The sequence below is a fragment of the Aulonocara stuartgranti genome (genome assembly GCF_965226115.1).
Source record: "Aulonocara stuartgranti genome assembly, chromosome: 15".
Taxonomy (NCBI): domain Eukaryota; kingdom Metazoa; phylum Chordata; class Actinopteri; order Cichliformes; family Cichlidae; genus Aulonocara; species Aulonocara stuartgranti.
Window position 1 is genome coordinate 15,197,003 of NC_138951.1, and position 113,092 is coordinate 15,310,094.

Genomic DNA, 113,092 nt, shown 5'->3' on the forward strand with positions numbered 1-113,092 from the left:
TTTCTTCACTAATTTGAGGTATTACCAGCAAAATAGTTGCATGTTTAATCATCTGGGAATTTACCCAGATTTTATTTATTTACTTAGACAGCGATCTTGACCCCCCCCCCAATGTTCAGCACAAGTTGCGCCGATAAGAGTCAAGGTTCTCCTGTTTTTTTAAAAAAAATTTTTTAACGGAGATACTGAAAGATCAACTTCGGGCGATGAGTTATGCTCTCGAAAAATGGATGGATGCCCTTCAGAATATGAAGCCTCGATTCTCAGCTTGTAATGAGTGCAGTGTAGCTGAAGCATGTTTAGCCTGATTGAGTGAAGCGCTTGTTGAGAGTTAAGAGACGGAGGAGCAGATGGTGAACAGAACCAGACCAGAGGGGGAAAAAATGCAGTGTTGGTTTCTCAAGTTTATTCGATCTGTGGTTATCAAAGACAATGCCCAAGAACATAAGTTATGAAAAACAAAAAAGCCTTCATGATGGGGAATTTTGATATGACATATCATTATTATTTTCAACATAGGCATATTTTCCTCATTTATTTTAAAATAGCAATGTTAAAATTTTAAAAAACTAACGACAAACAAAAAGAAAAACAGATGGACAGAAGAAACAGCAAAGATGCCGAGAAGGACATTATCTCAGTGGAGTGCTTCGTTTGGTGAGCCCCGGGACGGCTCTTGTGTCTGCGTGGGTGTCTGTGCGCGTGCACTGTGAGTTCACCACACTCCACATAATCTTACCATTGTTCGTTACCGGCGGAGTGACTGGCGTTCCCCGTTGTTCTGAGGGGATGAGGACAGTCCCCACTGTCGCTGCCAGTCTCAACTGCACAAACATTCATTCGGGGAAGGAAGAAATAAAAAAAACAACAAAAAAAACCAAAAACTGCTCACCAGTAACCAGGCACCTGGTCATGACATGGCCCCTTAGATTTAAACAGCACACACAGGCACACTTTGATCGCACCCATTCATCCTCTCTTTCAACACACACACGGACACAGTACAGTATACAATGCACAAGCCCCATACATACAAAATTAAGACCTTAAAAAGACACTTGATAAAAGCACAACATGGTATTGTAAAATTAATTGCACGTGAAGAGACGAGATGGAGGAAGCACAGTAAGAGGGGTAAAGGAGGAAGGGGATCGAGAGGGGTGTAGGTGCGGTGAGCGTGGCGAGAAGAGGGTCCAGTACATTCAGTAAACAAAAACAAGAGAAAACGAACAACAAAAAAAGGCAAGATTAGAATCAAAACCACTGAAAATAATTAAAAAAAAAAAAAAAAAAAATCAAAACACTTCTTTTCCAGTTTGTCATTTTTTTCCTCCTCAGTCATTGATTCGAAGCTCACTCTACAGTAGTCCCGGCGCCGTCTCGGGAGAGAGACAGCTCGGTCGGTTGTGTAGATTTTTAATTGTTTTCTTGCTTTATTTAAAATCAATGTTCACGTCTAAATGTCTACGGACCCGATATCAGAACGTCAGGCGGGGGAGTAGTGGTAGGGTGCAAGTCTTCCATGACCTGACATATGCACAGGCATTTACACAAGTGCGCACACGCGTTCTCTCCCACATACACACACATTCATGCTCACGCATTAACACACAGAGTGCATTCGCATTCCTATCACCCCTGGGTACAGGCTTCCTCTTTTCTTCTCAGCTTAGCGCACTAAGTACGCCTCTCTCTTCTGTACAAAAGCAGCCTCCTTCTCTGGAATCGGAGACTACATGTTTTTTTTCCTCACTCCTTCTCTTAATTTTTTTTCGATCATTTCTTCTTTTACTTATTTTGAGAGTTGAGCAGTTTGTCTGCCTCGGGGTACGTCGGGTACTTCACGGTCTCGATTTTCTCTCTGACCTTGTAGGAAGGGTAGAGGCCGGTGCGGCCCAGTTTGCGGTTGATGCCTTTGGAGTAGCCGTCCCAGTGGTTCCCGGCCACGCCGATCACGTCGCCGGGCTCCAGGGGAATGTCCTCGCTATTGCGGGGCTGGTGGGGGTAGACGGCAATCTGATTGTGGGCGTTTTGACCTCCGAAGTAGTAGATGTCATCCAGAGAGTAGAAGAAGGAGGAGGCGTCTGGATGCAGTGTCTGCATAATCTCATAAGCCACACGGCAGACCTGAAACAGAAGCACAGCCAGGTGTTATTTTTATAGAAACATCCATACATGCTCAAGATCTCAAGCCGTCTTGGTGATAATCGTGTTGAAAGACAAAGAGGGACTTCGACATATACATTTTCAGTCCTAGCCAAAGAGACATAGAACATGGTAAGTGACTTATGGATGGGAACTGTGTGTTTGTTGGTGACCACATGACTGATTATCAAAGCGTTACACACTGATAAATTCGACAGCTTCCTCACATTTTTGACTTTTGACTTTTTATTCCTACAGCACATTTATGAATGTGTACCGACTCTCTCAGGTGCCTCTCACCGACTTTGGACTGATCTCAGTGTAAGGAGCATTAATTTGTGGATAAGCAAAGAACAGGAATTTAATGCTTGCTCCAGAGTGCCGTGGCGCTTCAGCTCTGCAATGGTGTCAATAGTGAGCAATGCTAGCTAACGACAGCTTGTTGATGTGGAGTCCATTAATCACTATAGACTCCCGGACCACGAACATCCTTCTATTACTGTCACTACATGACAGAAAATGTGAATTCCCAGTCTGGTTTGCAAGTATTATGCTAGGAAATCACCTGGTAAAGCCTCTATTACACAGACCTAGAGACCAGTCAGCAACTCCCTAGAAACCACTGGTTGCTATGGAAAAATGTGTATTCCCTGACATGTTGGCACAAACCTCCTCGTGATTGCTTTGCTTGCTAGCAGATTTGCACGCTCGCCTGTAGTTTGAATGAAAAAAAGCAGACTTCTCTACAAACACACCAGTGAAATTGTGATAAGCATGATCCAAACCAGAGATGGAGAAAAATTCCCCTTCAAAATAAAAGTTTTGCCTTTTAAAATGTGCTGGCTACATTTCTGGTTTGTGTTACATTGTTTAAAGTCAAAAGGCTGGTAGTTAGCAAGTGTTTGCAAATAAGTCAGTGGCTTCCACGAAAACTAAACAACCATAATATGACCGGCTTCACCGAGTGACAGCCAAGAACCTCGAGGATACATTTGTCAGTTAGTCTGGAAATACATGATCTTCCCTAGTGACTGGTGGGTTCATATTGAGGTGCTCAATCCCCAATATGGTAGAAAACGTCATGCAATCCAAGCATGAAGTCATGTGTATTTGTTAATGTTTTTGATTAAAAAAAAAAAAAAAAATCCAGTCAGAGGGTAAATGCTACATGGGGAAAGCTAACGCTATCATCATAATATGGTATGTAGTATGCTAAATGCTAAATCCCACATGCTAAATGCAAGGCCTGTGGTCCTTTAAGTTATATAAAGTGCCAGCTATAATGCGTCTCTCATGCACAAGCACACCAGTTGGACTACACCCAGGCTGTATTGCGATAGCTGGTATGTTGGCATGTTAATTATGGCCTCCTGACTCTTGATTGACATACGCAGAGTCCTGTGATTGTCCAGTCGTTTTGAGTTAAAGAAATGAACGAACAAAAGCCGGACTTTAAATACAGGTGGGAGGAAGAGCATCTGCTCAATAACATAAGACAAACAGGTTTATCCTTTATGTGTGGAGCTCATGTGGAAAAATGAAAGAAAATACCATCAGACGACATGAGCAAACGAAGCACCAAAACAAGCACTGGGATGTGCACATACAGCAGAAACTCCAGAAGGTAGAAGAGTTAAAAACAAAAAAAAAGAAAAAGAAATAAATAGTCTGGTGTCACAGCAGACAAAAACCAAATCTCAAAGTAAAGCTGCTGTAACAGATTTACTGTGGTGGAAGAAATAACTACATCGCAGCATTTACTGAAGTTGAGTTTTTGAACCAAAATATGGTTAAAGTGCGCAATGTCATGTGTCAAAGTCAAAAAGCAAGCAGTTTTTGAAGTGAAGCTTAAGCAGACAGGAGTGCCCGCTATGTGCAGAGAGAAGAGCAGCCGTGTGAGCAAGCTGAAAGAAAAACTGCACGCTGCGTCACACACCAGGAAGGTTTGTGTGGTAAAACTCTTAAAAACTAAACATGTAATGAGCACAGCAACACCCACAGTTTACTTTACATGAGCCAAAGGTTTGAATCGTCGCTAATTTCCATCACCTCTGGAGGAGGTGAGCTCCCAACGTGAAGCCCCGTCACACTGAGGTGCGATGGCTAAGCCGATGGAAAGTGCTGAACAGATGTTTCGAGTTGTCTGAGGAAATTTGTCAGTACATGGAAAGCAAGGGGAGAGACGCCACAGAGCTCTGACATGAAAAGTGGCATTGTGAGTTGGGGTTTCTGTGCAACATAATGAAACATCTCAAAGCGCTAAACCTCCGGCTTCGGGAGCGGGATGGTGTGAGTATAGACATGTACGCTGCAGTCGGAGCTCTTAAAATGTGGGAAAAGCGGGAAACGCTGGTCTCTTCCTGCGTGCTGCCAATCAATGACAAAACAGGTCTCTACTGCAACATTTGCTACAAGTGGACGTTTTGCTGAAAAAAACTGAGCATGCATAGTACATGAAGATTTGCACGTGGAGATTTGCCCAGAAAAGTAAGTTTCACTTTCTCAGCAAGTCATTCTGGAAAGAGCACCTACAAACATTTAAATCAAACTGATCAAACTCCAGTTTAGTGAAACACTCAAGACAAAGTATGGCTACGTGGGCGCTGCGCAGTTCCCACGTTTTATCGCCAAAACGATGCCCCAGCTCTGCCTACAAGCTGTGAGAAAATGATTTCGTTAGAAATGACTCAGACTTTAAAGAAAGTAAGACACAAAAACTAATGTCACTTATGTATCTTTTATTTTTAATGTGATCTCATCTGTTTGTTTGCTCTCTCAGAGCCGTTTAGATCTTAAATCTGAATTCTAAGAAGTCTTGGGAGAAGAACAGCTGAAAAAACACAATAAATTCAAGTATGTTTTTCAATAAATATCAACACAGTGTGGCTGTTTGAGTTGGATCCAGGTATTAATTTTCTATGACTGAGTTTGACACCCCTGTGCTAAGTGGTGCTGATTTTATATATTTCACTATTCCAGCACTAGCCAAGAACAAAGTAAGGCGCTGGCTATAAGCCAGCCAAATCAAATTCACTATCAATATACTTCTACTTGGGTATATAGTATAAACACTTTTTTAGTTAGTGTACAAAACAAATCGCAGGCAACATAATAGTGCGGGGAAAGTGTCGTCCATGCCTCGTTATTGTTTTGGCCAAAGCTAAACTACACCTCAGAGTGTGCGAGCACACTACAAAGGCGAAATATAAGATGCTGACAACAGAAAGGCTGCAGGTCTTATCAATAAAGCAGCTTTTACGCAGGTTATGAAAAGAACCTTTATGCGTGAGCTTGAGAATACTTGAAATATAGTTAACAGCACATCCTGACAGATTACAAGGTTTATTTTTACTCCACATCAACCGTATTTGCTTTCTCGCCTCCGTGTCTGAAAGCATCAACATTCCAGTCAGCTCTCCGAGTTACTCCGAGCTGCTTTCATCCCAACATCAAATCCATCCTGACCTTCAGTTTCATGTGAAAACATATCAAAGACACCGTTTCGTGCTCTCTCCAAAAATGAACTGGAAAGCGTGAACTGACCTGCGAAGAGAAAGTGCAGACCAAGAAGTCGGTTTGGGAGAGGAAGTGGATGTCAAGAATGACTCCTCTAAGAGAGTTCTCGGTGTAGCGGTTGTGGAGGCCGGCCGACCACGAGATGGAGTTATCGCTAATGAACTCATAGTCTGGGTACCTGAAAGTGATATGCACACGGAAACACAAATAAATACTTCAAATACACACTAAGGAAACAAAATGAACACGGGCAGATACAAAAACACGCTGTCACGTACGCATCAGTCGGACATAAACACTCTTACAGATTACACACACACACACTCCTAGACACTGACTTGGTCTTAGCTTCTTGCAGCAAAGATGGGTCATCGGTAGCTAGGTAAACCCGTTTCTTGTCGACATGAACACGCCTGGCCAGATGTTGGAACTGCTCCTCCACATGCAGCATGTACTCCTCTATGGGGTGGAAGGCTGCCTCAGTCCCCACTTTATCTGTCCTCCTCACATGGACTCTGGAGACAGAGAGACAAAGATAGGGCAACAAATTAGTCATCTATGTTAAACTTACACCATTAAGTTACGACTAATCAAAAGGTTTTTCATTGCATTAAACTGGTTATTTGCTTGGCTTTCTGATATCTTGAATGAAGTCTGTGTTGAAACGTTCGGCATTTTCTCTCCAGGCCATAAAACAGTCGTAACACAGTTATGATGGTGCAACTCATAATTGCGTTACACGGTGCCTAGTTCTTGTGCTTACATTGCCGGAGGAACATATTTTGTTTCAATACTGGTTACTGGTTGACTAAGCTAAAAATGTAATCTACAATAACTGGAACATGTGCAACTGCTGAATTATTTTGAAGATCCCGGCGATTGATCACAATATTTTTACTGCGCCTTACAAAAACCCCCCAAAACTAAATAAATAAATAAAGAAAAAACACGTCTATATTCAAACACATTCAGGGAACCTAAACTCTTATGACTCCGAAAGGAATTACAAGTGCAAGTAGCAACCAAGTGTGATAATCAGATGAACCTGGTTTATTGATCATCACCACATGCGGCTGCCTCTATAAAGAGCACAGGTTGTGGCATTTTGCTAGTGTGGAGCTGTCACCACAATATGAGAAAAAGACAAGTATGGCTCATCTTGAAGGGTTTCTAGGAAAACGCCTTATCTCTCTAAAAAAAGAGCATGACGCACAGATTAGATTTGCAAAGTTTCATCTGAACAAACCACAAGACTGGAAAAATGTCCTTTAGACAAATAAAAGTGGAGATGTTGGGCCATAAAACACGGCGCCATGTCAAGTGAAAGACATATAGCACATTAGCACAAACGATGCATGGTGGTGGAAGGATGAGGATTTGGGTTTGTTCTGGAGCCACAGGAGCGGAGCACCTTGAACTGACCATGAACTCCTACCAAAGTATTTAAGAGTGAAAGAGGCCACATGTATGACACCAAAAGCTTGGCCGATCCCGAGTCATGCAACAGGACAATGATCACAAGCACAGGAGTAAATCTACAACAGAGTGGCTGAAAAAGACTGCATAGAGTCCAGTGAAAACTTTCACAGGACTGCAATGCTGATGGATGTTCAATAGATATGACCAAAGTTCCTAAAAATGAGGAATGGAAAACATTCAGATTAACTGAGGTGACAAAGTTAAGGGATTTATTTTCAAAACGGTTAGAAGCCAATAACAGTCGGGGGAAAAGAAGCACACGGTCGTGACGAGAAAAGAAAATACACTTTTTTTTGTGTTACCGTCATTGACGAAACCTAGTTTTAAATCCACACCGATCTCAAAATAACAGTAAATTCATGTTTTGTTCACAACTGCATTTATTCTGCTGCAAACGTAAAAAGGAAACAGCACTTTTACTTTAACGGCATGTTTGGGGAATCTTTCCATTGTTAGTGTAAATGCACACCCACAAAAAAAATGCTAGGATAGAGACAAAGTAAACAAGAAAGGCCAACAGTGACAAGAGAGGAGTTTCAAGGATGTAGCGAGACAGAAAAATGGACAGAAAGAGCAATAACCAACCCAGCTGTTTTTATTCCTTTCTTTCTTTTTTTTAAGTATCCTTGTCCTCGCTTCCAGTAAGAAAGGACAAAGAGAGAGTGCTGTCACTGCTGTACATCTGACAAAAAGAGCACAGCTTGAAAACGGAACAAACGATGAGAACTCCTCCTCGGACACAAAACCATCTGTCAACCTGATGGGTGCAGAAACACAATTTTATTCCAACCATAACTATTCACTTACGCAGCTACCCAGCTATATCTACATTGTGACTTCTGCCCTCAGGGAGAAAATGAAATTTATAAATATGAGACTGGAGAAAAAGACATTTTAAGTGTTCACTTCTTTTTTTGGGGGGTGGGGCAAACATGTGTGCCTTTTCCACATTAATATAATTCCACTATGGGAGCTGGCCAGTACAACCAGCTGTCTGCTGCTGGACAAGAAGCAGTTCCACTGGAAAATCTACAGTCAGAGGCACCTAGGTGAAACCTATTAGTCTTTTACTTCCACTTATTCGGGATCTCTCAGCTGCTTTGGGAGTTGAAAAAGTTCTGTGACCTCACGGTTGCCTTGATCTCTTTTGTGAGAATGAAGCAGAAGTAGAAAAAGTTAGACGTTGAGAGAATAAACACTTTGTCTCTAATTTCTACCGCTGGCCACAGATCAATCAGTAACTATTGAGTTTGCTCGCCTTTATTTACGTGGCAATGAAACCCACAGAATGGAGGTGAGAACAGCAGGTGAATGGGCGCCGTGAGTCTTTCATTCAGCGTCGATATCTCTGATCGGACAGAGGTCTCGACATCAGACTTTCCCATCCTTTGTTACGGTGCCTCTCTCCTGCTCCTGCTCTTCTTTCATGTCTCCCGTTTTTTTGTTCCCACAAACCCTCGTTTTATCTCGCTCTTTTCTCTCTCTGTCAGAGCGGCAGAGGCCGCTGTGAGGTACTGCTTTGCTCTTAGCCCCCCCAATCCCACCAGCGCTCTCCCACACAACTGCCACAATAATTCAATTCACTCCTCCCTATTCATACAATATTGCCAAGGCAGACTAATTCTCACGGTGGGTGTAAAAACATACACCCGCACCCTAGACGCAGCAAGCGCTGATCCTGGCAGACTACGACAATAGCATACAGACAAAATGAATTATTTGTTTGAGTATGACCTCAGTACTCTGCCCACCGGAGCTCTGGGCTGCTGGGCTTTGGAACTGTAGCTGCTATTAACATTTGAATCTTTAGAAAACAGCTCATATGATAATTACATACACAAAAGCTGTAGAATCACCGCTGATGCAACTTGTACTTTGACACCAAAACATGTCAAAGTTGTTATTAAGATTTATCTCCAGTGCTCATAATTATAGATTATGACAAATTAAATATAATGCCATCATCAAGTATCCTAATGAGCTGTCAGGGCTACAGTAAGCCTCTATGAAAGACTAAATTATATTCTCTGTTGGCAATTTGGTGACGGGTAGTGTGGGTAGTGCTATTATATCACCCCTAAATGACTTTAATGGATGAATATTTGGTGACTGTGATGGTCATATCATGATCCAGATCACGCTCGGTGAGCACTCATGAAACAAAAAAGGTTATACCTTTCCTTTAGTGTACACCAGACCTTATATAGAAAATAGATCAACTCAGATATGTATAATATATATGAAAGGCCCGGGAAACTACAGTTTTGCTTTTCATATCAGCACATTTTAAAACTTGTTAGCATGTCATCTATTATGAGATTACCGCCAACACAAAAAAGGGAAAAAAGATGCTACTTCACGAGTAATAGATGATAGATTAAAAACAATCCAGGTAATTTTCAAAGGAACCAAAAAGCTTTAAAAAAGTTGAATAAAAAGAAAATATGCTGCTGTTTATACACTAGAGTCTCTTTAAGGACAGAAAAAATGTCAGTGAAAAATATCTGAAGCAGCTTTTTTTCATGTAGATTTTTGTATTATTGATTTTTTTTTTAATGTTTGTTCCAAAAGATATATTTTAGCCTGAGTTTACAATGAGCTGAGAGGTTTTAAATGTGCGCAGTCTAATAGAAGCTGTTACAAAAAAAAGAAAAGGAAAAACAGAATACACATGACACAAGGCTTCATGGTAAATTCAACACTTGGGAACCCCTCTGTATCTGCAGTAGTGGCAGTGTTCCCACTTGCTTTTTTCCCCTCTCTGTACCTCTAATATTAAATCGCAGCAGGCCGGACCTGCTGCTTTTAGTCCGTGGCTTCCAGCTTTTCTGCAGCTCGCATCCAAAGGGAGCAGCGGGGCATGAGTGGTGGTGTGGTGGCTGAGGCACGTGAGGTCGGCTGGCAGTTGCTGGTTGCTCTGGGGACAAGCTGCCTTTCTATCCCCTCTTGGTACTCTCTCCATCAACCCTAGCCTTTCCCACCAGTGCCGCCCTCTTGCCTTTTCCTTTCAGTCCAACTTTCACATCTTACATCCACCAACCCCCCACTCTACAGACACACTTATAATGCCTTCCCCCACAGTGCTGATAGAAGCACACAGGCACTTTGTTGTAACATCACTACACAGTGGAGTGGCTATATCAAGAGCTGAGAAGGGAAGAGGGGGGAAAAGGAATAAAAACTTTGTTCTACCCAGCGCCTCATTTCAATAACCCTTTTCCCCAGCGATATGTAGGGAGAAAAGGGTGGGATATACGTGTGTAGGGAGGGGGGAACACAAAGAACTGTGATAGAGATGTGTGGAAAATGATGAGAGAATTGTGGGTATAGATCTATGCCTTGGGAACATGAGGAAGAAGTGAGGGAGAAGCATAAAAACGGGAAAACTCCTGGAGCAGAATGAACAAATGAAGACAGAAGAACAATCATAAATGAGCGGATGTGAGAAGATGGTAGAGATTTATGGGCTCAAAATGTGGTCATAAATATTTTGTACTTGTTAATCAGTTTTGTATGTGTAAACAGAATTTGTGTGTGCGTAAAAAAAGGTTTGTATGTGTAAAAAGATTTGTGTGTGCGTAAAAAAGATTTGTGTGTGGACTTTTGAAACTATTTTTCTTCCTTTCATCTGATTGGTCAATGTCATGTCAATCACAAATGTAACAATCCAATCAGAGAACAGATGGGTTTGGCTGTCGGAGGGGCACTTTTTTGAACTGCAGGTCCTTGAAGGGTAATACAGTTACATTTGTGATTGACATGACATTGACCAATCAGATGAAAGGAAGAAAAATAGGGTCAGAATTCGTACTTGTAACTTGCAGGTGATTTTTTTGGCTAAGTCCACGCACAAATCTTTTTTACGCACACACAAATCTTTTTTACACATACAAATCCTGAATTACCATTACAAAATATTTATGACCACATTTTGAGCCCATAGAGATTGACTACGCTGGGATGAGTCACTGAATTTGAAAAAGAAAAGTGAAAAAGGAAGGGGCGGGGGGCTAAAAGAGGACGGGGAGAATGAGACACAGTGGCAGGGGTGATGAAAGGCAGAGAAGTTAAAAAAAAGCCCACAAAGAATAAGGACAGAGAGTCGGAGGAAGAAAGAGAGTGAGTGGAACAAGCCGGAGTGAGAACTAAAGCAGGACAGGAAAAGTGAGGAGACCTGGGAAGCTCGCTTGCAGCAAAATGTAAAGAAGAAAAAAGAGAAGTTATGAAGGCCGAGAAGCTGGCACAAAAGACTAGGAACATATGGATGTGAGAGTTATGAAGAGGATGACAGAACTAATGCAGGCTGACTTCAAAAAATATTAGAAGATATCTCTTAGCTTTTTTTTTTTAAATTTAATTTTATTTTGAACTACTTCCTTCACCAGGCGGAGTCAGTCAGTCTCGTGGGATGGAGCAGAATTTCAAGATGATCTCAGCAAAGTGCCTGGCACTCATTTCACATACTTTCAGATGACTGACAGCTTACTAGTGATTATGTGTCTTGTCCTAATATATAAAAATCCTCCTCCCTACTTCTAGACCAAGAGGGTTAAAACAACTGCCGAGATATATTCGCAAAGTCTCATTTGATCCAGGTTTGAAGTGGTGCAGGAAGGAATTATTTATGAGCCAAGAGGGGCTGGCAGACAGCACATGGATGTTGGTTGACTGAGTGCCTGACAGGGATACAGAGAAAAGTAAACAAGTAAATAAACAACTACATGTCTAACCCATTTCTTAGAAGGCTGCTATCAAAAGTGGCTTACAGTACTGTGAGCGTTCCCACAAAGGAGTGGCCCTCGTGGGAACGGATCTCGTCATACTTGTGAATGCTTTTCAACAATGCTGCGCTGGACAATAAGGAGTATCAAATCACTTTCAAGCATTGCGAGCCAAATCTCTGGAGGTGGCACAACACTAAGCATTAAGAATAAAAGTGAACACATTATCGATGACTGAAATCAGACCTGCTGATGACATATTTGGCAAAGATGCTCTCATCTCATCCGCACAGCTGATGCCAAGTTTCCTAAAAAGTAATATTTAAATATTTGTAACCTCGTAAATGTCAAATTTTAAGAGGACCGATAATTTTTCTGTTGTATATGTACTGTGACAGTGGCGGATGTTCATATTAAACAGGTTTTAACTAATGAGGTCATTGGATGTAAAAGTAATCCCTGTGAGATAAAAGTCAGGCTTCCGACTGCCCCAAATACTCAGTACTTTTATTCTTCTCCCGGGTTCGAATGATGCCAGTGATAGAGGATATCCTCAATAAGGTCACATGACTGTTTCCATGGGGCGACCGTGGCTCAGGGGGTTGGGAAGCGTATCTGTAACCGGAAGGTCGCCGGTTAGATCCCCGGGCTCTCTGTCCTGGTCGTTGTGTCCTTGGGCAAGACACTTTACCCTACCGTCTACTGGTGTTGGCCAGAGGGGCCGATGGCGCGATATGGCAGCCTCGCTTCTGTCAGTCTGCCCCAGGGCAGCTGTGGCTACAACCGTAACTTGCCTCCACCAGTGAGTGAATGAATAGTGGCATTGTAAAGCGCTTTGGGTGCCTTGAAAAGCGCTATATAAATCCAATCCATTATTATTATTATTAAGCCCCACTCACTTGACGTTCAAACCTTCTGTTTGCAGTGGACAGCCAATCAAAAGAAAGGAGTCTTAACGGTAGGGAGAGGAGCTGAAATGGCTGCACCAAAGTCTAGTAAAAGATAACTAATGACCATTTTGAAATATGAACCATACAATGCTCTCCAATGCTCCGGGAGATGCCAAGAAGAAACTGTGGAATATCATAATGCTTCTGAAAAACATTTTCCCAAATTTTGTTTGTAAGCTCCCCTGAATGTTACATATGCTACTATAGTTTATAGTAAACAGGTAGTTGTAATGTATTCAGTATTATGAATTAGGGTTGGGCGATATGTACAAATTTTTCAACCGACAATCATCAGTCCAATAATCGACGATGGGCGATATGTTCGCGCACGCGCAGACTTTTTGATGGGCGGTGCAATGTAATCACGCACGGACTGATTTGCGCGTTTACAACACAAATGTCCAAACATGGACGAACTAATTTACCCCAAAAAACATTAGGGCTGTCAGACAACAGCTGTTAGAAGTTCTCTTTTTGGTTTGCTAACATTTCATGACAAGCAGGTAGCCACAGAAGGCCTTCGTCTACATGTGCCAAATCCAAAACGCAAAGATTTTTCACTCAAATGATCATAAAGTAAACTTTGAAATGCAGCATCTTAAATAGCTAAAAGAATAATAACAATAATAAAAAAGGATGCTTGAGCATAATTTCTCAACTTCATTGTGGAAAGCTACATACAACACATGCTAGTGGAATAGATTCATTTTTCTTTATGACTTCCTTCAGCATAACAACAAATAAAAATAGCCAGGCTTAACCTTTAGGTAACAAGGACTGATGAAGGTAAAAGAAAAGCTGCCAGGCCACTCGTTTTTAATACCGTTGTAAAGGTACCGCTTTCTTGTCAGGTTTGACTGATTCTGAAATCACACACACCTTTAGCATTTATTTATATTTATAAGTCAAAATATCAAATCAGTATTCTCCATGGATTTAGTAATAGGGCCATTACAATAAAAATGAGACACTCCGGTATAGCATGCGACTGCTATTAGAAAAACACTCAGTGATGGGTACTGAGTGATGACATTTCTTTAAATAGGCTGATTTGCATGAATATAAGATGTCTGAGTATTGACGGTGTGGTAATGGAAAAAGCGAAAGCATTCTAAGGGTGAAGGTAAGAGAAAATAAATAAATAAAAATAAGCAAACAAAACACGATTATCAAATTAAGTTAATTTTAATACTATTCTATTAACCTCATATTAACCTCACCCAAAGCAGTGTTTGTATTCCACCACAGCTCTCACAGCTATGTCTTTGTTTTCTCTCATTTCGTTTACTGTAGAGCAATGCTATAGAGAAAAAAAGCCATTATTACTTAGCGGCAAAGTAACGTGCACATACAGACAAGAAAGCTGGACATATTTACCCAATTATAGGGTGTTTGAAGCCCAGCTTGGCAGTGGTCTGCTGGATCTCCTTCTCAAGCCACGCCTGAGGACGCACCAGGTACTTGACAAACTGGGACACCCACCATACGGACGGGTCGCCGTGCAGACGCTGCAAGCGTGGGGCCAGGTCCTCGGGGATCGCAAGGGGCAGGTATGGAGGGCGAGGGTGGAGACTGTCCACTATGGGCAGCTCCACAACTTGGACGTCCTTATCATGGGCCTCACCTACATGGATCAGAGCAGAGGAGGTAGCTTTAAAACTTCAAGGGCTTTGTCACAGTTTCTCAAAGGCAAAAAACCCCCCAGCATGTTGCCTGAATACCAACTGAAAACCAAAAGATATTCCCTTTACACTGGAAGAAAGAAGAAGAGCATTAAATGAATACTTGAGTTTTTCCCTCACTATTCAAACTCTTACAGGCGAGTTCTTCCCCCAATTATTCTAATCAGGGGTTAAAGCATAGAAGAAATGCGGAATAATTTGCAAAGCCCTCTGTGGAAAATTTGTGACATTGGGCTATGCAAATACAAATTAATTAATTTCCCTTGAAAGGCTTTGGATCAAACAGAGGTTAGATTGAGAAACTGACCAATTAAGGTAAGAAAACAGTATATGAAATCTGGAGGAAAACCATATGGCCTAAAATAAAAACAGGCAGTCAATTAAAAACTAGGTCTCACATGACACTTATTTCATTCCAACAAGTCACGTCAGAATGTGCACTCTGTTCACTTTCTTGTTAAAAGTTTGGACAGGCTTTTACTAGCCAGGGTTTACGTGTAGGACTAGGTCAGAGTGCAGACTACCACAATAACCAAAGCTAATGCTCAAGGTCACAACTGCAAATGTCTCTGCTGCATCTTAGGAGATTCACATCATGGATGTGCAGCAGTGTGATGCTATCATGTCAGTATGGATCAATCTCCTCTAAATGTTTCCACAAAGAATTAAGCTAGTTCTAAAGGTAAACTGTGGTCAACCTGTTACTACCCACTACCATCACTTTTAACAGACTGATCAAGCAGCAATGCTAAGATTTCAATACCTGAAACAAAAAACAGGTGAGAGGGGTACAGATGCATATGATATGCCTGGAAAAAATATTTCACAATAAAAATGTTTCTACTGACACACAATAGTATTCCATCTGAAATCGTTACAGGAACTGTTGAGTTTGCAGTGTAGCGCCTGGCGTGGACGTGTCAGGTAAGCTCTAAGAGTGCAGTTGTAATGCTTACAGATGTCAGCATGTTCTGCTATAATTAGTTGTCCTGCAATGGTTCCATCGCTCATTATATATTCCATGTTAAATTAGTGAGGCTGACAGTGAAAGCACTGGGTAGTTGGTTTAAAGACCATTCCTACCCATATGTTAACACAGAAAAGTGTGTGCAGGTGATCCTCTGGCTGTTACTTAAACAAAGAGTTATGGCAGAGAAACTCAATCTTGCTGATCTGTCTAAAGCGCCAAACGCTGCTCACTGCAGAATAACGAGTGAAACAAAGCAACTTGAAATAGCAAACAGCAGTAGAGACTGAAGGAAGTCTCTGTGCACATGAGATGACTATAACCAGCTTTTCTAAAAACTCTTGGAAATAAAAGCTTTTCAAGCCAAATGAAAGATGTAAATGATGCAGATACAAAACAATCAGCATTCCTTTCAGACTTTTTTTTGTCAACTTAAATGCTCACTCTATATACAGTATGATAGAGTGTCATAGTTTCTATATTAATTCCTATCCTGGTTCCACTATCAGTCCAAATCCTCAACCGTAGTGTGTCCAGCTTTGATGACTGACAGCTATTGTTCACCTCTCCTTGCTGAAAGGCCAAGTCAAGCTCCTTTCTGTCAAGGTTGTAGAGGGCCAGAGGGCTGAGGCAAAGATTTGGATTTGAGGGTTTGGGGAGAGAGGTTGAAGGGGTGGCTGGTGGTGTGGCACCCTTAGGCTAAGTCCTTCTTGGAAGAAGCCCTGAGCAGAAGGGTTGAGCACGGCTGATTATGAAGGTCACCTCTTTGGGAAATAAAGAGCCCCTGAGCACTGCCAGACCTCCCCTAGCCTTCAAGGCCAACTGCCTCTACACAAAGACACTTGTAGGTGCATGACACACACCTGCAAGTGTGAACAAAAGTGGGAAATGCACACAAGCATGCAAACATGGATGCACCCAGTCACAAAAATGCCAGTGGGAACATGGACACATGAGCGTGCACGTGTACAGAAGCTTCTGAACAGTGGAACAAGGTTTGGTTTGACAATGATAACTAATGGAGACCCAAATAAAAAGGGAAATATGTATTCACACCCAAAAACACAGACAAAGAGCTCCAGCTAATCTCATCTCACCAGAAGGGATATGGCTGGCAGACACAACCTCCACTCTCTTTCAGTCTTAAAGCCTGAGCAGAGTTTGCGTGTAAACCCCGGATTTAGGTAAAAACAAGTTTGAGGCCTGTGTTCTGTCAAACTTAAGTGGCTTTTGTAACTGCCACAGACAGCCCCTAGTACAGCTGCAAACGCTGCTTCCATAGCACACTTCAAGATAAATGGCATAATGAGTCATTAAAAATGGCCTTTCACAGAAAGGGTACATAAAAAACATGTTAAAAACAAGGGCAGCAACAGAGGCTTCAATTTGTGTGTGTGTGCGCATGCAGGAGCATGAACTGAATATAAATTGGTTGCAAGCATTAAATATTGAAAAGAAAAAATATTCCCAAGTCTGTCTTTGCTTATATAACAGAATTGGCACGATTCACATAAGGGGGAATGAGCATATTTCGAGGCTTTCACTTCTTGGCACAAATGTACAGATATGCAGTATGTCTTCCTCCCACAGCTACTTAATTAGACCACAAAGCTACTCTAAATTGTATCTCAACTCCAAAACCCCTACATTCATTTCCTGTATACATCATCACTTAGAGCACATGGGCCTGCACTGACACAGAATTCCTAAACTTAAGTCGCTGATGTATACAGAGCCTAATGAATATTTTATGAGATTAACATGGCTAAGAAACTGTTGAGCTGTGAGTGACACCATCCAGACTCAAAATATGGAGCCTCTCCATTCATAATACATTTGAGACTTAGTTTATGAACTTGGAGATCTCTTGTTCCAGTCTATCCATGGCAGGGAACATTATGTTTCTCCTGCTGCTCTCAGACTTGCACATAAGGCAGTGATATCTCTACAAAGAACCTCAAAGGAATATTCTCTCTTTGGCAAATTAGCTCTTTGATCAACGAAGCATTGTTCCAAAAGAAGCCTGGTTTCCTCTCTATGCGTCGAGACTTTAGTCTGTTATACCAGATTTACTGACGGTGTTAAGCTCTCCAGCTGTCCACTGAAAACAAAAGTTATGGCAGAAGAGCAACACGAACGAGTGGAATAAACAGTCAGCAGGGGTAGATATGGAAATGCATTATTTTTTGCCATTTCTTGCAAAGTTTAAGTGTTTAAGAACGGCAGCAACTCAGTCACAAAGTAGCACACCACGTAAAGCTACAGAGCGGTGGTTGCCTGGTGTATCATAGTTGTTAACACTCTGTTGACTCAAAAAGCGCAGTGTTTTCCAAACCTCCTCTGGCATTAACATCAGCACAACAACTGTGTGCCAGAAGCTTCACTGAATGGGTTTATGGTTCTATCCATATAGTCTTTTTCTGTAGTTAAAGGTCCTATCTGGTGTAAATTATGTTTATATTAACTGTCCAAAAGTTGATTCTGTTCATCGGGATGTAGCATTTTCAGTGGGAGAAACGTTTCGTCACTCATCCAAGTGAGAGGTCACTTGGATGAGTCCAAAACCAACAGAGAAAAGAGACTAGAAAATACTAATACTGTATATTGATCACTACCCCAATCCTTAAAAATTGTTATATTTTATATTAGGGCTGTTCGATATAATGAGATATATAGTTAGCGCACACACACACACACACACACACACACACACACACACACACACACACTTTTTCATCGTTTTGATGGTCACTGTAGTGGCTATATTAATTTCTTAAAGTTCTCTCTTTCTCAAATATTTAATATAACCACACTACGGACAGACAAGAGCCTGTTTTTTATACGTTGTCGTTAGCAACAACGACGGTAAAACCATCGCGTGTCCGCTTGTTTAATTTCTACATAAACCTTTCAGAATAAAGCTCAAGATCCTGTTGAGACCTTTCAAAATAAACTGAATCACGTGAAAGAGTATGCAGAGTGTTTACGGATGAGAAGCAAAAAAAGAGCCTATCCTTCTTTTTTTTTCAGCTGTAGAACAAACCATAGAAGGCAACCCTGTATGTCCTGATTATTTCATGGTGGATCGTCTTGTAATGTTTTGTTTTTTGTTTCCCATTTGCAGAAAGAAAATCAGCGGGTCCCATAATGACTTCGTTGCTATCTTTGATGTTTCCCGCAAGCATTATGTTTTCCTGATAGAAACACCCTGTCACATACGCATAAACCATAGATCCTCTCTAGGTCTATAAATGTCTCACGTCCTGGGGGAAAACACTTAACAGAAAGTGGGAGAACCATGTATAGATATATAAGGAAATTGGAATCGTGAAGGGCTGCTACACAATATACCAGAAAAGTCAATTTTACCACATAAACAGAAACAATACAAAGGCATAACTCAGTACAGGACAACCCAAAGCATGTTTCTACATGAATGTAAACACAAACAAGTGGTGACATTCACAACCAAATGATAAAGAACATTTTGAAGAGGAGAATTTGAGAGAAACAAAAGTAGAAAATAAAGTGTCCTCAAAAGGGAGCGCTCACTACCATCTGGGAATTCAGCTTGTATTGGCACTACTACAAGTTCTGAAGAGATCAGTATTCACTACATTAAACACTGTAATTGCACTGGCATGGGCAAACACTCCACTTAATTAGCGAGATATTCAATGTATATCTACTTATTAATCCAAGGCTTTAGCATCCCTTTGTGGTCTAGTGCCCCAAGGAAAGTACTTGCTTGCACTGTTAACAAAACAGGCATGACCACAGGCGTAGCCAAGTACCCAACAGGATTACATTAGCTATGCCCAGCTAGTTAGCTGGCTTGATTATCAGAAACTACTGCCTCTGCAAATTGCAGGCTTTTATAAGGACAACAATTCAGAATGCTAAAAGGCCTAAGGAGGGTAGTGACATTTGGAGGGAGCTGCCTGCTGATGTGCGCTGCCAGATGGCATATATGGATCTATAGGAGACTGTTTGCAAGACAAACTCCTACGAAATACATTAAAAAGTGGAAAAGGACACATGAAAGGCAGGAGAATAAGAGAGGGAAGGCAGAGGGAGAGCAGGAGATAAGAAGGGAGAGCCCAGGAGAGCACAAGTAAAATAATGCGATAGGAGAAAAATGAAGAGCTGAAAGGACATGGCGACGAGAACGAGGAGGCAGTGGAAGATAACGTGATAAAGAGGGAGGCAGGTACAGTCTCATAGTAACACTTCTAAGTCATAACTGAGCTCCTTTTACATATGCTCCGGTAATGTCAGCTTAGAAGTGGAAAAACAAACATATACTGTGGGACTCAGTCATATTAAAATTGCACTTTATAAAACGGTTGAATTCATTTATAAATGATTCTGCTGCCTGTGCATTAGTAGGGAGATCTTTTTCCTCCCAACAGCCCCATCAATCTTTGGCCTAAGGTATTCTGGTATCAGCTGTACATACGAACTAACTTTTGCTTCAACTGTGTTCACAATGAACTGGAAGTGTGCAGAATTCTAATGTCACGCAAAAATAACAACACCATGAATCAACAGCCATACTAGCATTGTCTGTATGTAAATCTGAAGGTGATGAGTACGACACTGGTTTTGCTGCCAGACTATTCCTTTGGCAAATGCCTAAAGCTGTGCTGGTATGGGCATTTCTACTGTTGCGAAAAATACAAATGTGAAATATGAAATAAGAGACTCGGGTTTAAAGCTATGCCCCAAACCTGCATGAATATTTATATTCCCTTTAAGTGTCCCCTGGCATATACGTAAAATGTCTTCAAAATATAAAAAAAAAATCAAGCATAGAATTAGTTCAGGCAAGATGAGCCAACTATGGCAGTCAGCCAATATCCTTCCACATGTACTATGGACAGAGCTCACCTGGAATATGTGCTATTTCAGGTCCCCCAGGCACACAGCCCTAGCACCAGTCAGCACATATCCGCCACTGGTCGCTAAGGGAATATATATATTTCCTAACTGGTCGGCAAGTGGTTTCTGGAGGTTGAAGAGGGCGCTGCACCAAAAACCCTCTTGAGACCGCTTTGGTTGCTTAGCATATTGTCATGGTTTCTTGTTGTTTGCATGGAAGATGCCAACTTCTCTGGAAATGGCTGCTAAGGCTTAATGTGAAAGCAAATTTTCTATTGAATTTATTTATTTATTTAAAAGGGACAGTGCAGTTTAACATAGTTCAAGTGCAAGACATGAAACTGATGTACCGCACACAGGTTTATAGCTACTGCTAATTTTCGACAATTTTCTGGTTTGTTTGCACATTTCAGCTTTACTATTAATAAAAAAACAAAAACAAAAACAGGCGGCAAGGGTTTGCAGACAAGTCAATTTGCATCTTCCATGCAAACTACGGTCAACTAATTCTTTTTGCAAAAATAATCACAAAGGGGATTTTTGTGCAGCACCCCTTACTGACTATCAGCCATCTGCACCCACTTGCCAGTCAGCTGGATAATACAGTTTTTTCCATAGCCACTTGTGGTTATGGGTGAGTCATTGACTGATTAACTTCCAGCAACCACCTGCAAGCCAAACAAGGAATACACATTTTTCTTGTGTGACCGGAGGTCGCCAGTTTCTAGGTTGATGTATCTGGAAGATGCTTTGCAATTGACCTCTACCCTTGTTCCTCCATTTCACGCTGTTTCTAACTTAATCATTAATCATGTCATTGTCTTTCCATGTTTGTGCACTGAAGGGCAGGGTGTACCAGAACAGAGCAATGGTGCTAAATGTAAAGTACCGCAGATGGAATAACAATCCTACTTTGATGAAAAATGGTCCATGGACTGTTTATAAATGAAAGAGATCCTGTTTATTTTCACTAACATACGTGTAAAAAAGCATTTTTACATTCAGCTGAAAATTAACTTGGTGTCAAAATAGATTTTTGACAGGAAAATGATGCAATAGTGAAGCTGTATGGGAATATAAGACCCTTCAGTCAGTCTCTGCCACAGCCTGGGGCTACAACAGAAAAATGACAAGTCCTCTTAACCTAGGATTCCATAAATTAGCTCTAATTGATGCAGTTTATTTATGCTCGGTCTGTGATGAAACCTACAGGATGTGCAGGAAATTGTGAATCAGAATTTTCCCTTCAATATCAGCCTCTAGGCTCTATCAGAGACTTTTGCACATATAAAATTACTGTAGGTCAGAGGAGTAAGGTGCATACAGAAAATGATTTTTTTCCTTTTTGGCTATAAAATCTATGAACATTAACGTGCTGCTACACCGGCTGCCAAAACGTTTTAACAAGAATTGCATAGTAATGCTTAGCCAGGCAATTCACACTTTGCTTTCGCTGTAACAGCATGAAAGAAAAGGTCTGGCAAAGCCTGTTTTAGGTGGGATCGTCCAGAAATCAGCACGTAACTAGTCACAACTGGCATCTCTGAGGCTTTCACTGTCTGTAATTCATTGTTGTGCTGTTAATTTTGTGTGTACTCACCTGACCAGTGTCCAGTGGTGGCCCCAGAGCGGTCAGTGCAGGTGTTACTGACGGGCAGAAAGACTGTTTCCCAGCCGCCGGGAGCATAGCGCCAGTTGTGAGACTCCAGAATGAGCGTGCGCTGGGTGCCATAAGCGATCATGAAGCAGTAGACGACATGGTGGAGCTGGCAGCCGTAACCACAGCCCTTATTGATGTTACACACCAGCTTTCTCGCCTTACTGCAGTCTGGGGGGTTCTGGGAGAAGGAAAGAGTGGTTCAACATTTTTTATTGCTTGACCTCCACCTTGTATCTCTCAAAGACCTACTCTGTGACTTTTAATATCAAATAGCTGATATTGTTTTGTGTCCTTTTCTTATCTAATACACCACTCTAATTTCACGATGCCTGCTTACTCCCAGGTTGCCTTTCCTGCTGTACATGCTATTTTTCTCTACTCTTTAAATTAATTTTGCCTCCTCCCCCTCTCCTTTTTAGTCTCATACCTTCTATTGTTAAAGGATATACATTCTATACTTCTACAGTGTTACAGTGCTTAAGAATTATAGTGATTTTTCAAATTTAAATTCAAATTCAAATTTTGTTTGTCACATACACAGTACGACATGCAGTGAAATGCTTAGACAACTGTTTGTGTTCGTCTTGTAATCAGAAGGTTGCCGGTTCGGACAGCCTCGGTCGTTGTGTCCTTGGGCAAGACACTTCACCTACCGCCTACTGGTGATGGCCAGAGGGGCCGATGGCGCGATATGGCAGCCTCGCCTCTGTCAGTCTGCCCCAGGGCAGCTGTGGCTAACTGTAGCTTGCCTTCACCAGTGTATAAATGTGAGAGTGAATGAATAATGGAATTGTAAAGCGCTTTGAGGGTCCCAAAAAGCGCTATATAAATGCAATCCATTATTATTATTATTAAATTAATAGGATTATTTCCCGAAGAACAGTTTCTTTACTACTGTATCTGTCAGACATGAGGGAGGCAGTGTTATGGAATAGGCATGTGTGGTTGGCAGTGGATCTGGGTCACTGCCGTTTTATTTATGATATGAATGCTGGTAGAAACACTGGGATGAATTGTGAAATGTACAGATCTATACTCTCTGCTCAGTTTTAACTAAAATTTAAATATTCTTTAATGGCCAAGTCTCATGCATGATCTCAACCCAGCATAGCATCCTTTCAGTCATTAGTTACAAAAACGAATGTAGAGAGGCCTACAGAAATAGCAACTAAAGGTGGCTTTGATAAAGGCCCGGAAGAGCATTTCAAGGGAGAAAAAAAGAGCATTTGAAGAGGTCTATGAATTCTAGACTACAAGCAGCCACTGATGGGAAAGACTTTCATCTTAGTAATTAAAAACAATCCTTATATTTTAGATGATAATAGTCTGTTCAACTAATTTTGAGCATCTGACAATAGAGGACTGTGCACAAAAATGGCTGTAATTCCCCCCAAAGCGCATCCAAATCCTTTTCGTTAAATCTCTTTAAGTATATCTACTTCAATCACATATTGATTACTACCAAAACCTTAATCCAACAAATTATGGCCCTAAAAATGTGTGAAACTGTTGTCTTCATTATTGTAAAAATAGAGACTGTAGAACATTTTCAGTTTCATACATATTTACTAGTGCATATCAACATTAAGCAAAGTATAGCTCCCAGTATTATATACCATGTATAAATATATAACACTTGATGACAATTAAACTGCAGTTTACCACCTGTTTCAAGAAATTATTGAGCCTATAAAGATGACAATCTGTCAGATGAGCTCTTTTCCTGTGATTTGTTGACAGTAAGTAAAAATGTAGACTGTTGAAAGCCTCATCATTTACTTTCGCTCATGCCTTCACGGTTCACAGCCCCTTTCTTTTGCTGCATTCTCAATGTTTCACCTTTACAATCACTCCTTTTACCACTCTATAGCGCTTTATTTCTTGCAACCTCCCTCCTGCTTGTTCCCCTTTCCACTCCCTCTAATCCCCCATCTTCCCCACTACTTCAGTCTCATTCCTCTTCTTGAACATTAGCTTCAATATCATACAAAGTCTGAGGGGGAGAATACCAAATGAGAGGCGCTGGGGAAAGAAACAAGGATTTCTCTCTTTTTTTTAACATTAAAAAAAATAAATAAAAAAATTGGAAACCAGAAGAGAGTGACACATGCTGTGCTGTCGATGAGTTGCCGGGCGGGTAGCGATTCGCTCAGCAGCCGGTCTGAGCGACTCCACAACGCTCATGCCAACCAGCTTCCTAAACAGCAATTACCGGCTGATGGGAGTGTTTTCCTCATTAGGCTGCTGCAGCTGTGGATGGTTCACAGTAATCAGGCCGCCCGGCACCCACCGGCTAACGCTGCCTATCATACACTAGCAGGAGAGGAAAAGGAAGAGAGGGTGGAGGAGGAGGGAAGGAGAGGGAAGCGGCGAGGAAAAGGGATGAAAGCATTAAAAAAAAATGTGGTGATGAATGTAAAAAGAGGACAAGAGGCAATAAAAAAAGGAAAAGGAAAAAAAGGAAAGAAGAGAGGATCCTTTATGTGAAGAAAACTGATTACCACCGCTGCTGCTCAATAACATGAACAGGCTACAGCAGCCATAGAGGTGACAGAACAAGCCACACAGGTATTTCCCTTCGAGTTACAGGCTGCCGCTACTACCCCCATAGGTGTAGGCTAACTTACTGAACTAATAATCTACAGTGGCATCCTGAGCTTGTTTTCAGTGTCAAACCTGGCCCCCGAGTCACAGTACGTGCATGAGATCATTCTGTAGAATGAATCTCGCGGCGTGGAGGCCACCGTTGGATGCCAGGGCGGTAATGGTGTAGCAGGAATGACTGCAGCGCTTAAGAGACGTGGTTCAAGGATAATGACGGCCGATGCATGCACAAAGGCAGCCTTCGAGTAGCGCTTTGTACTGTAGGTTAAGTGGCTGTTTAAATTGTTCTTTTTTTGAGTGTGAAACACAGCATCAGCTGCAGAGCGATTTGCACTAGCGAGACCACGGAGATATTGTTTATTTAGGGACTATGGCTGAGGACCACTGAATTTGAGACAGAAGTATGCCGAGCTTAGGTAATTATCCACTGTGATGCTGAAATCGTGACAAGTTGTTCAAAGGGCTCCTTTTGTGTTTTCCTATTTTTGTCATACGCATTTATCTTACCACACTGGATGATTATATTAGATGTAAAAAAAAAAAAAACATGAGATCAGTGCACGTATGAATAAAAACCAAGACTTAAGACTGTTCTAAATGTTTGATTTCAAGCAATTTTTCTCCTCTTGGATCTGAGTGATGTCATAGAGAGGGGGCATGCTTAATACTGTCATCTCAGGCTCTGGCTGTGAATGTTCTGTTTACAACAGGCAACCAATGAGAGGCCTACACTACAAAGCAGGATTTTGGCTTATCCAGGCAAGATCTCTAAATCACCATGGTAACTTATGCTGTGAACCTAACCTGTGCTGGAGCAGGTTAAGATCCAGTTTAGAGATCAACAGGTATAAAATCACTACCTACTGATAAATCAGTTCTCCAGAAAATAGCGTCACAACTCCTGGAAGATCCCTCAGACGTCTGTGCCTGAACAGTAGGAGCAGGTTATGTTCTGAGATTCAGTTTCACACCGGCTGGGACAAAATTAATTTCTCTTGGATCCGAATCAAATTGAAGCGATTTCAACTTCTTGTTTATTAGTTAGTAAACTTTAATGTTTAAATGGATCCTGTTTAAAGTTTCAGAGTTTTAAGGTGCAGCTGTCACCTTAGAAAATAAATAGCAGCACTTAGAACACGATCTGTGATAAAACAATCAACTGGAATTAAAATGTTTATTTTACCTGTTTAATGCGCTAAAATTAATCATTAACGATCAATATGTGTCCTTTTTTCAACAGTGTTTCATTTTAAAGTTGCATTTTCTAAGTTCTCTATACATTTGATAATGTTTCTGTTGTAGGGGCTCATAGTGATCATTTTCGTGGAAGAAGAGTCATGTGATCTGTGAAACGCCACTTTAGGATTCGTCAGATGCTGCCAACACCAGCCCTTTTGTGTGAATGCAGGTTAACTTAGTAGATAACAACCTTTGTGTGATCATTTAAACAGATCGACAATGTTAGAGTAAACGAATGCAGATAATGGAAAGATATCCTTGAACAAGCATCGTAGAGTAAGGCCCAGAACTTAAAGGGAAAGACAAAAGAGTGAAAACAGCTCATTTCAAACAGAGCACTGTAAGATGAGCAGTTATATATCAGTATTAGTTTGAACTGTGAATCGTGTGAAGTTACTGTAGTATAGTCCAAAAGTAGAATATACGACGCTGTAAATGAGCATAATAGACCCCCTCTAAAGTAAGACTCCGGCACGTTTGAAGTAAAATCGCTGTTGCTGCGCTTTGCTGGCAGGAGACTTACAATAATATGTTGATGTTTCAGCAATAAACTGCATAATATATTTAGCTCATTAAAGCTTCTGCATTTTCCTCACGGATGCCTTTTTAGGAAAAACACCTCTTGCTGACAGGCTGTGACATATTTTACACATGAAGGTGCAATCGCGTGTCATTTAGAGGGACTGGTTAATTAGCATGAACATCTACAATGGCTGCACGAGCTTCACCTTCAGAAAAAAACTAAATCTAATATCATTATTAGAAAATCCGATGCAGGAAGAACTTTTTAAAAGGTTTTAGCATGTGTCGTTTCCTTTATTCATTCATGGATCATTTTATGAAATTATTTCACATTTTGTTTTTCCTGATAAGAGTTTCTTTGTTGGAAGCAACGGCAAAACGTTTTGCATTCTGCAATTGGTTTTCTATTGAATTGTTTTTCCAGTTACACGAGAAGTCTCCTTTTTGTTAATGGGATTTAAACTCTATACCTACGCACAAGGGTACATGTAAGCACAACAGACAAAAGCTAACACCATAGAAAACACCATTCAATCATAGATCAAGACTGTCTTTTGATTCTTCAGCGTTAACAGTGTGATGGGATGAATGCTCGCACTCTTCATGTCTCTAGATGTGTTACTAACAGGTACACGATCTGCTTTCCTTCTTTGGCATTGACATGAGCACTTGATTTATGCCTTACTCCAAGTGATTAGTAAACATTACTCTGATTGGATCTCTGGCACTGAGGGGCATAGGTGATCAAATCTATCTGGATAACTATCTTAAAGCTGTAACAGGTGAACACAACCACAGAGCTGCCAAAGCTCCAGTTTTTACTCAGCTTGTACAGTAGCTCTTTGAATCAAAACAGCTGCCTGCTGGGGCCAAAATTGCACAAATAAAAGCAAAACAAATCAGCTGAAAGATGCAATAAAGCTTTGTAGAGCTGGCTAGGGTGATTGTGATTATAAGCACACAAGCACGCCATGCCAAGCACTGGACAGATTTATAGTGATAAGTGGTCTCTGGGAAATGGTGTGCAAAAGCACCAAAGATCAAAAACATGATTTTGTTCATTAGCTTTTAACACCACTACGCAAAGGCTCATAGTGCAAAAATAGATGAAAGGCTTGTCCAACAGAGCGCCATCTGAAGAAGTGAGCCTCGATGTTGCGAGTGGACAGATGGAGCAGACGGAGAAATGGAGTTAGTTAAACCGGGAATGAAAGGAGAGGCTGGTGCGAGTGGCAGAGACAGGAGGACAGGAGGACAGGAGGGAGGAGTCCGTCTGTGTGAGTATGTATATATGTGTGAGTATGCATAAGGGATGTTGAAAGAGACACACGCACAAACTCACGTGCACACACTCTTCGGGTATGAGCGTGTGCATATGTAAAGCTGAGGTTGTGTGAATGTGCGCCAGTTGCCCGCATAGGTGCGGATGAATCCATCTGTACACGAATGTGTGTATGCGTGTGTGATGAATTAGTGATGGCAGCTGGTAGAGCGGTGTGATCCCTCAGCGGTGGTGACAGCAGCTGTTAGTGGTGCTGTCTCCACCCAGCCAGACTGACTGGGTCCTCTTCGTCAAACACACCGGCTCATTAATGCTGCAGGGCATGGTGCCGCACCACAACGCCCCGCCCGGGAACCCTGCAGCACCAGAGCTGGAGAAGGGGAGCAGGGCAGCTGAAGCGAGTGAATGCATCCCGGGTCTTGAGTTGTGCATGCACTGGCCTGTAAGTGTATGTGCATCTCTGTGACTCTTGGTGAGTGTGTGCATTTGTGTCTGTTACTGTAGTGCATTGAGATTTCTTTACATTTTCGCATATCCACATGTGCTGATCTGTCACTTTGCGTTTCTGTGCTTTGCCGCATGTGCGTAGGTGACACTAAACTGCTGACAAACAACAAGCTTGTCAAATGTAACTGCTGAAACCGTCTGCTATGGTACCACTCACCTTCTAGTTGTGCAAACTGATGTTGACAGATATGGACGGTGCAAATCAGACGAGCAAGTGTGAAAGATATTTCTGGTTTATGCATATGTGCATTTATTTGTGTGAAGAAAATATTTGCATCGATGCTCACAGCATAGTTATGTCTCCGACACCTTTGTGTATGTTTGTGTGTGAAATGGTACAGTCCAGTTGGCTCAGCAGCTGCTGTGTCTGTGGATACCTGTAGATAGGTGATTCTGTTTTGGACCAGATCCGACAGGTCTTTAGCCTCCTTCATTCTCCATTCACCAATTCCATCTGCCTGGCTGAGGTAGTACAAGTCTGTCATGATGGACCTGCAGACACACAAATTTCAAAAATTTATCGCTCGAGAAGTCTGCCAGGCATGTGTAATTTGTTAGGTCTGTACACACACCCCCCCAGAAAAAAAACACCTTTTCTAGATGCGAGCATTGCCAGTAACATCAGATTAAAAGCAGTGCATCTGCAAATCACTGCACTTCACATCTATGAGCATTGCTTTTAGTGCCAAACGCCCACAGTTCCTACCCAAAAAGCAAAAGTACATCTCTGAGAGGCTTGTACTTAATAATCTGACTGCAGTTGAACCCCCCCCGTATTTAGAACAGACACTCTTTTGCTCTCATTAACAGTGTCAACATCTGGCACAGAGCTTTTAAATGCAATTAGCGCACTTATATTAGGTACTCCTTGGTAATATGTGTACATTCTCAAAGATAATAAAACACACAACCTTATGTCCTTAACAGGTCAACAAGTTAATCATCTTTCGCTGTGCAAAGCATGAGCCTTTCAGGGTGTGTGAAACGTATCCAGTCACAGGCTAATATTAATTAAGGACATAAAAAGTCAATTTGTTGGTAATATGAACATTGCTTAATATGAATTGTACTGGAAATAGAGATTACAATGTAAAATAATTAGAACCTTAATGACTAGTGGCTCATCTGGCCCACGATCAATCAGGATTCACAGGTTATAGTTCTGTGTGAAATACAGAAACAAAGCTATAGGCTTTGTTACCGCTGGTTGGCTGTAATTCACAAATTAATAGAATTTATTGCCACTGATATCAAGATATAAAAATATCAAAAAAATTACATATTTAGTCCATAACCATATTGCCCACTTCTATTTTTGATATGTGGGCAGTATTAAATGTGCAACATCCATCTGCACTCATATGGAGAAGGGCTGTGGGGGTAGCAGTGTAAACAGACAAGCTCAGACCTCCCTCACCCCAGCCACCTCCTCCAGCTCATCCAAGGGAACGCCGAGGCCAGCTGAGAGATATAAACTCTCCAGCATTTCCTGGGTCTGCCCCAGGGCCTCCTCTTAGTAGGACATCCCAGCAACACCATGCCCAGGAGGCGCCTAGAAGGTATCCCCATCAGATCCTCGAACCACCTCGGCCGGCTCCTTTTATCTTTCATCTACATGATGAAATGATTCGAAAGGAGTTCTTACATAATATGTAATCAATTTTTATTCTAATCTCTATCTGCACTTTCCTGGACATAAACTGTCCTCAATAAAAGGAAATGTTTCCTCTCCCTGTAGCATAACAGTTTCCCCAATGTTATAATGGTATACACCTTACCTGTGAAACACTTGGATAAGAAAATCAACCAGACAAGAGTATATTGTGCGAGTAAAGCATTACAAAGTCTGAATAGTCTTTTATATTAACAGGAAATAAATTCTAATGCTGACTGACAACAGTGTCTTTCTGGTTGTTTAGCTGCTTTTTGGATTAAGCTGGCCATCTGCATGCTGCTGGCAGCAAATTTGTGTATGTGTCACATGCCGCTTAATATCGTGACCATCCACTTCCAAAGTTACACGAGAACTGAGATATATGCAGCTAAGGGCAAATGCAAAAGCATCTCTCTCACACACACAAACACACAAACGCACACGCGCAGACACACATAATTTATTAGTCATTTGTTTGACCCAAATCAGTCACATCCTGACAAGGACATGCAGGGAAGATGAAAGTAACGCAGTGTTTCTTCAACATAAACTTCAGTTAGGTGTAGGTAGACCACCCAGGTATTTTAACTCACCATTTTCTTATCTTTTTTTTTTTCTTTTTTAAACAAAAGCATCTCCATTTACTAGTAAATAATCTGCTCACTCCAGTTTACCCCACCCGTTCCCATCTTGTATTTTTCCTATTGGGTGGCTTCCTGTCCAGGTTGCTATAGAGTTTTTTTTTTCCAGGAAACTTTTTAAAGTGTTACAGCAGGGGACGTACATGTCAAATTATCAACAGATCAGTTCCGTTAAGAGACCCAAATGAGCTGCAACAGTGAATCAGCATGCAGAATTTCATCCTGCCACTGGGTGTGTGCCACATCCACTGTATAGACATGGGCCTTGCGACAGTAGCACTTCTTCTGTTTTGGGGGTCTGTTGCGAGCAGGAGCGCCTCTTTAAGAATTCTGCTGCAGAAAAGAGGTTCACATGCAGCTAAGGAAGTTGAGTTGGTGTTAAGCCAAAGGACGAGAAACTGACTAGAGAGGCAGCTGAATATGCTGAAAAGTTAATAATACGTCTACTTGACAATCCAAAACCCTGCAGAGGAGAAACCTGAAAAGTATTATTTCATAATTAATCTGAGAAAGCTTACGTGTCTCCTTTCCACAACATATATGTCTGAAAATGCATTCTAAATGTGTGCGACACAAAACCGTACCATGGCCCCTTTTTAACAGTGCGGCACAGCGAATGGCGTCTTACTTGTTAAAGCTAACGAAGACAGCATCATTAGTCACTGTCCCATTTTGAAGCTGGAACCACAGCGTGTAAATGGATGTCTCCTCCTGTAGTGCACAGGGGAGCCATAACCAACCCTCTGTGCAAAGGAAACGCAAACTGGCCCGTTGCAAAAACCTAACAAGAAGGAATCCACAGACAAGCCCTGAGGGATTTGGCAGCAAGGCAGGAGAACACCGTGCTGATATGAAACCTAGCATATGCACTGCATTGTGTGCGGCTAAGCGTGTGTGGTCTTATGGATATCTGAAGCTCGTGAGCTTTGCCACAGCCTTTGATTGGCCGAAAGTGAAGCGCCAAAGGCTGCAGCTGCACAACTTTTCTCAGCACCGACTGCAGAGCAATTACAGGTTTCAGATTAAAGCATAAATATCACCGAGTCAGTTGAGACAGATTATGTGCAAAAGGGAGGAAAGACAAGAGGTTCTTTTTTATCATCTAAATATTTTTTTTAATTGCTGTGCTCTACTCTGTGAATTTATTCTGGTTTCAGTTACAGGCTTTCAGTGAGGCTTTCATTCTCTAGAAGCGCAGTTATATGAGTTTAGGCTACCCAGCGGATATGTTTGTAGCACTGTTGAATATAACTTACAAATCCCTCCATCTTTCAGACATGTAGTAATTATCTCAACAGAAGTCATAAAAATTGCCAGATGTTCTGTAGCCCAAATTACACATTTCCTTCTCTGGGTGCTTTCTACAGTATGCAAATCAGTCTGATCAACTAGATTATTGGTGTTAGAGTCTTTTTTCTGGAGATTTGGTCAATATCACATGATCGCCTTTAACCTCCTAGGACCTACCGTCCACATATGTGGACATCACATTTTGGGTTATTTAGACCAAAATACTCAATTTTGCTCAACAATAGCCTGATATCCACTTACGAGGACATTATACTGCTAAGGTTCTATTGAAATTTTAAATGAATATCCTCATATGTGACTCTCATTTTTCTTAGAAACAAAAATCAGGTAAAAAAATAAAAATAAAATCTCGTAAATCTTTGTTTTTACATTCATCAGGTCCCAATATGCCCAGATGTCAAAGAGAAATTAAAAATGCATGCCGTGGAAGAGTTTGGGTCTTAGGAGGTTAACATGGCGTGCTTTTTAACTGTGATTTTAAACAGTTATCTCAGCTAGATTATTTTAGGCCTAAGGTTAAGTTTACACTGAGCTTACAGTGCTATTATAGCATATTACTGAGAAACCATAACACACACACACACACACACACACACACACACACACACACACACACACACACACACACACACACACACACACACAACTTAGTCAAATTAAAAGCCCTCTATAATGCAGTGATCATTTTCAGCACTTTCAGTGCTTTTTTTTTAAGCGTGCTGCATTTTTTGCCTTGGAAATTTTCAAGGCAATGACCTTTCAACCTTGCTGAGCAGAATTTAAACAAGGATTTATTTAAGTCAAACATTTCCCTGCTCTTTCCACCTCTGCTCCATCTTTGCAGCGAGAAGGGGAGGAGGGAGGGACGTTAGATAGAAAGCGAATGCGTGTGAAAGTCTGTGACCGTGTGCTCATGTCTGCCTGTGTATTAGGCGGTGGAATCAGTCTGTGGAAAGCTTCTTAGGCAGCAATGACTAAGACAATGGGTTTTATAAGCCACTTCATTGGGATTACAATGGAGCCACTTGGCAAAGTGACACCCGGCTTTTCTCTGCAAAGCTGCAATCCAAATGACAGAAAGTGTGTCCATGACCTTTGCCCTTTATTACTCAGCAGCTATCGTAGCACTGCTTTCAAGACTATCAGGATTTTATCCCATTTATTACAGATGGCATTAGCACTAGTCACATCTATAATCCAAGTTCCTACAGTGTCTCTTTAAAAACCTGTTTGCCTAAATAACTAACTGGTACCTTAATAATTATTTAGTCCTAAAGGTGACAAAAAAGTTAGAATTGATCAAAAGTAGCCATGACTGACAGTTGTGCAAGCCCTTTTCTTTACACTTGGACACACGTATGATAAGCTGTGCGTGGGTGTTACTTACTGTTACTTTAAAATCCTAACCAAAAGAACGGAGAGGCTCTGAAAAACACCTTACATATTAATAGGGCTCAGAGCCGTTTTTAATTTTTCAATACTGCTTTCGATGCGATACCCTAGTTTTTAAACTTATAAACTACTTTGTGAAATATGAAACACTTCTGATTAATTTAGCAACAAACAGATAAACTTATTTAACCAAGCATTGGATGTCGAGTTGGGATTTTTAACAGCTCCATTCTCTGTGGCATAATGAACTTATAGATTTCATCACTTGTCCTTACTGGCCTGGAGCACTAACCACAGGGACCATGAAACTAATTCCCCCGCAGATTGTCATTAACGTCCCAAACGGCAGCATTATTGACCCTTCTGCTGCAAAAATACATATAATTGTCAGCACAATTATATGCTTTTATCCCGGGGGCGGTGTAAGGGTGGAATTACATGCGCTTTCGCAGGGACTTTTTTTTTTTCGAGTGGGATACTGCGCCAACTCCTGTATGTTAACTGCAAATGTTGAACATTTACAGGTGGTTTATGTATTTTTGTTTCCTGATTTGAAAGGCGTTTTAAATGGAAAATTACCAGGCTTGTGCTGTAGTTCTGTGGACTGTCCAGTGTTGGGGCCTCTTACATGACTAAAAAGTCTGAGTAGCTAATAGTTTGATAGGTGAGGGATTTTTAAATGCTTTTAGACCCTACAAAACAAAGTATATTATTTTCAGGATGTAGAATGCTTTTCCTCGACCGAACCTGCTGCAATTTTGCTCCGAAAAACAGAGAAAGCAAACCAACAGATAGCATTTATGTGCATATATTAATATTTCCAAACCACATAAGCAACCACAATCACCCAGATTTTAACACAAGATGAAATCTTTGCAGACTTCATAAAGCCTTCCACACAGAAAGGAGCCATTAGCCAGGCCTGCACCTTATTAAGATGGCGACACTAAATCAAAGACATAAAAACAAAACATGATTTTTTTTTTTAAATTTATCACTGGTTTCACTGCGAGTGTTTCCCATTTTTTCCAAGCAGCCCACCTCTCCTGGTGTCCCAGGTCCTGCAGGAGTGTGTCAGCGTACTTCTGCCTCTCGCTGGGCTCAACATTGGCCAGTTTCTTCACCTCGCTGCGGACAAAGTACCAGAACTCCTTAACCCCATTCTCCACCCTCCGCCGCAGCTCCTCCTGAGTGGGCCCGGGACCTACAAGGACCAACAAAGACACTCAGCTTCTGTGACATTTTAGGCACAGGCGTAGAACTATTGAGTTACTCAGCTAGAAGAAACAAGGTGCCAGGAGGACTTTCAGAATATCTGAGCATTATATTATGAGAGCGTAAATAACCTACAAGCACAAAGCAAGGTCTGGGAACATAACCATTAGAGTCTTCTTCTTTCATACTCTGTCTCTGGGTGTTTTTTTGACCTCATTATTAACAACTTGATCACTTTTTCCCTCCTGCTTGCGATGGCGCTCTTGTGTTTTTCGAACACAGGGAGGATCTCTATACCCCTCCCGAGCCAAACAATGTGGAGTAACCTACATGGATAACACAGCTGCCTGCTCTCATTTTTGTGGAGAAAAACAGAAGAAAAAAAATCGAGGGAAGGAAAGAACAGCCTCAAGCAGGGGAAGGAGTTGGTGAAGAGGGAAAAGCTCTTATTTTTTTCCCTTGTTTCTCACATATTCTCTTTTCTCTTTAGTGCCTCCCTTGTGGAAAAAAGCTGAAGGGTATTTTTAGCTTTTTCCTCCCCCTGCGGCAAGATGGAGAGACTGACCCTGCTCTGCCCTCCAAGCTCGCATGTCTTTCCCCCCCCCTTTTCTCTTTTTTCCCCTCACCTTTCACTCTTGCCAATGGTACATCCACACTGCTTCCATTTCATTCACACATTTCTTTGCTCACCTGACAGCTTACCTGCCCCTCTGACCATGCTTAGGGTGGCAAATACACACATAGCCCTGTCCATCTCATCATGTGGCTTTGCCATTATTGCTCCAGAGCTAGAGCAGGCTTAACGCCAGACTAGACTCAGATTCTCGCTGCAGGAAAAAGCTCATAGGAGTCATAGACTCAAAGCTCATAGACAGCCCACACCTTGAAAATCAATTTTTTTTTCCTCATATTTGTAAGCTCTGTGCCAAATTCTTCCCTGCAACCTTTTAGGTAACTCTACTCTGCTTACCATCTCCAGTAAGTTTCTGGAAGCTGTGGATCTTCTGTTTGGCTCTGGTTAGTTGGTCCTCCAGGGAGCGCAGCCTTCCTGCTGCCAAGGACCCGGCATCGGCTTGACCCTCTGGTATCCTGACGGACACAATAGGAGATATAACAGATGAATTTGGGAACATGCACATCACTAGTAAGAGAAAAGAGCAAAAACATCCATCTCTGCAGATAAGCTGTGCTGCAAATGTAAAATTAAATAGGTAAATAAAGGAGACACTGCAATAAATTCATTTTTCTCATCTCAATAATGAAGGGTCACACGATGTATATGTTGTGCACTTGTAAGTCTTTAAATTGCTTATTTAGAATAGACAAAATAAAGCCATGAGTTTTAAATTTACAGTGATTTTAATGGGCTAACAGCCAATATATGACTTTTGATTCTTTGTTGGGTTTTAAAAAAAATGTTTATTACAAATTTAGTTTGAGGGAAACAAATGGAACATTTTCCTAATTCTAAAATTGCAAATATATTTTCCAAATCATAACAAGGAAGAAAAAAAATTCTCCAACATCTTTAAAACTGACATATGCAGCAGGCAGGAGAACCTCAAAATCAAACTCTAATCCAAACAACCTCTAATTTGGTGTTTTACCCATTTATATCTTAAGCAGTAATCAGTTGGAGGCAAACCGTAAAAGTGTTGTGGTGACAAGCAGATGCACATACAGAAATACTTTGATATATTAGAGAGTCTCTGAGCTCTTTGTCACACAATGCTTGAACATTTAGCCAGAGCAAAACTGACGTTTGACGACAGATAAAAATCCTTTGCACACATCAATGTCATGTTGTTTTCCCCACCAAAGTCAAAAATCTATCAAAATGTCAGATTTTTGCAGATATGTCTTTGCATCTTTATTGAAAACAGGTAAATCACATGTAGTGCAAGGCTAACTTGATGTAAAAGTCGCTGGAACACAAACTCGATTACCACCAAACTGACTTTTTAACAGTCTAACAATGTAGCTGAGTATTCTGATGAATCAGTGAAAATGTTTATCTTCCATCATGCACTGGTTAGTGAACCATATCTCTTCTGACTTAAAAGCTGCTTTCAAAACTAAGCCACGAAAGCTGGCATCTCGCAGTGTTCGCCACTGAAAATTCCATTTCATTTACTAAAAACACCACAGCGCAGCGTTCCAGAGCCCTGTCCTGATTTATTTATTCAGAGCTCAAGATTATGCACAGGGCACTGAATCACTCTCCGTGTTTGTTAAGGCCGACCTGTCTCCTACTCTACAGTTTTACAAAAATATCCCAAGAATCCACTGAGCAGTCTCTGAAGTGAAAGGCAAATGATGGTGAAATGCCATGTGTTACATTTAATCAAATAATGTAGAAGACAGAAACAAATAAAAGCAACTCTTAAGCTAGAACACGGTTCTCCTTTTACTACAAGAATGGCAAATGCATTGAGTTTGTAATGCAATACCTCCATAGGCTAACGTTTTAACTCCTTAATGGATACAAATTTGATTTAGTGGCAGGATCATAGCATACAAAGATGACACTAAGTTACCATTTCAGAAAAACCACAGCTACATAAAAGCTATACTAGAGCACTAAATTGATTATTTACAATTAGTTACTGTACTTTGACTGTTTATCGGCAGACGCAGTGGGAATTCCCTCTGATTACAGCATCTATCATGTGCTACATTAGTGCTCCGGAGACTATGGCGGCCCTTTTGTTACCAGGCACGACTGTGATGCTGGTACTGTTTTCGAAATCTGCGTTGGCGTCATGGCAAGATGCCGCCCCGGCGACACTCAGAGTAGTCGGATCTACTTAAAAGACAGGCATTAGTCCTTTGGCATGTATTTATACAACCGACAAACACAAATAATACAAAACTTTGACTTTCTATATGAATATGAATTACATGCATGTAATAAAAATACAAATGAGCACTCTGACAACAGAGTTCAAATTAGCCAAAAGAAAAAAAAATGCCACTGACATTATACAAAATCAATTTCTCTACATAAACTCATTAAAAACTGAATATGTCCAAATGCACAGGGGCATTAGTGAAGTGCTGCAAAGGCCATGTTAATGAGTCATCAAGGCATGCAAACTCAATTTGCTCCATAAATAAGGAACATCAGTCGCTGGCAGGCATAAAGATGAGACTTTTAAAGTTGCAGTAGCCTTTCTTGCCACACAACTTCCCCCTCATTCCCCAGAAGCCCTGGCCTCCCACTTCACTGAGCACTAACTGAGCATTGTGCTTCAAAGCCATGGAAACTGAAGAGAAAAGAGAGGTTATTTGACATCTACATTACGTAACTGCATCATGGAATGCTAAACCTCTGCATAACATTGTGGCACCACGGATATTTATATGCATTCCTTAAATCAGGGCTTCTTTTCTCCGTGAAATCTATGATGTGTCCCGTTACAGCTTCCTGACACAGATCTTTTTTTAAAAAGGACCCAGGTGCATTTTCAAACCAAATATCAGCTGTAGTATCTTTTTTCACAGCTAACTCTGTTCAGAAAAGCCGTCCCTAAAGGCCTTAATCCAGTAGTTACTCCATTGTACAGGAAGTAGGACAATTACAAAGTGACATCATTTCCTTTGTTCTTTGACAAAGCACACGGACACAAAAAACAGAAGACGAGGCGATCTATGTAACCTGAAAAGTTTTTGGCATCTGCAGGGGATGAAAAGAGGCAGGGTTACATTGCAGTAGTGCAGTCAGTGGGGTTTTTATGTCCCATTACAAATATAGATGTCTTTTTATGCAAGTATTTCTTTTGCAACTTATTTATTATCAAAAGTTCATTCTGCTGCCCTTTATGTAGAATTCAACAAAATGCTCCCAACATATCAAATCTTTAGCTATTTCTCTTTCACAGAGCTCAAAATCTACGATAAATATTGAGCCAATCTAGACTAAAAACTATTAACTTCCATTATTTAAAAAAACATAAAAACAACAGTCAGACATCTGTTGAGATCAAAAATGTAAAATCCCCCCCCCAAAAAATCTCAAAGTGCATTTGAATTCCCACCACCGATCTAAGCTTGAAGTGGAAGACTTTGTCTTTACTGCCTACACATGTAGTAAAGACAGTCGACCTATATGTGACAAATTAAAGGGGAAAAAATACGATAAAATGTATTAGACCACCATTTGCCACCAATTCGGTTTTGAGAATAGTTCAATCCCCTTAATTAAATTAATGAAGTAATTTAAAAGTGTTTACTAACTTATAAACCTTACATAATTAATCAAATCACATTAAAAAATAAACTTCTACAGGTCAAGCAGAATTGATGCACTTGGACCCAAAGGAATTGAGGTTTCTCACATGATATCATGTGCACATTGGAGTTGTCCCCCATACTACATTACCAGTTGCTAGGGAAGAAAATGTACTTCCTGACTGGTTGGCAGTGGTTCCTGGAGATTGTCGGATCTCACTGGGTAAAATTTATTACAAAAAGGTGCTGCACCAAAAACCTCCTAGTGTTTGTTTTATTTGCTGGAAGACTTCCACTGTTGCCTGTATTTAACCATGTTTTCTGCATATACATACTAACTGCTAACCCAGCAGTAGTAAGACTTGAAAAAAAAAAAGTGCAATACAAACTGCCTTTAATGAAAATTTACCACCTTTTGAAACATGTTTTCGGTCTGTGCCCCACTTGGTCAACTGGTCTGTAGAAAGCTTCCATCACTCTCCAGCAACCACTCACAACAACTCCGGTAATCCTCATTTTTGTGTCCTAACCAGTGATTGCCTGGTCTCTAGGCCTATGTGACTCGGGTTTTATTCACTTGATCCCACATTGTTATCATAATCGTGGGCGATTATGGCTCAAGATTTGGGAGTTCGCCTTGTAATTGGAAGGTTGCCGGTTCGAGCCCCGGCTTGGACAGTCTCGGTCGTTGTGTCGTTGGGCAAGACACTTCACCCGTTGCCTACTGGTGGTGGTCAGAGGGCCTGGTGGCGACAGTGTCCGGCAGCCTCGCCTCTGTCAGTGCGCCCCAGTGTGGCTGTGGCTACAATGTAGCTGCCATCACCAGTGTGTGAATGTGTGTGTGAATGGGTGGATGACTGCATGTGTAAAGCGCTTTGGGGTCCTTAGGGACTAGTAAAGCGTTATACAAATACAGGCCATTTACCATTTAATTGTCACATGTCCAAACTGATGAACAAATTAACGTCATATATTCTGCAAAACCTTAATTCATGTTCCATATATTAAATGCCTCAATGAGTGGATTTTTAACAGCGCTACAGTGTGGATTCAACATAAGTATCTCCAACCAAAATTCTGTATGCAGGAAAAAAAAAAAGAATCTCTTGAGGATCTAAAATAGAGACTAGACAAAGCAGCTGGATTCAACAGCATCTTAATCAAACAATACAGGAGAAGTAGCAGGAGAGAAAAAACTGAGTCAGGGGAGGTGGTATGTGAAGTAGAGGGGAAACAGCAGAGGAATTAAAGACAAAGCTGTGAAAGCAGGGGTTGATCTGCCCTGCAATTTCTGAGTACTGAACTGGAAAGCAGGTGAGGTTGAACATTCAGCCCACTTTCTTCCAACCCAGTTTATCTGTGAACTGTTGCCATAGCTATCGCTCCACCGCCTCCTGCACTTGGTAACCATGGAGTTCACAGGGTTATCAGACACGGGTAGAGCAGTAAAATTAAATAATCCTGAGGTTTACTTTTTAAGTCAACCAATATGCTAACCAAGAAATGCCATGCATATGGATAGAGAGATGAAGAAATCTCGATGGTTTAGGGATGTAAAGACGAACACGATTTTCCTTGCTTATATACATCTCAATTATCACAAGCTTTTAAGGCTCGACTGACATGTTCCAGACTTTCCTGGGAATTCAAACATCTTAAGTCACTTGACTCTAATAAGTCAAGCTAATAAACGACAACAATACAAGCGTAGTGCATACTACAAATTGGTGGAAAAGCCTGTTCTTACCATGAAAACTGCGACCAGTGTTCAACATTTGTTTTTAAAAACAGATAAATGCCATCACCATTTACAGTATTATTTGCTGACGTTATATGCGTAGATGTTTTGCAATTTTGCATAATATATTTCAACCCCGTGGCATATTAGTTACATTTCCTGCCTCCTTCCTTTGCTGCATCCACTGAGTCACTGTTCATCCAAGTAAACTGATTCTGAATGGTGCATTTTTGCCTCGCATGCTTCAACGCCTCAGCATATCCAGGGCGAGCCAGCTCTGCTCTGAGTCCTACTTGACAGAGATGTCCAGACCCCAGACAGCTTCAACAATGGAGCTAGTGTCTATGGTAGTAGACCATCTCTCGCTGGGCCTGAGCGACGGCCGGGTCGATGGGAGTTCAGGTCTGTAAACGGCAGCAGCGTCTGCTCGGTGCGCTTGCACTCTTAAACTCTTAAATCACAGCATAGGTAGATCTTCTTACTGTCCCTTTTCACACGAGAGAACAGTAGCCTCACAGAAAAGATATCTGTTCTAGAGATCAAATTTCTATTTAACATAAAAGGTAGCGACATGAGGCAAATGTATGCAAAAAAGCACTGTGTAGATTTTACAACCTAATGTAGCCAGAAGCTAAACAACAAACAAGGACACGCAGAAGGCAAGTAATTGAGGTCTAATGGCCAATGGCCTATACCATTAAAAGACAATTTTACCGAACCCTGTAAAGACAATTTGTCTAAATCGTGCCCTTTTCTGTCCTAGATCAGGGCCACATGTTGTTGTGTATGCAAATAATTTCTTGTATCTGCTTTGAATCATGGACACTACATGCACTGGGTCACCTGAAACACTGAACTGTTTATCGAAGATAAATTTAGAGAACTGCCAGTTTTAGCGTCTAGTATTTGATTGTATATCTCAGCCTGTTAGCACTGGGGTAGGCTGAAATAACATTTAAAGCAGATTAAGGCAATGACTGTGGTCTCGGCAACCCTTCTCATCCCCTCTGTCCTCATTTTTCATTTCTTCCTTGCTGCTCTTTACTTAGCGCAGTCCTCACGCCATCCATCATGCTTCCATCCTCTTCTCCTTCTCTGCATTGTCCCCTCCCTCCCTCTGCTGGCATGCCTGGGGGAATTGATCAGGTCCTCATCGCTCAGCCCAGCTGTCACTCTCGCTCCTCGTTCTCTCCGATGTCAGACCATCGGGCTGGCGCGTGTCACCGTCTCCAGAGGAGCACTGGCTTCACGCCTGAGGTGACAAGCAGCTGCAGAGAGGGTGGAGCCAGACAGACCGAGCAACTTGACCTCGTGCTCACCTCTCATTAATGCTACTGGGTGATTGGTAGGCTGGCACACTGCCTGTCACTCAAATTGCACAGGAGTGGCCTGAATAACCGAATTGCTGTACTCGATCGGTAGGCCAGCCAGGTGATACTAATTTGAACCTAAGTGCTGATTGATTAATTTTATATGACAATTCCATTTCAGAAATGAAGAGTTCAGCAAAACTTTGTAAAAAGCGTGCAGAGAAAAGGTTGTAGAACTGAGCATTTTTTGTCATCTCAGCGACTTTCCTAATTTGTGATCAAGAAAATCAATATCCCGTGCAAACTGCTGCCGCTTCACTCTCTATTACAAAGAGAATGAGACAATGTAAACAAGATCCCTTCAGGTATATAATTAATGCACCACAATGCCTGATAATACATAACACATCTATCAAGTTCTGCTGCGGTGCGATGACAGTAACCGAGTTAAATTCTACTCTGAACTATACATCAGTGTCAGTGCAGTGGGTTTCTATTCAGCAAAATGTGCAATAACGCCGGTTTTATGGGTTTGAGGCCACTCGTGAAAAATGAGCGCACTAATGTGATAGTTAGGTACTTTAAAAGGATTGGCTCAGGTTCTTGTACAAGATTCAGAGATTCATGTTCTCGGACCAAATCTGCAGAACGTGTAAAACTGCGAATTGGGTTAGGCACGCGTTCCGCTAGTCGATCAGTGAGCTAGTGACTTGTTACATAGTCAGTCATTCTGTGACAACCTGCGGGATAGAGTCTGGCTCCGTGCCATACCCCTGTCAGCAGTTTGGTAGGAGAATGAGGCAGAGGAGAAGGAGGACGAGGAGGGAGGGTTGTAGGTGAAGGAGGAGTGAAACGAGGAACAAGAGGAGGCAATGAACAGAGAAGTAAGAGGCTGTGGCAGGGATGACGGGCAGCTCACTAACAGCCTTTTTGCGTCTATTAGAGCTCTCATATAGGGATAAGAGAGAGACGGCGGGGTGAGGTGCTGGAGTTCTCTCTTGGACCTGTATCTGACTATTACGCAGACGCACACAAGCACACACATGCACAAAGAGACAACGACGTGAACAAGACAAACCAACCGCTGTTACTGTCGATAGCTCATAAAGCTTGACCTCAGAAAGCCCGTTGCCCGCTTTTGGCTTGCTGTGCTGGATACTTAGCAGAAGCTTAGAGGGACTTGTGAAGGCCCTGTAGCAGTGCCCCAGTAAACAACTGCGGAGGCCTCAGTCCCAGATCAACAACCGAACTCAATAACAAGCAACAAGCGTGCAGTGTGCCGGGGACCCATCTGGACACTGGCCGACTGAAAGCTGCACTTGTTTTTTATGCCATGAATTCCACCTTTGTTTTAAAGCCAATTTTGAATAATTACAAAAGCAAGGGATTTAATCAGGGACCAGCTGTCTGAAGCAATGTGCACGCGTGTGTTTGTGTACACCGATGAGGGCCCCGCATCAAAGTGAATCGGAATATCACAGAGGAGCAGCAATGGCAACATCTGAAGTTCCCTATTAATATGGCACACACTGGATCGCGCTACCACTTCCCGCCCACATGCATGTGCAGTCACAGGCACCCATGCACAGGCGTAGACTTTATGTGTGCATAGAAACATCGGCGGCATGCGACGATAAGAGCAGAACCATCTGTCTCTCTATTACACATAGAGTGAATGTGCGAAAGACGCTGTGTGGTTAATGGGCTCGTACAATGTGCTATTGTCTTCCAAAATGACACAACAAAATCTGCTGAGGTGTGCGACAGACCATCCATCTGTCTGTCACAGGCAGCATCTGCAACACCCGTGATGAGCTTTGAAACTGAACACTGATCAGCTGATAAAACCCAACTCAAGCATTTTAACTTTAAGCCAGACGCAAGATGCCGATTTAGACAGATGCTGCTTAAAGTTCCATAAATCGTTAAGAAACAATCATTTCATTGCCACATTCATTCATTTGGAAAACTACTGATTGGGCCACCAGGAATCTAGACTGTGTGCTCATTGCTGGACAGGAGGAAGGAAGCATTGCACAACAGAACTTTTATCAACTCAAAAGTTTACGTAAGAGGCAAAGCAAGAGATGCAATACATCTGATCTCTAGATTTAGTAGTAACAAAACTCTGGGAATAGATCCATATTAATAAAAACTTTAAAAAAAACCTACAAATACAGATCAAAATGACAAACTCTACCCTAGCTTTGCTTTGATACTACAGAACATCTTCAGAAAAGGAAAAAGAAGACGGTGGATAATAATTCAATCAAGAAAGACACAACCAGTACTCATGTGCAAGTAAAGGGACTTAAACTGAAAAGAAATATTAACGGTTAATTGTAGCATGCGAGTAAGTAAACATGCAGTTTACCTGAGCGATTCGGCCATGCGCCGCAGGTCCTCGTTCTGCTGCTTGAGTCGCTCCAACTTGGCCAAGATCTTGGAGAGCTCCCGGCTGGACCGCTCCGGATGCTCGCTGTCCCTCACCAAGTGACCACCAATGTAGAAGAGGAGTGTTCCCCAGGCCAAAAGCACCAGGGTAATCCAACGCCATGAACCCGCCCAGGGCCGCATGTTTCAGCAACGCGACCCAAAAATGCCTCTAGGTGTGCCTGTACACCCACCGACCCGCCGGCCTCCCAGCCGGATGCGCACACGCACTTTGTGCTCTGTCACCACAAATGCCACAGTGGCATTGACATCTCGGCAGGTATGGGAAATGACAGATGGGAAATGTGTCTGTTTATGACCAAGGAGTGTTTGGTAAAAATACAGTGGGTGCTTCTCCGCCAATAAACCAGCCTCTCCTCTGTGCTAAAGCATGATTGGCTAATATGCTCAAAAGTCTGAGTTTTCACAGCCTGATTGGTATCTTCTCTCCTCCACCCAGATCCCTGTTGACAAGGTCGTCCAACACCACCTTTCTGTGTCCTTCCACTCCCACAGGATATGTTTTATTCAAGTTGCATCCTGTAGAATAAAAGAAAGACACTGGACTTAGTTAAACTTGTTGCACAAAGTTTTGATTTGCAAATACATTCTGTGCTTAATAGGGAAACAGAAGCAAATTACAGCCACTGAATAGTTTGCCAAGTAGGTCAACTTGGCAGAAGTATTCCTGAAGAGGAGAAGCGGAGAGCAAAGCATCCAACAGAAGAGTGCAATACAGAAACAGTGTGGAACAGGTCAGACAAACAGACTGGCAGACAGACAGCCAAGATGCTGCTGACTAGTCCTGACATAACCCTGTCTCAGCAGCCTACAGGATTGATCAGTGTGACACTGCAATTTGCATATACGTAGCGATGTGCAATCCCTGAGCTATGCTGCACTGCTGTCGAGGCAGGACAGGGACGCACACATATTCCAGTCTGTCAACAGTCACTTCCTCAACATGCACGAAGTCGACACACAGAAGCCTCTATGCGAAGACATTTTTATTTCACGAACCGGACACAACCACTAATTCACCTACAACCGCCCTTCAAACACGCTCTTCCTCGATCTTAGTTAAAGCACAACTAAATCCGACATTTAACTATTTATTTTTGTGTGGAAGACTATTATTTTTTATTTTTTTGCGGAAGACTGACCATTCTTCTTCCCAAGTGTCCCCCTGCCATCCTGGTAGCCTTGGTGACAGAATACAACACTGCCAAGGTGATACAGTGAGTTAATAGGGCAGAGAAAAAAAAAATAAAAAAATCCCTGGATCATCACTTCCCTTCATTCTCAAAGCAGCGGGGGAGATTTTGATGGACGCGCGCCGGGTTTATGAAGCAACCTTCGCTGTCAACTCCTCAACAAAGCCCTGCCACGCAACAGAGACTAGTCCTGTGATGGGATGAAGACTGGCAGATACACGTGCGTGTACAGTTCATCCAAGTGAATGTGTGTGTACGCTAACATCTCTGACTGTACTGAGTGTGCTGGAGTAATGCCAAGCATCTTAGTCTTTATGTGAGCGGAGCTGGTGGGATGGGGTTGATTGACAACGTCACGATGTCTCTGGCGTTTCTTGTTCTGAGCTTTTCAAGATAGAAGAAAACGTTCCTGCTGGAGTTCGCCTGGCAGCATGGAAGTAGGTTAAGAGTAACTAACCATGTATGCCATAGCAGCATAGCTGATATGTAGGCCACTAATGGTGCCATGTTGCAGTGCTATAGAAGCTGTTCATGCTTCAGTGGCGCAAACTGCCCAGAATGCAACAGCTGAGATCTCTGAAACAACGAGCTGCAAACAATTCATCTTCATTCCTCACCAAATGATGTGGGATTATTAAAATCTGAGCAGACATTCCTTCTTTGCCGGTGCTCCTTTTGTGACTAACCTGGGCTGACACAAGGGTGGCTCTCCTTTATGCATGCGGCACACAGATTTGCGGAGCTGTGTTTTATTATGGAAAATAAGAGGTGCGAGAGGATAGCACTCCACCAGCTAATGCACGACTGGGACTTTACTAAAAGCCAGGCTGCATAAACCCTTGTCACTGTGTTTGAGGGAATATAATGAGGTTCGTGTGCAGCAGACTAAAACTGATAAATGCGAAACTGCCGGATGAGACAGGCAACTGCTGCCAAATCGGATATGAGAAAATTCTGAGATAAAATTTCTAGCTATTGGTTCTACTTATACAAAAAAAAAAAAAAAAAAAAAAAAAAAGAGTTAAGCTGAGCTAGTAATATTTTAACCGGTATAATAAGAGAACTTTGGGGAAATTAACATAAGGAAATGGGCTTACTGGGACACCAACTAGTGAACTGGTATCAGTCAAGATAATGAAACGCTAAAAAAGGACAAAATACACATATACACACACAATAAATTTAAAAAAAATGATTAAATTCATCTTCATGACAATCACTAACAGCACTTCAAAAAACAGCTGTATAAGCTATTCTGTGGCTCTGGATGAAGCCCTCTGAAGTCTGAGAGGTCACCAGTACTGGCTTGAGCCAGGCATCAAAAATATTTGACAGAGAAAGTGTGATATAAAGTGGAGACTTCACAGAAAAGGTTATTCATCAGCAGGGACTGGCAAATGAAGAGAATACCGCGTTGAATTATGGGGAACAGACCTATCCCTAAATCGTCACTCGTACTAGACAAACTAAGTCTGAAAACGTTATGCTGTGCAAGTCCTCTTTATCACTTTAAGCTACTTTCGGCTGCCCCCTTATTCAGAAGGGGGTTGTCACATGATTTGGTGGATTTCCACACTGGATGCCTTTCTTGATGCAGCTCCAAAAGGGATTTCTGTCTCCTCTTGGGATCAAATAGGGAATCTTGTCCTTGTTCTCTCATAGGATGACAGACAAGGAGCACCTTTGATGGGTCACCAGTCTACTGCACGGCCGTGTAGTGTACACGGTATATCATATATGAAAACCAAGCACAATAATCTTCTGCACTAATGACTAAAGTTAGTAATGGAAAGCCACAAAGTCAAGCTCAGCCACTTTACTGGCAGATCAGCCCATGGCTCATTTATTCTTCTTGGCAATCTCAGATATGCTGCATGATTTAACAGCTTGTCTCTCACTCCATATCTGCAAGCTGCTTTGCAACCCACCTCAGTGTGAGCTCCACTTTTTCGTGAGCTAATATCCATTCACTTATGGGCTAGATCTCAGTATGTCAATGAGGTTATTAAGCTCTCTAAATGCTGAAAGTGAGAAAAATCAGCCATGTCACTGAGTACACAAGGTGTCTAGATGTTAAATAACACAACCTTGGATCAACCACTTGCAGTTAAACCAAAAAAAACAAAACAAACAACATAAAATAGAAATACTCATTAAGAGGTTGAAAACCTAAAGGATTATTGGTTAATTCTATCTCCTTATATTAAATCCATCTTTACTAACTGCACATTATGACAATTATCAAATCCTGTCAATGTCTCCATAAAATGAATGAGGAAGGTTTAACAAATCCTTTTCATTGTGCCTTACAGCTTAGCCTTGGCTGTGATGAAATGTCAAAGGAAAAGAGAATCACATACAATGACTCTTCTAATTAAATGAATGAGGAGACATCTATTCAATATGCAGAATGTGGCCTGATTAAAGAGAAAATGTTTTCTACTATGATACTTTTGATATAATTTATTCCACTGATGAAGATCTGTCAGTGAAATATGTTACTAGAAATATAGCTGATTCGAGCCAAGCACTGAAGATTTTTGCATTTTTGCAAACCTCTCACATCTGCCCTTGAGTCAAATGGGGGGTACATAAATAATGGAAATTATAATAGTCAGTTAAATAAATGAAAGTTCCCCACTGTGGCACAATCATTTTTAAGCTGGACTGGTTGACAGACATGCTGACAATGAGATTTTAGAGAAGTTGGCCATTTCGTGCCTCTTCTTTGTTCTGCTTCCTTCCCCCAAACCCCTCCTCCTTATCCCACCAAGTACAGTAGAACCCCCCCGAGTTGTCAGGTTTTAGCAACTACAGACAAAATGAAATACGTGACTGCTTCGGCCTGAATGTGAAGTCCTACAATTTTATGAGTGGAAGGAATAAGTGCTGCTCATAAACAGAACCTTGGTCTGCGCCACCTACACGCTCCAAATCTTCCTTGTGACCTTGGGTTTCAAACTTCATCATTCTCTCACTATGCCCTTCACGGTCAAGGCTGGTGTGGTACATGTGGCACTGCAGGGTGGACTGTCAGACCTGTCACAAAATGTCACTGTGCTGTGGCAACATAAAGAAGCCCGAGGGGTCAGCAGAGTTGACCCGTTTTCACTCCTGCTGGTGATTCTTCCGAGTGACTAAGGCTGCAGCAGAGGTTATCTCTTATCAACGGCCTCCGGTCTCCAGACAATAAGCGCCGGGATGAGGTCCACTACTGAATTATGCATGCGGCTCTGCTAAGGACGGCTTCTATTACGCCAACACAACCACTCTACTTTGAGGACAACTCTAAGAGAGTCACCTATACGGCTATAGATAGTAACTTATCGTTTTGTTGGCGGAGGAGATGCATTGGTGTGTGTTGCTAGGGCAACCCTGAGGAGGACATATAGCAGATTGTGTTTGTGCCATGGTTTATAGCGCGGTGGCAGGGAGATATGATGCATGTGTCTAGAAAACAGACAGGTAGAAGAGGATAAGGAACAAATGCAGAGCAGCAGTGAAAGAATGCCGATGGGGGGAAAAAAATGAAAGTGGAAAAGCCATTTACACATTCATAGCTCTGATGCAGAAATATCTCTTTGACAGATGAATCTAAATGTGACCTATGATTGAAAAGAAGATGTATTTTCTGCTGATACTGTCAACGTATTCAACAGAACTGTGAATTTTCCATCCCAGCATATCGCCGGTTGGAGACACGCGATTCTCCATATCAGCTTACGAGCACAAAGCAGGGGGCATTCTTGCTGGTGTTTGGACGGCACAGATGTAGCAGCACTGGCGTCAATTTTTAACCATTATTTATCCTCCAGCAAGTGAACAAGCTGTTGTTGGAGAAGCAGCCTTTTAAAAAATAAATAAATAAAAGCACAAAGCTGCACTGGTTTCTTATGGTTTCCTTCCAAACGCTGTAGAGCAGCCTTTCTGATTATTTTGTCAGCTGGTGTTGAGGTGTAGTCCAGCGACCTTTGATTCCTTAGGCTTCCTGTTTACATGGGAAGGACGATATATGTAGTGGAGTCGTAGGGTTGACACATTTTAAGTATTGTATAAATACATCAAATGTAAAATGAGTAAAAGAATCAGGGAATGGTATTTATCAGACTACCATTAATGTCTGCTAATATCACAGTGCCAAACAATGACATTTATCTTTGGCTGGTGCTTATCCAGGAATTATTCAGTGTGCTCACAACCCTGCTCTGTCATTAGAACAGACTGTGTCCCTTGTTCTTCATTCTCAAAGTGGGAGATAAAACCCTTGGTGTCTCAATGTCAGACTTGAGAGAGTAACAAGAGCTTCACCCACCATTCCATTCAACATGCAAACTTATTTAAAAGGAACTCTAACTACCAGCCAAACTGTTATTTAAAAAACATTATCGGGCCAGAATTTTAAAAACTGGTGCCTTCCTACTTAAAAAAGGATCCAAAATGAAACAGCAACAGTTGAAATAGCAGGGTTCAGGATTATGAATAACATACAATCCAGTCGTTAAGTCTGACGTCACTAGCCGCGTCTGGGCCTAAACTCCGCTGCAGGTCCATATATCAAACGATCACTATGGCATTACTGAGAGTTGAAAAACTGTCTAAAGTCTTTCATCTTTAATAAAATGATCAGCGTTCTGCTCTACCAGGTGTAACAATTGAGTTTAACATCCAGGCATCCATGAAAACGGAATTTATGACATTTAACGGAGTTAGAAGTTAGCAGGAAGTTAGCTCGCTAGCTTCTATCTAAATACAATATAGCGTGTCCTGACTGCGGGGTTTTGGAAACAAATTAAAAGGTACAGCTCTGTTATCTCTTCCAGCATAAATGAAGACAGAAAACTAAACAGCAGTGATGTTTGTAGGGTTACTGAAGTTTGGCTAGCTGGTATATAATGATGTGCTACGTGACCGCTAGCGACACAGCTATGTTAGCATAATATAAACAAGCTAACATTTTTTCCACTCGATAAAAGTTAACGTGAGTGTTCTTGGTGGTCAGGAACAAATGTAATCGCATGGCAGGATGCTGTAAAAGGACCAAACTTCAGCCAGGAGAACAACTGAGATAATCCATCCACAATACGAGGTTAGTCATTCATATACTGCTGCATGGGCTGGGCTGTAGTTACATCCTAAGGTTTTAAAAACTGAGCTTAAATAAATGATTAGCGGTAATAAAAGCCGAGGGAGGTCAACAGTGATCACTGACTGTTTTAGGAGCTTTTTGAGATTAAATAGAAGAAAAACATTAAACATGTTAACAACACAAAAGCCATATTAAACGCAGACTACTTTAGGCCCAGAAGTAGGATTCGTCACGTGATCACTTAACGACTGGATAGAGTATCCTAACCTGAAATGTTTGTCCTCCTGTTTTCAGCCATTTGCAACTAAATATTGAGATTGAATTTTGAGTGTGACTTTTTTTCCCCCCGCCAGTATGAATATCAGCAAATGTATGAGTCATTCAACGCCATAGTGCTCCCACTCGTTTCTCTGCTGGCTCAGAGCCAGGATACGGAGACACCCTTAGCTTTTTGGGGTGCCCCTTGTGTTTCATATGCATGCGTGTGACTCTGAGTGGGTGTGTGAGAGTCGCACGGCTTAGTACAGCCGACTGCACACGCAGACACACACCTCCACACAGAGGAGAGCGGTGAATATTTCATGAGCTGCTGTTTACTTTACAACATTTCTAAGCAGAATGTGCAGGAGTCCATTAACTTAAGCTAAAAGGCAGGGTGAAAGCTTGGCGTGGGGAAAGAGGAGAATAACGGCTAGATGGTGAACTGGCAAGATGAAAGGGCATGATGTGCAAATGAATGTAATGCATTTTATATACATGAAAAGCCCATAGCTAATGCATTATACACTGAGATCATTTCAACACAGAGTTTAATTTCTGCAGTTGCATGCAGGAAACACGGTAGCTTTAAAAAAGAAAAAGAAAAAAAAAAAGGGGGGGGGGGGGGGGGGTGCTGGCAGCAAACCAATGCATTTATGCACGTAGATCTGGTCAAGAAAACCTGCTTAAGTTCAAACAAAGTATTGGAATGGGAAGAAAGGTGATTTATATGATTTTCAGCGTGGCAGACAGGTGGTCTGAGTATTTCAAACCATTTTTTTGCTCTATAGAAATAGAAAATGGTTAGAAAACGACATGATATCCAATGAGCGGCAGTTCTCTGGATGATGTCAGTAGTCAGGAAATGGCCACGATTTTTCTAATTGATAGGAAGGTGACAGTAACTCATACAGCCACTTATTACAACAAAAAGCTAAAAGCACAACGACAAAATAAAGTCTTCGCAGGAATAATCTATGGTGGACCTGAAGTCATAAAACATTGCGCAAGTAAAGCCGTAATGGATGAGATATACAAGTGCGGCTCTTGCTGCACCACTTATTACAACAATGGTGTGGAGAAGATCATTTCTGAATTTGAACCCCGAAACAGATGGGCAAGACGGCACACCATGTCACAAAGCTCGGATCATCTAAAAGTGGTTTCCTGAACATGACAGTGTGTTCCCTGTACTCAAATGGCATCCACAGTCACCAGATCTCCGTGCAAACGTGCACTTTAGGTATGTGGTGGGACAGATGATTTGTATCATGGATATGAAGCCAACAAATCTAAGGCAACTATGTGATGCTATCACGGGAATATGTATCAAAATCTCTGAGGAATGTTTCCAACAGCTTGTTGAATCTGTGCCATGAAGAATTAATGCAGTTCTGAAGGCAAATAGGGGGATCCAACCCAGTATCACCAAGGTGGACTGAATAAAGCAGCTGGTAAGTGTGCTTGGGAGATTATCAAGATATACTGAAATATCTGAACAAGAAGTATTTCATATAATTTAATATTTTAGTTTTATAAAATTTTATAATACAATATAACATCTACTATCCAGCCACCTATCATATGACAGGTTTGATTTATGATCTCTGATGTCTTAGAGATAACAGTACAGTAACATCATAGAACCAAGGGTCACCAAATACAATGACTCCATACAAAATCTGGGTGAAAAAAAGAAAATAAAAAATTGTCTTCTGCCATTTACCACTCTCCAGTTTGTTATTTTGCTGGCCAAGATGCTGATTATCAAGGCTTAAATTCAAACTGGGCATAGCAAGCAAATGCGCTACAGGGTGGATATTATTTACTTTATTGTTGCCAAGTATTTTTGCTGGAACATATGTTAATGTCTAGTTTGAGGAGCTTTATACTTTTAGTTTATAGTGACGCATAGTGTATCATCTTCTTAAACAGGTCTCACGGGAGCAAAGATTCGGTCTAAACTTTGTGAACACAAAGCAAATAACAAGCATTACTAAAACCAGACCAACTTAATTTGTTTAATCAAAAAGGCTGAAAGCACAAAGACGAAATAATAAAGTCTTCACAGGAATAATGTATGGTGGACCTGAAGCCATAAAACATTGCCTAAGTGGCTGAGATATATAAGTACAGCTCTTGCTACACCTGTTGGTGATTATAGTTCCCCACTGCCAGCATCCAAAAAACACCACCTCACCGTTAAACTCATTCATTACAGTTACAGCATGCTAATAGCATAGAATGGAAACCCTAATGGTTGATGCGTATGCGTAAAAACATTCTAGTTTTTTTACATTTCCAGGTTACTGGAAAGAGCCCAATTCTTGAGAGTGTTGTAAATGTGACTGCATACATTCACACTTGAGCCACATTGACAGTAATTTGCAAATTTGTATGGGATATTAGGTCCAGGGTGCTTATTCAGGCAGTTGACTCCAAGTCTAAACTACTAAGTCCACGGGTTTAAAACAGGTTTTTACAAACCAAACCAAACCAAACCATATATCCTTTAGATATAAACACTATATGACACAAAACCAACATGGAACACAGCATATGTCTGAAAGGGGCTTTGATGATAACTTGGAGGCAGCAAGACCACTTCTGGCAGCCCACTTCATTGCAAGTTTGGGATTAAATCTCAGAGAAGTGGCTAAATGTCTCAGAGAAGTTCTAGCCACACAACCACTGAGCCCACTGCAGCTTGGCATTCAGTATCAGAGCTCAGCACACAGCCTCTCCTTCAAGGTTATCTCTATGGAGAATTCGCTGACAGCAGGATACACGAGCACACGCATTCACACATGCACAGGTGCTCACATAGTGACAAAAGATAGGTACCCACAAACATGACTTCTCAAACACCCACACCCCATGCCCTCATGGGGTGTGGGTGGGCTAAGGCTTGTTTATGCCAGAGGTTTATACAAACAGGCTTTTAATTGGGACACAGGGACATATGATTAGCCGTAAAAATCCACCAATCAGTCCTGTGTTTTATGACGTTTTATGCCCAAATGAAACTGGGCGGGTGCTCTGCCTGCCAACCCAATCTGTCTCCTGACGACTGAAGGTGGATCTCGGGGTCCAGACGTGGTCAAGGACATGATTGTAAATTCAACATTTCAGTGAGGGTGATGAACTGGCTTTGCAGCATTGCATTTGTGAATATGTCTGAGAGAAGGCGGGGATAGAGCAAGTATCAATGCCACTCATGCAGCTATATACATCATGGTTGGTGCATAAAGGGCATCAAGTTTCAGTGTGTGTGTTTATTAGGGGAAACTACAAATGGATTGTTTACTTTATGAATACCACAATTAAGTGGTTTGCATAATGACCATCATTATTTATGAGCAGCAAAAAAAGCACAAGCTCAAGGTCTGTGCTTTACCTCCACCATGATCTATACTGCTGCCGGTACCCACACACACAGCTACTGTCCGTTTCTGTTACTCATAATGAGTCCCAATGACGGCTGACCTTTCACAGCCTGGGGTGCCGGGGACGAGCTAAAGTGATGGGGGCAGTGAGGGAGGGTGGCTGAGCCTGCAGTGACCCCATATAGAGGGTGCCAACCTTCATTCGGTCACTTCAAAGTGGTCTAATGAGTGGCAGAATACACAGGAGAAAGGCGAGTGGAGGGGGGAAAAAAAAACAAAAAACTGGGGATAATAGAAGAAAATCTTTGGCCAGAGAGGAAAGGTGAGAAGGAGGAATAAAGAGGACACAGAGAGCGACAGTGAGTGCATAGCTACAGTTACACTGTCCTCAACTGCCTGATTTTTATCATCGGAATATGCAGCGATGCATAATATGATATGTCCGTATCTACCAGATATGGATTTTTTCCCAGAATACAATCATACCTTTGGAATGAGACAGGGTGGACAGGCTCGCACTCTGGGCCATTTCTTATAACTTGCCATCAAGTCACAATTAAATTGATAGTTGAAAAAAAGGTGTTTTAAAAGTGCTCTAAAAGGAGGACTTCAGTTATACACTCTTAACAGTCTTTCTGATCTGCTACCAGAAGAAAAAAAGAAAAGAAAGACAAAATCATGATGAAATGACCTTATGTGTGACCAGCCCACGTAACAAGACCTGGAAGAAAGTAAAGGGAGAAAATAAGAAATGTCACTGCAGCGAGAACAGACAGAGGAAGAAGGTGTTTGAGGTTGGAAATCAGTGGTTAAGGGACACCAGCCACAGGGGGGAGAGGGAGAGAAAAATTGTTCTGGTCTTCTATTGCAATCTTCCAATAAAAACCTAGATTGACGAGAACAGGGTCCTCGGCGGTCTCTTGTGCGATAAGTTACATTTTCAACACAATAAGCAGCGCGCCCAACCGCTGCACATTTCCTACCTCACTCATCCTCTGCAACAGAATTTACGGTCAGTGGTTAACTCCCATTATATATATGGCTCAGGGCAAATGTGGTTCCCCCTTCCACAAGCCAAAGTGCCCTTTTCTGAAGCCAAGGCTTGAATGATAAAGCAAGAAAACGAAGAGCTTTGGCTAAAAAAAATAAAAAATAAATTTAAAAAAAGACAGCGAGATCTAGGCAACAACAGATGAGGAATACTGAGAATAAAGAAGAGGGAAAGTAAACAGCACAAGAATGCCCAGACAGCAAGAACACCAAGATTTAAAGGAAAAAAAAAAAGTTGTATTGAAAGACAAAGAGGGAAAATAAAAATGAGTGTGGTACGAAAAGAGGAATCCATGGAGGTGGTAATCAGAAGAAAGATGGCGGTGGTAGACTCAAGACAGAGGGAGAGATGAAAAATGTTCCCCGAGGGGCCCGAGTCCTGACTAATACAGAGAAGAAGTTCTATAAACAGCAGTAACACATAGCTCCCACAGATTCATCGCTCTCCGCTACATTACCTCCATCCTCTCGTCTTCACCTCTTAGCTACTTTGCTCTTTGACCTTAAATCCTCTACAATGCAAAAAAGACATATCACCAGTAACATGTGACATGTTTATATAGCAAAGTTTACCTTTTAAATTCAGGCATTTAGCCTAGAAAAAAAAAAGAAGAACTTTATAGCTTATTATAGTCTCCTGTCTTCCCTTTAAAACAAAAGACTTTATTATGAAGTCTGGACTGGAATCCACTTTAAATAGTCCTGCATTAGAGATTTATGGATTTTAATAAAGGATGGGTCACGCAACTATTTCTCGTCTTAAAATATTCTTCTTTCTGTTGTTTTTACCAGTGCCTGGTGGTACAACTGCCAGAAGGTGGCAACAATGTAAATAGATGATACCAACCACTTTCAAATAAAAAAAATATATACAGACCCCCAAAAATAACGAGGTGGTTCTATAAATTGGTGTCCTGGGTGTTCTGTGTGAAGTTAGGTTAATTAGGAAATTAGGTGCTAACCACCTTGATCCAGGACACACTCTCGATTCTAAAGTTCTGTTTCTGAGTTTAAAAAAGTTCGAATTATTTCTGATACGTTGCTAAACACCATGCTATTAAAGAAGAAAAACAAAACAAAACAAAAAGCACTGAACATGAACAGGTCTCTCTGCTTGCGGGTGTGTTTGTGTGGAAGGGACAGGATTGAAACGCCCTTCCCTAAATTTATTACACCGTATCTGTCAGATATTCAAACTGAATAGTCAGGACTTCACCCTCCGTGTTCGCTTTCCGAGTTTCTCACAGCTTCGATGGTTGCCTGCTGCTCTCCAAAGACACGCATGTGAGATGAAATGAAAATTCAAATTCGCCAACAACTGCATGAATCGGCCTGTCTGGATCGGCCCTGTGATGGACTGGAAGCCAGCATGAATAAATGCTAAAGCAGACTCCAAAATTAATAATTGACAAGCTGAGATTGGGTGTTTTTGTGACTTACCCCTGCCTGACTGCTTCTTTGCAGGTGTGCTACTGTCCCCCTTTCAACTGCCCGCTTCACTCCCTTTTGCTTTATTCTGTTCGCTGGTTTCCTTTTAACTCCATTTCCTCTTCCTCATCTTTACAGATTTTTGTTAGAGCTTGACATTTAAACCCAAACCAAGCGGGACCTGCCTGGAGCAGACTTGGGTAAGCTTACACTGAGTTTTCCCATTTAATTGCTTGGCTTTGGGTGAGGGTTGTTTGAAAATGTTAAAGTACTCTTACCCTCTTTTAATGACGAGAAAATACTTAGCAGTGTTTGGATTGAGAGGTTTTGGATATTAACGAGTTCGGCTGTTGATTAGGCAGGAATTTGTAGAATCTGTGACACGCGGAGAACAATTTTTTAAGTGAATATCTGATTTTTGCACGTTGCAGCCTATGTTTAACATCACTCTGTCCTTCTGCTTCCATGTTTTTTTTAAGCTTCTTGCCTTTTTTGTGTCCTTTCACCGCAGTGGCACGCATGTGTCACCACACAAGCCATATTGACAGAGCTCCTCGTCTCCGTCAGGTTGCGTTTTCTGCTTCGGGTCCGTACTCGTTCGTCCGCCTCACTTCTCCTCTGTCTCTTCCACTCGGGCTCTACGTCTGGCACTGTGTTTGTCTGCTTTGCCCATCAGCTTCCGCTCGGATGCTCCTTCTACTTGATGTGAGTTGTTTGTAGGTCTTTTGTACTTAAATGTATAGACTGTGTAACAGTTTCCATGTGTGGACCATAAGTGGAAGGTCTGTGCGATTTATAGGTAGCACGGCTGGCATGATTTCCTTCGCTTGGTTCGACAGGAGTTTATTCTGGTATTGTAGTAAAACAATCCTATCATCACACAGAAGTGTTTCTGCTTTAGTGGAGACACTAATCACATTCACTACATTCAGCCTTGACTTGCCTGAATTGGTTGTTAGTGTAATGAAACTGACAATTACAGGCTACAGAGCAAACATTCCCTCTGTGGTCTTTCATAACCAGAGGCCTTTTCAGTGTATTTATTCATGCTTGGCCCTAAATGGTTCAACTCTACGTTCCTCCAGAGGACAATAAAAAAAAGTTACATGAGTCCATTTGAAAAAAAAAGAAAAAAAAAAGCAGCTCTAGGGAATGCTGTTTGCTAAATACTAAAAGGAAACACTGGCATGCAGTCTACCTTGACCCCTATTAACAAGTCCTGAGAAAACAGTCACTACTTTTCTCCTCTCTACTAAGCAGAACCTGTTGCTCAGATTACATTAACAGCAGGTGAAAACAACTCGACGTGCCAAGCAGTGCTAACGCTGCACTGTTCAACTCAACTCTTACTACCGTCTCTTCCACAGGAAAATAAAGAAATTAATGAATGCGTTCCTGCAAAAACCGAAGTATGCGTTTTCTATCCAGGGAAGGCACCACTGAGACCTTATTAGTACTCCGTAAAGCCAGAGCAGGAGTTTACACAACGTGACTTTGTAAAATCTGGAAGTGAAGGGAGAGACTAAACAGTTCTTCCACTGCTGGCGGAACACTGTGATCCAACTGGGAGCAGCTGCATCCCTTGTTTCAATAACACGGCAACAACATACCGCACCCTTTACAGTTGCGAGGATCAGTCGGGGAGAACCCGCAGGGAAAATGTCACGTTCTCCTTGGTGACGTTCTGGGATTCTACAAGACGGCCATGTTGCACATCAGACATGATGGCAACATTACACAGAATATGTAATCTTTCCTGCGCATCGAGTCAGCTGTCTTAAACATCAATGCTGAATCGAGTCTAGACAACAGGAAAGTCCATCAATCGTCCTCTGGGGAGGATAATATTTTGTTGCTTATTTAGTTCCCTTGGGGAATGATTGAGCTTTTACCCCACTACTTGCTTGCAGCGCCTATTTCCTGAGTGTGTAACAAGCTACTGTGCACAGCTGTCATGTGTCTAGGCAAAGCAGTGTGACTGACAGTCATTGTTCAAGACTGAATATGCATTTCTCCCTCCAGGACTGACGCATGCCAAATGAAGGACATTCCCCTGATTGATGACATCTATTTACGGTATAACAGAGCTCTCCTGTTTTGCTCTTGTACAGGCTTTCTCTACATTTCTCCCCGTCTGCCATGCTGACCTCTGACAGGCCCAGAGCTAGATTCCACCAGTGGGTAAACAGAAGGAGATGCACTTAAATGCCAAATCAAGAGTTATTGGAAATCTCTTATAGTTCACCCAAGTTTTCATTAGAGTGGGGGGGAGGGAAAAAATTCTGTTTTGCTGCAGAAATTATGCATAGGTAGGGAGGAGTAGGAGGGAAAGGGGGAGGTGGGGGTACTCCCAAGCACCGAGGTTAGATCACAAACACAATCAATAATGCACTGCCTATTGTGTTTCAGCACTGCAGTCAGCTCAGCTCAGTTCCATTCAAGTGAATCCACGGTGCAGGACTGGCCGAGCCCGTGCTAAGTCAACAGTTCACATGAAAGATGGGTCTTCCCGAAGGCACTGACAGAAAACAGCAAGGAAGGGAGAGAAAGGGATGATGGCCTGAGCAGATGAGAGGGAACAAAGGCGGTCTTGGCAGGAAAACGAGGCACTGAGGGAGTGCACGGTTGCCACTGCTGCAGATGTTGTTTGTGAGTCTTTACACAATGTTGCATTCGATCTGCAGTTCACATAAAGAGATGGAGACGAAGCTGAGGCACATACTGGTGAAATGCCATCTTCTGTGGTAAAACGCATCTTGCTGGTGTACGTCTTTAAGATCTCCTGCCCCGGCTTTTCACTACTTCCCCGCCGCAAACTATCGACGCCGAGCATCAAAATCCTTCCTAAACAGCTAATCCACCCCTCAGGCAGCATCAGCGGTTTCATCTTCAGCTCTGCGAACCAAAATACTGGTAATCTGAAGACCAACACAGAGAGACTGAGGAGGAGCTTCTTCCCGCAGGCGATACGGTCTCTCAATCACACCACCACACAGTACTGACCCACACATATGGTTCTTACACACACACTGGACTTTCTGGACTTTGGTTTTGCACAACACTGGTCACTATATTCTTCATTTCCGGTTAATACTTGTACAGCTGCTGTTATTGTGTATATATTTATTTATATTTAGATTTCTTCATACATTCTTATATAGTTCTATATTGTGTATTGTGTATTTTGTTGTACAGTTATTTTATTTTCAACTTTAATTTATATATTTATCTTTATCTTATTCTTCCCAGTTAAATTTACCCTTCATTCTAATTTGTGTTGTACAGTTATTTCATTTTTAACCTTAATTTATATTTTATTCCTTCCTAGTTAAATTTACCCTTTTTAATTTTTCATATTTATTTCCTATCTTATTCATAGCCTTTTCCTTTTTTGTTCTCTTTAGGTCACGAGCAGTTGTCCAAGCATTTCACTACATATCGTACTGTGTATGACTGTGTACGTGACAAATAAAATTTGAATTTGATTTGATTTGAATTGAATTTAAATCCTTCAGCTTCTGTCCCTCATTGTTAATAGGTCCTTGGAGTGCATTAAAATATATATTGTCTCCACATATTTATTGCTACATGACATACATGTGGATTATTCACATTGATTTTCCGGGTAACCTTCAGCGGCCATGGTGACAAACAGTCTTTTCCGTGTTACTGCCACTATATTGCCTTGTAATCCAGATGACTCGCCCTCTGGATTATTGATCCGGTCTTACGTGATATCCATCTTCGACGGCACGCTGCGATGCGACTGCGTATAGATCATTTATAAATAAAAATGTGGAAACTGCTACATGTAAGATCACAGAAATAACTCAACTGTGAAATGTATTTTCAAATTGCTTTCATGTGCTAAAACACCACAGGCACACTTTGTTTTTATTGTATTTTGTATCTGAGATAAAAGCAAATCTTATTTGATTGTGCTGGAAAACCCTGAGCAAAGATGTTGCCTATTACAAAGTTCTCCAATTCAAACAACCACACGGCTTAGAAATTCTAATCATATCTCTGTGAATACACGATCCTGGAGAATCACATAAACCTACGAGGCACATTCTGTACAAAGTGCACATTGATCTTGCACAGCTAGCACAGATATAATCCCAGGTCTATGAACTGGCAGTGTGATAGTTAGATCCCGCGTACTTGTGTGTGTGTCGGTAATGGTCTAGTTTGGTCTCGGTCTGTCCGGAGGTAGAACTCTCCTCCCCTCTACACTCCTCCTTTCCTCCTCAGTCTGTCGGATCTGATCCTCCCAGTGTGTCCTCTGTGGTGTCTGCTTCTGTTCCCCTTCCTGTCGGTGAGCTGAGGGCCAGCAGAGGGGAACGGGCTGCCAGCGTCTTGGCCTGGTTGCCTGGCTCCCCACAGCCTAGTCATTACTGCTGGCTAACAAGCAGAGAGCGGGGGACGTCTGCGGCTGCTCTTTCCCTTAACTAACAAAGAAAAAGACCTCATGGGTAACTGTGGTAGTAGCAGCGGCACAGAGGCACGGGCTCCTGCTGGACCCATAATGGTGCCTTCTCATTATAGGCTGTCTCCTGGGGGAGAAAGAAAAAAGTTGTACACGCTGGGTTACAGGTCCTTTCAACTAGGCACTGTGGGACTACCGGGGGAGTGAGGAAGGAACATTATGTACACAACCTGTGACATGCCATTGCTTTGAATTATCTTTATGTAGCGATGCTTGCGTTCGAGTCTGTGCATGTGCTCTGCGTAACTCTCACGTGCGCTCAGCTGGATGTTTACACACTTTCATATTTACGCTGGTGCCAGAGACATGGGGAGTTCCTCAAAAGGGGTGGGGGCGTTTGAAATGCGTTTGACTTCATTTGATTTGATTCCAGCGACTCTTTTAGAGACAGAGGTGTGTGTCATTGGGAAAAGCAGGACTTTGAGAGAAATTATACCAACCATGCACACAAGCAAATTAGGCTTCATTAAATGCAAAAAAACTTGTGGTATAAGCAGCATTTTCTAATAGTTGGCAGTCAGTTTTAGTAATGGGCGATGGAGGCGTGGAATATGCTTATTAATGGCTTGTAAAATACATCTAAATCCGCAGCCCACTGCTTGTTTGACACCTGTTTTTATTAATTTTCAGCTTTGTGTCCAAACTGATGTAGGCTGTACTTTGGCTGCATTTCTGTTGACATTTCATCGACTCAGCTCAATATCTTATTTTCACTCAGCCAAGAAAGTCCCTCGCCGTTTCAAATTAATACGACTAATGTTACCTAACTTAGTCATGCAAATTTGCCATACTAATCCTTGAAACACTGTCACTGTACTGAATATGTTCTATGTTCTTTGGAAGGTGCTTGTCTCCAAACGAGAAAAAATATATACCATGAGATCTGCAAATTCTAATGAAATCCCATGCAACAGTTCTGGAATACAAATTGGACTTTTGTGAAGCCTTTAAGGCACTTTTTGTTAACCGTGTTACAGTTTATTATTATAATTTCACAGGCTGTAATTTGTGATAGGGTTATACTGGAATATGCAGTATTGGAAGTGTTTTAATCTTTATTTAAAACAACAAGAATATACTTTTAGATTTTTTTAACTTATTTTTTGGCCAATGCAAAAGGGGCTTCACAAAATGTGCATCATATTCAAGGCTATTTTATTAAAAAGCATTACAACTTACAAGTTGATGTAATTATGTGCACCCACACCAATTTACATACAAGTACAATTCATTATGCTAACTGTAGTTCAATAATTCACATATACTTCAATCTGGCTTTGAATCTGTAGCTTTTCATTTAAAATTGCAATAGAGAGAACTGCCTGGAGTCAGAAAAGAAACAAGAATAATTAGATCCAATTTCCTCCACCTGTGATACATTGAAGTTTGGCTATGCAACATTTTAATGAAGGACTTGCTATTATATTTAAAGTTAAACTCTTGTAAAAGATACTGTTACTACATCGTAGTGAGTTCCAGCTTTACTGAGGCATAAGATCACTCAGAAAATAAATGAATGTCTTTAACACTTTTATCTTGATTAGCCATCAAGACAAAGGCAGCTGGTAAGAATGACTTTGTTTATATATCATTTTAATTACCAGGGTTGGAATCAACCTTTGAAAGTCTTGGTTTTCTATTTTTATAGATGTAGCCTTCATATCCAGCTTGATCTGGGTGGAGCCGCTAATATTCACATTCACTGTTGCTGAACGTGCTTAATGTTGTAAAACTGTCAGTAGAGCAATCATATAAAATATCCAAGATCTTACAAGCTCATGTTGTGGTTGTTGGAACCACGTAAGCTGAACTTAATTGACAAATTAGCCTATTGTTTATGAACAAAATGCAGTGTTCTGTGACAATGACACGGCATGAATTAGTTTGCGCCAGCTCTGCGTAAACGTATAGTAAACGTTGATTGGGAAAAACAGTTTGATTCTATTAAGGTTCTTGTAGAAGTTTCTAGTAATTGTCAGAACAAGGACATTTGGGGCAGTGCAGGTCATACTGACCAATCAATTGACCAGATGACCTGGACAATATAGGTCTATACTCCAAATTGTATCTCTTTTTGATTACAATGACCATCATTAATGGCAAACAGGCTTTTTATTCACATTCACCTGTTATGGCAGTGAATGTTCGGTAGATGGCATATGGTAGCCCGCTGCCATGTGAGCTATCATCTGCCATCTACTCAAGAGAAACTTTGTGGAGTGAATGAGTTTCCTAAATAAAGCCTTCTGAAATCTTTCATTTAAAAAAAAATAACACACCTAATTAGCATATATAAAGTCTAAAACGCCTTGCAGAGTTGTTAATTTCCCTAGACTTCCCAGTTTAAGTCAGTATGCACAGAAAAGCTAGTCATCCTCATTCCTTTTAGTGGCTTAACCACAGATGTTCCATATCAGCCACTAGTTACTTCCTCAAAATCCAGATGTGCCATATGCACCCAGATCACATGGGTGATCTTTGGCAGGCTGCACACTGTGGCCTGCGCAGCACAGCTGCCTGGAGACCAGAACTCTGACCCCTGGGAATGCTTCTCGGTGGGGGGTGGGGGTGGGGTGGGGACAAACCTATATTTCTGAATACAGATGTAAACTGCTGGGACCTCCACATGCTACCACCTCCCATCACCTACCCTTTCTCCTCCACAGAGATCATTACAATGTAATAATGTGACACTGTTGCCAAGGTTACGTGGAGATGGGAAGGTCTGGGGGTGGGGCAGTATGCATATGGCTACATTGGTGATATGAGACAAAACATTACGATGAGCTGTCGAATATGAACGCGGTACGTGAATGTTTACTGGAATTGTTTTTGTTAGCAGATACTGTGAAATGTAACTAGGGACTGCAGCACTCCTGCCTGGCCTCAGTCAGAAGCCCCAGCAGGAACCTGCAGCCCCCCGCCAACACCTTGCTTTCCAGCTGCCACTGTGATTTGCTCACCTCGTCTCTATTGCACGCGGAGATAAGTTGAGGTCGAGCAAAACAGAAGCAGTCGCTCAGAATGCGTTATCATTTCCCAGGTATTTGATACATGCACAACCGCAGCTATCTACTAAGATTATTGCTCAAGGGAAGGTTCAATGCTTTAATCTAATCTAATGACAAATTAAACGATTAGCGTGGGGACTGATTAACCTCTTCTGTGTTCTGTTCACCCATAGCCAAGCAAGTCTCATTTTATCTTTCCCCCGCTCAGTGGATGCGGCTCTGCAAAGGTCAGAGTTAGCTGCAAGTGTCACTGGCTTGATGTATTGCGTTGTTCTGTATGTGCAAGGGTGGCTCTGCTGCACCCATGGCTCACCAGCCATCTGCAGCCCGCTGAGGGACACATGATGATGATGGCTGAGTCACCCATTAGCCCAAATTAGAGCCATCCTTCCACCATTCAAGACACGGCCGCTGGCAATGCCACGCAGTCAAAGCCATTACAGAAAACACGCGCTAAACTGATTTCACTCTGCAAATACCATTAGCTGGTGCCCCAAGATTATAAATATCCGAACTCCCGATTTGACGAAGAAAATGAGCTTGGATGGGGAACCATGTTAAGAAAATCCTGCATCAATGTCATGGACTTCTTCACTGGTTGCCCGAGGGCAGAGAGAGACACATAATGGCTACAACAAGTCAAAGAAGATGAAAGAGCAACAACGGTGGCCAGAGTAGATGAATATGGACAGTTATGCTTGCTGCAGGAGTTTAGTGAAGTGCGTTAAAGGTTCCTGAAATAAAAATAAAAACGTTCTTTTTTTTTATTAGGAAAAAAACAAACAAAAAAACACACACACAGAAGCTTTACAATACCCCCCACCCCAAAAAAGAAAGAAAAAAATCACTGTTTAAAATTATATAGATATGAGTAAGTGCTGTCTAAAGTAGCTGCAAAAAAAAGGTGGGACATGCTGTTCAAATGGCCTTGGTTTGGTAAACAACTGTCCTACATGTGGGCCAATTTGTCAAAACAACACAGCCACTTCAAGCCTGGGGAAATTGCCATTTTGTTCATACAACCTATTTTGATCCACTCATGTTTCTGTTTTGCCACAAACGCACCCCAACCCGCCTGCCTCTTTCACCATCTCCTTTACTTGAGGATTCCTGTTGAATGCCAAAAACCGTTGCCTAGCAACTAAATATTCACCCTGCAGAAATCTGCTAGATTATTATTTCTTTCCAAGTTCCACATTTCTGAGAGGAAAGAAAAAGAGAGAGAGCGAGATATCTTTGTGATGTGAAGTTTACAAATCCCAGTTGTGCACAAGCAGTGGTACGCTCTTCAAAAGAAATGTACAACCCTCCGTCACATCTACAGAGCTAAAAACAGCTCCAGACACACTACGGGTGTTTCAGGGAAGAATTAGAAAAGTGTTAAAAAAGAAATCACTAATACCAACTTAACGTGCTCGGTGTAAACATGCCATCACTGATGATGAGTTAACCTCCATTCTAACAACCGCTTTAAAGGCTGCTCTTGGAGTCAGCTGTTTCAATTAAGATGATGAAATTGGAACTTTTCATACAAAGTCTGATTACTGATGAGATGTGTGCTCCTCCCAACAAAACACTGGTCTTGCTGAAACCAGAAAACTCTGTATTCTGCAACTGGTTGGTGAGTTGGTGGTTGCAGTCACAAGTGTGAAATTGGATGCAAAGACACTGACTTGACTACAAACATTTGCAATCTACTTCTAAATTGTGAGAAATGAAACCTAAACTATTGAACGCGAATATTCCACACTGCACGTTTCTGGTTTCCATTGAATTATTTTTCTAGTTTCAACTTTCACTTTAGCTCAGAGAGGAAATGGTAAGTGTTTGCAGACAAGTCGATATCTTCCATGCAAACCAAGGGCGGCTACAGCAATGTGCTAAAAGGTTTTCAATGCACTGGTTGAAGCTAATTTCACCTAGCGACAGCCAACAAACTCCAGCAATCAATCGTCAAATACAGGTTTTCCTTTAGCAACTGGATGTTGCCAACCAGTCTCCAGGCCTGCGTGACTGAGATCTTGCTGACTTTAACCAAAATGCTATGTTATACATCCCAGAAATATTAATGTATGGTTTTCTATAGGGAGAAATGTTTATAAGTGGGTATAAGAGAGTTTCTAAAAGTCACTATGTTGAAAGCTTTCAATTTTTCCATCTTGCATTGTCAATGAGTACTCAATATGACCAATAAAAATGTGAACAATACCACTTTGTGTTTTACTTCACTTAGTCAGATTAAGTGTATCTATAACTGTGACAATGTGTCAGGTCATACTTATGAGTAACATGTATGCACGATTTTACCAAACTGCCACACACTTCCTTCTCCTAACCTCACGAGATTTAACTTCTAGATTTTCTTTTGTTCATGCAGGCATTCCAAGAAATAGTTTGTCAAGTCTTTATTTCTATAGCGCTGATGATCTTTTCTAAATTGTTAGAATCTTTCCTAAATATAGACCATTAAAGGTAAAAAATAGCCAACAAATGAACATGTTTTTCCCCTTGAAGACTGAGCGTGTGCCTGTGGCTAACCAGCAGTGTGGGCTGCACTCTGGACTCACAGTAATATGTCTATTTATTCAAGACAACAAAGGCTCACTGTGAAAAATACCACTGGGTGGAGACTTGATGCACACAGCAAACATTGTAGTAATGTATCATTTCCAGTCCATATCTGAGTCTGATTGTAGAAGCGATGTGCCTCATGCTGTTGGCAGCAATTTAAAAAAAACCTTCCTGTGAATACATTTCACACTAATTACTAACTTAGATGTTTTACTTTTGTGAACAAGTTTTTCCCCCTTTTTTGGCAGTACTGCATCTGTTAACAGCTGGAGAGACATTATTTGCTTTAATCTTGCGCACAAAAGTAATGCGACTTCAAGTGAAGACAACATATATTATTGTAATCATAATGAACCTTTATGGATAACGCTGGGGAAAAACTATCAAACATTTTGGCAAAGCCCTCTGGGATCTGTCTGTGAAGGTTCTCAAGTCATCCAGGTCATCGTAGTTTAAGGATCTTGGAAAGAAAAGCGTCTGGACTTCTTTAAGTTGCTTGAAGACATTTTACTTCCCATAAGGCTTAAATCTGGGACTCTCCACCATTTGACCTTAGAACTGAAGAAGCTTCTCAGATGAGAGGTGCAACGTCTTCAAGCCGGACGCTTTTCTTTCCAAGCTCCTTAGACCCCTCTGGGGTCTGCAAAATTGTTGAAGTAAAAATGTACAAAAATGTACTGATGAGGGCTAAAACACATGCAACTGTCAATGTTGCACATTTGGTAAGAGAAAGTAAATCACTGACATTTTAGAAAAATCAATCTGTCTCTACTGGGATGTGCTTGAATCTGTCTTTTCACTAACATTGATTGGACGTCCTCCGTAAAAATATTTAATGAAGCACGGGAGACTTCTGAGGTTTGAAATAAATGCATTTGCACATCCACCGTCATGACTACGTACTCAAGGAAATAAGAGAATAAGTGTCGCACACAAACAACTAAAGGAAGCTGTTATTCTGACACCTAAACAAGTCTTCTTATCTGATCTAGCTTGTATGCTTTGTTGCTTGTTAAGATAATGCAGAAATATGAAAACAAAAAATGATGGCGAGAAAGCAGGTTTGAAGCCGGCAAATAGGTTAGTATTAATGCTCTGTTGATGGTCCCATCAAGAGATTCTGAACCTCGATAGAGATCCTTTTCACTCCCTAAAGTTTTAGATGTGTCAGAAGAATCGCCACCACTGAAATCACGCTTATGCAAATATTTATCTAAATTCACACTTGCCTTAATTCGACACGAGCGAGCCAATGTTGAATGGCTTTGGATGCAAAATGCTAATTACCCCTAAACGAAGCAGGAATAATGAACTCGTTAGCATGCTCAGCCTACTGGAATTCATTACACCACCCGACTCCTGATGGAGCAAAACCTGATCTGTTTTCATTCCCAACCGCTCCAAGCTATGTAGGCTGTTATGTGTCCAGCAGACACTTAAAACTACTTGTACACACAGAGCAAACCCAGAAGTATGAGTTCCGCTAATGAGAATGATTGCTCTCGTGTCTGCTTCCCACTGCCTCATGTGATTACACAGGACTTTTCACAGTAAAGCAGGATATGCACGCTCAGGTTAGAGTCATACAGCAGAACGTTTACTGTGGAAAAATGTGAGCAAATCAAAGTTAAACCAAGTTATATAACACATAGCATTAGTTAACGAACCGAGATTAATGAAGGATACTAACAACGTAACAATTAGACTGATTTAAAAAACGCATCGTTTCTGGGACACAAGCTACTTGATAAGTTAAATAATTGTGAAACAGACAAGTGCTCTCTGGAGAGTGTAAGACTTTCCTAAAAAATGTTTCAAAAAATTCAATTTAAAACGCTTCTCCATGCGTGCATCATTACTGAGGCAGTTACACATTGGCTTTTACAAAGTTACAATTTCTGTTAAATTACAGCTGAGGAAAGCTCGAGACTTTTGATTATTACTCATTACTTTTGTCAATTTGTAATCTTCCACATATATTTCAGTGGAAATCTTCTGCTTCATATTAAATACGGTTGTTGGTAAGAATTGCAAAAACTCTATTCCACATGAGGAAGTTGTTTTCTTCCTCATATCGTTTCTATTGTTCAGAGGAAACTTGCTCTGGTTGCCTATAGATCCAATCTATTTGAGCAGACCAACAAAAAACAAGACATGCTTTCATTAATTATGGTTTAAAAAAGGTTCTTTTTCACAGCAATGGCATCACACTGATGTTTAAGCAGAATCTGACACTTTCAAATTAAACTAAAAATTGACTTATCTCTATAAAGCAACCCATTCACAAAACACCCCTAGCATACTTACTCACATACTAGCATAATTACTTTACACTCCTGTGCTTAGGTAGGTCAAGGACAGATCACAGAGAGGCAAACCCATTCAGCATTTGTCCTTTTTATCTACGGAAAATGCTTGCAGGCAATCTGGCTGTTTGTCCAGCGTTTGAGTCAATCACACCCCCAAACAGGCTTACAATCAATACACACATTGCTGATTACATTTCAGATGGGTATTTGGGAGGTAAACATTTGAATGACAGTACAAACACACGCGGTGCTGTGACAGACACTGCTCTGATCCTTGCCAAGTCTGTCACACTGCAGCAACTGTAGTTTCACGATCACATTCTGCCACAACGCAGCTATGCTAGCTATTTACGCAATATTGGCACCCTGTACCGCTGGCAATTTATGACCATAAACTAATTCCATTGTTGCCGTCCTTGTGACTCACTCTGGATACAAGCATTGGCTAAATGACTAACAGCTTTTGACTAGTATAATTCAGCACCTAGCAGTGAGGCAGCTTTATTAGAGTTGTAGGGTACCTGGTGACACCCAAAGAGCGTTTCAGGGCTAAAGCAGTTATTAGAAACAGCTGGGCAGCATATGGGTTAATGTAATGGTTTTGCATGTTGAGCAGAAGTGGCGTTAATCTCAGGCTATCAGAGAGTCATCGACAGAGCAGACCCGCCACTTCATCTCTCTCATGCTCAGTGTTCCTGGCCCTGCATCTCCTGCTCTCCTTTTTCCACTCCCCTCTAAGCACCCATCAATTGAGGCAGTGAAGCCATCAGTGCCTACGCTTACCCCGCCTGTCTCATTGCTTGGATGGTCATGTGTATGTGAGAGAGGTTTAGTCTTTGAGAGTGCTTGTGTGTGGAGACCTCTGATTGGACTCTACAGCAAAAGCTGGAACATTAATGAACACTGTCTGTCACAGCCGCAGTCCTCACCCATCACTCTGGATGGATCAGCATGGCCAGATCTAAATGGGCTCTCCTTTCCTTTTATTTTTCTCATTCCTATGACGTGCTGCGCTGGCTAGAGATCGCCAAGATCAGTGGGGGTATCAAATCCTGACACCCAGCAGCTTCTCTGCCCATCTCCCAGAAGTGTTTGTTACAGCTATCCTGGCAGCGCTTAAATCAAATCAAGAGACAGAAGTGACGTCTAATACTGCAGGAGGCTGTCAGATTTTGATAAATGAACTATATTACAGATATTGCAGTAATACTTTAAAATGGTCCACAAAATAAGTGGGCTTTACAAGATTTTTGCTTTATGCCTGCAAAGGAAAAAAAACATAAAATCAGCATTTAGTTGTACATCAATACCTTTAAATACCGAAGAATTCAAATTCTAAAATGAATAAAAACTGAAAATGCTGCATGAGAGACTGCTTCAGTTCATTGAGGTTTGTGGGCATTTGTTTATTCACAGGTTTCTTTAAGGTCCCACCACAGGTTGAGGTCTAGATTCGGACTTGGCCATTGCGACACTTCCATTGCAAGTCTTTTCTTTTTTAGCCATTCGGTTGCAGATGTGCTGCTGTGCTTGGGATCATTGTCATGTTGCATGATCTATTTTTAGCCTAGCTTTAGCTGTCAGACTGCTGGCCTTTGACAGACATTTGTATCTAGAATACTTTGGTGTACAGAGGAGTTGACGGTTGACTGTGGTGCCCAGATCCTGTGGCTACAAAAGACCAAATCATCACCCCTCCAACCACTGTGCATGACAGTTGGTAGAAAGTGTGTGTGTGTGTGTGTGTGTGTGTGTGTTGTTTTTTTTTTCTTAAGCTGTTCCTTATGGTCAAATATCTCCAAATATCTCAGATTCACCTGTCCAAAAGATACTGCTCCTAAACTTGTGGTTGGTTCAGATTTAACTTTATAAACCTAAGCTGTGTTGCCTTGTTCTGTTTAGAAGAAAAAAAAAAAACGAATTTCTCTTGGCAACCCCTCTAAACAAGTCATTCTTGTTCAGCTTCCTGAACCGTCATGAACTTTAACATGCTAACCAAAGCCTGAGATATAGCTGTTGAGGGTTTTCTTTTCTTTCTTTTTTTTAAAACTATCTGCACTGCACGGCCTGACCTTGGATTTCATTTTCTGGGACATCAGCTCTTGTGTTAACACACACCCGAATGCTTCATTTCATTAGCAGCACCTGGGTGCTACTTCCAATTAATCCATTAATTCCAATGGAAGTCAAAAAGGTGTACTTTTTCAGAAAACTGCAGAGTCCTGTGTAAACGTTCTTTTTCACATGACCAAGTGGTACAGCCAAAACACAACGTGGTATTTAAATAACAAAAACACATAAACAAAAGAGAAATGGAGTTTGCTTGAACACAAGGAGAATACTAGCCTTCATTAGCTCTGGCAACAGTTACTAAGATTCACACTGCTCAGTCAAACTTCATGCCACTCAGGTGTTGATTAGTGCCACTGAATTTTAATTTGAGAAATATTTTTAAGGGGATGGAAATGAATTTAACACATTTGCTACACATACTAGGTTTTAGTCAGTAATCCTAAATGCAACTTTTGTGTGGTTACAAGAAAGTGCCAAAGGCCATCTTTTGAACTGTAAAATCTAGTGTTTTATTCAGTAACGGCCCATCAAGTGATTTTCAGTGCTAGCAGTTTCTGCTGGTATCCCTTGTTTTCTGCATTTGCAAGATAACATCAGCAATTTAATACCGTGCAAGGAATAAAAAGGTTAGATTGCTGCATCCTCCGTAATTACTGAAACAATAACAATTTGAATGCTTTTGCTGACAAATAACTCCCAGCCAGTAGTAGAGGAGCAATCTCAACCAAGTTTTTATCCTTAAATTTATGAAATATCTAAAATAATGGCCTAATATTTAAGAGCCCTTAAATAAGTCAAATTACATTTTTTTGGTGCATTTTATGGTTTATTTTGCTCCATGCTTTATTACGTATTTCTGTTTTTTTAACTAAAAAGAAATTATCTGTTGCAGTATTATCTCACTGCAACAGATTTTAGGATGCAGATAAATTTGGTGGCACAGTCTACAAAAGGAAAGTATGTACCAGATCAAAACGCGTCTTGCAGAAGCCAAATCTGAACAATGACCTCATACTACAGGACCCTGCAGAACAGCAGGACATAGTTAAGAAGCACACAGCCACATGATGTCAACCTGCATAACATCTATCCACTTCACATTAGGGAGGAGCACTTATTATGAATGTGCAAGGTTACAGTACGAGGAGGAACTTGTCCCTACCCCCATGTTTTATTTAATGAGCCTGGGGTTGGCTTGATTTGATTTGCATGTGCTTATTACAGAATCACGCAGAAACATTGCTCATGCCCACACACTCCCCAATATAGTGACATTTTGATTCCATTTTTTGCTTGGCTTGCCTGTCAGTGTATGCGAGCAGAAGGACCGTGACTCAATTTTCCACTGAGGAGTCTTCCGCTGCTGCCATTTGTATGCACTTTCACATCAAGGGCGGAAGTTCTGCTGCTCAAAGTGCATGTGAGCATATGCGCGCGTGTGATCTGAGGTGTGTCGTTTGAAGCCGAGTGTGCGTGGAAGAGTTAGCTCTCTTGTGAGGGACAGCTCTGAAGAGAATAGTGCTGATGTGGTCCCTCTAACCGACAACAACCAAAGAATACCAAGTGAGGAGACGGCGGGATACGAACTACATGAAAAGGCCTAAAAATCTGCAGCCAGTTAGTGCAGGTCTTTGATAAAAGAAAAAGAAAGGGGGAGGAAAAAAAAAAAGGACGAAGACATAAAAATTCTCATGTCTCTTTCGTCTTTTAATCTGAAAATGACATGGATGCACATACCATACTTGGCAATTAACAACCCCCGGGGCAGAAACGTGTCTCAATTTTGATGATGTCAGTGCTTTGCAGTGAGGGACAGGTCAGCGCCAGCGCCACGGACATCAGAAGCCTGTAGCTCTGCGGCGAGATGTCAGCCCAGCTAGAGCCATCGCCGTGTGATGAGGCCTGGACAGCCGCGCACGGGGGCCAAATGTGACAAGGCAAGCAGAAACGGGGATGATTCAACCCTGCAGTAAGGACGGAGACAGGGAGGGAGAGCGAAATGCAAGGAGAGGGGGAGACGGTTGTGGGAGGATGGGTACACAGAGCACATGGCGAGGAAGACTAAAAGGGGATGAAAAAGAACAGGGGGAATGGGCGGCAGGAGAGATGATCATGATGGGGATTTTTTTTTAAAAATTGGGAGTTTATAATACACAGCACAAAAGAATTCACTTGGGGGGTGAAAGGAGGAATGTATTAACAGAACAGTGTTGAGTGAATGAAGCACGTTAATGAAAAGGGGTGCTGCTGAGCATGGAGAGCAAATGGGAATACATCTTTTGAATAGCTGAGGCTTGTAGCAATAATGAGAGAAAGGTGTGATGATGGGAACCAAATTAAAGGATTAACACGTGGCTTGAATCAAGGTTGATAAATGGAGACCAGGAACAAGTCAAACACATGGCAGTATGACCAGAAGTTCCCCCAATGATGCTAAATGACCCTCCCCCCCACTCCCACATGTACCCACTGGTAAAGTACACACTATCCAACCTGCTCGGGCATAGCTGTGGCATACTGTAAGAAACAAACATGTGGTTCTCCTGCAGGACTCCCCCAGTGAATCTGAGCTGCTGTATGAATGTGAAACAGGGCATTGCAAAACAAGTGCGCACATCCTCTGCAGACTTTCACTGAATAATTTAATGATCTGTGTTTAAAAAAAAAAGAAGAAAGAAATAAAAAAATTCAAGTCAGTTTTTCCTGTTTTTGTGTTGCTGACATATCCAGCAAATTCAATCTTTGGACCATTTATAAAAGCTGTTTCATTTTCGCCTACAAGATAAATATAGTGAGTGCCTGGTGGGTCTTTCCCATGACTAAAGCTTCTGCACCAGGAACCTGCTAGTCATTCTTCCCATTTTCGCTGTGCAAATTTACATGATTCTCTATCTCTGTTTGTTTTTTGTTTTTTTACTTCCTTATTGCGAAAATGCAAATCTAGAATTTGACTGAAAAAAGGAAGAGTTAGCTTGAAATGCTGGTTGTTTACTACGCTTTTGTTTACAGAACACCAGGAAACAAGCAATTTTTAAAACCCTAAAGTTTTCGATTTGACCAGTCTAACTGCCAGATGCTGAATTGCATGATGGTCCTTATCCTGCCAGGTCCCTAGTGTGATGTCCAACTTTAGACAACGTCCCAGCTTGATTCTCCAGAGACTTTTCCCAGACTTCATGTGCTAAAAAGGCCAAAAAGACACCACACCTGTTTCAAGTAATTCAAGATGAGACTAAGTAATTATAACTATAAAAAATAAATAGAAAAGAGACTGACAAAATGACTGGTGAGGCATCAGTGGTGATAGGGATGCTACACCTGTCTGCTGTGATGATGAGATAGCTAAGAGCTAAAGCAAAGCCATTAATTTACTGGTCGATCTACGTTCCAACCCTCACCTATGACCACATTAGATTGTAGACCAGCAGAAATGAGCTTCTTCCAAAAGCTCTCCCTACGAGAAAGGAAGAAAAGCTCAATCAGGATAACAAAACATCAAGTTGAAGTTGAAGTGGTTTAGCCATCTGACCAGGAAACCTCCGGCTAAGTTACGCGTTTCTGGGCTTGCCCCACCACAAGGTTGTGTAATGACATAATGATGCTCTTGTATTGTCTTGTGTTTTGAATCCAGCACATCTCTCTACTTTACAGCAGTGTTTTCACCCAAACTGCTTAAGCAAAATAATGGAGAGTCATAACAAAGTTTATGTATCCTTCCTCATGTGGAAATATCTTTAATGGTAAGCAGCAGCAGCAATTTTTTTTTACTTTGGTGGAGGCTGCAGCCAACAGGGACTGCCAGTGGCTTTTGTGAGATGGGGTCAAAAACACCCTCTAGTGTGGGTCTAACTCTAGCAGATGGCGCAAGCCCCACCCACACCCACCCCATTTATTTATCTATTTGGTTTTCAGTTGGATTAAAATTAAACGCACAAAGGAAATGGCCCTAAGTAAATAGTGGCCACAGTAATCAAAGTTATCAAATCAAAATGACATTATCCCTATCCACAGTCATTCGTTTACATATATAAACTTTAAAGGTTTTCTGGCTCGTGGCTTTCTCAGAATTAAGCTTTTCAACAGAAACAAAGTGTTTTGTAGCTTTGACCTTTTCAGTATATTTCACTTTGCAATTCACTTTGGAAGTAAGTGCCAGAAATCCCTAAACTGTAATTGCTACAAGATTGTGTGCAAAACATTTTTCTCTTCATTTGCAATTTTGTACTTTGCTAAAGGGAGCAGGGGCTGGAAGGACACGGGGAGTGTCATGTGAGCAGAAGGCGTGGAGCCGACTCCAATGGCCATCTGGAAAGTTGGTGGGAGCTCAGGATCTGACAGGGAGCGCAGACTGTCACCTCATATCCACACCTGAGCTCATGCCAGTGTCTGCCTTCATGTGTGCGGAAAGAGAGAAAGAGACGGATCGAGTACAAGCAACGTTACAGTTATCAGGAGGCCATGATGAGTTTGTGTGACTCTACATATCTGTCAGCAACCCGTGTTTATATAACGGGCCGTGAGAAATAAAGGAAGCGCAGGGGGACAGATGGAGAGAAAATGAGATATTGTAAGTGTGTCAGAGCATATTGACAGGGGCATCCCTTAACAGAACTGCTGGTCCTTTGATATTAATCACATGACCTGAGCCTTTTGCATTCACATGCCACAGAAAATTATGAAGAGGCTGACAAATATGATGAAAGACATGAAATGAAAATATTAATGTAGCAGGAGACAGAAAAATCCACAGCGAGAAACAAACAAACCAAAAAAAAAGCAACGTTTTTAAACTCATGGCCACGGAATTAAATGAAATCAATGCTTTACGGAAAAAGGGAAGTGAACAGAAAACCAGCTACAATCCTTCACCACCTTTATTCTAGGGCAGTGGCCCCTCTCAGGCAGAGCCAACTGCCTCTAAAGCCAGTGGTAAACCTACTGTAAAATTAATTTCAGTGCTTTCTCAAAGACACAAAGAGACATTTTAAGGCTAGAGAAAGAAAACAAAGCTCCGTGGTGGCACTGGAGTTCAGTGTGGACGGGCAGGAAGACTGCCTGGAGCAAGTCCTTTGCAAACAAGTCTTCACTAAACGACTGCTGACTGTGTAATCCTGATGGGGCATCTCAGATTTACTCAAATTTCACATTAGCAGTTATTTATTAACTTATTTGCATTTATCCTTTATTTGACTGACTTAGAAACATTAATTACACCTTCATTTAACTGGTTGTCTCTAAGGTTAAGATGCAGCTCTATAAAAAGAGGAGCTGTTATGCTTTTTCTTTCTTTATTTGTTTACAACTCTTGGCTTTATACGATGTGCATGAGCAGAGACTGAACGTACAGGAGCACCACCTACCCATTACTTAAATCTTCTGGTTGCAAAGGAAAGCCAATCAGCCTTAATGGGAGCAGGAAGGAAGCTGAAACAGCTTTGTCCAGGAAGTGGATTAACTGAGGGGCTGCACAAAGACCCTGCATGAGGTAAATAAGGATTACTTTTAAACCGCAAAGCTACTCTTACAGGGCCCAGGAATAAAGTTTTGAACATAATAGGTCCCGTTTGCAGAGAGGCTTACAGCTCCAGCGTTTTCATCGTCTTTCCAGCATCCAGTAGTCAGCTTTTTCAAAGCGTATCATTTACGGCATTAGCTTGATAAAAGGGTATCCTCACCTTTTCAGCATCCCCTCATATAGTGATTCATTCCGCTGTTCTTTTACCCAACTGTGTTTTAACTGTGTGCCTGACTTGACCTGTTTCCATTAGTGTAGTAGAGCTGGAAAAAGATGTTCCTAAACAATGAAATATCTCATAGCTCCAGTTTAGAGCCTTTAGTTTATTTGTTCTTTTTTTATTTGGACAGACTTACATTCCAAAACTCAAAGATTTAAACTGAAAGCTTACAAAACTGTTATTTTAATTCTTATTCAGCTTAATCAGTTGACGATTTAAACCTCTCTTTTTCCAGTTTCCCAGAGTTATGTTGACCAATGCTTTAGACCGCACATGAACAAGCAATGCAAAGCTGCATGCTGTGAGTGTACACAAATTTGCCCGCTGTGCACTGGTCCCCTGCTTCTCCTTCTGGCAAGTTTGACTGATGCCATTACACCACTGCCTTAAGCCTGGTTAGAGCAGGTCTGACACAGTCTGGGTCTAGTGCTTCTTGCAGTGTAGCCACCATAGTAGGTCAATGCACAAACTAACACAATCATGGACGAAAAAAAAAAAAAAAACACTAGTATGCATACAAAACATCCACACTGTGGCCCCCTTGGCTATATACGTCCTCTTTCTCTGCCTCCAATATAATATATGTTGTTTGTTTGCTGGATCTGTGCTAGCCAGCAGCATTACCCTGATGCAGCCAAGCGTAGACTGCACTGGACACACACTATGTCAACGGCAGTAAGCAAACAGAGCACTGCACTGCCAGAGATGTGGAGCAACAAATCTATACCTTTCACAGAATGGGAGGCTGCGGATGGAGGGGGGTGGGGGTAGAGGGTATCCAGCTACAGTATATGATAGAATTTGATAAACAGCAAGGGTCGGGAGGTAGGTCAGCACACCATTTAGTTATTCTGACAATTTTGATCCATTGTGCGCTGGGATGAAGCACTGGGTGTCGCCTGAGATGAGAAGGCTTTAAAAAAAAAAAAAAAAAAGTAAAAAGAAAGAGCTGGCAGGAAGTATAAAACAAACAGAGACAGTCTTTTACTGCAGGAGATGAGAGGAGATAAAGCACATCAGAGGGAGCGTTTGCTTTATCAGAATGCAAAAAGAAACCAGGAGGAGAAACACACTCCCTCTAGAGAGTTTGGAAGACGGAAAGGGCAACACGGAGGTGTAGAGCTGTGTTTAAAAAAGAAAATTAAAGAATAACACTTTTGACTTATTCTGAGATTTCAGCATTAGTAATGACAAGTGTGTGTGTGTGTGTGTATGTGTGGCTTATGTGGACTTTACTGTATGCAATAGTCTTCATCTCAGCGAGGGAGGTTTGGGACTCAGTAGGGGGGAACTAAGGCCTTTTCTTTAATTAACAGTTCAATTATCAGGCAGCTAATGGCTTTGTAAATATAATGGGTTAATAACTCCGCAAGCACGATCAATCATCTGATTTTCACTTTTTGAAGCAAGAGAAAGTTCTAAATTTGGAATGCACATGTGCAGTAGTACATTTTGTGTGTGTGTGTGTGTGTGTGTGTGTGTGTGTGTGTGTGTGTGTGTGTGTGTGTCTCTGCTGTTATAATAATGAAGAAAGTGGAGCAGCAGTCATTCCTCAGATGGGTTTTCCATTTGAGTTTAGGAAAAACTGAGCTAGTATCAGCTCTGCAAAGTTACTGCCGGCAGCTCGTTGACTGTAGGTTAACAGTCTCAAATGAAGAAGAAAATCTATACAGTGTAACGGGCAAAATGATTGTGTATGGGGGAAATATTTTAAACAGTCTTTATATCCTAAAGGTAAGTTGAATCAATTTCACTTCACAGTAACTGAATGTACAGTGGCTTCATTCTGATGTATTTAAAAATGTGGTGTGTGTGTTTGTGGGCATGAGCCCAATGAGGCAGAAAGGGTGCCAGTAGCCTTTGAGGAAGGAGCATGTGTCCAGCATCCACCACTGTTGTTCTGGGTCACAGATGTCACCTCCTCCAGCAGCCTACCTCATACCACTCGCCCTCCCCCACTGCTCAGCTCTATGTTGCAGGTGAACACAACGAGCCAGGAGTGTTAATCATTATTTAGATTATTTAGGAAAAAAATGGGTCAAAGAATGGTCGCAAAACTTCGTCAGATTTAATATGAGAAATGTTATGCAGAGCTACTGGCTATGTTATGTTGCCATGGTCTTGCCAAGTGAAAGTTAAACTGAATTAAACACTGTTGGCTCCTGGGTTTAAGAACCAGCTAATCAGAATGGGGGAAAGCTTGGCAAAGGGATAACACACTTAGATCGTTTCAGCCGCAGGAAACGTGTGAAACCAGCATCCCACAAAATAAAAAGGACAAAGAAGGGTGTGTGTGTGTGTGTGTGTGTGTGTGTGTGTGTGTGTGTGTGTGTGTGTGTGTGTGTGTGTGTGGCAAAAGCATATAGAGTCCTGCTAATCGTAAAAAGGAGCTTCCTTTTCATGGTGTGGTCATCTTTTTGAGAGGGCCTGAAATTATTTTTGCACGGCTCACCATTTGTTTGCTTGAGACGCTGAGAATGGTTTACCACAGGAATCCTCCATGGGGATTGTTGCGTGTACATCATTCTCTCCATCTCTCTCGCTCTCACTCATACGCACACATTAAATGTGTCCACCCACACATCGCTGACATTTCTTTTCGGAGTGTCTTTAAATTACCACGCGTATTAGTGAAGCACTGCAAAGACCTCTTTTTATTATTCTTCCTAATCTCGTGCGCTTACGAGGTCAGCGGCTGCCCCCGCTCCCCCATATGTCTTTCCTCTCCCCTTCACTCCTCCGCCTCTCTCCCAGCTCCCCTCTGCCAGCAGGCACAGACAAGTGGTTACACCCAATCTCCCATGGGAGCCCCTTCTGCAGTGCACCGGCAGATTAGGAAAGGACATCATAGCGTGCTCCTGTTACATGCCTGCCTCCTCTCCCTACACTTGCCACCAGCCGCCCACTTTCTCCCAGCTGTGACTCACTTCTCACAAATCCAGCCAGGCATTTCTGCATGCCATTTTGAATGTTATTTTAATGTTACATGGGTGTAATTTGAATTAGTTTGAATATTTTTTCACATTTGCAGGTTAGACTTTGGTGTCTGCTAGGTTACGACTTCCAACAAAGATTAAAACTGTCAGCGTGCTCGAGCAGGAATTGAAACAGCCATCGCCTCCAACAATTTTTGTAACATTCTGAAACAAACTGAGCATTTGAATAGCACGCTCCCTTCATGTAGACAGGCATTTAAAAAAAAAACAAACAAAAAAAAAAAACACTCTGGTGAGGTATCCAAAGATTTTAAAAGTACAAAGAGTTTTAAATTTAGTCTCTGTACCAACTTTTTTCGCACCTCTGAAAGGTCTAAACACTTTTAAATTGTTGGCAGGGCAAATATTAACTAGTTCGTTTGAAGCATATTGAACCACGTGCTTTCACACACAATTTATTTCTGGAGCGAGCAGAAGGAGGTGCATTTTAAGAATAATTGGTTAAGGAAACAATCGGTAGATAAGAGTTTTGTTTTTTTTTTTTTGAAAAATGGGTCAAAGGAAGACAGAGCATCAACTTGAGCAATGAGTTATTTGTGAGTGAGTTGGAGGTGCAGAGCAAGTGTAGGGGCAGGGCTGCCTGAAAGTTACAAGCATTGACACATCAGAAAAGAGATTAGGAAACTTTATTTAATGTGATATCAAATTGTATACAGTACTGTGCAAAAATCTTGCACTGGCCCTCATTTCTTAATACTTCTAATGAGGAGGATGACATGGGCCGTTTTTTCACTCATTTTCAATTCAGTCCATATACGTGACCATGTTCAAAAGAATGTTGCCCCCCCTTTTGTTCAGCCACTTAACACTAACTTAATAAACACTAAAGCACAGCAGCAAGGCGCCCAACTCAGGGGATAAAGATTAACTTAGCAAGAGAATTGATGATTTCTTTAGACACTTTGTTACTAGCAGTCTGTCGCAAAGAGCTGTTAGCTGAAAACTTGAAATGGTGTGCATTGTACCCTTTACAAAATTTGAGGTAGCAGGACAAAAAGAAGAAGTAGCATGCCTACATCACGTAAACAGTATTTGAAAGTCATTTCTTTAAGAACTACACCTGACACAGCACCACAGAGATGCATCTGGGCCTTGCGTTGATTCACCGCTGAACCTCCTGAGAAAGGAGGGTGCAGGGTAGATTTAAAGAAACTATTCTACAACTGGAATGAAAATCTGCGTCAATTGAGGGATGAATGTAAATTTAAATTTTTTTGTTCCAGTTGTTATCAAGGGGGAGGAGGAGGAGGCCCCGGGGCAGACCCAGGACACGCTGGAGAGATTATATCTCTCGGCTGGCCTGGGAACGCCTTGGTATTCCCCCGGATAAGCTGGAGGAGGTGGCTGGGGAGAGGGAGGTCTGGGCCTCTTTGCTTAGGCTGCTGCCCCCGCGACCCGGCCTCGGATAAAGCGGATGAAGATGGATGGATGGAAGTTGTTATCAATATGTAGGGGAAGAGTCATGCGAAGCCTGGAAGAAAAAAGCTTGCCCAAGAATGTTTAGGCACCAATTCCATAGTAAAATATAAAAAAAAATGACAAGAGGCTCAATATTTTTGCACGTACTGTAGCTATAAACTGCATTGTTTCATCCTTTATCTTATCTGAAAACATATCGATTTATCTTCAAAACCTAAGACCCAAGAACAGCATTAAATCCATTTTGGACAAACAATACTCTACAAGCTGCTTGGACAAAGCTAGCGGTTGTGTTTTCCTTTCTCTTGCTATAAATAGATAATCTTAATAACTCACATCCTAGGAGAGCAGGGCAGGATGAAGCCTAGTTAATGGACCCGAGTACTTGAATAGATGATGGAGATTCACATTTTTCCTCCCAACTTTGAAATGGTCAAAAATGATTAGGTAAAAATCATTTCTGTAAGAAACATCCAAAGGCGCTGAGAGAGTTCAAATAACTATGAGCGCAATGTGAGGGCCTATGATTCTAATCCCAGTTAAGACAAGCCTGGCAGGTGAGCCGACACAAAGGAGCTTGGTCCAGTGTTAGAGGAATTAAAGCAAAAGCCTCTTCTCTGTTGTTATGCTAATCCACAAGACAATGATTATCTGCAGGGCAACGTTGCCACGGTGATAAACATGGCTCAAGAGTGCCTCAATTAGGGCGCCAATTGCCAGAGGAGAGCAAAAAGTGAGTAAGGCGGATGATGCTGCCATGAAGGAACAAGAGACAGAGTGCATGAGGTCTTTTGTTATTTCAGTCGAGTGGATGGGTCAGCTTTCGATTGATGGGGTAGCTTACAGATGAACTTTGACCTTTACAGCTTGACCTTCGTCGGGCTTGTCCCTGTTCACGCTGTAAAGACCTGCTCGTTCACTAGGACAAGTAGTTCAAGAGGGGATATGTAAATCACCTCTCGAATCAAGGACACAACTATAGGGTAACACTATGACTCTCGAGTACACGCTCTGTGCAGTGCAAGTGGAGTGGCGAAAAATAAAAGGGCGTCCGGGGTTGCGGCTCTCTTCATTCATCCGCCGTTCGGGTGGCTGCAACTGTTTTCAGTTTTATTTAAACATCAAAAGTTGGAGGACAACCATAACACTTGATTCATCTATGAAAATCCTTCATTTACTCCACAAATCAAAGTGAGGAGGCAAAGCCCTTGCTAGGTGTTGAAAAGCTCCTCACTGAGTTGATGTGCCAACTTCAATTCTTTGCTGTTGTAACAAGATCAAAGTAAAGTTTAAAAAAAAGACAGAAAGAAAATCAGGCTGGGAGAGGCTGTTTTCTGTTTCTGGAGCAGCTCGTCACTCAGCTTTTTCACAGATGCATATTTGAAAATCTGGTCATGTGGTTGGCATCACACGAGTGTCTCCTCGATCCTCGTCAAAACTAGCTCTGGGCCACCGACGTAGACAAACAGAATGCATCCCCACTGCTTCAGAATACCTCCATCCTGTCTATTTGGTCTTGTGCTCCACTTTCCTGCCGTTTCTATGAGGAATGTTTCAAGTTTTGCCTTTTTTGATCCAGTCGGTCACTTGCTCTCTTTTGTCTTCTCTCCCCATCTGTCCTATACAGATCCAACTGCATAATAGGCCTTGGACTGCTGTGTCATCTCACTGAGTCCCCATTAGGGGCTCTTATATCTGACTGGCACGTTGTTATTACTCTCCCAGACCACAGCTAAAACTGAGAAATGGGTCTGCCAAGCAGGCCCTTTAAAGTCCACTGCACTGATAGCTCTGGCACTGAGGAGCAGTGGGGTTGTGGTGGGGATGGTACAGCGACAGCACATAAAGATGGGAAGAGTAGGAGGTGAGGCTATATGATGCAACACCTCTAGGGCAACATGACAAGAATGTCAGATGCAAATGGTCTCATGCTGGTTTACTAAGGGGCTTTGCCATAGGTGAATGCCAGTGCTGCCACTCTCACAAACACAGAGGAGAACTCAGTGGCATCAACGATCTTGCAGAGACAGCAAGATACAAAATTTAAAAGAAAAGTGCTGATGTGGGAAAGCAAAGGTGGCCTATGAACCTGACTCAGAGCTAAAGCACAGGTGCTGGATCTGGAGAATAGGTCCCGCAGGATTCACAGTCTTTCCCGGGTAAACAAACAGAGCAAGATGTTACAGCTGCAGTGTTTTTTTGTTGGGAGTTTTTTCTTTCTTTCTTTCTTTTTTTGAGAAATAACATCCTCCTCTCCAACAAGAACTAAAAAAATAAATAAATCAGAAATTAAAGCAAGTAGGAACCAAAGCTGGGACAAAGATACATGATGAGAGAGAAAATGAAAATGTTTGCTTTGTTCCTCTTTTCTTTCCAGCTATCAGAAATAAAATGAGCTTCCAACACACTTCTCCACATCAAAACCTTTAGTCTCAGGCTGGTTTCTTCCTCCAAGCAAACTGCTAATATATAGAAGTCTGGTTGATGTTACAGAAACACCAGAGAACACTTAACCTTGCACTGTAGCAGCCACTAGTTCAAGTTGTACCCGAGTAACAGAAAAGAAAGTGCGCTCTGCTGCAGCAGACTTCTACACTACGCTCAACAACAAATAACACAGGAAGATGTTTGTTCCTAAAACATTATTTTGTGAAGCAACTGTGAAGACGTAACCTTACAGGAAAGATGTCAGTACATGCAAAAAAAAGACGCATGTAAACCCCTCAGACACTGCTTTGTACCAAAAGTACAGCTTGATTCATTTGTACAGTTGCGGTTACCGTTTGCAAAAGAACATCTTTTTCACTTCTCCAATTATATATTTTAAGAGTGATGTGGAACTGAGAAAAAGAAAAAAAATCAATTTGCTCCTATTTGATGGATGGACAACTTGATGTAAATGATGTCTTGGGAATAAACACACACACTCATTTTTTGTACTGCAACCCACAAACAACTGGCATCTGCACTATACTTGGACTGGAAATTCATCCTGACACTGCTCTAATGCAAAGCCTGCAACATGAGCATTACAAATTAATTTTATAACTCAATCAATAAATGAAAGATTGGAAGTGAGACTTCTCTGGCACACAGTACTCCTTAATACCCAGAAATACCATTAACCAGCATGAGACTGGACATCAAGGAGGTCCCATGAGACACATTTCAACTATATACCAAAAGCAAAAGCTCCTGGAAATGTTTCAAGTTACATCTATTAAGCTAACTAATAAAACCTTGAATCCATTCTGCAAATGCATCGCAACTGCAGTATGCGTCAAACGCGCTGTTGTCCCCATTTTGCAGTGTTGCTCTCTTTTGTCTTTGGGCGAGCACGCTGCACAGGTATAATCATCGTGAGGAACACGCTGTAATCTCTTCTGAGAGACCCCAGTTTGCGGAATGAGCAAACATTTCTCTTTATCTGGAAAATTAACCCAAAAAAAACTTCTGTCCACCACAATCAATACTGAGTTACTGTCTTTGAGGAACACCAGGACTGCAGTGCTTTAGGATAATTTGCTGACATCTTGCAGTCCTTCCAAAGATCAGATTTATGAGAGTAGCAGACAGACAAAATTAAAGAGAAAAAAAACGGACAGCACACCGATCTGGGCTGTGTTTGTTGATGTGATGTTATCTACCAGATACATAGTTGTGGAGGATGAGCAGACAGTGTTTGAATTCCAACAAATTCAATCTAGCTGTGTTTAAAATTTTAATAAAATTTGCACTTTGTACAAGTTTAAATCCAAGGAAACAACAATGCCGCTCGTTTGAACGTAAAAGCAGAAAGACGCTTCCAAGATGGGCTTTATACATAGAAACTGAACTAGGAGACGGCTGCTTATATCCACTTCAATTTGAATCTGTTAGACAGACCTTAATATGTTAGGTTTAAGGACTTAATTGGTTAAAGTATGTTAATGATTACAGATGAACGCACCTTTTGCTGTTCTCTAGTTAAGATTCAAGTCCTTCTTTGTTTAAAAAAAGAAAAATGCCATCTGACTTTTGGCTGGTGTCTTCAATTAAATCCACTAAAGGAAAGCACTAAAAGAGAGCTTTGAGAAAACAACAAAAAAAATATATTTTATAAGATGCTCTAACAGCACTGAAAACCATCAATATGTGATGAACAATGCATTCCAGGAGTTATTCTGTGATTTTTATAATTACTATTTTGTTGTGCCCACTTTCCTTCAGCTTTCCACATCTAATTCTACTTCAGTTAGCGATTTCCTATATTTCCCAGAGTGCTTTTCAACAACCCCCAGTAAAAAGGCTCGACAAGCTCAATGGAGCAAGCTGTTTTATTCAGCTTAGGGAAACAGACAGTTCATATTTAGGAGGGAAACAGAGTGGGCATATCTGAGCTTTTAGGATCTTTTTTGGTGTATCGGTTCGTCAGTATGGGATGACTATATCATCACTAGTTTGAAAAATACAGACTAACGATCGTAATATAGAAATGCCCCACCTAAAAATTACAATCAGCTCTAAACTAACCAATATTACTCAGAAAACACCAAATATCTTTTAACTGCATTGTATGCAGGTCTCTTGAAGCTGGTTAAAATAAATAAATAAATAAATAAATCTGTGAGTCATCATTTACGGTACAGAGAAAGTGCAATCTAATATTTTCTTTTTTACGGTGAATGCTTGGGTCCGCAATGCCTGAATGCAAATTTTGCTGTATATTCACAGTGTGACTGCTGTCTGATTGCTACCCTGCTGTCTTCCAGAGCGCCATGCTGTGCCAGGTGACAAGCCTCCTACAACGGAAATCCAATCAGGCCAATCCTCTACGATCCCACTCAATCCTCTCAGCCGCCGCCCTACACCGACAACCATCAGTAACACACGCAGCAAATGTCACACACACTCATAGTGAACTCTGTGACAAATATAGAGATGGACAGATTCACATTAACCACCTCTTGTGAACTTGGCACACACATTGGGGGGCTCGGTGCTAAACACGGCATCTCTTCAAGCTACAATGGCCACACAGTGTGGCTGACCCTGCATTCTGACCTCTCAATGGAGGTTACAGAGATGAATTTCTCCCTTAAGGATCAATAGTGCGACTGCAAAAATCCCCAAACACTCTCCCCATCAAGGCAAATAAACCCTTCAGGAAGCAGAACTGGCAACAGTGACACAAATAGGCCCCCTGCCTGGGAGAACGATAATGCACGCCTTTCATCACAGTCCAGGTCCCACTTTCACAGGAGCCTGGGGTTGAACCCTCTCCGGACCTGCATAGAGGTCACATGCAGGCCATCCAATACTGGCTAGTACCATTGGATACCACTGGCTAAATGTAGGACATTCAGCAGTCCTTGTGTGCTGCTGGGAATTTTCGTTTGATGCTGAAAACAGAATAATATCCACAACCCCCGTGCACGCCTGTCACACAACCTTTTTACCCAAGTGTGGGAAATGCACCCATTCTGTCAGATGAGCTCATAGTCGTGTTCTTTTCTACCCTGTGTGTGTGTGTGCACGCGCGTGTGTGTGTGTGTGTGTGTGTGTTGTGGAGGGCCTGTGCATTCTGTGTTCGAATGAATGCGAATTATTGTCACTGTGATCCTAATGTCCAGCATCTGGCTCTCTGACTCTGTTTTTTTAAAGCAGGGGTGAGGTGGGCAATCTGAGCATTTGTGCTTCAAGCTACACAGCTGCCCCAGTTACTGAGACTCTCTTCCCTCCTAATTTTCCATCCATACCCATCTGCCTCTTCTTTACTCCAAAATATCTGTCCCGTTCAGCCTTGGATGACACTAGTGACGACTTGTACTTTCTGGAATCTCCTGTGCTCAAAACATTCCTTAGAGTCTGTTAATTTTAGATCTTGTTTTAACTTAGACAGTGTAGGGTCCATAAAAACAACACAGCACAGTAAACTTGTCAGATGGCAAAGAATTTTTAGCATCTCTGAATCCCTCCAGCCCTCCATGCCTGTGCTGATCCTGGCCTGAGCTGTGGACTCAGAGGGGTTAACAAGGCTGTTTGATGGGCCATGGGCACTGAGCATCAGGGGTTTTGTGGGTAGATGGGTGGTTTCAGCTGTCTGTGTCCCACAGTGAATCCCTGAGCAACTTGTGATGAGCTAAAAATTCCCACTGTGTCTCATACCCATATGAATTCAGTTCCACAAGCAGAAAAGGCACCGCTTGCATTCTACTTGTCTTCGTGTGATGCTTACACAAAGATACAAAACTAGAATACATACATATATTACATAGAAAGACATAAATTAATGCAAAGGCACGTGGGAGAGTGTGCAGCAAGGGGGACTTAAGTGCCTCCTACTGAAAAGCAGAAGAAACAGGGGAAGGAGGAAATTTAAAAGCTGCAAGTGGATGGGTACATGCCTATTTATGGATGGCTCCAATGAGCCGAGAAGAAATGTCGTAAGACCCACTTCCCACCTCAGACTGCTGCAGCAATAACTCCCCAAGAAAAAGCAAAAGCAAGCCTACACAAGGGAGTGTGCACGCACAAGTACACATTCTCAGTGATGCGGGTGAACTGCAGGCTGGGCAGCCTCCCTGCAGGGCCAAACAGAGAGGGGGCAGCATACTCTTCTAGGGGGAGCCCTGGTCCGAATGTCTGACTGGTCACAACAAAAGTAACAGGAACAGGGTACACTCAGAGCTATCCCTCAACCCCAGTGCATGTTCTAACATCCTCCAACCCCACCCGAGATAGATGTAGCAAAGACATGTGATCCATCTCCACTCCCTACACAAATCAAATCTGATGGCACATGGCTATCGGCTCAAGCTCCTATTGCGCCTGTCTGACTGAATTCCTATTCCAAACTTCTTCTTCTATCCTGTCCTTAGATATTCAAGCGAGTAAAGATGGGAAGACAAACAACAAGACATTTAGACAGGCAGACAGCAGGGCAGGCCTTCCAGGGCCCTTTTTCTTCTTCTGCTGGCGGAGAATGCTATCAGCCTGGATCAGGCTAGCCTACTCAAGCTGAGCTTCAGCAACCTCACGGGCCAGCCCGCTTTTCACCATGGAAACCTGCCCTATACTCGCCTTGTGATTGGCTCATGCAATCATTAGACAGTCACTCTGTCTTACAATACGGATAATAATGGCCCTCCAGCAGGATGACAGCAGGAGAAGAGTGATGCAGAAAGGTCTTTTTCCTACCGATTTTGCCCTTTAGAAATGCTGCATTCTGCAGGTGCACAAAAAGTACAATACCTGAATGCTGCTCAGCTCGTTTCTTCTACAGATCCTAGCCAAACCCACAAAACACAGTCCCAACAAACTCATTAACATCTTAATATGTTAGTGATTATTTTCTCATCTCCATAAGGACGTTTTCAAATCCTAGAGGGCAAAAGAGAGATAAAACAAACCCCAAACAACCCCTCTAATATGAAAAATGCCAGCCAAATGCCAGCACTGGTCATACAGCAATTGCTCACTGAACCGCATTCATGAACCAGCTATTCTTTATCTCTTCTATCTTTACAGACCGAGCTCCTGATAATACGGCTCAAAAATGGGTATGTGTCCATGTTTCCATACATAATCATTTCCGCCTTTTTCTTCCCAAAAGCAGGGACAACAAAAGCAAAAGCGTCTTTTCAATGGCCTCTGCTCTATTTACAGTACATTGTCTGGAATTCGAATACCCAGCACAGAGATTAACAATACCAACAAATCAATGCTTGCGGATGAGCCTCTTTTGGTAACATTGTTACTGCATCTCCCTACAAGCACTGCCATGTCTTGCATAGCCTCTTCACTTCAGTTGTTCTTTGTGTTTATAGCATTAAGCCCCAAAACTGGGAGCATGTCTTCAAAATGTGCTGTTTGTTTCCTCCACAGCACAATTCAGCCTTCTCATCCGTCTGACATTTTTAGAGAGGGGAAAAAGACAAAAAAAGGATATACCTGGGACAACAGGGGGAGAAAGGGGATGTATACACAGCACCCCGAAGCCAACATCAAGCATTATACACACACAAACTGTACACTAAGCCAAAACACTGTGATGCTTGAAATTAGAATGGCTTTTCATGCAAACAGAGGCGCTTGCTGTGCAGGTGACAGGCTGGTGCTGCAGAAAGAATTGAAATGAAAAACAAATCCTATTTTAAATAAAAACACCACTTGGCAGGGACTCGCTGCGCTAAGCCAAACAGAGGAACGGTGCTCGCCACGTGACAAACGTGCACACGTTAAATACACCTATTAAATGAGTCGCCGCCCATTTTTGCTCATCGCCCCGCATCCAACCTCTTTGCCAGAGCAACAGTAACATGTTTAATGAAGTCATTAGTCAAAAAAAATGAAGACAGACAGCGGCATGAGGCACTGAAGGTGGAAGCGCAAAGGGCAGAGACAGAGGCAGGGAAACAAAAGGGGAATGGGGGGGGAATGGATCAGCTGAAGTGTACTTCTCTGGAAAGCACATTCTCCTGCATTATAGATGCAGTATCATGCGTGCCAGCAGCTACATAGCTGCAAATGTAATATGTGTCTATTCTAATAAACCCAACAAACAGAAGGAACACAATCAGGGGTGGCATTTTACAAAAAAAAAGTTCAAACATGCCAAGTAAATTTTCAGGGTAACTGCATGTGAGCGTTATCACTACTGCTTGATCTAAGCGCTTCACCCAAATAAGACACCCGCGAATGAACTACTCTAATGAAATTATTAATACTTGGCTGGTATAAATGGGTCCACCCATGGCTATGCCCATTCATTCCTCAAATGGCAAAGCCCAGATCAAAGCAAATTGTTGCCAAAGCGTGAGTCACAGTTGCTTTTATGTAAAATAATTGCCCCCTGACAGTTTAAAGCAACTCAAATATAACCACGCGTCTATCTGAAGCAGCACAGTGGCTGCCACTGGAATCCAAGACCGAGCTCCCCTGCCGTGGCATAGACTGCTGTCCCAGCAATATATACAGCTGTTTACTTATTCATGAATGGATTAGGGCTACTAACTCAATCAATCTGCTTCCAGTTACCAAGGCTGACTTTATTAGATAACATTAATGATGAATTAGTTGTCCATAGGTGTTGCATTTCTCCCTTGTCAGCAAATATAATTCAAATGGGAGCACAAGGGATATGGGCAGCAAATGGATCAACACTCTGGGGATGATTGTGGCACTATACAACATTACAGACTAATAAATTATAGTCGGGCCATATGCCATTGAAGAAAGAAAAATCACTTGTGTGCTTCATGGAGATGAGATATGTCTTGTAATATCTGCTCCAGACATTAAGTGATATGAAATAATAAAGTCAAGCAAAAAAAAAGAAAAAAAAGAAAGAGAGCCATCCTTTACAAATCGATTTTTATGAAAAAGAAATAAGATACCGCACTTATAATCTGTCTTATGGAACACAATTAAACAAGAGCCTTTCACTATGCTTCTTTCTGACATGCTTTGATTTTAGCTAGAGCTCTGACATCATCGCAGTATTACAGCCATTCATATACCAAGAGCTTTTGCTGCCTAAGTTGTACATTTATCACGAGCTATTTGGTGGTCCTCACATCACTATGAAGGAATACATCTTCTAATGGGTGCTCCTGCTGGGAGCTGAACCTCAGGCCTTACCAGCCCTGACGGTCCAGATTCTTATCAGTGGAACTACACCACACACAAAACACATACTTCCTCCGTGCGTGTGGGCGATGCCGTGCACAGCATCGCCAGCTTTATCGGAACGTGCACGCGTGCGAGTGGAGATGGGGAGCAGAGCTCACCCCCTCTGACCTACCTGACGCGATGCAGCATGAACTTAACTGAGCAGTTTTTATTTCTCAAAAACCCCATATCAGAGGCCTCAGCAAACACTACCCATACCTCCAGATATCGAAAACAAACGCACGCCTGGCTCTGGTGATACAAAGCGATTCCAGATACTAGCAGTTGTGCACTGAGGCTTACACACAGGCAGTTGCTTTGTCTGGCCGCCACGCATAAATACAACACAGCAAAGGAAGGGAGGCAGACACTTGTCAAACACACACGCCGGTGTCATGTGTCTTTCTTAACACGTTGTGTGCGCGAGACTGGAGGTCAAAAGCATTGCATCCTTATTTAACGACACATAGAAAAGCGGCTAGCATATAGGCTACACATTTCTAGCACGGTTGATGTCAAAAATTAACCCGCTGCACGTTCATTCAGGTGATTATTGGGTCTTAAAAGGCGCTTTCACACTAACTACCCGGGTCCTGACGCGGTCACACTGTAAACCAATTTGTTCCGAGCACTTGCTCTTCTCAACGCGAACGAGCGGTAAAAAAAAAACAAAACAAAAAAATAAACCTGGGGGGGGGGGGTCGCAAGGCAGTTTGTGGGTATGTAAAGCAGCCAGGTGTCAACAAGAGAGAACCCCTGATGGAGAGTAAAAAGCGCGGATGTAACGGGACCTGAAATCGCTTCCTACCGTGACCGCTGTTTGATCTAACCAGCGACGCAGTCAACAGGCCGGGATGTAACGGGCTGAGCACTGCCTCTGCTGCTTCAACATTTCCGCCATGCGAGCAGCGTGATCCGCTACCTACCTTGACTTGATACGCCGGCTTCCAGAGGCACCCGACCCGAGCTGCGGAGGCTGGGTCCTGAAGCAGCAGACAGCCGAGACGTGTTGCTCCACAAAACTGAGTAGGACGGCTGCGGCGGAAACAGGAACTGAGGGGAGCTGGGGTCTGTGAATCCGGCAGTCGAGGCTGCTCTGTGGGGATCTGCTGAATGGCCGGTGTCAACAGAGATCGGAGAATGGGGAGGGGGATGAGACTCCACATCCGGTGAGATAATTTCAAAGTAAAGAATGCGCGCGCTTCAGGTGCAGTAGCTTAAAGTGGAGCTGGAGTTATATATACTTTAGGGTTGGAACTAAATATATTATTTATTCTTATTATGTATTTTTACTTAAAAATACAACAAATACATCATAAAACAAACATGTAAACAGATGCAAATTCATTGCACATTTCCAAACACCACAGTGTGTTCAACTGTGTTGTTTTAACCTGTGTTCAGTGTATTGTCTGGCCTGGCAAATAAAACAAAAGAAAAGTTATTTATTATTTCTGTTTTGGAAAGGACTAAGACATCTCAAATACCCCTACGGTTGCTGATTTTCTCAGGTTAGTTAATCCGAGTTATTTCGTTTTATTGTGAAACAGAAGAACCTTGTCTTGATGTCTTGACGCATGCTCAACCATCCAGGTAAGTAAATGATCTAAGACAGAAGAAGTCACCTGGATGAGTGACGAAACGTTTCTCCCATTGAAAACGCTACGTCCAGATGAACAGAATCAACCTGCTGGGTACAGAAGAACCTCATTTTGTCTTGTTTCTTCCTTATTTTGAATTGTGTTTCCTCTTTTTATAGTATATCCGGCGGTGATACAGAAGCACTTTACTGGCTCTGTGCCAGTGCGAAGTTCATTTGCAAACCATATTGTTTCATTTATTTTGAAGGCGCGTAGGTCTAATTTCCTGATTGCGCGTCGTTCTCAGTGATGCAGACTCTGATGGGAATCGTTGACTTGAAAGCGGCAGTGCGCACACCCGCGTTGGATTGGTGAATTGCATGGGAGCTCACAGACTGACAGACCCGGTGTCACCGGCCAATGGAGGGCACGACTCCCCCGTAAGCGTGGTACTCGACCTTGTGACTGGTACAGTGCAGAATAGAGACACCGTGCACAGTATTAGGTCATCAGCTCTCACTCGCCATCACTTATCTGTTACAGCCTCTTGCATTACTCTTGGCATATTCTCTGCCCTCATAATAACCGTATGTCTAAACTGAGCGATAAGACAAATAGCTTTAATATCCAACATTTCTGTCTTGCTTTACACAGTAAATGCAGTTGGGAGTATGTGTAGACAGAAGAAGGAAACTACCCCACATTTTTCCACCAGGTAAAGGGATGACAGGAATTCACATTAGAGTGAGTCATGTTTTTACGGTAGTTCGCTGACGCAGATTTTCCAAATTGTGTTATTAATATTTTACATCCATCTACCAAAATGAAAACTCGAAGAACTGCACAATACACAGGCAAGGACTTGCCTCTAAAGTATTTTACAGTCTGGGTAATGCTTTAAAAAAACATTTACGAAGTTTTAGCCACAACGTGTGTGTGTGTGTGTGTTGACCTTAAATACAAAAGATTGTGAGATATTAATAAACCCAAAGACGTTTTTATAAAGTGATTGAGGACTGTCACCTCACAGCAAAAGAGACCTGAGTTTGAAACCACTGACCTGTGCCCACATGTGCTCTCTCTGGGTACCTGAGCTTCCTCCCACAGTCCAGAGATAAGACTGTTAGGATAATAGTTGATTCTAAATCGGTTATTTCTCTGTGTTAGAGCCCCGTGATGGAGTGGTGACTTGTACCCTGTCTCTTATTCCGCAACAGCTAAAATATTCCCACCTTGACTCTGGTTAGGAAACTGGATGTATGTAATTTGCTACGTGGCTATGACCTAAATTTCATAAATAAAACGCTTCTTAAGGTTAGATGGCCACTGAGCAGTCAGAACATCTGTTGTTTTTGAGGGCCTACAACAGTACAACATAAAGGTGTAGCAAAGTGTCATGCACAGGATTTTTATGTAATGCAGCTCTGTGATGTTGTTGCAAAGCTCATTCATTTTACATTCGGTAACAGCATTCTTGAGTGGACTCTGCTTCTGCACAAGTCATCAGTCACCCGGCTGTAAACCACTCCTGCGAAGGTTGTGCATGATCACCCTCAGCTGTCCGTGCCAAGACCTATTTATTTATTAATTCACAGTCATGGTCACAGTATATTCATTTTTAATTGCAGCTTGCTAACGTTATGCACAGAGGATCATCAACTTGGAGCTGATGCAACAAAAAAACATACTGTCTGTCATAAATGTAAGTACGCCTTTGCTGTATCTCTCTAAATTAACCTCGCTTGGCTTGAAATAGTGCCAAGCAATAGCTGAAAAAAAAGAAAAAGGAAGTGTATGGATGCCCCTTAAAGACGTATTCCATCTGTACTATTCTCTATGAACTACTACACAGATGTTTTTCTACCCACTGGTTTCAGTTTCACTTGAGAAATAAGCCAGGAAATCAAATTCTTAATGCCCAGAGGCTTTTTGTTTTGTTGCTGCTTTTCCATCCATCTTTGAAAAATATCTGTCGTGCCTCTGAGAGGTCTCTCTCCTCCAGGAGCAAGCCCAGTCTTGCCCGTAAACCGTCACGTAGTGGCAGTCGAACGGGTTAAAGCACAAATACAACCCCCACCTACAAATTTGCTTGAGTGGTCTGAGTCATAAAGCTGATGCCACAGCGCCATCATGTGGTGCAAAGGCAACTTTTTAGTATTGTAGAGAAATGAGCAGATAAAGCAGGCATTTTCTTGCTACTGTAGGCAGTATTTTAATTAGAAAGGTGTGACTAAGAAGATGTTTCATTTTTGCTTCATCATCCAGGCTCAAAACTGGCACACAAACACACACACACACATGCACACTATATTTTTATGACTTCATAGGCTTCGGAATGACGACCAACCTAACCATAACTAGATGACTAATCCTAATCATTATCCACCCCAACTGAAGTTTACTATCACCCTTAACAAAATCTTCATACCTATACTGATGGATTCATTTCAATGAAGGCTTTTATTTATATATTTATTTGTTGTTATTGAAAAAGAGGAGAATGGTCACCACAATGATAACATTTGAATGCCCCATAACATACTATGAGTATATCAAAAACACGCACACACTCACCCTACCTCCAGCAACAGAGGGCTGTTGATGCCATATTCAGCACCGTTCTACAGGCCAAAGGCAGGTCGATCCCTCCTGACCTTTTTTTCTTCTTTCTTTCGGTGTGTGCTGACCTTATCAGATTGAGATACAGAGTTCCTATAGTAAAACACATGAGCTCTGATCACCTAAAGGTAAAACCTGAGTTTGAAGGCAGCAGTGGGAAATAAAGCACAAGTGCTGCCTTATGTTTACAACACATGAAATTAAAAGTTATTGGATTAAAAAAAAAAAAATCTTTATGCAGGCTTGGCACGCATCATTCTTCAGGCCATGAAATCCATCTGATACTACAAAACAGAAACAAAATGGAGCAGACTAATTAAAAGCTCATTAGAGTATCATTAGAATATCATTATCATATGAATTTGTAACACTTTGGAAGAGAAGCACTGCTGTGACACTTTCCAAAATGTATTCGGTGCAACAAAACATTTTTATGAATGGGTGACATTTACAACATTTTAATGATGACATATTGGATATTTAATGGGTGTCCTGGTGGTGAACAGTCAAAGAGCTCATATTCATGACATGAATAGAAAACACCTGCTTCACTTCTGTCTGGAGAGCTTTGTTTTTGATGAGGGCATTGGGGATGGTAACACCCTCTTTCCCCCAAGTGACATGATTAATGAAACAAGATATTGTGAGTGTAAACATCTACACAGTGCAATTCACGTGCAGAGAGTTGGGAATTGTTCCAATGCAGAACACTTGGAGTAATAGCATCAGATATAATATATTAGAAAATATATTATGACTTCCATTCCTTGGATTTAGAAAATGATCCCACCTGGGTTTATATCACATGGGAAACTTGGAAATAAAAGTTGTTTTTAATGTTATTAATTTCAATAGTGTTCCTAAAGGCACTGGTAAAGAGGCACGGGATAATTTGAAACCCTGCCCTATAGAGTTACAGAGTTACATTACAACTAATAGACACTTGCAGTGCCTATAGATGATGACACTTCTGTATGTTACCGGCATCGCTAAACAATTGCAAAAGTGAGAGACTTCCCTTGTTTGGCTTTACTTAAAATAGCAACTAAGCTACTGAGTAACCTGCTGGTAAGTGAGCACTTACCAAATGTAAACATAGTAGGAAATGTTTAAGCTGACTGAGGCCTCTAAGGATCTAACACTGTACTGTATTTAAAACAAGAAGAATTTATTGTATAACAAAGGGTTGAGTTGCAGGAAATTACAAGTCAAAAGTTTTAATAATTGTAAATGGAGTGAAGTGAAAACTGATAAAACTCCTCCAGCATCAAATGTTGGCAGAGAATACATTTTCATCTCTAACAAAAACGTTATTATGACTTGTTTACCTGTGTGGAGTGTCTAGCCTGCTTTTAATGACGTCAACTTCATAGGAAGGTTTGCTGAAGATTGAGCTTAGGTGTCACGGAAATATCTGTGATATGTGTATTTATATTTAAAAATGGGGTAATCAGAGTACAGGAGCAACACATTTGAAATTTGAAAGAAGAAAAAGCACCTGTCCCAACTTAAAACAGAAGAAAATGAAAAAACGGACATCAGCATTAAAAAAAAACTAATAAAGATGTTGGGAATGGTGATCCTGGGCACACATAAAGAGTACAGATATGGATCTGGAGCTGATATTGATGATAGCTGTAATGCTGATTCTGTTAGAGACAGCAGTTCTTAAGATTCAAATTGCTTGCTCATTAAGATTGCATAACTTTTGCTCCCCTGAGTATTTTTATTTGCTGGGACATTCAGCCGAAGGACATAATTAATTAATACTGAAATACCTACTCAGTGCCCTGGAATAGTAAAGGATGGTAGTGGGGGCAAGGGCCCAAAACTCCAGTGTTAAGGTTAAAGGGAGAACCCCTTATATATTTCATGGGTGAATGATGGTTTAATGAGCATAATAACATTTGTTTTTCATAGGTGGGGAACTGATTGATTTAGATGAAAAAAAAAGAAGAAGCGTTTGTTTACATTTATGCAAACTGAGCAGATTCATACTGATTGATTCACTGATGTGTGCAGCGTGAGCCTCCGCCTGCTTTCATTTTCCACCGCTGCTAATTAGGCGCTGTATTGACACTCAGATGTTTATGAGTGCAGCTCTGCCTGCGTGTAACACACTAATGTTTTAACTCTTTTGGGACTGTATGAGGATGAAATGCTTATATTGTGTTTTGCTGGAACTTCTTGTCATTTGATTTATTGTAGAGAGAATGAAAATATTCCTTGTCTATTAAAAAAAGAAGAAGTCACATTTACGCTAAGAGCTTTGTCACAGCTTTCAGAGTGTTGTAATAGGAAATGGGTGAACAAAGGATAACATTAACGCACAATATGCTATAACTGCACTCATTAATCTACAGATAGCGCAGGTATTGATTCTTACAACTTGATGGTGACTTTTACAGGTTTAAGCAGTTTTTAAAATGATGATAACGGTGATTCAACTAGATTAAGACCATCGCTGGTTCGCCGTTACTTCCAGCACTTGTTCAGAAACGTCAGTGCAGAATCAGCCCAGTCGGGATATATCAGCTGATATCAATCTACACACCCAATTACCAAATCTCATACAGGACACTTAAACTTTAGCTTGACTCTTAACCCCAAAAGGTATTAGGAGCCAAATGTAACCCTATTTTCTCTTTATAGTGCTGTCAGACCTAACTACTACTGTCATATCTGTTGTCACTGATTGCTGCTTTTATGTGATGCAGACACATCTTGCTGCTCATTTCTATTAGGCTTTTAATTTATGTGCATGGATGGGCAGCGAGGTGTGCTCGTTCTTCATGTGTAGCAGAGCCACGGTACCAAAAATAAATTACTGCAGATGGAATAATTATTTTTATTGACTAACAGCAATTTGTGTGAGGTTTAGCCGATGTCATTATATACTGCATACATTCAACGAGGTCATAAATTTGACAAGCATTAGAGATGTTGCATTCTCTTTACACTGAACGTGTTGGGCATTGCTGCGATGTACAAGATTTACAGAACTGATGTTGGTCTGCTGGGCTTTTTAAAATATATGTAAAGTTTATTTTTATTAGTTTACATTATAAAGTCAGACACAAAGCCAAAGAGTTTATTTAATGAAATGGTTCTTTTTACTGCACACACACCGGACTCCCCGCTGTCACAAAGGGGCTTTTCTCTAAGCATCATTAATTACTCTGCTATTCATACACCTCTTACGCTGTATCACTTCATTTCACCTTATTTATTTTGTGCAGCACATTGCACCTGGGGCAGCAAGGTACATTTTGTGCTCGTCAAAAAATTTCATGGCACATTGCATGGTATAAATGCATTAAATGCAGCATGATCCTTGGGGGTCTACAGTTAAATGAGCTGTCTAATTTACTAGTTTGAGAATTTTCAAAGTGCAGTTTACAATAGGGAAACAAAGCAGGTTATTAGTAAAACAGATTCAACGGTAATGCAAAATTTCAACAGTTTCATTTGGCAGTTTGCTTACATTGATTTTTTTCCCCCTTCTTTGAGTTTAGGCTTCTCTTTGAAAGCAAATATTTTGCAATTTTTTGAGTTTTTGCTACAACAAAAGACAATTTTAGTTATTAATTCAAAAGGTAAGGTCATTTGAGATTGGTTGAGTGTTTTGTGCATAAAAATGAAATTCCAGCTCTTGAATACAAGGGTTACATAAGCCTGGGGGAAAATGAAAATAAATATATCTCAAATAATAAATGAACTACAGGACACATTTTTAAATGTTAATAAATTATATTATTGGTAGACTACTAAACTTGACATGAACAGGAAGTCCTCAGGAGGTCCTAGATTTAAGTCCTTCTAAGCTGCTTTAAATTCTTAATGCAGGTTGTATAATTTCTTGTAATTATATGGTAATAAATGATACTACCTTGAATGAAAAATAAAAATAAAGACACAGGTACTAACATGTTGCACAGGTTATAAATGTACAAGATACAAAACAAACATCATGCTCATAAAAGTAAATCTTCTGATTTTTATCTTGTATATTAGGTTAGGGAATTATGGGGAGTTTAATGAACAAACTACTTTAAAATGCAGCAAGTAACTGGTAAGAAATTAAATATTTTACCTTTAAATTATCATTTTAATTTAAACACTAGATGGCGATGTCTCATAATTTCTCATGTCTTATTTCTCATGAGTGTCAGTTCATTCATTGTCCTCTCAGTAAATCCAACATGTCTACATTATGGGCATTTGATTTTTGTCATTTTATTTAAATATTGTATTTAGCTCTGTGTCGGGATTATAAGCTGTGACATTCGTTGTTTATTCTTCGGTTCTCAGGCGTTTATGCTTCTGCTCAATGTCACCTCGCCAGTGCTTACTCCTGGGGTATGTAAATACAGCTGGTGATTAAACTCACAAAAGAAATAATGTGGCACTTTTCTGCTGGTCAAATTGAGAAAGCTCTGGAGCGCTCTTGTGGGATCTCTTGTGTCAGTACACCAGCAGGTGTCACTGAAGCCTCCTCACTTGAGAGGAAGCTGTGCTGTGATAAGGCAGCTCAGTTTCTACTGTCACCTCTGTCATTAATGTCATCATCTTTTTAAATCATGTTGGAATGATGGCATATCGATGGCAGCTTATAAATGAATGAAGATAGAAAGATAATGAAGATAGTTTTTAAAAAAAGATCAAACATGAAAAATCTGACTTAAACGAACAGATTTATATAATAAATACAGAAAAATGCTATCATGTGTTATTTATTATTATTATTATTATTGTTAAATTAGTTCATTTTTGTCTGTACAGCCAAACCAGGGAGAATAAAAAATGGGAACGACAAAACATTTTACGGTGGAGCCTACAGGTGGATGCTGGGTTGGTGGAAGAGAATCAGCAGATGGCAGCAGAAAGAAAAAGTAGCACTGACATGTCATGACCATAATTACTGTGACTGTGCGCAGTATGCTCTGTGATCTCATTGCTTTTGAAATGGTTGCTTCAAGAATGGGGAACAGGTCTGTGATCACTCACAGTCAGCTTCTGTCTTCAAACAGACTTTGTTGCAAGAGATGGCGATAAAATGGTGATCGAATAGGGTCAAGTTGCCACTTTCATCCAGTCCGCTTGTGATAATTCAGCAGTTAACTGATAGATCATGAAATCTATCAAAGCTTGTTGCAAATTTCTTGTAACATACATACACAGAAGTATGTATGAAACAGTCTAACTAGAAGCTCAGATTTGAGATGGAAATTCAGAAATTCCTTCACAATGAGTCATATAGTTGCTGCTGGATGGCAATTTAACTGCAAAGTGACATAGGTGCTTGGCATCCTCGCTGTTATATAGGCAAAAAACAACCAGCTGAGTCGAGTCTCTCATTGCGAATACATGGACTGCAGATCGGTACAGACTGGCTGTAGTGTGTTAGTAGTCTGTCCGTGCTTATAAATTAGGCGAAAATTTGCAACCTTCAGACTATTTTGCCATCTATGTGACCAGCCGGTCACTGCAATGACTTGTAGTTGGTGGCTGAATGTGCAAAAAATTCAATGTAACCACCCGTCTTTTGTTTTTTTCATTTTTCATAGTTGCAAAGAGATTGCCGTCCTATTTTTACTCTAGCGTGACTGAGACATAATATGAGGAGAAGACTGGATGTTTGCAGCTTAAACAGACTGCCAAACTGAGAGAATGTGTTATGACACGAGGAGAGTCAGACATGTTACGCGCAAATAACACAGTGTAAATTTAGCCTGAACTTGCCTGCAGATTTAATTTGCTCCTCTATATTAATATGCATAAAGCTCATATCTTACATACTGAGACTAGGGGATGTCTGGCATCTTTGCTTGGAAACTTACCAAACTGCTTAATGCATTGTTAAAATAATCACTTAATTAACCAGTCTTTTAACCATACACAATAAACAAGGAAATTATTTAACCATTGGAATTGACAGTGTTTGTTTGACAAGGTGTGGAGCTAGAACATAAAAGCACTGATGAAAATAGTGCCAAAACAATTAACTGATTAGGAATGAACAATACAACAACACAACAAGAGTTCTGATAACAGATTAATTTAAGAGCATCAAAAGCTGCTTCCAGCTTCTCAAATGTGTGGATTTGTTAATTGTCTGTTTTATATCACTTATATCTCCAGCTTTTGGGATGCATTGCTAGGAAAAAACAAGGTAATAAACAACATGTTTGTGTCGGGTAAATTTTGATGAGCAACTTTAAGGTTTTAAATGAAATAATAAAAACTACCATAAAAGTGTATTGTATCAAGTGGTAATGGCTAAAACCTCAACTGGAAACAAAGCATTTCTTTGCCCTCAAAGCAATAAGGTGCACAATATAATGTATAGTTGAAGTTTAGCCTGTCAGTTATTTTACCACTCATTCCTAAAGGTTCATTAATTCTGCTGTCTGGCGAGTTCCCAGCATTTGTTCATATTCAATGCACCCTTCCCAGCATTTTTAATTCCATCTCTCTTGTGTGATTCATACCTTTATTTCCCATAAAAGCCATTGAGTCACATTTTTTTGCACCGCAGAGCAAAGACTGCTTCACAGCACGCTGAGGTCAAGAACTTTCAGTGTATTCGACTATGCTGAGAAGGTTCAAGGTTTATGATATGTGATTTTAAGAGCGCTGTACTGAAAGGGAGGCTGACATCTGCTCCCAAATTGTTGTACCTGCACCGCTTCTTGGTTGATAGCAGTAGCTGTGTTTACTGTCACAAGCTAGGTTAAATGACTCCATCTGTGGCAGTGCCTGACATTTAGACTTAATGAGGGAGTAAAGCTGTGCAACTATGTAACTCATCAGTAGCTACACTCAGTTTGAAAATGCCACCCATTTGACTGCATTGTAAAACAAGCACGCAAGGTCAAGCTCTGCACATAAGGGCATTTCCAAATCATGCACCATAGTCAGCAGTGAAACTTGCCTCGGTGGAAAATCCTTGTCACCTCCGCAAGAAAGATTGTTCTAAAGCACCATCTCATACTCAGCATGTCAAGTGGAGAGTTAAATTGAATCCTGGTGGTGGAGACTGTCACAAATCTGCTGCGGTTAAGGAATGTGCTGAAGAGGAGCTGGCTGAGTGACTATTCTAATTTGTGAGATAGTGGGTTATCTGGAAGATCTCTTGCTGTAAATGGGAGATGCACAGGCAGTGAATGGTTGGAGAGATACAGTGTGTGTTGTGTGCATCGTGTGTGTGTGTGTGTGTATCAGGTATCAGCATTTAATGTATAATGCCTTTGCAGACCGTATGAATGAATTCCAAAGCACACAGAAGGAGAGAGCATGTATTTTATTTTCATGTCACGCTAAATGCTTTTTATAAAAAAGGTGGGAAATAATTAAGGAGAGTTATGAATAAAAAAAGACTTCTTTTGAGTGTCTGATAAACTTTCTAGATGGGCACAAACCCACCAAATGAAGTGGAGAGAGTGAAAGCACTACAAAAGAAGCACAACAGATAAATAAAAGACTGATGTAATTAGATCACAATGTGATAATATCTGTAAATTACAGAGAGAAAAATAGGGGAATTAATGACAGTTATTAACCAAACAACTTCCTTTTTTGGCTTATTTTGGTGATGTTTTATTCCCATTTATATTTGTGCATCAGTGCGTCTGCATTGCTCTGAAATCACAACCGAAACTGAGGTGATCATGTTGGACTTGGAGTTAATAGATCTTGAACAACAAGTCACTTTTTCTGAAATGCAGTGCGAGAAAGAGAAAAGACTCCAACAAATTGAGTTTGTACAGGGATCGTCACAGCTATGAAAATACGGAAATGACATACAGTAGTGAGTAAAAGTCTGAAGCCACCTTTATATTTTGCTAGGAAAATGGGAAATAGGTTACACAATTTATTGACACACAAGTATGATATATAAGGCGAGAAAAGATGTTGGACAGCATGAAAGTCAAGATTTTGTATTCCCACTTTTCTTTTTCAACTCAGCCTGAACAGTGTTAGCAAAACTTTTTTTAGTCTTTAGCAATAATTCTCCAGGCCCCTTGAAGTACAATCCAAGCTCTTCTTTGAATCTTGGCTGTCTTTCGTTCTGTTCTCTGTCGAGCTGAGTCCACAGTGCTTCAGCAATGTTGAGATCTGAACTCTAGGGAGACCAATCCATGCCTGTGTCATGATCCTGGGTTTTGGACCCAACGTTTTCACTTTTGGATTTCCAGTTTCTGTTATATTATATTCTCTGTTTGACTTGAACCAGTTTTGAGTTGATCTAAAATTACATTTGTTCGGGTTGTGTGTTTTTTCATATTCAGTATTGATAGTTATAGTTTGTAGTTATTCGAGATTTTTCTGTGTCTAGTCTGCGTTTGTGTTACGTCTCCCATGTCAGTCTTGTCTTTATGTTTGTCTACCTTTTGTCTATGTCAAGTTTGTGTGTTTTTGTCTCTGTCCCAGTGTTAATGCTTCCTGATTTATTATGGTGGCTTGTTTATGGTTTCTTGTGCATTATGTTCAGTTTTGTTTCCCATGCCTCATTACTCCTGATTTGCCCCTGCTGTGTGGGGTGTGTGGGCGTCTCCACTTTCCTATCGCCTCCTGTGTGTGTATATATTGTCTGCATCTCTTTCTATTCCTTGTTTTGTCTTCGTCATTTGTTGTGTACTTGTCCATCCATATGTTCCTTTCCTAGTCTTAATCTCCCAACCACCCAGTTTCTACTTGCCATGTTTGATCATTAATTAATTCAATCTGTTATCAGCAATAAAGCTGCGATTTAAATTCACCTTCTGTTTGCTGAGTCCAGGTTTGTGTCCCACCTGTCTGCTTCACAGCCAACATGTGACAGCCTGATGGTTTTCCATTTTGTGTTTTTCTGTCCAGGGACGCTTTTACTGTATTGGCAGTGTTTAGGATTATTGTCATGCTGAAAAATGAAGCCATTGTCAATTAAATGCTCTCCAGATGGTATTTAATGGATCAAAATCTGGTACTTTCCTATGCTTGTAATTCCATCAATTTTGAAAAGATGTTTATCTGCTGTCAATGGTTTTTGGTCCTGACACTTCTTTTGTTCTCTATTTCTCCAGTTTACATTAATTTTTATAAGGACACATGACATGGCATGCTGAAATGTGACATGTTTTTGGCAAGTATTGCTTTGGAAATCATCTTGTTTACTAACGGGTATAAAAAAAATACTATTTTATACTTTATAAAACTAAAGAAATGTGGAAAAATACTGTGTTTTAGCAACAGGCTAACAAAGTGCCCTTAGATACAACCCAAAATATGTTCCTAACAAAATTGATTGGTATGTGTGGACACAACCACTGGTGCCTTAGGTTAAGTGCCTTTTTTATTCTTCATTCAATTCTGCTATAAGTCAGTATTTAATGTCTTAACCACCAAACAAGGAAAAGTGAAAAAGCAGCCAATGCCCAAAGAAACTTTGAAAGATCTTCAGAGAGCCTGGAGAACTATTGCTCACCACTTTAAAAACGTTTCACACAGTACTACATATTGGCAATATACTAGAAGGATATTGCCAATATTGTGACCAACATGATACAATGGCCTATTTCATTTTATTTAATTTAAGGATTATCCTGTTGCTAATCAATAAACTGTATTTTTTGGGCATATTAGTGGTGGATCTATCACAGTTGTGTAGTTACTTTCCTTGGAAGTTAAAAGCCAGTCTACATCACGGATCATGGTGTTGGTTTAACATAAATTTCATGCTATTTCTATAAATCAAACTTAACAAGAAGCTGCCTCTACATGTAGACAGGCTCATTTTATGGTATGCACTCAGGTTTTAAGTACCATTTTTGACTGTGGCCTCTTGTGGACCAATCTTGTTGATGAACATTGCTCAAAGCAGCTTGAGTTTGCTGTGCCTGCTACCAGGCGATCACGCCAAAGCAGGTGGCCACGTTGTTAGATAAAATTGCTTTTCCAGTGCTAGAAATTCAATATTTTCTTTGGAAATTAGACAAGGGTTCTAACATTACTATGCAGAGTAAAGCTTGTTCACCAGCAGTAAAAATATTGTTAACTTTGTCAATGCTATTGAAAAATCTACAATATATATAGCTTTTAAATTTTTTAAAGGGTAAATGATGATCTGTTGCTTAATACAGCTCAAATACAGGCAACGTTTCTAACAGTATTTACCACCTTTTGTAAAGAGAAATGTCACATTTAAAAAAACAAAACCAGCCTTTTTTTGGCCTCACAGTATACCAATACCATGAAACCACAGGAAGCAAACTCTAAATAAGAAATGAAAAACACAGTGCCTGTTCTCATTCCCATGTTGGCCATATCTTCCATCTCACAGATAGCAAGAAGTTGTGCTTTGCATGAGTGCCATCATGCACAAGGTTACGGCAGCAGTGAGATGGGACTTTCGCTTCCAACTCATTACATATGCATGCTTGTAAAGAACCCCTTGGCGTCACATTTAAAAATTTACATAGTGTTTTTTTTTTATAAAGTTAATATTGTGAAGATGCATATTTAACCAAAATTAATTAACAACAGTTAATTATTTAGTGGAGAAAAAAAAAAGTTACTGACGATGGGTGAAATAAACCACATTATGCTGGCTAACAAACATGTGATTTACTCCATCAGCACTCCAAATCTCCTAATGTGGACTTTGGCTTTTTCCATGCCTGATCTGATGTAGATATGTCACACATTCCTGTGCTTATGGTACACACACGCCACAAAAGATGAGACGGGTGAAGTGAGATAATAAAAATGATAGTAATATTGCATAAAAGGTGTTAAAGAAAACATTAAGGTGAGAGCAAGAGAGAAGCCGTAATTGTTGTTCGAGATTTTCAGGTTTGTCAACTCACTTGATCGCAGTTTGCAGTTAAATTAAAAACCAAGCTTCTGGTGTGGCTAAAGGGTATGTTGCTATGCTAACTTACGCTGCAGACCTAAGCTGATTTAAAGTAGGTTATGTTTGAGGTATGAAATCATCATCTACTGACCAATCAATTCTACCGAAAATGACGTCAGCTTTCCTGGAAGTTGCCTCGTAGCTCTGTGCACATGTACTGTTTCCCTGATAAGCATCATTAATAAATACTGATTCTTAGATGCAACTTTATTCCTTGATTCTTTCGAGTTCCAAAAATTTTATTTTTCTATAAGCATTCATATATGATCCTAAAATATAGCACCTATTTGTACCTGTGCACCTTAAAACAAAGGAGCTAAGTCTACATTTGAATTCAGTTTTTCCATTTCTTTATTCTCACTGTGTAAAACACCTCTGTGGCTGAAGCTGAAGGAATAAAACGGACATATAAACATTAACTTCACGGAATAGCAATCGTAAAATTCTCTAATTCTCATTAAATGAAACCACATCATCATCAAATCCTTCACTAGTCATGTTATGAGTTTTGTTAACCTACATAATCAGCTTTCTTTCCTGGCTTCAAATAGGTTAGACTTTATTAATATGGTAGCTCTTTTACAGTCTTTTTGACCACACACATTCATACAGTGCTTTAAATACTGTGAGCTCTCACACACTCAGCACTGATTTATCTACGCTCTGTGTTGCCGTTTCGTGTCGTTAACCTCTTAATATTTTTCAAATATCATCTTTTATCTTCCTTTTTAAGATCAGCTGCTCTGTTGCCTGTTGTCTTTGACTGGTCATATATATTGCCAACGCCACACCTTTCATGTGAATGTGCTCGTAGCTAGATTGATATTGCAAGTGGTAGGCCAGGGTATTTATTACTGGCCTAACCTGTAAGGTAAGGCATCGAGTCCATTTGTCTGCAGGACCACTGGCTTATTTGATGCCCTGCAATAAGAAAATACTTCACTTTACCAAGTAACAAAGTAAAAGCTTCATATTTACCTGGAAGTTTCTTTTTGCCATATAGGCAAGGAGTTGAATAACATCTTGAAATAGCTCCTGGACCTATTTCAGAGTCTAATTCTGAGTTAAACTCATGGATTTCACAATGGCTTTATGGAAAAACACCTTATTAGTAAGGCTTAAGCTGCATGTTCAGCCAATATCTCAAACAACATCACAATCAATATACTTGAAATTGAAAGTAAACACGTCCTCATTCCTCCACACCGATGGTCTAATGAACAACACGATGTGCCAGGAAACATACATTATCTACCAACCTAAAACAAACAAAAACAGCATGATGTATTGTGATGAGAAAAAACTGACTACATATAACTGTTTGTTTACAAGACACAAAAATCCACAGGCTAATTTAAAGATGCCATCTGCTCTCACAGTACAGAAAATATCATTAAAATGCCTTTACATCATTCCACACTCCAGACTAGACAGGCAGAAACCATTCCTACAAACCTGGCTACAAAATTCATTGTGATAAAAACTCCACACCTTATTTCCACAAGTTAACCAAATTTCCAGCTGAGCGTGAACACAGATTAAAAATAAATAAATAAGTAAAACCCCAATTGATTTTCTTCCTGTGGAGTACACAGACCCAAGATTAACCCACTCACCAGGAATTCATTCCCCCAGCTTATCAAACAGAACATTCAGCCCTCTTAAAACAAACCGAACCCTAAGATGCCGAAGAAAAACAGTCCTATCGCTTTCAGACTGACAATGAGAGGGCAAAAGACGAAAAGAGAGAGACCTGCCACATCGATCGTCGAGTGGCCTCCTGTTTCTTTCCTCTCTGCTATCTGTCTTCTGTTAATGATAACACACCCAGAGTGACAAGCATGGATGCAACAGTGACCATGCTGGCTTCAGTCTGCTAACCAGCAGGACTGGAGTTGGGGCTTCATTCCCACTGTTATGCTATGTAAAAGAGACTGCAAAATAATGACAAACCGCCCACAGAAATACACCAACACAGAGACAGGTGTGTGTTTTGAGTTTGATTTCGGTGCTTTCAGAGAAAGTTAGCAACAGTGATATAAAATAGGTCACATCGGTGGCAAAGAACAAAACCAAAACCTCACATTACAAATTGACATTTTGAGCAATCCCACACATTTACAAACATGCACACTGTTCTAACCTAACAGAGAAAAAAAACAAACCCCTTGTACCAAATCACTGTGACTCAGCACAATGTGAGAACACGTAGTGCAAGCGTATGCAAAGTCAGTGAAAGATGAAGTTGTAAAGATGTCGACGGAGGACGTCATCACCCCAACTTTGTTTGGCAAGGGCGTCTCTTCCCTCTGACTTGGGAGAGACACCACTCAATAAAGCTGGATGGCAATCTGGAGCCTAAATTGAGCCACGTCTCGGCTTCTGACAAGATGAATTCGCTTAATAATGAGAGCAGTTGGGATTTATGTATGACGTCGAGGTGAGCCCCATCTCTCGTTGGCCACGGGCTCTTAATTTCAGACAAATCCATTGACTCACGCCCTCTCTGTGGATGCAGCACCTTTTCACTCTTGTCTGCACTGCACTGCCAGGAAATGCAGTTTCTCCAATGAAGCCTGTCCTGCTCTATATTTGCAGATCAGGGTGAGAAGGCCGTGTTGCCAAGAAGACAAGACCGTGGAAGAAATATTTGGACAGCTGTGACAGAGAAATACCTCTCTTGTGTTTTCACTTACAAACTTTTCAGCTCTTTCCAAGTAGGGGAAAAGTGGAGCAATAGAATACACGTTTGCTTCTTTGCTAAATATATTCAAACGTTGATTATACCTTCAGGAAATACTTTTTGGCCTTGATAATACTGTGTTCTTGTCCCTAAAATGGATGCTTTTCCTCCCAAGGGAGTTGCTTCTGAATATAGCCAAATGCTTTTTATGCACATACCCGACACATTTGAGGCACAAAGCTGCTTCCTAACAGGTGGATGGGGCCCTGTAATGAATTGCAACATGAAAGTGACGGACCGCAAGATGAATGAAATCCTGAAAATACATCTGCTTTTTGGTCATCTAATACTCAATACCTTCACGTTTTTATATCTAAAAACATATATATATATATTGAAAATTCTTATGTTGACCAGGTCACAATCCATTGACATTTATAAATCACCTAAGGCGGTGTCCAAGGACACTGGCAGTGGACACTTGGATCCTATTGGTTGCAGGGTGAAGCCCATGTGGAGGCTTTTGCCAGTGTATGCTGCATAACCTTGGTTGGAATAGGAGTTTAAGGGTTTTGCTGTGTTCCTGAAGTCATTACTGAGCAGTTTTCAGAAACATACTTTCCATTAAACTGTTATGGTCTGGGGATTTTGCCTTTTCCCTGCTTTCACATGGAGATAGACAGGCTCTGCCCTGGACTCCACCTACTGGTTTCCCACTTGTTGGTGGAGACACCTGTTCCTCATTTGTTCATCACTCACCAGTACTTAAGGACCAGCTCAAGCTTGTTGTTGAAAGTGGTTGTGGTAATCAGCGTCTCTTATGATGGTTAAAAGCTCCTTGTGTTTCTCTCTGCCTCTCAGCAACCTGCTGCGTCACCTGAAGGACTCTTCCTGTGCAAATAGCTTCTCAAATTCTGAGCTGATTCTCTCCTGCAGAAAGAGCAGTTGTGAATTCACTTACCTCCAGACACTCACCGGTCTGCCCACCCTCTACTGTTTTCTTCTTGGAAAATTCCTGACCAGTCAGCCTTCTCGCTGCCTCAAAAGCAAAATAAATTCTCAACATAAGTCTTTCTCTTTGACAGAAACCTGCTCCTGTTTAGTGAACTAAACCTCACCTGTGGTCACCTCTGCTGCAGCTCACCCTTGGTTTATTCAAGTGACTTTGCAAAATAAATATTTCCGAGCCACACACTGAATGTGTTTTTTGGGTTTTGATTCAGAGTCCACAAAAAAACCTTTTCTCTCCTTTGGTTTTCACTTCGCAGTATTTTCCAGTGGATACTAAAAATTCACTTTACCTCTCGATGTTTCTAATGTTGTGGATCGACTTTGTATTTTAAAGATGTAAAGCTTAACAATTAATACCATATGACCCCGACAGAGCACTTTATTCTCAGACTGCAGGCTTATTCGTGGTTACTAGGATATTTAAAAGTAGAATGAGAAGTGGAGGCTTCAGCCTGTCATCTGTGAAAACAGCTCCCAGTTTAGATTTGGGAGGCAGACACCCTCTCTACTTTTAAGATTAGGCTGAAAACTTGTATTATTGTAGGGTTTTATATAACGATATAAAGAGCCTTGAGGTGATTGTTGTGATTTTGTGCTGTATAAAAACAACTGAATTTCATTGAACAATTCTGCTTTCTTTGAGCAATATTTTTTAATCAAGTGGTTAGAGCTTTCACATAACATGCCCACATGTGTTGACTCTAATGCTACACTGAAGGCTACATCACTGCTGATGTGCACGTATTTAAAAATGCTGCAACGTGTCAGGGCCATGGAGACCAGCTGTTTCTGGCTGCTTGCGTTTTTTTGTGTCCTGGTGCTAGCAGCCATTGTTCAGAGTGAAGACCCCATTAAAGAACTGGAATTAAACCACAGATGGTTAATACCTTTCAGGAATACATGAACGGCAGAACCACTTTCACAGCAAAGCCTCTGGGCGATGCTGCACCCAGTATAAAAGTCAACAAAAGAGTATAAAGTAATAGCATGACGATAGATAGTGATGCAGCAGTGACACAATGCAAAACAGAGCTGACCTGAATGTGATCCCCAGTGTTACAAGTTCTGATGGTTAAATCCAGTATGTTCATATTATAATGACTATATTAAAAACATGAAGTGGTGTAATGATGTAGGATACTGTCACAATGCTGGGAGTGGACCCAAATGCAGGACTCTGGAGACTGATGATAAACTCAAAAAGGCGGCTTCACTGCTATACACAGAACACAAAGGGAGGATTGACAATGATGTGATAATTAACAAATGGAAACTGAAGACTTAAATACACTCATGAGATGAGGGGAGAGTGGAGATACCCGGGGAACACGGCTGAACAGAATCCAACTAATAAACCAAGGGAAGCAAAACTGAACAAAATGCACACAAGACGAGAGACTATCAAAGTAAAACAGGAAGCACAACACTTAGACAGAGACCCAGACTTAGGATGTACAAACTTGGCAGGACTAACTGACTAACTGGGGAGAACAAGGCTCACTCTGGTCTCTCAGGGAAACCAGACAACCACAGACAGGGAACACAAATGATAATTAAATATTACAAAATGTAGAAGATTAACTATAATATAAATTGGCTACAAATGTAATATAATAAATGCCTAAAGACCCTAGAAACAAAGACCGCATGCATTTTTTTACTTTTGTTTGTGCAGGCATATTGGTACCAAAACGAGCAATATCAAAGCAATGACAAAGCTTTGGGATGCTGAGCACAATAATTGCATCAGGACATTGTCTGCCAAAAAGTTGTTACAGCAAATTCCTTTGCTGAAACACAAAGTGTCCTTTTCACGATTCAATTTGTGCAGGGTAAAGATTTTAATTAATAAGCTTTAGAGGTGTTTGCAGTTGTTCATTTTCACTTTGATAAAATCATCTGTTCGTGAGCTCAACTCTTTCTGTTTAGCTGAAACAATTTACCAAAAAGAACTAAATACGTTTAGTCCTCCAAAAACCATTTCTTCGAGAGATGTTTGTGGGAACGACTTAAAAACAAGATTTCACCTTTTGTGTTCAACAACAAAAACATATTGCCAGATGTGTTTTGGGGTTTTTTTTTGCCTGACTTTAAGAAAAGATATTAATATTGAAGGTGGAGAGGAGCAGGCTGTCAGGGCACAGCAGGGTTCTTCAGTCATTACTGCAGCCCGGCCAGACGGTGTTGGTGTTTACTGTGAGCAGAGCAGCTTCTTAGTCATATCATTGCCCAGCAGGCTCATTTCCTCCACAACTTCACCCCATGCTGGTTTAAAGCAAAGCTTTGTGCTGGATATAAGTCATGCAGTGGAAGGCAAAGGCACAGTGCAAAGTGTTCCTGCATTCATGTCTTAGGAACATGATTAACAAATGCTGTAACTATCTAGTGTTTCATTACAAACACATGATGGATCGGAGTTCTGTTGAAGACTGCAGATGAAAGCTGCAGTTCTTTTTGGCCTATCTAAGTGCAGCTCACCCTGCCTTAACCATTGTAAATGAGTTCTCGCTCACAAAGGAAGGCTGCCCGGCTGCTTGGCCTCACCGGGCCCCTCCTCGCTCCACTGGCCCCTGGACTCGCCACTCAAAGCCTACTTTTTCCATTTTCCAATGCAGCCAGGAGCCAGCTGACTTTATTGGAGTTTTTAAAAGCTATAGCCTCAAACATTCATCCTCTGTCTCAACACATTCTAGACAGTTTCATTTTTTCTCTCTGCCTCACTTCATCTTCATCCCCCCCCCTCTCATTGCTGTAGACACTTTCTCTCGTTTTTGAAACTTCTTTCCCGTTGCCCCGGTCTTCCTTTCCCCCCCTTAATCCTTCAACTTATCCCCAGAGCTTATTCCAGTGGTTCAGTTTGGCCTGGCTTTTTTTTTTAAACCACTCTCTCATACAATCAACACTGCCAACACAAATGCTAGTTTCAGCCATATTAAATTCTGCTCCTGCTTCCTTCTTTCACACAGAAACAAAGTCCTCAGAGGATTGGGGGCCTGCTCTCATCTACTTAGATTTAATTTAGGTTTCACAAAATGATACAAACACATTCTGCTGTCTGACTCATGTCGAATGAAAGACCTGAGACTGGAGAGAGTGGCCTCAATTTTCTTCTTGTGCTTTATTATTATTCTGCTGGCAGCGTGTCCCAGGGCAAGGTTGTGGTCAGCGGATCTCTGCGGTTCTCCTGCTAAATAATTACACAAGACAATTGGAGAAACCACAATCAGTGGCATATGGGTTGCACTGGGCACAGTTATTCTTCCAATTTGACGTGTTTTTTCTTGCCCACATTTTGCATATGCGCTTAAGACTTCATTCGGTGGATCACACAACACGCGGCCCTTTTTTTCAGTCTGCAGCCTAATTACTACTTGAAAGTGACATAAGAGCACAGTTCTGAGTAGAGCTGCGTACATATAAACAAGACTCTTGCCCAAATGAGACAGGAACTGTCCTCAGCAGAATTGCTTAGCCAAGTATTTCTATATCATTAGTGGGAATATGTCCAAATTCTGCACAGAGGCATGTCATTTCCCTTTGCCCAGGGAAA

General features: G+C 41.3%; 1 protein-coding gene across 1 annotated transcript; it reads right to left on the bottom strand.

Moving 5' to 3' along the window:
* Positions 1-384: 384 nt before the first annotated feature.
* fut8b (fucosyltransferase 8b (alpha (1,6) fucosyltransferase)) lies at positions 385-91,913 on the bottom strand. The gene is made up of 10 exons (XM_082506314.1): positions 91,682-91,913; positions 44,021-44,619; positions 35,339-35,457; positions 34,195-34,357; positions 28,533-28,647; positions 21,942-22,179; positions 14,189-14,435; positions 6,000-6,176; positions 5,689-5,839; positions 385-2,127 (listed from the first exon to the last, which is right to left on the bottom strand). Exons 2-10 carry the CDS (start codon positions 44,221-44,223, stop codon positions 1,789-1,791), a joined length of 1,752 nt encoding a protein of 583 aa, XP_082362440.1. The 5' UTR covers positions 44,224-44,619; positions 91,682-91,913; the 3' UTR covers positions 385-1,788.
* Between the last annotated feature and the right edge of the window lie 21,179 nt (positions 91,914-113,092).

Coding starts and splice junctions, on each gene's coding strand:
- fut8b (XM_082506314.1), bottom strand. CDS start 44,223: ATGCGGCCCTGGGCGGGTTCATGGCGTTGGATTACCCTGGTGCTTTTG. Junction 22,180..28,532: donor ACAGAATCACCTATCTACAG/GTATCCACAGAC, acceptor TCCTTCTCCCAG/AACCCCCCAGACTGCAGTAA. Junction 14,436..21,941: donor CACCACTGGACACTGGTCAG/GTGAGTACACAC, acceptor TGATCCATGTAG/GTGAGGCCCATGATAAGGAC.